This window comes from Leptosomus discolor, chromosome 7 (assembly GCF_034619465.1).
Source record: "Leptosomus discolor isolate bLepDis1 chromosome 7, bLepDis1.hap2, whole genome shotgun sequence".
In the NCBI taxonomy this organism is placed as follows: Eukaryota; Metazoa; Chordata; class Aves; order Leptosomiformes; family Leptosomidae; genus Leptosomus; species Leptosomus discolor.
In genome coordinates, this window is record NC_141397.1 from 65560626 (window position 1) to 65703853 (window position 143228).

Sequence of the window (143228 nt, forward strand, 5' to 3'; positions counted from 1 at the left end):
TTTCCAAAGCAAGGAAAACCAGCCAAGAAACAGGGCAACTAACCACAGCGGCTGGAGCCCAGACCAAGAGACACCCCCAGAGCTGCCCCAGAGCCCGTCCGGCTCCTGCTTCCTCATGGCCAGAGACCCCTCCGGCAGCTCAGCTGCTGCCGGGCCACCAGCACTGCACGTGGTGGCCACCGTGCTCCGTCCCCAGCTCTCCCCATGGGCACCAGCCACACCAGACCCCCCCTCCCAGCTGGACCACACATACAGCACAGAGACACCATCTGTACAGGGGCTTCAGAAATCAGCCCACCAGAAAAACCCCTCTCATACGAGCCTCAGAGCTGGGTGCAGCGTGACCCAACTCGCACGTACCCATACAACAATTTCCCGTTAACTACTGATGGGATTATCTCCTGAGGTAAATGCAGGCTTTTTTTTTTTTCCCAAGCAGATGATGTTACTTTCTGCACAAACATACCTATTTTAAGGTCACATGTAAACTCTTGCAATAAGCGAACGAGTTTCTGGTTGTGGGCAGAACCACGCCAAACGCTGAAGCAGACCTTCCTTTCCAAACACAGCCCGGCTGTTGCCAATCGCAGTTTTGGCCACTTGTTGTCACGCAGTTCGTTAGCAATCACGCACATGTTATAAAGCTGTATTGCTACACGCCTGATTAACTCATCCAAGTCAAAGTCCCTGCATGTTTGATTCATTCTCCGAACAAAGGCTGATTTTCCTATGAAAACAAACCACTACTTGCTTCTCTTCACGCCTTAGGCAAGAGGATTTCTGGAGGTGGTTTTATTTGTGTGTTTTTTTTTTTTTTTTCCTTAAAAATAACATACTTGATTGGAGAAACCATCTTAAGACTCAAATCAAAAGAAAAATCGATTATGAACCCATGTTCTTTACTGGGGCAAAGCAGGAAAAGGTTATATTTAAATGGAAGAGTTCACATTCTGCCTTGGCAATGTGTTGTGGTAGGGCTACAACCCCAGAGGAGCCAACTAGCGCTTAGCAAGGCTGCCTTGTAGCTGCCCCAAGTTTTGCCAAGCAGCAAAGAAACTCAGCAACACGGTCAGCAAGATAACGCCGTTGCAGTTCCTCTGCCAGCTCCCCGGTGTGTCACCGCTCGCTGTAGCGAGGTGCATTAGGTGGCAGACGCTCGTTCTGGATAGCAGGGTGCAGAGAAAACGCTGAGCGTGGCGTACAGGAGGGAACCCGGCAGCCTTCCACGCGTGCATCGCCGCAGTGAGTCACCCACGGCTTCGTGGCCAAACGCCCGCCCGTCCCTCCCCGTGCCCGCCGGCGCGCAGCCGCTCCACGGCTCGGTGCTGGAGCGCCTCGCAAGCGCGGCCGAGCGGCGCTTCCCTTCGCTCCCTCCGTCTGGAGGATGATTAAGCTAAAAAAGCCATTAAACTGGAGCAATTAGGCACTCCTGCTGGTGCACAGATTGCTCACTTCTGGCCCACGGCGCAGCCCAGCCGGCGGGTGAGGCAGGGCAAGCACAGGGCCGGGGGCTGGCGTGGGGCTGGGGTGCCGCAGGAGCGCCCAGCTGGCCCACGCTGCCCGCTGGGGTCGCGGGGAGCCGGCAGCAGCGGGCAGGGACTGTAGGCTCTGCGGCGGGGAAGCACTCGCTGCAGGGAGCGCAGCCCAGGTTGGGGCTTACTCAGCCCTCTATGCTCGCCTTGCGTCTCAAACGGGTGTTTTCTGGCTGAAATAAAACTCAAGGGCCTTTGGCTGCGTGTAATCCTGGAGCAGCGGGAGGGAGAATTGTAAGGGAAGCCCAGAGTGCAGGTGAGGAGCGGGTTGTGGCTTTAGGGTGATGCAGAGCCTGCAGAGGTGACACCGGGTGCGTGGATGACACCAGCATCCCCATGGCCCGGGCACCGCGGGCTCACCAGCTGCCCCGTGGGGTGGCCCTGGTGCAGAACGGCCAGTCCTGGTGGAAGGGAGGTCACTGCCCATGAAGCAGCCGGTCACCAGGAGCGAGTTCATCGAGGGAAAGCAGCCGGGCGCAGGGATGGGCAGGGACTGAGCGCAGCGAGGGGCGCAGGTGGAGGGGGGCAGGTGGGGCTGGCAGGCGGGGGAGTCTTCCTTTTGGGTCCACTGATGGGCAATAAAAAAAAAAAAAAAAGATGAGTTTTGCTGACCTGACCTTTCCCCGCGGGGATCACATCGACGTGGAAGCAGGGCCATGCTCCCCGCTGAGCACCGGGCTGCAGCCCCAGCAGAGCCTCTCCCGGCCATGGCTGGGGCGCTGCCAGCCCCGCACAGGGTGGGAGCCGAGGGGGCTTTGCAGGAGGAGGGCGGTTTTTCATTATTCATGGGTTCTGCCCGCTGCTGGAAGCTGGAAGGATCAAGGATCCATACCTCCTGCAGGCAAGGCTTCTTCCGAAAAATAATCCTTCCACTCCCACGTCATGAATTTTTTAGCATGATTCATTTAAAAGAAGAATTAATTCCAGCGTGGCTGGCCATGCAGGGCTTTTCTAACAGAAAAGTGGAGGCAGGATTGCTAGCGGGAGGGCAGGAGGCTGCCAAAGGGGATCCTGGTGTTTTCCATTAGCTGTGACAGGGAATGGGTCCCTTCACCTGACCCTGCTTCAGCTTCCCAGCAAGTAAACGAGGATAATCAGAATTACCCACCCTGGTAAAGCACTTGGAAATCTAGACATGCAAAGGGCTGCAGAAGAGCTAAATCCGTTACAGAGGAATAATAGAACTTTAACATTCACTAACTGTTGTTTATGACCCCAGAGTTAAGAGCTGCAAACACAGACTGGGATTCATTGGGGGGGGTGTGGGGGGTGTGTGCACCCACTGCCCATGTGGTCCGGGGGGAGGTGGGCTCCTCGGCCACGGGGCACGGGCAGAGGGCAATGCTCACCGCTCCTCCTCAACCGGGAGCCGTAAGGAGAAGTCAAAAATAAGCAGAGAAGGAAAAAACCCCTTAAAAGTCCAGTTTGCAAACAAGGAAACAGCATTATCAGCTTGTTCCAACCATCCCGGGCTGTCCTCAGAGTGCGCGTAGCCAAATTCTTTGGTTTTCCTCTCCCTGGAGACCACGCTGGGCTGTCAGTGCCCTTGCTGCTGGCCCTGGGAGGAGCGAGCGGCAGGACGAGGGCTGCAGCGCACGGCTCTGCAGAGTCATCGTGAGCCCGAGAGGAGCCCCCTCCGCTCCTCCGGCCGCCCCAGCATCCGGAGCCGGCAGCGCTGCCTCCGTCCCACCAGGCAGGAAACAGGTTCGACTCTTATCTGGTGCCTTGTGCTGCTGCTGCCGCCTGACCACGACTGCTTTACGGTTATTTCCTCCTCTCTGGAATGGAAGAGCCCCGGAGGAGAGCAGGCGCGGTCTCCTCCAGGGAGCCCAGCCTCTCCTCGGCATCTCCGTTTGCTGTTCGAGCGGGCACCAAACAAAAACCCCTTGGGGGAAATCTCCCCCCGGAATTAGCGGAGGCCTTCAACGCAGGACCAAAGTCAATCCTCAGCAGCACACCCTCGAGTGTGCCGTCACTGAACCATCCATCTGCCCGCAGGAGGCCCCGATCACTGGTTTGCCTCTCGCCGAGGCGGAGCAGAGCCTGACCCGGGCATGGCGGCGCTGCAGCACGCAGCCCGCTGCAAACGAGATTTCACCGAGTCGTAGCGAGACCCCGACCACCGCCCTCGCTCAAGGCCGTACGCGGGGCCAACGCTTTCAGCCCAGCCTGTGCCCAGAGAGCGGCGGAGCAGCCCAACACCGGCCTCCTCCAGGGCCGGCCGCTGCCTCGGGGTGCGGTGCGTGCCGAGACGGCTGCCCGAGCATCCCGTGCCGGGGGTCTGCTCTCAACCCGGCTGGAATGACAGCATCGCAGGGGTTCCGAAACCTGGTTAATGAGCTGATTAGCAGATACAAATACAGCGTTCCAACAGGGAGCCAAACAGACCCACTCACTGTTCAGGCCACCCCAGGAGCCCTTCTGCATCCCCCCTCACGTCGCTCTCCTCAGCGCCTCCAGCATCCCCACCACTCCTCTGCTAAACACGCCAGTTCTGACACTGTGTAATTAATGCTGGAAACTGCACGGCGTTGTGCATACGAGCTCAATCCGACCTGTTATTACAGCCAGTGGAGAAGCCACCAGTTCTTGCTGCTCCCTCCCAGCAGTCTGGAGTCAGAGGGGCGAGCCAAGCAAGGAGGTAAAGCAAAACCAGAGCCTTTTTCTACTATTTGTTCTCCCTGTTATCCCAGGTGAAGGATTTTAACTGCATCCGTTTAGAGTTGTGGTTTCTTTGGTTTTGTTTGTTTAAGCACATAGTTTTTATTATTTAAACAATTAAAAAAAGGATTGCACTCTTCACAGCACTGGCAACCACCGCTGCAAATGCCCATCCTCACAGTGATGCGAGAAAAGTCACTTGGGTTGTACCGTTCATGGTTCCCATGGTCTGGAGACACGTTTCTAAGCTAATTCCCTTTGTGCCCTTCTGGTTTTCCACTGGAAGCTGCTGTGGTGCAGTGGCCAGGGCCCCGTGCCAGCGGGTGGGCTGACCCCCAGAGCACGGCTGCCGCCCCCTCCGCTCGCCCCAGCAGAGCTGCAGGAGGACATGGGGTGTCGGGCCGGCCGGGAAGGAGCAGGGGCCCAGGGACCCGGGGTGAGGGCTGGGAGCAGAGGCTGTGGGCACTAGAAGGCAGCTCTCCCTTTCCCCCTGCAGCCTGGCTTCTGCAGACGCTGCCCACATCCCCCGCCAGCCTCCCCGTCCTTCCCCAGATAACGCGGAGCCCAGCTGATGCACCGGGAGCGAAGAGCTGCGGCACAGGCTGTCAGGGGTCTGCGGGCCAGCGGGCAGCAACGAGACCCGGAGACACGGCGAGCAGCCGCTGCCCTCCTCGGCCGGGACACCGGGATGCCACACAGCCGGCTGGAGCGAGGGCACGTGGGGTGGCTGCATCCGCGGGATGGGACAGGACAGGAGGGGAGCTGCTGCTGGCCGTGGGGCGGGATGCCAGGGGCTGGGATCATCCCGGGGGCTTCATGGGCAGGTCAAACCATTTTTTCCTATTGGAAACTCCCAACTGGAGTTTTCAAAGGCTGGGAAAAGCGGTCCCGAATGGCTCCTGGTTTATCTGGACTTTTGGCTATTCACACCACAGGCTTTGTTGACATTCTGTAACTTTATAAGTTTTCCTCCCTCCACCATAGGCTGCCCTGCAGAAGAACGCTCTGCACAGACAGCTTTGCAAACAGCGTTGTATCTCTTCAGCTAAGTTATCTCCCTGACCCCAGATACATACCTGCTTAATAATTAATGACTTTTTAAAAAAATAAAATGACTGGAATCCTGCACAGATTCCTCTTGCGCACTGAAGGAGGAAACCAGAGCTGCACTCGGCGTTTTAACAGGAGCTGACAGACAGGGGAGGCAGCCCGAGTGCGGGGGCAGAGCGGGCTCCCTGGGAAGCTCTCGCTGTCGCCTGGGTTAACACTCCCTGGAAGCGACACGTTTGAAGTTTTTAAAGTTTGCCACTTCCCAGTGTCCCGGGGAAGAGTTTTCAGCCATGGAAAAGCAGCGGGCTGTTTAAATAAGGCACCAGTTCCCAGGGACACCAAACGCTGCGATTTTCCAGCAGCAGCTTCGGTGGCGCTGGCCGGTGTGCGGGACCTCTGAAGACCATCACACATCTATTGAAAATGGCAGATACCGAAAGCGAGCCGCACCTGAAGTGCTGTCCCCCACAGAGATGTTAGTGATGTGTGTGTGTCCCCCGGCGTTTCTCCTCTCTCTGTAAAGGGCTTGGACACGAACATGGGACACCAGCACCAGACTCTGCCCTGGAACCCCCCCACAGCCTTTCACCAGTCTCCGACTGTTCTGCTGCAAAGACCCATCACAGTCCAAAAAAATAAAATAAAGTAAAAAACTGTCGATATTTCTGTTCCCTGTGAAATTTTGACACATTTTGAAATGAGCTGCGAATTTTTTAAGGTTCGTATTTGCTATTCAGTATTTGGAGTCAAAATATTAATTTTTTCACATCGAACAGTGTTAAAACAAAAAACGCTAGAGCATGGCAGCGTTTCAAGCTGTTAACATTTTACTCTAAAATGTTCCCATAAATAGGAAAGACTAGATAAATGACACCATACAACTTCATAAAACCAACACAGACTCATGAACAAAACTGACAGGAAACGAAACTTCTCCTCACCAAAGCTTAATTGCCCACCGGAATTCTGGTCTCCAAACCCTTCCTTGTTTAACCCCCTTTTTGAAGTCCTTTGAAAATTTTCATGTTGGTTTTTTAGTTTTTCTTTTACGAAAAAGCCCCGTGCAGTTTTGCAGAGTGAGTCACAAGGATTTTTCCCTGCCGTTGCGTTTACTCCCCCGCTAGTCACAAGGCCCGGCAAGCAGTGGCCAACTCAGGGCTCAGCCTGGGTGGGGAAAAAAGCCAGTCGGTGGCTCAGAGCAGGTCCTGCCCGGGCTGGAGCTGGACCACCGCTGTCCCGGCTGAGGCACCAGCCCCACGTCGAGTTAAAACCCCCACCAAGCAGCGGCGAGAGGACCAGCCTCCCCAGCACCGCGGCCGGGGGGGTCCCTTTTCCTCCTCCGACAAACGCACCGCGTCTCGCTCTGTTACCGCAGCAATTTCGGAGTCACCCCGACGTCGAACGCGCGGCAGGAGCGCGGCCCTGGCGAACGCTGGGCAGCTGCCGCGCGGCGCCACGGATGGGCACCCGTCACCCGGGCAGGGGCAGAGGGACCGTCACCACCCCGGGGGCCCCCTGGTGCCCCCCACCCCTGACTGAGGGGCCAGGCCACCCTTTGGGTCAGTCGTATTTTTTTTTTTTTTTTTTTTTTTAACGTTGGCTCCCCCCTTTGCTGGCAGCCGCAGTAAATCCAGCTGCTGGGCTGCCGTGCTCCTCCCGCCACAAAAATCCAAACTATGGCCAGCGCCAGTCCCCCCCGCACCGGCCAGGGAAGATAATCAGCTAATTAAGAGATAAACTCGGCTCTCACAGCCTCTGTAACCCAGCGTGTGTCTGACAAGGAGACACTTAATTAAAACAAATCCCCATGTGATTTGCAAACAATCTTTTTTTTTTTTTGTAATTACAGTGCATTGCCCACCAGAATAATATTTTTCATGGGTTGTATAATACCATGACTGTCCCCCATCCACCACCAAAACTCAGGAGTTTACCTTCAATTCCTTAGACCTTTTATATTTTTTTACCCCGCACAAGCAAAGACAGGAACCCAGCCGGAGAAACAAGCACCAACAAGCCATGGTGATGCCCGCGGAGGGGCTGGGGCGTCACAAGGCTGGCGGTGCCCGTGGGACCCCGTCCAGCACCACTCGTCCCCGCTGTGGCTGGGGGGACCCAGCACCGTGCACGGGGGGTCTGGGCGCGAGCGCCCCGCCAGCTCCTCCCCGGCTGCATCCCGAGCCCCGCGGCTGCGAGCTGCGTGCGGACGACCAAAGCCGGCAGCTCCCCCGCGGACGCGGGTTCAACATTCTGCATTTCACGCGGGAGCTTTGCCCAGAGCTGGGGGGCTGTCGGCGGCTCCGCGGCACGGCCCGACCGCGCTGGATCGGGTTTGGTAGGAGGGCGCGCTCCCCTTACCCAACCCCCCTTGATCCAACCATTGGAGCGGGTCTGGGAAGGAGAGGGGCATGAAGCCAACGCGCCTCAACCGCGACCAACACGTAGGACAAGATCCGAGCTCCAGCTCGGTTTTAATGCTCATCTCCTCCTTTTTCTAGGGGGAAGGCGTGAACGCAGCCGTATTTGAGCCCTAACTAAGCCAATCCCAACATACGCAGCGACAATGAGTGACCTGTGAGGCAGGGCGACACGCTGCCGGTACACGCTGTTCTCCGGGAACAATGACATTAAGGATGGAGTGGGAAGCCACCACGCTCGCACGGAGGCTGAAGCCGTGCGGCACAGACGCTCCACGCCTGGCGGGGAGACAGCTGGGCCTCCTCCGGACTATTAAAAAACGAGGGGATGACTCAGCCTCCCCCTCGACGCGCGGCAGGAGCAGCGCGGGGAGGCGAACCACGTGGCTCCTGCTGGCCGGCGGCGGGCGGAGACGTCCCCATCCCGCGCCTCTGGCCCACGGCCGCGGGCGAGGACCGCAGGGCTGCGAGCAGCATCCCAGGGGTGCTGGCGCCCGCGGCGCAGAGCCGTGCCCGGCAGGCAGGGCGCCTCGCCGAAAGGCATTGCCGACTTGGCAAGGGACGCTGCTTTCCAGACAAGAAGAGACACGAAGTTGTTGACACATTTCTTCCTGTTCCCATTCAAAACTACATCGCAGGCGGAGCTGCGAGAAAGTCACGTGCCGGATTTAACAGATTTCTTCCCAGAATGAGCCTTCAGCTCAGAAGGGTAGGACGTGAGGGATTAAAAAATCAAAAACGAAATTCTGCTTGCCCGAGAGGACTGTCACAGCATGCTCAAAACAGGGTGCCAAATTCTCCACTGATTTCTGCCCTGTAGTAGCCTGAACTGATGCCACTTGAAAAGCAAAAGACTTCAGCAGCTGTTTGGTTCATAGAATTATTAATACCCACTCTACTGGGAAAGAATTTACAAATAAAAGTGCAGGAAAATGTTGTCCATCTGTCACAGGTGGATACCTTCAAACTGCAGCATTACAAACCATTGCCTGGGATTAGGGGGGGGAAAAAAAAGGAGGAAAAAAAAAAAAAAGAAAAGGGAAAGGATTGGAAGAGTGTCATCCCCCCAGGCGCTGCCCCCCAGGAGCCGAGCTGCGAGGCACCGGGGAAGGGAAGCGCCGCCAGTTCCCGAAACAGGGTGAAGTGTAAAATGCCAGAAAATAAACCGGGAAGCGGCGAGGCCCACATCTTAGCGCTGAATATGAAACGACACGGAAGAGGCATGTGAAAAAACAAGAGTTGGGTTCTGGCAGTTTCTGACAGCGGGTGCTGCCCGTGGGACCCACGTCCCCACAGGAGCGGGGCAGCACTCGGCCCCACAGCAGCCCCCAGCTCATGGGGGACTCGTGCCCCCAGCTGCAGCGTTCACCCCGGGAGCAGCTCGGGGTCGGCAGGATCCCGGCTCAGGCTGCGGGAGGGGACGGCAGGGGAACAGGTCCCAGCCCGGCGAGGTTGGGCGGGCAGGCGGGCAGGCACAGCCCCGTGTTCCTTCTCGTGAAAAACGAGGGCTTTTGGCAGCATCTGTGGAGCGGGGAGAGAGAGATGCATGTGCGAACGAGCAGCTGGATCAGGGTTTGCTGTCCCGAAAGCAAAGCGAAGGCTGAGTTCTTGAGAAAGAAAACAGATTGGGAAACAGAAGATTGCCCAATCTCCCTGCCGGTGAGTCAGAAAGCGGCAAACCTGGCACGTTTGCTCTCCGGCAGCGAGCGCTCTGTTTGACTGGAGCACCCAAAGGGGGCCAGTGGTGGCCTGGGGTAGGACACCAAACCCCCATTCTGCTGGCAGAGCATTTGCACGTCAGGCTCCGTGCTGGGCTGAGCTGTGCCGCTGATGGAGGCACGGATATCCAAGAGGACCAGGCTCGGGTTGGCACCCGGTGCTGCGGCAGTTCTGCGCGAGTCCTGGCTGGGGACCCAGGTCTGGAGAGCCACGGTGCTGCCCCAGACATCAGCGTCATTACCCCATGGTCCCCAAGACACAGCCTGCCCTAGTGACTGTTACAGTCCCCAACGTACACACTTACTCTCCCTGACCTACTCAAGTGATGAGTTACCTCCTAATCCTGGCCCTTCTCCAAGCAGGTTACGCTGGCATGCTCAAGCCAAGCTCCAGCATTTTCTTTAAAAACAGTGACGATCAAAGCGGTTCCCTACAAAACACACCGGGTGCTGCTCGCTGCAGCGCCGGGGGTTTCCCAGGCGGTGGCCGAGCAGGAGGGCTGAAGCGCTCCAGTGCCTCCCAGTACCAACCAGCGCTGCTTATGGAGCAAGAGGACTGGGGAAAGCTGTTCGTTACGGGCAAGACGCAATTAAAAACCAACAAAAAACCCCTCAACCACACAGTGCGTTATTTCCCTCTGCTCCGTACGAAGCAGAAGCAGGGGAAGGGCAGTTCTCAGCCCCGGGGTCACGGCGCTGACTCCTCTCCCCAAACAGCACAGCTCGGGGAAAGCTTCATGGGGCCAGGCTGTGCCAGGGCACCCCCGCGGGGCTCTGCCGGGCTGGCACCCACACGGGCAGTGCCACCGGCCGTGCCGGCACACGGCCTCGGCCAGCTGCCGAGCCAGCGTCTTTGGCTGCCCTCACCTTTGGCTCCGTGTCCTGTCTCAGGGCTGAAGGCGAGCAGACACCGGCCGGTGCAGCCCTACGAAGTGCCGCTGAGCCACGGCTGTGCCGAGAGCACGGGGCTAATTAGAGCGACTAATACCTGGGGCTGGGAGAAATTAATGCAGCAGTAAGGGAAGTTCGGAAGGAACGCCGGTAGGTGCTCAGGTGCCCCCAGCCCAGCTCCAGGGGGCAAGTTAGATTGTTGTTAATGCCCTTGAGCTCTCCTCCGTAAGTTGCTCCTTTTCACTCTGTATCTGTGTGTCTATTTTAGGATGAAGTTTTCAGTTCAGCACAGATGTTCAGAACTGGGTTTCTTGCAGTAACAATCTTCTCACATCATTTCCCTTCCTGCACTAGACACTGCGAACGGAGGAAGGAGCCGGAGCAGCAGCTGTCAGCGGCTGGGTAAAGCAACGCACTGGGCATGTTTTCCCCCTTCACTTGGGGCTGTCAGTGACCGCAGTCACAGACCCCTTCACCATCAGGTGTCGATGTCTCCCATGTCCATACGTACTAATTCCAAAGATGGCATTTTAAATACAGGCGTTATTTCACCCCCAGAGCGGTTTGGGTGCAGGTACGGTCACGACAGCCCCGTGAGAAGTACAACGGGCCCCGCACGCTGCAGCAGAAGCACACGGGGCAGCGGCGCCGCCGCGCAGCACACGGCGAGCACAAGGGGTGGGTGGGTGGTGAGCACCGGGGCGGCTCTGCCGCGGGGCAGCAAAGCCGAGCACGCCAGCAGCGAGGGCAGGCATCGCTGCTCCCGGCTGCTCGGCAAGAGGAGGCTGCGGGAAGAGGAGGGAAGGGACAAGCAAAGCCCCTCCAAAGCCGCCTGGGCCCTGTGCCCTGGCACTGCACGAAGGCACGACCCTGGGCAGGTTCACCCGGGTTTGCCAAGCGCCCACACCAACGCTGGGGTAGGCTCCGTGCTCCAGTGAGCACCGGGAGCAGCTTTTCTTCTGTGAGCTGATGGCAAGACCCGTGCTATCGGCAGGATGCAGAAGAGCCTATTCTTAGCCTGGCCAAGACAAGCAGCCCGGCCGAGGCTCCGGCCGAGACTCGCCCGTTCGGCGGGGGTCAGCCTGTCGCCGCGGGAGTTTCTCCCGTGACGCTGCACCCTACTAATGCTAACAGTAAGATATGCGGTTCGTTCTGTATAAAGTGTGGTTTAGGGCTCTTAAAAACCAGCCATACTTGGGGGGAAGGTGGAAAGCAGCAGCTTCCACTACTGACCTTTTCCTGGACCAGAGGTATCCACCGAGACGTGGGTGGAAAAGGCAATTAGCAACGCTGCCTTACAGGAGGGTTTGTTTTACCCTTTGTTTGTTAAACAGCATTTTGCAATGCCCCTGCAGAGTCCCAGCAGCCACGGCTGCGCCAGCCCAGCTGCAAAGCTGCTCCAGGGCTGCGTGCCTGGCCCCATGCAGCTCGCTGTGCTCCCCAGGGGGGAGCGTAGCCCCAAATACCATGTGCTCCATATACAGCTGGGGCTGGATAACCAGCACATCCAGGCAAGGATGGCTTGGAATTAATAACAGCGCTAGAGGAACAGCAGAGGATAAAGAGTTCCCTTGTAACTGGGTGTTTCTCCAGTGCAGATGCTGCTCTCCAGCACGAGCATCCCACCTCCTTCCCAGCCGTGCCCATTTGGGCATCTCATCAGCACCCCATGGCTCAGGTGCCCGCACTCAGCCCTGCTGTTTCCTTCCCGTCCCCCCAGCCCAGGGGATGGCGTGGGCTCGCTCTCCCGAGCGCTCGGATACATCCCTCATCCTCAGGAAGTGCCACAGGTGCCTCCCGCCGCCGCAGTACCTTGTAGCTGAGGGTACGCGAGAACGGCCAAAGCGGTTTTGCCAAGGGTCCACACCGTGCCCACAACAGCCCCATCCCACCCTTGCAGGGAAGGACCCCGCTCCCGTCACGCCAAGGGGGGCTGAGCGTGCAGCGCTGGGCCACGTGCTGTTTGCCCTCAGAAGAGCACAGCCTGTCTTTTACCGTCCCATCACGGTCCCTCTTGTCTCGCCACTGTTCAACCGAACGTTTCCCTGCTGGTGCTAGGTAGTTGCCAATATATGCCACAACAAGCTCGCTAAATTCCTGTGACAGACAAAAGGCTCCAAACTGGCTGTTCTTAGGAACCAAGAGCATACGTGGTGAATGCTGTTCGGCTGCACCCTCGGTGCGCTTCTGGGGTGCTTAGGAGTAACCGCACTTTTATTTCCAGTGCATTCCTGAAATGTCACTGTGATTCATTTCCTCCTGTGGTTTATTAGCACGGGGATAACGCACCTTCTAACATCCTTGCCAACTCTCATGAAAAACACAGCGCACCAACTTCTAACCTGCTTTCAGTTTGTCCCTTGAGTCTATACAAACTTTTTCACCTCCCCTGCCCCCTCCAGCCCTGGGGGCTGCGGGCGGTGGGCGCCCAGCGCAGGGCACCCTGCTGCAAGTGCTGCAGCGCTTGGGTCTCTTCCAGTGCTCGGCACAGCTCCTTCACCAGACGGAGCTCTTGCAGAAGCACCACAAAGCACCATCCAGTACTGCAGCTCTCACCAGCCATTCCACCCCCATGCCAGGGCTTCCCCGCACCACCAGCCAGCACCACGCAATGAGAAATACCAGCCAAAGCAGCTGCACACGAGCTGCTTTGGGGCCTTCCAGCGGTGCCTTTCCAACACCCAGCAGCTCTGCATAGCAACAAACTGGAGAGCATTTTGAGAGGGGTGCACCCACATCACCGGCAGGTCCCTCACAGAAGGGCCTCACCACTTCAGGCAGGTCAGCTGCAGGAGGTCCACCCCCCCTCTCAACTCCTTAAAAGCAGCATGGAGGACCCATTACCACCCCACATTTCAACCGCTCAATCTCAGAGCCACGACAGAGGCCTGAACCCCAGGGGAATCCCACAGCGCTGCAGCCCCCCCGCTGCTCTGCACCGTTACCCAGGAACCAGGTGAATTAGGCTGGACCCCAGCTGGGCTGACCTGGCAAGGAGACCTTCAGCCAGCGCTGTGCAAGGGCAAGGTCTCCCCCCATGCTGGTGTCCTGAGGCTGTGGACAAGCTGTTTCCTGGCAGACCTCCCCCAGAGACCCCAAGCCATGCCCACCCAGCCACCAGCACCAACCCACTCCTACCTGCACAGACCTCCAGCTCCCTCCTGCAGCCCCGGCTCCCTGCAGCCCTGCCCTGCTGCCTCCAGCCTTTTACCCGCAGCTGAGCCCCATCGTGTCCTCCCCACCCGCCCCCGGGGCTGCTCAGCACCACCGCCGGCACCTGTGCGGTTCTCCAGACCTGCTTCCCCGGGGCTGCGGGGGCCGACGCAGTGCTGCTCCCCCGGCCCCGTGTCTCGCTGCGCGTCCTTGGGCGCTGCTGGGCGGCAGAGCTGTGCCGAACCGAACCGGCGCCTCTCCCCCATGCCAGGGCTGCCGGCGCGAGGCACCGGGGCGTCGCGTGATGCTGCTGCCGGGACCACAGAAAGTGGCGTGATCAGCTCTGTTCGGGCAGGTAACAGGCTTTTTTTATGACAACCGATACATGTATAAAAGAGACCCTCACACTTAGTTTCCTTCCTCCTGACGCCGTTCCCTGCTCTCATCACGAATCGCACAAAGGCCAAACCCCTTTCAAACCCCTTTTCAGGTCTCTGCTCCTCCTTCCCCGAAGGCTGAGAATCCTTCTTTCATTTCTGCATCTCAGCTGCAGGCACACGTGGCTCCCTTGGAAGAAAATCCTTCTATTTGGGTTTTAACAACTGCTACAGCTGCCGTTACCGCTCCCATGGCTGTTACCATCCCAGCCCCGGCCGGTGAGGTGCCACAGCCACGGCGTCCCCAGGCCGCAGGTGCCGATGCCGCTTTGGCAGCAGCTCCTTCTCGCGGCTCTCCTCAGCATCCCAGCGGTTTTATTTCTCCCAGCTCTCCGGTGAGAGCCCAGCTGTGGGCAGCACTGCTGCGGCCCGATCCCCCCCCCCCCTGCCGTGACAGGACAGACCCGACCCGGCTGCGGCCAAGGGTCCTGCACGACACCGACCCCGGCTGAGCAGCCCCTGCCCGGCACCGGGAGCACTAACCGAAGTGCTGACCAGCACTAACCAGCACTGACCCAAGTGCTGACCAGCACTAACCAGCACTAACCAGGCAGCTGGGGAGCTGCCTGGCAAACCGTGGGAACCTCCGCGGCCTTCTTTGGTGGCGAGACAGGACAACAAGGTCGTGCCATTTTCGCTAGCTCAGAACATCGGTGCAGCTCGACGCGTCGGTTTGTCGCTTCGCGGCTAAATGCAACGACGAAGGGAAGCGCCGGTGCCACCGCAAGCACCGACAGCACCGTGGCGCGCAGCAGCCGGGGGTCGAGCCGGCAGGAGCGAGGCGTCCCGGCGCGCTGAGCTGCGAAACGAGTCAATGAACCCTTCGGCCGGCGAGCCCTTCTGCTGGCTTCTCCCAGGCTGCGCTAAGGAGCGCAGGAGACACCCGAAATCCTGGCGGGAAGCGGTGTCCTGGTGGGTTTCCTTCTCCGAGAGAAGCCTGGGAGGTTTCGGTGAGTATCAGAGCGATCTGCAGGAGATGCCAGGAGCAGCCACGCGTGGGCACGGGGCTCCCTCTAACGTCGGCCGCGGCCCCACTGCAGCCCCGGCCCTGCTGCGGGCACCAGACGGGGGGCAGAGGTTGAGGGTCCCCTTCCTCGCCTGCACCTCGGGAGCGCTGCTGCCAAAGGGGAGCAGCAGCCCGGCCGGGATCCCCCGTACCCCGGTGCTTCACAGCCACCCCCTGGGTGTCGCAGTAAGGGCGCGGAGAGTGGGTGTCCCCAACAGCCACCCCGGGTACGGCACGTACTGCGCACGGCTGAAGACAAAACCCCCACACCAGCACACGGGTGTTTTTCCCCCCAGATAAACTGCAGCCCTCCAGGCAAATGCGCAGACAGCACCAGGAACGGGTACAGAAGGAAGCGGGGCGGTTTTTAACCTGATAAGAGAAAACCGTAATTAAGAAAGAGAACTTTTATTAGGGCAATTTCACTTTATTTTTTCCATACAGCAAGGTCAACTATCGCAGTAATAATAAAATAAGCATAAAAACAAATGGCAGCCCAGGACAGAGTACATAATTTGGAGCAACTACAAGCAAAAAGTAAGTCCGTGATTACATAATATAAACCCAAGCCCGCCTGTCCTTTCAGCAGATGAAAGCCGCGGGGTTGCAAGGCAAGTGCAGCGCCACTCGTCATCGTTATCGTTATCGATGCATGTGAGCACGGGGGAGGTCGGACCCAGGGGCGGCCTCACCGCTCGCTCGCTCGCTCCCGCTTTGGCAGACGGAACGGCACGGGTCTGGAACGCTTCCCGCTCAACCGGTAACATTTCCCAGGGTGTTTTTTTTTTCACCTGCTAAAAGAACAGGACCACTACAGCGATAAAAAATAATCACCTAACAACTACAGCTACGGTGCGCTGTTCGGTTTGCCTGTTCATGATTTAACTCTTTTGTGAAAGTCAGTATTTGTTTTGAAGAATCTTTTTTGTGAACAATAAACCACTGAAATTGTCAGAAACTGCTCGGAGTAGCATATATCTTTAATATACTTTCTGATACTTTAAACATGCAGTAGTTTTTGAATAATGTACGGAGTATTTGATCCATGATTTCACCTCGATGGTCTGAAGTACCTGCTTTTTTTTCTTTTTTTTTTTCCTTTTTTTTTTTTTTTATTAATGATTTTCAGGCAGATTTGAACCAGTGGAGCTTTTGTCAGTCATGAGATCTTGGAAGGATGGCATATCTTTCCAGCCGAAAAAATCCTGGCAAACTACAAGCTGTCCACATAAAGCAAAGCAACTTTTTTGAAGGGGTATGGAGTGCTAACTCTGTGCCACTTTTGCAAGCAATTTTGTTCAGCCTGTCATTTTATTAGCCTTAACAAAACTCCTTGTAATTATAGACATTTTTATTCAAAATAAGATCTTACTATTATACAGGTTTCTCTCTTTTTTGACTATATACAGAAGTGCAAAAAGTCAACCTTCTCTCTATACGTTCCCACATGCTAAACTGCAGCATAATCAACCCTCAAGAGTTTGCACACACACGCGATAATTCTTGTTACGTAAACTTTGAGTATTTGGATTATCAACAAAAAGTCCCTTGATCTATTGATTATGCAGCTTATTTATAACAAGGCCTGATATTCAGGGATTTCAAAAAATATTTAAACAATATTTTAACATTTGAAATGGATACAGTAGAAAATAAATTTTATTCTAATATCTAGGAACTAGATTTTCTCATAATAACTAATTACAAACAAAATAAATCATCAAAATATTACTCAATTGTCTGCCAGGATTGTTGCGATAGCAACAACTTAACTTCTTACTTAGCAATGATTATATAATTATAAGATATCCATATAAAAGATCTTTGTTCTTTTAATGAAAACTAGACAAGAACTAACAATGACTGACATTCTTACATTGTAATATTAAATCAGTAAAATATAAATCATTTCATTAACAATAATACGAATACTCATATGACACTACATGTAAATTCAAAACTGAGTATGTTATGAAGAAAACTACTTTTTTTTTTTGTCTTTTGAAAAAGTCATCGGTAAACTCTAATAAAACAAAGCTCTATAAACTGAAACGGTATTCAACTGGTAATAGAAAATGAAAACGATCTAATAAATGTAAGAAATAAAAACTACGCTTTTAACAAGGAAAAAAATAGGTAATATTCTATAATGTTAAGTAACTACAATAACATGTGAAGTCACCTATACTTTCTTAACACGATTGAAATTACATTGGTATGGGTTTTAACCCGTAATGTAATAATCTAAGGCTTTAATAGATGTACAGTACAATCAGTAAAATCAACACATCATTCTTATACTATAAAGCATCTCTCTCAAGCATAAAAACTCGCAGTAAACTCGGAAGTATGGAGAGTTCTACAACCGAACTCGCGCTTCTTCCACTCCACGCTACGCTACCAGTGACCTGGCCCCCACTTCAGCACTTTGCTGAACAGAGCAAAAATATCCTTTACTAGCTGCAACATCCAAACCACAAAAAGGAATTCCTTTGGATGAATCCATTCTTAAAACTTGAATGCACATCTATTTTTTTGTTTTTATTTTGTAAAGGCTTTCTAAGGCTATAAGCAGTTAATCTGAACAAAAAAATCACATATAAAACTCACCCAAGTATTTAACCCACCCAATTTCTACGCTAATTAACATCTCCACTTTTTCGTATTTTGGTTTGTCACGCGTCTGATGTCAGTGCTTCTTTCGTCTTTGTTTAGAGTCACCGCGTAAGGCGGGACTTTGATGAAGTAAAAGCGAAACCCAACGCATTTATAGTCCTTTTGACTTTCGACAGAGGCTATAAATAGAAGCAAAAGAAGTTCCTCAAACATTTGTTACCGTGTCTCAGAAATGGCTTTTCCCTTTCGTGCATCGTGTCACACAGTAAAACACGCCTAAAGATCAGACTGCGATGCCTCAGGAGAGCTCCTGCGGGAGTGCGGCAGGGCTCAGCCGCACGGCCGGCGTCCTCCCCGGCTGCCCGCCGCCGCCGCCAGGAATCATCGCGGGCCATTTCTGAGACAGCTTTGGTTTGAAACAGAACGGTGCCCTTTGACTGATCAGTACTAGTAAAGGAAGTGACAACGTGGTTCTGAAAATAACACTGCAGAAATAATACTCGAATCGGATGTACAGTCTATGGCACTTCATGAGAATCCTTAACAACATGGTACTTAAAGCCATTGATGTGCTTTAAAATATACACAGTTGTGGTTTTGCTTGGCACATTCATCTGTCAGATACCTCTCTTACCACTTCTTACAATCTATTACATTAAAAATATTACTCTTAAACAAAAATTACTGTGCATGCACGCTCTCATCTATAATGGCAATTTTAAATACAAGGTGCACCTTTGTTATTTGTAAACCTTGAAAGAAATAAACTTACTTTAAAAAATTATATCTTGGTCTACAGACGTACCAATACATAATAGATTTCTGGTTACACCATCGTCTGTCTTTTCAAGGTGACACACGTGATTATGTAGGAAAGAGACCACATATGCATATGCAAACCCATATGCGTACTCTGTGCTAGAAAAGACAGACGATGCTGCAGTTTTTAGACAATAAGATCACCTCAGCACAAATATCAATTAAATGTACAAAGTATATAGGCAACAGTGTGCAGTGGATGTCCAGGTTCTCGTTTCGTCTCGTTAACATGCAATGCGTGGATGTCTCACTGCTGAGGGAGTCCCGGGTGTTGCTGACGGTATATACATTATGGCTAATGAGCGTCTCCTCTTCCCATCCCAAACACACTGTCCTCTTCTCCTTAGGTATGATCTAGGAAGGAAAGGAGAGGAAGCCTTTTCAACGCAGCCATAGCTTTTTCTTAGCACCGCATCAGCCCCAACCTTCGCGCTGCAACAGGGAACGCCGCCGCTGAGCACCGGGGCTGCCTGCACCCAAACCCCGGGGCTGCCTGCACCCAAACCCGGGGTCACCTGCACCCAAACCCTGGGGTCACCTGCACCCAAACCCGGGGTCACCTGCACCCAAACCCCGGGGCCGCCTGCACCCAAACCCCGGGGGCTGCCTGCACCCAAACCCCGGGGGCCGCCTGCACCCAAACCCTGGGGGCCGCCTGCACCCAAACCCCGGGGCCTGCCTGCACCCAAACCCCGGGGCTGCCTGCACCCAAATCCTGGGGCTGCCTGCACCCAAACTCCAGGCCCGCCTGCACCCAAACCCCAGGGCTCGCCCTTGGGTGCTGCTCCCGTGGCGGAGGCTCGCTCCGCAGCCCGCCCCCGCAGCGACACAGGAGCACCGCCCGCCGGCCACTCACCGCTCCCGAGCCCCTGGCTGGGGCATCAGGCGCTGGGGGACAGTTCCCCAGACCCCAAAGGCCAGGCCCCGGGAGGCAGCTCCCCGCAGCGCCCTGCCCAGCAGCCCTGTGCCCCTCTCCCTTCCCAGGCCCCTGCGAGGCCAGGGAGCCCAGCTGGTGTCCGTGAGGCACCTAAACACCCTCAGAAATCCAGGCCCTGCGTTCCCGAGGTGATTTTTCTCACTTGGCTGCCCATCTAGCATCGCTGTTTCTCTGGTCCCTGTTGCCTGCTACACGAGAGGGACTCCCAGGGCGACCCCCTGTCCACCTGGGGACAGCCTGGGCCGCGGGGATGCCCCAGCCGACGGCGGAGGGAGGCCTGGCAGCAAGCCTTGGCCGCGGGTACGAGCCGTCCCGCCCGAGCCGCTCAAGCAGTTTAACAACAGTCCCGCCCAGCCGAAAGGAACAGCTATTATCATAAACCCACTGTGGCAAATCAGTTAATCCTCACCCTGAGCCCTAATTCCATTACGGCCGAGCCACGCAGCAAAGCCCAGCAGCAGCGGAGCGCCCGGCAGGGAGAGGCCGCCCGCCCCGCGGGCTGTCCTGGGGGAGGTGCGGTGGTCTCGCTGACCGCCCGCAACCCAGCAGCGACCGGCTGGGGACTCACAGGCAGACAGGGCAAACCCAGCTCCCCGGCTTAGGCAGCGCAGCCGGGCTGACGAGCTGCGCGGGATGGAGGTCGCAGCCCAGGCAGCCGACACGCGCCGCCTGCCATCGCCCCTCGCGCCGACCCTCCGCAGGGACGCGCCGCGCCCGAGCTGCGGGACCTCTCCTTGCCCTCCGACCCGCTGGGCGCGCGCAGCGAGCCGACAGCCTGCGCTCGAGAGGCTTCGGCGAGGCAGGCGACTGCACCTGTGTTCTCAGAGGCGCTGGCCTCCCCACTTCGGAGATTTAAAATCCCCTCTCGCTAAGACAGCCTGACGTAACCACCTCCCGCCAGACCCGGCCCTCGGCTCCCATCCGTGCTGGAGCCATCGCCCTCCCAAACAAAACGCAGAACTCTCCTGCGAGCCCCCCTGGTTTCGCCATGCGGGTGCGGACAAACGGACACCAACACACTAGCTAACGTGGGCGCTGCTAGCTACGGGATCTCCACCCAGATGGCACGCCAGTGGAGTTCAGCGCCTCTTCCCCCACATCTTACTAGTATGCTTAGAAAGGAAAGCAAAGCATTCTGTCCCTGAAAAAGACGGATTAAGCACACATAAAGGTAAGAAAAATGCAAGCAACACCACACTGGGAACTTACTGTTTGATGGCAAAATGTCTACATCTGTGTAACATACTTGTGGCTAGTCAGATGTTCGGCAGATATTATGGGTATCTACAGGTAAAAAATTTAAACAATGAGTAACACGTGCAATGAGCCAACCCAGAGACACAGCATTTTGCTATAGAACATAAGTTTGGAAAAGTGAGGATCAGCTGTGAGTTGGTGGATTTTATATTGTAACTATAAGTTAAAAGTCAACTGAAGTGCTACAATAGCAACTCAAGACCGGAAAACACTGTGTTAAGTACTACTTGACAAATATAAATAAGTATTATTGGGCGTTTAGGAAATAAGAGAAGTTAAAAATCTACAAAAGTCATGCAGTGCAGTAATTGACAATAGCCCTTTTTGTTGGCCTACACAAAATCCTGTGCTTTCAGCGTATCATTTAAAATGACAAATTCTACAGCGGCCTTGTTTCAGCCTGATTTTGTGAAGTGTTCACTGCTTTCACTGTCTCGGTTTCCGAAAGCCAAACCTAAGATGCTCTCAGCTCGGTTTTCACGGCTGGTGAAAAGCCGCTGTCGGGAAGAGCCGCCGGCTCCTCCCACGGCCGCTGCGGGCACCACGGTGGGTCAGCTGCGAAGCTAAGACTCCCCAGAGCAGTGAAACAATTCTCAAAACGTTCGTCTGCGCAAACGGAACTCAGTGCTGGCTCTCCTGAAGCGCCCCGTCGGCTCTGGCTCCTGTTTACAAAAGCAGTACCCAAACCAGAGCGGGTCACCGGCAGCGCACACGACCAGCCCGGCCACATCCCCCCCGTGGGTCCCAGCCGCGCAGCCCCCCGGCTGCGGTGCTCGGGCTGAGGTCCAGGGGAGGGAGCCCCCAGAGACCCCGCGGGTCAGGCCCTCGAGGAGGGCCAGCACTAAGGCGCGGGGGTCGGAGGAGCCGTCAGTAACCCTGCATGGCAGAGAGGACCCGAGGTCCGGCTAGAGGGAGCAGACAGAGGCACCCACCTCCAGGGAACCACGACACGAAGCTGGTTTGTACGACCACAAGTGGCCGTTGCCCTTGAACAGACTCTCCTCCTACGGCTGACCTGCTAATCCGCACAAGAAAGGGAGCGGGGAGGTTTCCAGGTCTTGGTGTCGGTTCTTCCGCCCCTCGTGCCCTCTCCTCCCCTGGCAACGCCACACAACTCTACAACATCGCCAACTTGTACAGAAATGTGCTTCAAGCATAAGGAAGCTTCTCATACCATTTTTTCCTACTGCTGCAGGCCAGGCTGTTGCACCCAACTGCGGAGAAGCATCAGGGGTAGTGCTGTCGGAACATACCAAGGACCTTCAACACCGCTCAATGAAGATGAAGGGCCGGATCTTAAGCCTTTTGGCATGCATGCACATCGCATCGTGTGGCATTAAATAACTTCAGCATTGCTCACATAGTATATACATATATTCGTTATATATGTATATATTGAGGTTTGGCTGCAGTACTGTACTAAGTGTTATGAGGCTCCAGGGAGGATATGCATGAAATGACCAGGTTCTACAACAGAAAGTTTCCCTGTGATCTGTTTGGGAAAGCGCATGGCTGTTTAGACAGAGATGATTGAAAACAAAAATATATTTTTTTTTTACGTTTTTTTTTGTGGCTTGGCTTGTTCTCACAACTCTCTGGGCTACGGAGGATACAGAGGCACACTTGAATTAACTGGATGGTGCAAGAAATTGCAATATTAAGATGCTTTGGGCATACGGGTGGTTGCTTGCTTAGGTGACCCGTACGCAGGGGTAGTCCTACCTATAAACTGACTTTTCCAAACACAAAGTAATTCTTACGCTAGTTTAAGCGGTCACTCAGCAAACGATTCTCAAGAGCAGAAAGCACTACCTGCCAAGCAGACTAACCTCAGTGTTTTTTGGAACAGTAGAACATCCAGGTGCCTTCTGAGGCGTGGGAGGCGCACGCCCAGGCACCACTGCGGCAGTGTCAGCCTTGGAGCGGTGTTTTTGAGGGCCCCGTGAGCAGACAGGCTAACAAAGCCCCGGCAGCTGGGCCTCGCACCAAACAGCAGCGCTCAGCAGGTGGAAAGGCTCGAAGCCAGGGACGCCGGCCTTAGTCCCGCGGGGCCCGGCAGCACTCGGCCCCCGCAGCGGCAGCGCAGCGCAGCGCCCGGGGCTCTGCGGCGAGGCCAGGGGGCTCTGCCGGAGCCGGCCCCATCCACCCCAGGGGCACTGCTGCTCGGCGTCCAGCCGCCACTGCAAACCTCACAGCTTCACGGTGGGACCTGGCAACTGTTTAAGGAGGCAGCTAAGGATGCCAGGTGAGCCCGCCCTAAAAACTGACTTGTATCTCCAGAATTAACTACACCTACAGAACCATACCCCCAAAATGCTGACGAAAACGTTCTCTTTCCTAAAAGGCACGTGGGGGATTCGCACTCAGCTGAGCGTCATGCCTGCCTTAGACCAGAACTGACGCTGTCATGAGACAGGCAATTCTGACTGCCTTGTAAATCAAAAAGTACTTTGTTTTTACAAGAGGGTCTTTAAAAGGTTTTTACTGTTGTGCTTTCAGCCAGATGTACTACGGAAATCTGCATTTTCGACAACCCAGCCAGATGAAACCAACAGGCCACGTTCTGTTCTCAGGCGCAGCTCCAGCTGGTACGAGTGGGGACTGCAGCTCCTCTGGCCCCTGGTACTCATCTTTAGAGCATCGCTTCTGGCTTTTCTGGGAGGACTCTTGATCACCTACTTAGTACAGCATTATTCTGTGACTCCTGAAATACACCCAAATACAGCAACAACCGGGGTAGCTACTTAGAAATAAAGTCAGGCTCTAACGGGTGCTTTCTTAATTGAAGCCTGCCTACTGCAACGAGCCACCGGCCACTTGCAAGCAGAATCACAAGCCGAAACAACGGTTTAAAGGAAGTTTCTCCGTGGCCCGTACTGAAATGTTTTTGTTTTGCTCTTGGAAGAGCAGAGTCAGAACATGTCCAGACTGCTAAACTCAGACTGTGGAAACTGTGATCCTGCAAGCCCTCCGCACAAAGGTTCTGCTGGCTTTCACTGGAGTTCTGCACTAAAGGGAACTGTTGGCTCCACAGAAATACATAATGGGTTCCGTCTGTGATCCCTTTCTCTCTACATCTCTGAGAGCAGAAATATGCAGCATGGCCCATAAACGTTAAGACTGAGTCAGAAACTCTATTATCAATTATTTTTAGCATCAGAAATGGAACTGCAGCACCTTTTGAGCATGGATAAAGGCTTATTAAGCTGTGCTGCAGATCTCAGAGAGAATGTGTAGGCCAACAAGAGGTAAAATCAAAACCCCCATGCTCATTAAAAGCACCGATTTCAAGTTGTCTGTAAGGAACAAAGCTGTAAATTAGCAAACCTGGTTGGCTGTGGCTGTTGCAGCGAAGGGAACACTTGTGGCAGATGTTGTTGCTGCAGACACAGTGGCTGGCGTAGCACCGTGCACCATGGGAACTTTCGGAAGGAAAATCATATAAGCAAACACACAGAAGAGTGTAGCAGTATGGGAACCAGAGCGACACGTGGTAGGATAATTGAGCATGGTATTTATCACAGCAAAAAGCCCGAGACATCATTGCCAGTGCGTGGCATGCAATCACAGTGCAAAGCAGGACGACATTCCAGGGAGAGAGAGGGGAGGGAAATGAAAGAGAAAAAAAGGGGAAAATGCTTGTTACCATCAAATCAAGAAAATCGACACAAACAAGCTTAACCATTTCAATACAAAAATCAACAGAAGAATTTTTAAATGCCCTTATATTTACAAATTTTTGTCTTTTAAAAATTCAACCCAAATATTTACTGCAAACAAAAATTAATCTTGCTGAAGGACAGTATACGTCTATGCGGCTATAGTAAGATGCAGTCTTTATTTAACACAAGATAGTTTCTAAACACTGGAACTCATAGTCCAATCAAAATCCACCAAGGAACAATGTGCAATTCAAAAAACTGCTATACAAAATTAACAACGTCCGTGTGTCCATGTCAATTAAATAAAACAATCGCATTTAATTGACAGGTGTTAGTGCAGGAGGCTAAGGGAGATGGATTGGCACGAGAGCTGTAAGTTAAAATCTAGCAGTGGATTTTGAGGGTCCGTGAGCTGCACCACAGGTTTAAGATAATCAAGAAACAAAGCTGGCACCTACCAACACTTGTAGCGGGTGTCATGCACAATATTGAGCCTGCCCATCATGCATTGCAACAGGAAGGTGGATTTGGAAAGGGAAAAGAATTAAAACAACCCATCACACGTGTAATTAGAAATTTCATTTGAACAAAGAAGAAAAATTGTTATTATGGGAACAGTGGCATGTAACTGTCAGCACAATCAAACCATACAATAGCACAGTGATCCATTAGAACCAGACTCCAGGGAAGGGGAAAGAGCTGATCGAACTGTGTGCTGGTGTACCGTCTTTGCCTCTGCAGCACCACGGAACGTCAGCACGGCCCAAGCGCCTTTATCCTCAAAGGTCTTTCAGTCTCAAGCCTTTCTGCATTTTGACACAAGCCTTGTCATAGCCTTTACCCCGGTTTCCGCAGATGGAAAGAAATACTTTGAACTGGCACCTGAGGTCCACCCCTGCACACAGGGACCAGCCGGAGTGAGGGACTCGACCCTGTAGCCGCCCGGGAAGCGCTGTGTGCGGCTCGTCCTGGCCGGGGAAGAGACGGCGAGAGGAGGCGAGCGAGGCCCTGCCCTCCGGCCAGAGCAGCCGGGGCCCTGCTCCGACAGGCGGGAGCGACGACTCCGCACAGCGCGGCGGCTGACCTACGCTGGCCGCAGCCTGACTGCTCCCGCATTTAGGCAATATACGGGCAAAACCCCGGTGGGTTTGGCGTGTCTGTACGACCCCCGCGGGCTGCCGGCGAAGGGGAAGCGATCCTGGCTGCCCGCTGGTCTGCCTGCAGCTCAGGGGAGCGGCTGAACAGCTGAAGCCCCCTGCGCAGCGCACGGCAGCACCTAAGAATACTCGCTCGGCGTTTTTGGGGACATATTTGAAGCTGCTGGTGCCTGGGCTCACAACCTGCGACTCTCCCTAGGCTACGCAAAAGCAATTAAAGCGCCAGCACCTGCCGAATGCTGCCCTGCAACGAGAGAGCCGACTGCAGTGTGGTGTTCTCAGGAAGACAACACTATTGTTTTTCAAACATCACTAAGCTGGTAATTCTGTTTACACAGCAAAATGCCTTCCACCAGACTGAACTCGGAATCTTCTATTTTTGTTTCCAATATGACACACAACTACCTACTGGTATTTCAGAATATCCATTTTTCATAAATGATTTCCTTTTTTTATTTAACAAATAACATTTCTTAACACTGCTAATGATGCTTGACACAGCAGAAGCGGAAATAAACTCTGAAATCTGGGAACAGAGCTCGCAGTGCAAGTGGAAACATACTGCAGAAGACTGCCAGTGGGAGCCACAGCGATGCGGCTTCCTTGACATTACGTGACCGTCGCGGGGGGACAGGAAATTGTTTTAGGTGGTGCCAAGCATTGTAGTGGCTTGCGGAACCTCACGGGCACTTAACTAAGCAGGGAAAAAGTCACTCGGTGTAATTACTGCTGGGGACAAGGTTATTCTCTGTCATCACTGTCTCTGTAAGGCTACAAAGAGAAGGGCATAATCATGTTTCCTAATTACTCTTCTATTTCTGCGTCAGGGAAGAGCCTGAAAATACTCACAAAGAAAGGTTAAAAGAAGGGTAGCTTTTCTGACTTCCCCATGCACAAATCATGGCTGAAGTCAATGGGATCACTTACAAGATTAAAAAATGGAGCAAAATTCGGCTGCAAGGACAAACAGTAAGTGAAAGTGCTTTCTCGGTCCCTCTTACGACATCCCTCTGGTGTTAATGAGGTTACAGAGAAGAACCTGTGAGTTCTGCCTCTGTGCAGAAGGGCCCTATTTATAAGGTTGCACATACTTCATTAGATCTGGAATATTACGTCATTCCATGCATAATTATGTCTACATGCTAAAGATGAGTTAGATATTCACAACGAGTCTCAAACACCACTGTAAGGCTTTTCAGCTCAAAATTTTAGTCTGAGTTATCATCATTAACATTACAACCAGCGCACACAGTTTTGAAAGGGAATTGAAGCAAATGAACGTAAGGCAGAAATGAAAATACTAGCTAGGGTGCAGTAACTTGCAAATACGCAGACACAATGCTGTATGACCCTCTTACCAGTAATAAAAATCATTTTTGCTATGACCTTAATATTCATCTTGACTTCAGAAGCTTTGACTGACTAATGAGAATGCATGAATAATAAATGTGCAGTTTCCAATGTTCCCTAGCTTTTCAGCACAAGGCAGAATTTTAATTCAAGGATGTACTCAGTTAACTGATCGTAACTTCACTTTCTGCAGTGGAATAAAGCTATTTTAATAAATATTCTAGGTTTACTGGTGGTTTAAGCATTTTTTTCTCTTCTCTCCCTCATATTATTCCCCTCAGTCTATTTATTCCATCCAATCCACTAAATCCTAATTAAAAATACGACCAAAGAGCGTAAGCACTCCTGTGGAGGCAGGCAGTTGTGCCTGATCTTTCCCTCCCGAACGTTTTGGAGGAGAGCAGTGTTTTCACACAGACCCAGAAGCCCCACGGAGCACGGTGCTTACACAGACCCCGCTTTAGGAAAGCATCCGTGCGCTGGCTGAGCCCCAGCGATGAGTGAGCAAGTTCTCTGGTGTGGAAGCTGCGCTATCTAAAGGAACATGCAACGCGTTAATGGCAGCGCTGGCTGGAGCCTTTCCACGGCTGGCTACGTGGTTCAGCTGCCCCTGGCAGGGGCGCCAGGCCGACAGCGCCTGGGAGCGCCCGGTGCTCCTGGCCCCTCTCTTCCGGAGGATCACGCCTCTCCAAGAGCACCCGGTCACCCGGCTGACACGCACAGCTGAGGAGACAGGGAGCTCGGGCACGGGACGGTCACAAGCCCCTGGGCGGGAATTTCACCCAGCTGCACTCAGGAGCTCTGTAACCGCACGTGCAGACTTCGTCCCGGGCAGCTCACGGTTCCTGCACGACAAAGAGCACGTGCAGAGGTCGTGAAGGCCCAGGAACCGGTGCTCTGCACGTTCACAGCCCCACAGCGAAACGTTCGCCTGCAGCTCTGCCACGGCGTCAAGAGGCAGCAGCCAGGACCAAAGTACCGAAACAAGGTGTGAACATCTATTAAGTCGTGCAGAGCCTCCTCGTTCGGCAGGCTAACGCCACTTATTTCAGCTAGCCAAGACCACAGGTGTTCCCAGTTCTTTACTGCAATGCCTTTTAGACTCCCCTCTCAGTCTGGGGACAGCTTCCAGCAGCCAAGGTTTCTGGGAGACCTCAAGAAGGGAGCCACACAAAGAGGGAGCTTTATTTGAGAGCAGTGGGGTGAGTACCTGAGAGCATTTCAAGTGTGCTGGAGTGCCAGTGTCCAGCCCCTGGCACGGACGATCCCTTTATTTGCTTTCACCTGCCCTTGCACACAGGCAGCCAGAATTACGCCTTACGATTTAGAAGAGGTATCTGGGTTTGTCTGGAACACAAGTGGAAAACTCTCAAGGGTGAAACATCAAGCACGAAGTGCCCCGCAGAGAGGAGGGTCCTGCCGAGATCCTCCACAGGGGCAGACACCGACACCCTGTAGGTTCTGCGAGTGTCCTGCCCTCCAGACCCGCCGCAGTCTCATACACTGCAGCAGAAGCAGTAAGAACACGTGCATATAATGACACTTTGGGCTTCTGAACCTGAAAAATGCCACTTTAACTCAGAACCCACTGAATTAACCTGCCTCTGCTCCACGGTAGTGGTGCTGAGGGCACCCACGCTCTGCACTCTCCCGTCGGTTCTTAGGGACTGACAGAGAAAATCTGCTTCCAGGGGACTATGCACAAACAGGACTGATGCTGGTTAATTTTAAGTGGGGAAAACTAAAAAGGGAAAGGTGTCAAATAAAATTTTCAAACTTTTGGAAAAGTACTCAATTACTGGAAAGCTCAAACGGCTACTATTGGAAAAATATTAAAAAGAGAATTTAGAGTCGCTTATGCTAAACCCCCTGTTTAACATATATCAAACTTCAGTGGTCAAGAAGGTCAAATGAAGCATCAAGAACCACTGCGCCAACTCCTGCAGGCTGCTGCAGGAAGGGCCGAGGCAGGCTGGGTGTAAGTGCCGACGTGAAAGACCCCGGTCAACGATGCAGCGCAAAGGACGCCCACAAACGGTAACCCCAGCTGCCGAGCTCCAAGGGCGGGATTCAAAGCAGCTTGAGCACTTCCAGAAGTCACCCGGCCCCTTGCTGATTTAATGGAAGCTGGAATATTGCATGGCTTACTGCCGAAACAAATCTGTGAGATTGCTTAATATCTACAGGAAGGGCTGTGATTGCACACACATTTTGATATGAATTCTAGCATGTGGGCTAGAGATCTGCTCTAAAGCTTGATCAATCAGTCCTTCTACTGACTCCAACAAGCTCTGCAACAAGCTTTACTCATGTATTGCAGTGGTTGCAATGAGGTTTTGGAACCTAAGTCAGTCATTAAAACGTACTCCATCAAGCAACTGATTTTTGTGCCATTTAAATTATACATGTTGGTTGTATGCCAGATCAAGAAAGAATGGTAAAAGGCATTATACGGAACTCCTGGGAACATACTTGCCAAAAACGTTTAGGATAAAATCCCTAATTTTCTTCTGTAAAGACTGTATAGCTGTACTTTCTTTTCTCCCCTCCTCTCAACTAGTCTGCTGTCTACAAAGGGCTGTCCTCACGGACTAATTGTTTGACTACAGATCTATCAGATGTCCTCTGCACACCTCCTAGAACGATCGTGCTGTTTTACTGTGGGTTTTTAATGTAAAAAACAGCTGGGCTAATACAGGCATAAATTCACCCGACGTCCTAGATGTGTAATTTTTCATGAAGGGCCCTTGGCAGAACCAAAACATATATTCCATCTCCACGTCCCACCGCTTGCCCTCTGAAGGGCTTTCTGCTCGTGTAAATAGCACAGGCCTCAATTCTTCAGCAGCCACACTAGGACAAGTGTAGATGTGACCACCCTTGGAAAAGGGCGAGCGCACCTTGGTTCTGCTTACTCCAAAATCAGCCCTGAGGCTTCAGTGGTAAAGGCCTGAACCTTGGTTCCTTGTGTAGGTCCACCAGTAGCCTAGCTGCGGGACTGCCTGCCTGCGCCTCTGTGACCACTGCACCCTCGTTAGAATCACAGCCTTCACGGGTGTGACTCGAACAACTGCTGCTAAGGGGTTGCGTGTAGGCAAAGGGTCTTACAGCAAAGAGGAACAAGTACAACAGCGTAAGAGAGGCGTAACGAAGAGACGTTAATCGAGGGAAAGAGGAACGAGAGAGACGATTTCAAATTCTGATTCGGGATGACAGAGCGTGATGCTGATTTTTGTGTTAGACTGGAAAACACCCGCCCAGCTTCCGAGAGAAGCAGAGAGAAGCCAGCCTTCCTGCAGCCAGCACCTCCTCTGCCCGCGGCTCGCCAGGCACCGCAAGGCGCGGGCTGGAGAGAGGCTGCCCGCACCGGGCACCGGCGGCCGCCACGCAAACACCTTTAGGCACCTGCCGCCAGGAACAAACGTTATTTCCTAGTGTATTTTTCCAGAATTCCCCCTTCTCCCTCCCCAGAGAAAGGCAAACGAGAAGCACTTACCTGGTGGGAGGAAGGCTGTATGCTGCTGTAACTGCATGTTGGCAAGAGCTTGCTGGTACTGGAAAATACCAGTGTTAAAGACTGCGGTGGCACCATTGGTTTTTTCAAGCGCAGGCCTCTTTGGTAATGGGGGGAGTACAGCTTGAGGAATTCCCTGAAGGGTGGATGGGTATAAAAATAAAGTCCAGTAAAAAAAAGAAAACAAAAAAGGGGTGGGGTGGGGTGTGGAGGAGGATGGGAGGGAGGGAGGAAGGGAGGGAGGGAGGGTGAAGAAAAGGAAAGAGAGAAAGGAAAAAAGAAAAATCAGTAGAAGGCAAAAAACACCAGGCAGCACCATGTTTATCCATGAGCAAGCAAGCAGCATAGCAGACTTAACTACCAAATAAAAGGCAAGGTAAAAGCTTTACAAGGGAGCACTACTTTAGCCTGCCATTACAGCGGCACAGGTAACGCCTCGGAGCCGTACGTTATAGGAACCGGCGTAAACATTACGCTACCGTAAAGCGTCAGGGTTTCGATCAGGAGCGAGGCTATCGGGGTAGGGGGAAGCAGCACTGCTAGCTCCATGAGGATCAACACGTAGAAGCGATGTTAATAGTCACCGTCCGGAGCGGATGGCAGGGCCGCTGGCGCCAACCCACTCCCCGGGCCCCAGCGCCTGCCCGGGCATGCAGAGCGCGCGCCGCATGCCGGCACCCCCGGGCCGCCTCCGCGCCACAGCGCCGCGAAGCCATGCCAACGCACCCTGCGCCCGCGGCCGGCCCTGCGCCGCGGCCGCCCGCACGGCACCCTCGGGGAGGGGACGGGGGGGACGGGGGGAAGGGAAGGGGACGGGAGGGGGCCGGCGGGGGCGCGGGGGCGGCGGGGTCCTGCTCTGGAGCCCTGCTCTGGGGCCTGGCCCAGCCCAGCCCGGCCGCTCCCGCGCCCCTCGCCGGGGGTCGGGGAGGGGGGGACCGGGATATTCCATTTCTACACATTAACCCCAAACTCGACTCTACGATACAGCTACATGCCAAGCTAAAAGGTGAAAGGTCATAGTACCAGGTCAAAGGTTGCCTCGAGGGGTCGCTTCAGTGATTTGACAGCCGACTGAGTCTTAATTAGCAGGCAGCGAGCACATGATGGCAATGGCCAGTGGGGTCAAGCGCATTAACATAAACAGCAAGCAGAGGTGCATCATGGGGGCAGCAGTGCATTTGGGTAGGTGAGAAAAAACAAATAAAAACAAATCACCGGATGCCGTGTACAACGGTAACAAGACTAGGCATGCACGGGGGGCCGGCGGGCGGCCCCCGCGCGGGCAGGGCGGGGCGGGGCGGGCGGGGCCGGGCGGGGCCGGCTGGGCGACGCCCGCGGCCGCCTCCCGCCCCGCCCCGCCCCCCAGGGGCAGGCCGGCGGAGGCGTGGGGTGCTCACGGCTACGCGGGAGCCGGAACGGGGCTCCCCGCCACCGCCCGCCGGCTCACGGCCCGCACCGGCCGGCGAGCGCCTCGGGGAGCCCGCGGCTACCGCCTGGCACCGCCGGCGCCGCCACGCCCGCTCCTCCTGGCCGCCGCGCCCCAGCGCGCCCGCTGCGCTCCTCTCCCCACAGCCCCGCGGGGCTCAGCACGGGCAGGACAACGTGCCACCGCAGCCCTCCTCGGGGTGCTGTCCTCTCCGCGCCGGGAAGCCAGTTCCCGAGCAGTTCCAGATCTGGCTGCTACAGCTACGAGGCTTCGCTAGCGCCCTGCGAGAGCTGCCAACAGCCCTCGGGGGGGACGGGGGGGGCGGGCTACGAACAGCACTAACACAGTAAGGTCGACTTCGAACTAAGTCTCTGGAAACACAGACTTACGGTAACTGAAATACGGGTTTATCTATCTGTGCGACTAGATAGATACAGGTCTACCCACACAAACGTACAATAAACTATAAATACGTATAGGCACACACACACACACAGACACGCACACACGTATGCACACGTATATGTACATATAGATACTCCGTACACCAGCAGGCAAAATTAGTGAAACACCTTCACGGTGGAAACTACTTAAGAGCAGATCTGGCACCACATGCTGAGAAAGCTCATTGCACCGAGTAGTGACTGGGACCCCCGAGCACACGCACACGCACCCCCCTCCAGCGAGAACAGCTAACACATCAGTTATTGTCTCTCAACCACATACTTCTGTTCCAGAGGTGTTTCCCAAACTCACCATGGCAGCTGCAGTCGCTGCTGCCTGGGCAGCTGCAGCTTGGTTAACCTGGTACTGGGCAGCCTTGATCTTGGCTTGCAGGTGTGCAGGAGGGTGGAAATATTTGCACTTTTCCCGTGAGCATCTCCCTTTGATGTAATCCATGCAGACGGTGACGGTGTTGTCGTTGGTGTCGATCATCGCGCTGTCGGCGGGGTGCGCGAACCGGCAGTCGTTCTCTCCCCTGTTGCAGTTGCCACGCTGGTACTCTCGACACACCTGCGGCACCGGGACAAGAAAGTCGCTTAGTTTGGGTGACGGGTGTCGGGAGTTGGGATTTCTGGCCGTCTGCGAGGGCGCTGCGAGGATGGGAGCCCGGCCGCAGGTGGAGCACAGGGGTGGTGGGACGGTGGGCTCAGCTCCCTGGCAGCAGGGACCTGGCTTCTCTAAAGCCACTTGTGATGTCAAAGAGCATCGAAACCCGCCGGGATCAAGAGCCAAGCACACAGCGGGTTTTATTTTGGCTCCCGCTTAGCCGCTCACAGCGCTTTTTCTGAGGAAACGAGCTGTGGCTGGCGCTCAGAGATCACCCCCCCACCACAGTGCTCGGACGCGGCCGTGCTCCACTGTGATCTGGACGTGCCCCAGCTCGCAGCCCTCGATGCATTCACGAAGGCGACCAGCCAGACGTGCCGGGGGGATGACTGCGCGGCCGCCCCCAGGCAGCCTCACCGGACAGGCGCTTCTTGCCCCTGCTGCGGAGCGAGCGGCACCCAGCGCCGCACCGGCCCCCACGATCCAGGCGTCTGCCACGAGAGGGCAATCCAAAACCCACGGCAGCGGCAGCGGCTGCCTCGCCCGGGCTGCCTGGCGACCGCCCTGCAGATCAGCAGAAGGTGGCCCGTGTTGGGAAAGAGCCGGGGCTGCAGCCAGAGCGGTCGCCGGGCGAAGCTGACGGGATCGGCAATGGCACAGAGGATGCCGCTGGGCTGAGCACCCCCGCGGCTGGCACGCGGGCTCCAGCCCGGCCCCGAGCCAGCACAGAGCCCTCCCGCGGCGCCGACGCCAGCGCCACAAACATCGGCCCCCTCTTCCCGCACCTTGCAACCCCTCTGTTCAAAACAACGACCTGTGCTCTTTTCACGGCCGGCTCTTCACAAACCGCAACCAAAACCGCGTGTGTCATTTTAGTTTTCCAAAGGCTATAGGAAACAGAAAGGGACGAAAGCAACCAAGTTTGTACAAAAATAAAACCACTTTAGCAGATGGAATTTCCTTTTAAAGGTGGGTGCCCATGAGCTCGGATCATCAGTATTTCCTCAAGGACCTTGGCTCTGATCCCTGCAACAAACCAAATTTGGTGGTTGTTTGGTTTCCATCCATGCTAGCGCTCTAGCTGCTTTTTAACCCCTGTGCTGCTTCCAGTACGGGCTGCCCATCATCTAAGGCTTCGGAAACGACATCCCTGAAGGACAAGAGCAACGTCGTTTGTGAAACTGTTCACGGGAAACATCCATTTGCCCAGGGTCATTCCAGCATGACCCTATTTATAGTCTTCTTCCACGCGGCGACCAAGGCCCTGGATGTACACTTGCAGCAGAGCCAAACGAGCCAGTTCAGGCACCTCCACGGCTCTGGTTCAGCCCCGTGGCCCTTCTGCTCACAGCTCGGAGCTTGCAGAACTGTTTCTGCAGCACTCGTGAAACACGCTGGGCAAATTCCTCAGCTGAAAAACAAACCGCTTGCCTTACAGGTAATTCTGCAGCCAGATCCCTCCCCTGGTCTAGTCCCCCCGCAGCGACACGGACCGCTTTGCCAGCTAGCACGACGCAGGGAGTGGCAGGGGAAGGAGGTGGTGCCTGTTTGAGCCGTCAAAACCCACAAGTCTTCTGGTACCTGCCGCGCGCTCGCACCATCCCTGCTCGTGTGAGACTCCTGGTCTCTCTCCCGCCTCGCTCCGAAGCACACACCAAACCTGTCGCTGCTCCTCCAAGAGCGCTGGGCTGGGCTGGTCAGCCCCACCGCCCGCGTGACGGCCTGCTCTCTTTCATTGCCTAGAAATACTTTCTGGGTCATGAACTGGAGTCTTCTACCCAAACACAGGCCTCCCAAATAAGACAAAAATGGGTAATTTCCTTTGGTCATTTGTTTGCAGTCTAGAAGATAGATAGATAACTAAGTCTTTTCCTCTGGAGATAAAGGAAGGGATACAATGAATGTCACCTGACTGTCATTCATCTGCTTGAGTAAAGAGAGGCACAGATCTTTCAGATCTGGAGAGCTCTTATTTAGTGATTAATAAATAGCCCTGTAATTAGTATCATAATTTTCCACTCCGTACGTTAAGCAACACAAACAAAAGAGGCACCTGTACGTCTCTAGCAAAAACGCTGGGTTAGGGCTGCGCTATTACTGATCCATTGTAAGTCACTTGTCCTAGGTTTGGGCTGAGCTCCTGTTGATCTCCCTGCTGGGATTCACGCTGCCCACCCTGGGGGACAGACAACCGCCGCCTCACCTCAGCCACAGCAGAGGTCCCAGGCTGCTCACCCAAAGGCGGGGCAGAGGTTTGGCTGGAGGGACAAGGAGAGCAGAGCTGAGATCCCTGCCCTTCCACAAGCGAGTCACACCTCCCATCTCCTTCTCTGCACTGAAGAGAATTTCTCAAAAAGGGCATCTTGTTATCCAGGGCGTTCTGAAGGTTTAAACAGCCGCCACCACTAGGTCAGACTTCCTGATTACCCAAGATCTGAAAACCTCCAAGAACTTCTAAGCTGCTTCTTTCTGGCAAAAAAAAAAAAAAAAGGTATATTTGAAATAAGCAGGAAACAGCAGCTCGGTTGTGGTCCTTCTTGACTCTGGAATGCTTCTAATAGAAAATGATGGCATCCAAACGGAAACACATGCCTTTTAAATAAAACGGTTAGGCAATTCCTTTCTCGCTTCCCTGTCCTTCTGGCTTCTCGTCTAGTTCACTGGAAGAAGCACACTTCTGTTCAAGATGTGAGGAAGGCTGTAGGAAAAGCCTGAACCCATGAAAATTTCCACCCTGAGATCCAGATTCCATACGGGAGTGGCTGAAGGCACTGGACACCCAAACATCTGCATGCTATCTGTACAGGCAACACGGTCCGAATGTGTATGAAATCAATCCTACTGCTAGCAACAGTCACCGACCTTCCCGTACAAACGTTCATATTAACTGAGGAGACTAGGCACACTGCCTGACAGATTGGTGGTGTCTGCCTGCTTTCCTTACGATCCCAGGTATGCGTATTGAGAGCTTTCAGCTGTGGAACAGCCTGGTTCAGTATCCCAGAACACGTGCTAACTTAATTAATGTTGGTGTGCACCATTCTTGAAAGTAAGTATTTAAAATTCTAAGCAGAGCACATCATATTCCAAGATTAGATGCTAACATCATAGCGGTTATTTTTCTCAAGGACAGTTCATTCCAAGGGAGAGCAACCTAAGCCTTATAAAGCTCTCTAATCATGTCGTAACAAATGACAATACCGACAGCAATGAGCTCACTTAAAGAGCAGGTAGCCACAGGCGGGCTGCTCTGAGAGGTAACAACCAGGCCATGCACAATCTTTCAAATCAGTTCTGCATTTCTGTAACCTATGAAGTACATTAAAATGTTTTGCTGTTCATAAAAACGATGTGCTGATTTGGTATTTGTATACATCTGGATACTCCAGATTAAATGATCAATACACTGGAAAGCAGCAGCAAATTATCTTCTCACCTACGTATTTCACTATTTAAACCACATTTGCTGAAGGGAAAAAAAGAGGAGGGAAAGACACTCCCTCCCCCCAACAGATACCGGTTTTGTGAGACAGCAGCAGTGGAACTGCAGAGTCGGTGGGTCAACCTGGACGTGCCCTTGATCCCAGACAAAGTAAAAAGCAAAAAACTTAAACAGCTTAAAGGACAGAAGCAGCTGGATTTCTTTAAAGCGCTGGTGCCACAGCTAGAGCAGGGCCAAGGGAAGGGCCCTGTTGGGATGGCAGGGCTGGGGCAGCCCTCGTCCAAGGCAAGGACAGCTCCCCAGAGCGGAGCCCGCTGAGATAAAGGCCACTGCAGCGGAGGAGGCGGCTGGGCGCTGCCGCACTGGGACGTCAGTCCACTGGAGAAACCGGCTGAGCGGCAAGCGCCCTGCTCGACCGCGTTCCGGCTGCGCGCTGTGCCCACGGGAGGGCCGGTGCCACCCGCCGGTGCCGCCGAGGGCTCTCCCCTCGCGGGGCGCTGCCCGCGGGAGCTCAGCCAGCGCGCAGGGACCAGCACACTCCCACGGCAAACAGCGCCTGCTCCCAGAGGGATCCCCCCACGGCGCCGTTTCACCAGCAGAGGTGACAGAAGAGGCACTCCTCTCGGTCTCGGCAAATTATTTCCAGCGGTTTCCAACTTGGCCATTGTCTTCCTTTCCATACAAGTTCAAAGCAAAACCATTTAGCCTTTTTAAAAAATTTTACTGATTTCAGATGTTTTTTTCTGGCTTTTCCTAATTGATAAAAATGGTTTTTACTGCGGACTGTGCCCCTGGGTGCTTTGTGAGAGCAACACTCTCACAACGGCCTCTCGTGCAGAGCAGCGTGGCTCAGCAGCGTTCGCTTCCCTGGAGAGCTCTCTGAAGAGAACGCGAGCATCCAGAGGACCACATCCTGCACGCCGCAGTCCCAGCTTTCATCAGCTCCCCGTGCACTCTGGGCACAGCGCCGGCCAGCGCAAGCTCTGCCCCGGAGGTGCCACATGAAGAAGTGTCCCCACATAGTCCCCTTCAGGCTCCCACTGACGTGGGCAGAGCTGGTGCTCGGGGACTTTGGGTACGTCCTGCTCCTGCCTACGAACAGAAAGCTTTTGAGCCCACACGTCCCCAGTACCACTGACCAGCGCTGTGGCCTCTACACAAGTGGAATCACAACCAAACCAACCTTGGCGCTGCAACCCCAAGGGCTCCCCGCCATCGGCATCCTCCTCTTGGTACTCATCTCCGAACCTGGCATGACTTATTTATGAATTTATCTAATTGCATTTTGGTTTTAATCCACCTCTGGCAGGTATCCATTGTGAAACAGAGTACTCAAACGAAAAACATCCCTTGGCGATTCCAAGCAGCCACCCATGCGCCCGCTCTCAGCTCGGTGCGGCTGCCTCTCCTGTAACCTGACCATGCTTTGGGGAACGCTTTCCTCGGAGAAAACATCTCTAAAAAGGGAAACGATGCGATCCCACAGAAGGGGAACCTGTGGTGACATAAGCTCTGAGAATAGTGACAGCGGCAGCGGGAAACGCTCGCTGCCAGCTGACCCTCCGCACTCCTCCCAGCTTGCAGCCTTCCGAGCTTGTCGCTCAGTGATGAAACTCAGAAAAAGGAATTAATTTTCCTTGTAAGGAGAATTAATCCCTGTTAATGCAGATGCATGGGCAGAAAGAAAAGCATTACAATTACAAGTGGCTGCATTTTAAAACCGAGATCCTTCTCGCTCCTCCCATCGTGCTCCCCGAGTTCAGAGACCAAAAGCAGAACACCACATCCGTCCCCCGCACCCCCGCGCTTTCACACCCTCCCCACGCAGAGGGGGTGCTGCAGCACCGCCACCTCCGAGACCTGCCACCGCTCCAGCGCTACAGGAACGCTGGTGCTGAGCGCTCGCCTCCGGGCAGAGCAGGGCGGCGGCGGCTGCAGGGACGGGTCACGGCACAGCTCGGCTCTCTCCACCACCGACCGAAGCTGCCGCTGGCTGCTGCGCGGTGCCGGAGAGGGCGAGCACCACCGCGCTACAGGGAGAGCCCACCTCTCGCAGGCGGCGCGGGCCCGAGCACGCCGCCGTGTCCGACAGCCAGACGGGGTGACAGCGGATCGCCCGCCTGCTCAGCCTCTCCCATCGCCGCCTTGGAGCCACCGGACGTGGCCGGGGCTGCTGAGCGCCCTGGCGCAGGCCGTGCTCGCCGGCGCGCGGCAGCCCGGCGCTAGCTCACCGCCCACGCCGCCGCAGCGCCGATAAGGTGCCGAAAACACTGTCAGGCCTTCCAGATAAGAAAGATTCAGGGCGAGGCAGAGCACCAGCTAGAGAGCACTAACACTTGTCGGGGTTGTAGCAAGGATGATAAGCCGGGCGCGGGAGGCTGGTGGGGGAGCGCCGGCACCATCTGTCCAGAGCGAAAGTCCGGGAGGCTGAAAGCCACCCTTCACCCAGGCAGCTGAAGCCCTGCCCTTACACGACCCTGCTGCTCGGCACCTGTGCCCACGCACCCCCCACATTATCACCTTCTGGGCGCACACCGACACAGTTTCGAGGCGCTCTTGCTGCTGCCAGAGTCATTCCTAAAAGGGCTCAACGCTTCCATTTCTCTCTGAAGCGGAGGGTCAGAAGCAGAACCACAAGCATTAGCTCACGGTATGATCACCCAGTCACTCCCCGTCACAACGTCACCAGCTGAAGTGAAACCTGCGTTATTTTCTTTCACAAGAAAAATATTTTCTACCTGAGGGACATAATACAACTTGTGAGAGCTGAGTTATGCGTATCGGCTCCTACCTCCAGCCTGTCTGTCCTCATGAGCTTCTGGGCAGCGGCGGCGGCAGCGGCAGGAACCGGGACACCGGGGTTCCCTGTCACCAGCATCGGGGCGGTGGGCAGGATCTCTGCTGGGACCAGGCCTGGGGAGACGGGCCCCAGGTAGGGGTTGAAGGCAGCTGACGCATTGGTGGCTAAGCTCGGTGCAACGGAAAACATCGGCTGCGACCAGAGAAAACAAGAAGAAAGACACTTTAAATACTTATACTTCCCATGCCACCAGCACAGTAACTTTTGGGCTATCGTCTTGAGCACGACAGCAGTGAATTTCTGTTAGTAACGGGAAAGAAGCGTTTGTCGCGTTTGCGGGACATGAAGAACGCCCGTGCAAACGTCGGGTCCATGAGGGCAGGCATCCCCCGCTGGTTCTCCTGCTCAAGCTTCCCCTGTGCGATTACAGCACGCGGCAGCTCCTGGAGCAAACTCTCACTTGATCCCACTTGAGCAACACCATCATAAACGAGCGCTCCTCATGCCTGAGGAGAGAGTCCGAGGCTCTTCGAGGGACAGATCCAAACGTCCGCTCTCAGGGAAAAAGGCATCTGCACGAGAGCCTCGACACACCACCAAACCACACTCAACTTCAGGCACAGACAAACACATTCCTGACCCTGAAGACAGCCAGCACTGTTCAGAAATTACAGAGGTTTAATACAAGAACACGACCAGATGACTATAACCATTTATTTTTCCAAAATTAAACAGGCTGTCCACACAGATAATCAGAAAGAAATACACTGCATCAAGGATATGCTTTATCTAGACTAAAACATTAAGGCAGAGAAAGACAGAGAGCATGCAAATACTGGGGTTTTTTGTTTGTTTGCTTATTTTAAAAAAAGAAGGAGTCAGATGCCCTTGTAGGCTATCACATGTTGTGAAGATAATTGGATGTAGAAGACCAAATAATGCTGTAAGACCAAATGTGGAGCTGTAACACTACTGTAAAGATTAAACAACTCATCTGCTCCACCGAACGCAAAGGCACTGTGCTGCCAGTATCATTGCCAAATAAAACGTAGTCTGGAGTGTTTATCTTTAGTATCTAAATAAAGTAGTTACTCAAGGCATTCAGATTTTTCTTCCAAACTAACTTTTAGAGGGAAAAACAACTACCAAGTTAACACAGCTCTCTTCCTCTGTTGCATATCTGTTTAAGCCAGACAGTACGTAACACCCCATCTTTTTGTATTCCTGAGGAAATGACCGAACCCTTCGGAAGCAAGGAACCAGTCCATTTGAAACACTGGACAAAAACACATGCAGAGGTTACTGAAGAAAAATGACTGAAAGTTGTGTAAATTGGAATAATTTCTTTCACATCTCTGGTTCTTCATCCACGTGAATGAAAACAAACAGGCAAATTTGACAGGAAATAAAATATTGCTCTTCAATACACTATTAATTAACTGCACTTTTCATTACCGTGTTATCAGCTACATAATAACGAACATTAAAAATAAAACTACGAATCAGTTTGTTAGTGTGTAACTTAAGAGATATCAATGTTTGATTTCAGCCCAATACACTCGCTGTACAGTAAATAAAAGACTGCCCCATTAGTATTCTACTGAGATCATTTTATACCAATATAAATATTCTGTGGCCTTTAGATCACTGCAAAATAACAGCATATTTGATCAGAGCCACTTCATGTTAGTGTGAAACTCGCAGGTATTTTGCAATGTGCTGTACCCATGTCACTTAGGAGACAAAACCCTGTCCTACAGCGGTGTCAGCCCAGGCTCGGAGCCCTGCTGCTGACACAAAGAGACCACGAGCATCCCCGCTCGCCGTCTGAAATCCCCTCCCTCGAGTGCCAGCTAAAGGCGGATGAGAGAGTGAACTGAAAAGACGGGAAAAGCCCACAGACATTGCTTCCAACTAAGATAACTAAAACATTTATCAAACAGAAATATGAGCGAAAGGACCCTACTGCTTCACTTACCAAATCAGAGCCTCTCATTAGTTAGTTCACCTGCTTTCATTAAAGCACAGGGCATTGACTTTTGTAAAATAAAACCAACTGACTGAAGCGTCGTTAGATGGGACGACACAAATCACTTGCTAGAACACCCTGAAATAACATCCGTACCAACCGTGTCAAAAAATAAAGCAATTTTAAGGCCAAATTAGCAGGATGACGTCCATTTGGAAGCGCTATTGCTGGGACAGCCAACGGGCCTTGCTGTGAACCCTCGTACTGAACGAGACTAGCTCTGAAAACACAGCCTGTGATGCTGCAACTCCAGCGATGTTCGCAGACGTGACCCAGGCGCGGGCGGAAGGTTTGTGCTGCACTTCAGAACGCACTGACTTAAACTTGGCTCGTTAGGGGCAGCGCGAGTGCCGCATAAAGGAGAATTTAAATTTGATTTACACGTTATCCTCACACTAGCCTCTCTTTATATTAAAAAGGAACATCAATCCAAAGGACTGCCTGAGTATTTTTTCTCATGTTTACTCAAATGTTGCTGCGCACTCACACGCTGCGTTGTGCAAACCCGAGAGAGCCGTATCTGCTCACAGTTCACCAAACAAACAAACAGGCTAACAGAGAAGACCATTCTAAGCAATGGCTCTTACTGTTGGCTGCATTTTGACTTAAGCTTTCTCATAGTCCCAAATACGAATTTGCTGGCACTGATGCTGTACCGCTGTACTCAAATCAGGAAATAAAACCAAAATTGTGGCATGTGCACACGTCTGTTTTGAGCTGCCGAAATTGAAAAATCATTTTGAGGTTGCTCTGGAGTTAAAGCACGTAAAGCAGAGGCTGCTTTTGAGCTGTCTGGCTGTACAGACAGTTTTGTTTCTGCCCTGAAAGCCATCAGCAGCGGGCACCAGCCCCCGGGCAGCCCATTTCTCCTGCCAGAGGGGCGTGAGGAGCAGGCTGGGCGGCGCAGGGTCAGGGCATCCCCTGGAGCACCGGCTGCCACAGCACTCGGTGCCTCTGCGCTGATGCTGCCTCGGCCCATCGCCTTGCCTAGGCGACACAGACAATTTTACTTAAAAGGCCAATCAAAAGAGAGACACCAAAATGTGGCACCTTCTCACGCTGTGCTAACAGGTACTGAAGTCAATTTACTGTGACCATCCTACCACATTTTCTGCTTTTCTCCCCCACGTACACTTCTTCTTGAAAGAGCCGAGGCATAAAGCTCTGTGGGAGAATAACAGCTATGGTCACTGAATCAAACAAGCTACAAAATATTTACTGGTATTCTGCAGACCCACAGAACGTGGGGCCAAATAACCATTTGGCACAAGTAGGAGAGTCCTTTCTGCTGAGATGATTTTTCCGAAGGATTTAGCTATATTTTGAGGAGTATTAATTGTCACTTTGTTTTTTGAAACAAAAGTTGAAAGACTCCTCTAACAGAGCGAATATGGGTTTCCTAATGGAAGATAGGTACCTAGAGGTAAATTAAACTCCCCAAATTCTACCTTTGCCAGCAAGAAAGGAAATAAAAGAACCGTCAGAGTAGTGCTAATGCAGATATATTTATTTCATAGATTTATTTCCATTTATTTTCTCCTTTGCTGCCATTTTACCCATTGAAAGAGAGTGCTTCAGCCAGGGGAGCATTGTTTGCCGTTTTATGTAGAATACACCAGCCGTGCTCATGCATTAATCAGCGCCAGTCTTGCTCATACATTAATCAGTACCCTCTAATGTCTGAGCTAGACATTTATATCAAAAGGGTTCTGGGCCAAATTTATCCATAGGTTAGCTCAAATGACCTCTCTGGATTGCATTAGAGAGGGATCTGGCACAGGGTGTTCAGCTCCCAAATGTGTACGTGCACGGCGGGCTGATGCCAATCATCCCTGCCCCTGCTGAAAGGAGGGATTACTGCAGAGCGAGGAACAGCCACGGCGCCTGGCTGTGTGGAACACTGCACTGCGCTTACCCACCAAGGTGGAGCAGAGACAGACAGGACGCAATATATGATCCCATTTTACTGTGACCAGAGGAGAGATTTCTGGTAGATTCTCCTTCCCCCACCGCTCGGCTTTCTGCAGAAAGTATGATTATCTGTCCTTCTCCTCCCTCCTGCCAAGCCTGAGCTGTGGATCGTGCTGGTCAGACTGATGTGCACCGTACATCACGCAGGGCAAGCTTTCTGCTCTGCCTGACAGCGTGCTGTAAAAACCAGAGTCCAATTCCAGCCAGTAATTCCCTGAGAAGGTTTCCCTGAGCGGAGGGAGAACATCCAGTGGGAATCCTCTAGGGATTTCCTAGAGCACATGAAATGGCAAAGGAAATGCCTATTTATGAAAACCCCACACAGATCACTCACTTCCTTAATTTCAATAAGTCGCAAAAAATTAATTAAATTAACAAAAGGGTAACAAAGTTAATTAAATTAGCAACATTACTTCAGGGAAGGAAGAATGAAGCAGTGCAAAGATCAGCATTTCATTGCATGTGATTTCTCCACCAGCTACCGACGTCCGTGGGACGGTGCAGGCGTGTGAGCACCCCTGCTAACAACCCACTGCAGCTCCCGCTCACGGCACTCATCGACGGAAGCCAAAAAGCGCACGTACCACAGGCTGCAAGGGGGCACCAGGCATCATGGCATTGGCAAGCTGCATCTGCTGGGCCAGCATGGCCATGTTCTTCTGCTGAATCAGGTTATTGCGTCCATTTATCTCCAGCTGCGTTTTTAAGTGTGGTGGTGGGTGAAGATATTTGCAGTTTTCCCTTGAACATCGGCCCTGAAGAAGAGAATTGACACAGCCGGGTTAGAAGCTATAGGCGTACCTTTGTCCTTGTGTTATCGGCTAAAACAAACCCAACACACGCTACGGACCTCGGAGGAAAGCCCCCGGCTGCCTCCCTGGGCTATCACACACCGACCAGAGCGACTTGACAGTTCCGGTAGCAGCTGCTTGCTTTGCTTTCCTGAACTACGGATTTCTGCGGTACGACTCCAAAAAATACGGCTTCTTTAAGAGTTGCTCAAGGTGAGCAAACACCAGCTGTTCTGAAAGCACAGCACGGCCACCCTATGGGCACACGGTTTTGCTCAGTGACAGCCATGCCCATGGGGACTCTGAACGCCCCCCCCCACCCCAGACTTGCCCTCAGAAGCAGGGGGCTGCGGAGCCCAAAACCCACCAAAGAAATGTGGTCCGGCTGCAGCCGTGAGCCTACCAAAGCTGACGGGCAACCCTGAAAATCAAAGCTCGCTCCTCCCTCTGCTCTGGGTGCCCCACCGGCGGGCTCCTGGCTGGGCACGAGGGGCTGGGCACGAGGGGGACTGCTGAAAACCAGCCCCGAGTCCTCCCAGCCGTGGCTCTACAACAAAAGGCACGGCCAGAGCAAAGGGCACTGCCTGCGCGGCCGCTGAGACACGGTGTGCAGCAGGGGGAGGCCGGGGAGAGAAACCCCCGCTCCTGGGGAAGAACCCCCTCTTCTCATGGCACGTGAGCTGCGGTCTCACAGGCCGTGAGACTTCAGAAAATGCAAATTCATTAATACGGAAGCTTTACACGCTCATTGTTCTTTAAAATTGTAACACTGGAGCCCACACTTTCACTAAAGGGACAACAACAATAAAAAAAAAACCCAACCTGAAAAGGAGAATTGAATTATTTTCTGGAAAAAAACCCCAGATTCCTTAAATTACTTTTTTTTCCCACTTTACTCATTCATCTTTGAAATAAATCCAAACAGGAACAATGACAAGGGAAAAGACAGCCTTAATTTAAGTAAGAAACCGTTTTTATCAGGAAACAAATTAATTCAATACAGTTTGACCTTATACTGCAATTTTGCTCAGAAAGTTAAAATGCATTCTTTTTATAAGATCTGCCAGAAATCTAATTTATACGATGATTTTTGTCTCCCCTTAAGGCTGGGATAAACAGATTGCTGCTGCCCCCCTCCCGGTCCAGCTCTCCTGCTGGCAGTCTGAAGTTCCTAAAACTCATTTCTGTAGTTATTCAACTGACATCTGAGCGGTCCTTGCGCAGGAGATACACCTGACACGAAGAAAAATAAGTGAAGTTTTGCGGTTCTCTTTAGGCTACACACCAAGATTACAGAAAGCCCCGCGCCGGTGAAGGCCACTGCGGTAACGAACGGCAAAGAGCGCTCACCTCTCGGCGCACGCCTTCGTAACCCCCCGGCACGCTTCCCTGAAGGAAACGCATTTTCCATCACACGATCCCGTGTAATGACAAGACCCAAGAGCCAAGCGGCTGCTGCCAGCCGCCGCGGGAAGGGGCCGGGCACCAGCAGCCTCAGCGCAGGCTGCCCCGGCGCTCGGCCGGGCCGTGCTCGCTGCCGCCTTGCCGGCCCTGTGCCATCGGTCTTCTTGTTCGTGGCCGGAGTCGGAGGGCTCCCCCGAGCCCTCACACAGCCCCGTGATGGGGCGCCTGCTCGTCGGACCGAGGGGCGCTGCGGGCTGCCCCGGGCAGAGCTGGCGCGCGGAAGGCACTGCTGAGGTCGCCTGCAAGAAAACCTGCCCGAGGACACGGCTCCGAACGTGGGACAGCAATCCAGAGCGGGGCCGGCCAGCGCCCGAAACCTACAAGCACGGCACCCGTACCGCAGGTAAGATGGGGGACAGAAACGTGTGGGGCCTGAGAAAGCATCTGTACAGGGGAACGGAGTTTCCTACCGCAAGTAAGGATTAGGATACTTCAGCGACAAACACTAATGATCAGTAACGAGACAAGACAAACAGCTGATGGCAGGAACCAGCGTTTATGGAGCGTGAAGCTTGGCCGCTGCGCTATCCACTGCCACGATGCTGTTACACACGCGTACACGCACACAGACACGCGTGCAAATCTACCTGCTGGCTGCTGTTCCACCCGGGGAGCTCCCCACGACACCCCCAGCACCGCAGGCGAGAGCGGCTGCGCCTGTCCATGTCCGCGGGGACTGAAGCCCACACCGACAGCCCGGAGCAGGGCCAGACCCCTGCAGGGGCCGGCGCAGCCTGGGGTGGACCGGCCGAAACGTCGTGCGGGACGTCTCCCACCCAGCGGGACATCTCCCACCCAGCGGGACATCTCCGACCCGGCTGGTCCGCGCAGCAGGCCTTCGCTGGGGGAAAGCACGCTTTCAGCCTGGGGGGACGCTTTTGGACAAAACGACCCTCAGTTCTCTCCTTTAACGCCTTCCTGACAACACGGGCCAGCATTTGAGCAGTTTTGCACCAATAAACCAACCTCATTTCCGCACACCCCCCAAAAGCATTTCACAGTTGTATGAAACGGTAGGAAAAGGCAAGCACTTTGCAACAGCTTAATTCATGTCAATTTTCCCCCTGATACTAAAACTCACGTTAATTGTAGCTACCACTAACTAACACGGGGCAAAATGACACATTTACTAGCTGCCTGGAAGATGTATCTTACGTCAGCACAGTGTAAAAATCAGACTTAATCACTGCTAAATGAGTAACATGAAACTACAACATGTGTTGCTGGAATCGGAGAGGACCAATTACCAAACCCGATTCTGAAATGCTGATTAAACTCCATGTCCTTTTTTCAGCTGTGGGATTTAGGCTGCTCCACACCTCTCCAGACAGGATCCAAAATCTGTCAGCATGGGCTGTACATCGTGACTGCTTAATGTACTTTGTGGTCTCAAATGATTTAAGGCCAGAAGAAACCATTCCAGTGACCTAACGCAATGTCCTCGGGCTCCTGGGAAACAAGGAGCCTCCTCTGTTGCTTCCCCATCAAGGCCATCATTTCTATTCGCTTAGCAGCTGGGCTTTAAGGCAGACAATTCACCCCGAGTTAAAGACTACAAGAATACACCACAGCCCAGGATAAACTCTGCTTATGCTTAGTTACCACTAACTACTATCAGAAAGTTTACATCTTTCTTGTTTGCATGTTGTTTAGGAGTCTGGTGCCGTGTTTACCTTTCAATCTTTTTGAATTTTCAGGTCCTAGCAAATTTTCCAAAAGAAATGCAGACTTCTCTGTTTGGGAGCAGGGTTTCTTGTCCTACTTATACTCCACGGACGTTCAGAAATGGACCACAGAGCACCCAGGAGTTGGAAACCACAGGCTGAAAACCACTGTCAAAAACCTCGATCAAGAACACGGACTGCATTCATCTCCTCCACACTGCGAGCAAGTCGCTTCTTAATTCACTTCTCACCAGATTTTGGGAACTTCAGTCAACAGAGTTTAAGGCAGATTTTCATCTCTCTGAACCTTTTATGAACGCTTTACTCTGTTTTTCCGTCGTAAAAAAATGAATACTAGAAGTGAGTAAATTCAGAGAAGCAGACGCCGAGCATATGGCCAGCATCCCAAAATGCCGTACCAGCACATTGGTAGGGTTTTACCAGAATCCTGCTGACTAAAACTTACTAAAAATGCTCCTGAGGCTCCTTCGGCAGAGGCCCCCCGCAGATCTCCGGTCCCTCCAGACAAGCGTGACAGGCTCTCCCCGCGGGACAGACCCGCTGTGAGCAGCCTTTGCGCACACCCTGCTCGCAAACCCGCCCTGCGGAGCGAGGAGGAGGAGGGCGAGCTCGGTCCGTCAGCCCAGCAGGAATGCCGGAGCGGGAGGGCACGCGGGCTGCTCTCACGTGATGTTTTTCTCCAGCTATCATATCAACAACGCTCAGGCAGAGAGCCCAGCCTGAACTGAGCAGCCAGCCTGACTGCCATTAAATGAGGGCAGCACGACGTCTGCAGTGTTTTAAGCCGTCTGGCCTTGCCAAAAGCGGGTGACGGGGACGGGGACGGAGAGGAGAGGGTGGCAGTCGCCCGTCAGGGACACGTGCGGGACCCCGGGAGGTGCCCCCTCCCCGCGGTGGGTCTGCCATCAGCCGCCCTGGCAGGGCTGGGGAGCGAGGGTGCCGTCCCGTCCTGTAACACCGCTGGCCTTGCTCCCCAGCGCCTCCCGGGCCCCTGTCAAACATCCACGGGTCACTGCACACACTGAGCTGGGGGGCAGCCATGGGGGGAGCTGGCCACCTCCTCAGCACTGTTTGGGGAGACAGGAGGGATGGGATGGGGGGCTGCAGGCACAGCATTGCCCCGGGGGGCTCTGTCTGTCTGTCCACTCCCGCTGCCTGCTGGATCAGGCCCACCGCTGACTACCTGCCTAATCTAAACCCTGCCGAGGTGTGCAAGGGCAGTGCCAAGAAAGGACCTTTGCTGGCGAGCTGATCTACCTGCGTGTCACCTTCTGCACCGCTCTGCTCTGGGCAGTGTCTCCGAGAGCACTTCCATGCCCGTGTGTGATGCCGGGCCAGCGCAGCTCCCGTGCCCCGGCCGTGGGGACACGCTGCACCTCCACCCAAAGGCGCCCGGAGGTCCTCGTCCGCCCCTCGCTCCCTGCCGCTCCCAGCCAGGTCCCACGCTCGGCGGGCGCTGGCAGACTGGCCACTGGCTTCACGGCACCGGCAACGCTCCAGGGAAGCTGGGTTTGCATCCCGGCCAAAACCACGGCAGCCAGGTAAGCCAAAAAAGCCAAACCGGCGAAGATGGCGAAGATGGCGACTGCCGAGGAGCAGGAGCTGCTGTCCTGCGCGAGGAGCCAGCACGGGGCTGGGCAACCCGAGTGGCCAGGGACACCGGGGTGCCACACAGAAGCCATCAAATGCAGCTTCTTTACCCTTGCACAGCTCCCCAAGAAACAAAAAATAACCCCCCAAACACAGAGCACTGAATGCCTTAAAAAATTGGTTATTGCTAACCCCTTTTTTCTTTTTTTTTAATGAGCTACACACCACACCCTGAAATCTAGGTATTTTCCTGAATATTACCATGTGTTTGTAAAAACTGCCAGTCAGATCATTGTGCTGAGGAGTTTTTAGTTGGACATGGGAATTAATAAAAATGTGTCTGTAGAAAAATAATTATTTTGTTTCTTCATTTGCTGACAGAAAATGCCTGTTTTCTTTGAGTTTTCCATCTATCTATCTCCCTAGACAGGTGGAAATGAGCAGCGCTGCCTCCCAGCATGCGCCCTGCCTTCTCAGTGCCAGACAACAGCGCTTGCCTCTGTATTTGGGAAACCACTGCGACACGGAACGGACAGAGCGAAGGGGGGAACCTTTCTGTGTTACGTTACTATCCAACCACAGGGAATTGTGGGTTTTTTACTTTGTTTTTCAAATTCTCTTACAGAAAAGTAATTATTTATTGGGATAGACACATTTTAGATGTGCAGATTTCTGTTTAAACTGTAGGGGAGAAGTACAGCCTTTTTAGCAAACAGCAGCTCCTATACAAAGACAAACTTGTAAGTCTTATTTTAAATACAGGAGCAAGTACACATTTGCTTCTGCTCTCGTGACAGAAGTAAATCTTTTAAACTCATGCTGGCTCTCCAGTTTTGTCTTGGTTTTTAATATAGAAATTTACTTCCTGTGCTGTACGTTTCCCGTCCGCTGCTCAGAACCACGGTAAAACAGAACAGCCTGCTCCGGTCACGGGATCAGGACACCCTGGCTGCAGCCTGGACGCGTGTGCGGGTCCCAGCGGTGCCCAGTCTCCTGCAATGCCTCACCGAGGTGCAGCGGGGGTTAATCAAGGTCTGGTGAGCAGGAGTCGGGTCTGGCGTCAGGGGAGCTGGAACACCTACCCGCCAGCAGCACCTTCCAGCTGTGCAATTCGGTTTTATTCCCCACAAAGCGGGAGGCATTTGGTGTGGATATTTGCAGAATTGTGGAAGAGAAAACACACAAAACTCAGACAAAAAAAATCAGACTCAATCCTGTCTTGGAAAAATCACCTCCAAAATTCTGCGTGCTGACAATACAGTCTAAGTATTTCTACAAGACTCGTATCATCCGACAAACGTGTTGGACGTTGATTTTAGCCTAGGTATTTAAGACTTTCACACAGATAAGCAAGAAATAAGTCCATTTCTGTGAGGTCACTGCCATGCTCCTCTCTACAACACCATTTTTCTGTGAAGCGAAGCACGTCCTGTTTTTCAGATCCCGCACCAAACGTGAGAAATACAACGGCAATTCTTGCTCTCTGAAAATAATTTCCTCCCATAAAATACCCTGATTGCATGTTTAATAACAAAGAAGTATTCCTGGGATTTGCTTCTGAGATTGCAAACTCCTTCATCCGCTGCAGTTACAGCTTAGCTAATACAGGTACTCACAGTTTGTACTTTTTCCTTGAGGTAATATTTAATGGAAATATCAGCAGAAATCAATAACTAATTAACAAGCAGATAATTGAGCTTAGCGTGCGGCAGAGCCCTCTGTGCAAGCGGGCCGCGGCCCAGCAGAGAAGCGTGACCCACCGGCAGCCCCCGGCACACGGCACAGGGCTGGGACAGCCCCGGCGCAGCCCACAGCTCCGTCCAGAATCCCCCGTGCCCCGCGAACGCTCTGTCAAAGCCCGGAGGTGAGCCTTCCCCCAGGGCAGCAGCAGAGATCACGGCAGCAACCGCTGCTGACACCAGCGGGGTTTACAGACCAGCAGCACCCAAATTGCCCTTGTCCGACCGCACAACCTGCAGAGAAGATCTCTGGGTGGCATCGGGTCCAGCTCCCGCACCCGTGACCCTGGTGTCACCAGCACGCTGCTGCTGGTTTCCACCTCCCCCCCGTAACGTGGGTGCAATTCCCCGCTCACACACACTCAGCCTGAAGTGCGTGTGCTTTGAGCAAGTATCTGCACCAAGGTCTGAAAAGGGAGTCCCTGTCTTTCAGCAGTTGCTATTAAGCTGGCAAAGCTGTTTTAGGAACGTGCAAACATCCACGGCGTTCAGTACCCGCACAAACTTCAAACCCATTCAAATTCAAAATAATCACTTTCCAATACTGCCTCAGAAACGCCGTCTAATCCGTCACGCAAAGAGCAGCAAACTCATCGGCCTGGGTGGACCTGGCTCTGCCCTAAAACCTTCTTGGAAAGCACAGCCTGGGGATGCAATAACTAAGGTCTATCCAGCAGGACCCCCGGGCAGCCCCTGCACAGGGGCACTGCCAAAGCCGAGACGCCCTGTCCTCAGAAACTCTGCGAGCAGGCAACTGGGGGGGAGTTCCACACCAAATCCCTGTGGGGTGCAGGAAGGCAGGGAGGACCCAGACCACCCCGCTGCGGCCTTGGCACCCACGGTGCCATCGCCCAGTGCGATGCCCCACACAAGCCCTCCTCTGCCAGAAGGAGCCCCGGGGCTCCCACCACATCCACCTCCATGCCCCAAGTCTCAGGCTGAGGGTCCCAAAGCTGGGCTTTCCCTGCCTTTGGGTGTTCCCACGGGGATGCTATTCCCAGTAACGCAGTATTACGTATTCCCTCTAGCACCCAGAGGGGTTCTGGACTGTGACGGGGCACGCACAGCCATGAGGGGACACCGCTCGGCACTGCGTGGTTGCCACCAAACCTGCATGATAGGAAAGCAGCAGAGAGGTGATGCTGTGTTTGCATTTCTATGTGCAACGTTACCAGTGATTAGACAGACTGGTGGTGCTGGGACGCCTGCAGTTTTGGAGAGCGGACATCCTTGGCAGAAGAGTTAGTTTGGGAGGGTCAGCAAACAGCAGATTGGGCACAGCCGAAGTAGAAATACAGAAGAATTCTGAATGGACAGAGACTAAATAAAGAACACGGTCACTGCTGTCACTTGATCAACAATGGTGAGCACGCACCGAGCACGGCAATCCTGCCCTCGCTGTTTAAGGTTACCCTTCTGCAGCAACATAAAACCAGAACAAACAAGCAGGCCCAGCAAGCCGGTGTGTGCCTTGGACTCTGCACGTCCCCGCTACGGCACTGACCCCTTACTTCAGCCGGGGCGAGCTGCCTGACTCCACACGGGGCTTTGCTTTGTGCTGCTGGAGTCAGGGTGCGCTGACCACCCTCTGCGTATCTGAAGCAAATACATCTGTACGGACCAGTTTCATAAACGCAGTTGGTCTGGGAAAGTCTTTACAACGAAGCTGCGCCAGCCTGCTGGGTCTGTTTATTTATGCTATTTTTATACCACTGCGGTAGCACAACCCGAGTTACCGAGCACTTGCTACACCACCGCTCTGCGCGTGTTTATACAAGAACTACCGCTCACAAAAGCGAACGGGAAAGCTCCTTCTGTCTCATCAATCCACCAACACCGCGCCGTTCAAGTATCACCATAGAAGTCCAGGGGCAGAAGAGAACCAAGAGCACCAACGTGCCACTTGCTGCATGCAGAGACGTTACTGGAATAAACCCTGGCTCTTCCCCCAGCACCCCTGGAATAAACCCCTCGCCCTTTTCCCTAAGTCCCAACGCCAGCCCTGTCACTGCAGGCAGAGCCACAACACCCCGCTGGCACGGCACCAGAAGGGTAACGGAGCCCCGTGCGGCACGGAGGGGACGCCAACGGGCACGATGCTGGGGCGGTTTGCTCTCCCCCACCACGGGCTGGCCGGTCGCTTCGGAGCCGAGACACTCACCTCCATCCCCACAGCGCTGCCCCGCTGGGACCGCAGCCGCCTCCCCCTGCCCCCCTTGGCTAACAAAATAAAACCCAAAGGGACTGTCACCGGTAAACACAGTGTAAGCACACGACTGATGCAACTGAAATTTTTAGCATACATTGCCGCTCAGGATGTCCTGGAGCCAAATTAATTCTCCAATTAAAAACTGTTGCTTAGCAACAAGGTTTGAGATGCAGGAGAGGAAAAGCAGGGTGCCGGTGCTGGCTGGCCGCGGGCGGGCAGGATGGGTGCGAGGAGCCGCCTCTGCCCCGGGGTGCACAGCCCGCAGCCGGTGCCGCACCCCCGCCTCGACGGAGGTGTCCGTGGGGCACCTCATGTGCGACAGGTAAAAACAACCTGCTGGTGCCACAGGGAAACACAAACTGCGGCCCAAACACTGCTCTTGCTTATTCCGAAACAAAACTGAAGCAAAGGAAACCCCTTCCCTGCAGAGTTACTCTGGGTTCTGAGCAAACATTTTTTCCCCAGGTGGTTTTGTGAAATGATGGTTAAATACGTGATCCTGCATGCAGCACTGCTGTCACTGTTGCTGCCATTAAATCATCGAGACAACCTCCGCAGCACAGGTTGCAACAAACCTGGCTTTTAAACGTCAAAGCATCGACCAGAAGCAGGCTGTCTTCTCTGCCGACCGCCTTCGGCAGCTACCGTGGCCTTTAACCACCCGCAGCGTTACGACGGACCCACCGAAGCGTTTCTGTGCCATGAGAGTTACCAAGTCCTGCTTTTCAAGATCGGACTTATAACCCTCTAATATTTAACAGGCTACCTCCTAAAAATAAAAGAAAAAGCTTCTGTGCCCAGCAGACACTCCCACTAGTGCTGCACATCCCAACCGCACTGCACGAGCATTTACTGCCCCGTTACTATGCAACAACTACTAATGACCCACCTGCCCAAACCTATCCCTTTCGGGTATTCCGAACGAGCCGTGGTACTGGGCGGCAAAAGCCCCAGCTGGGGGTGCTCCGCTGACGTTTGCTCTCGGCCGGGGGCTCTGCCCGTCGCGGGCACCTCCGCACCGGCACTGCCGGTCCCGCCGTGCCGCAGGTACCCGACCTACTCGCACCCGCACGAGTCGGGGCCAGCAAACCGGCAGCCACGCTGAACGGCACAGCTGTAACAGATTAAGTACTTTTGATCCAAAACAAACACGCAAACACCTCCCTCTTTCAGGGAGTACAAATTCCCTCCGACAGCAGAGAGCTCGGCCCGCTGAAACCCAACCAGGAAGATGCTGTTACGTAAAATCCGAATATTGCCTGTAAATGGTAAAACTATTTATACTGATGCCCATGTGTTTTACAGGAAAACATTTAACTACACGTAAGCTATGGTTCGCTTTTTAAAAATACACTGTTTGCATGAGCTTTCCTGCAGTAGCTGGCCTGCCAAGCGTACGTTCAGATAAACTTTTTGTATATTATATAGAGTTACTGGACCTATGCTACTGACTTGAAGCATGCAGACTGCAGTCCCGATGAGTGAACGGCCCCACTTGCAACTCGGAAGCCAGGCAGCGATCCGGCGGCAGGCCCACGGTCGCCAAGGCTCCGCGCAGCGCTGATGCACAGCCCGTGCCGAGGCCGGCCCAACACACAGCGGCGGAGCGGCCGCTGCACCTCAGCTCCTCCGCCAGCTCCCCGGCCGCCCCGGCGCACGGCCAACCGCCCCCCCTTGCTGTGGGACTGCGGGTGCCTCTCCCCAGAGCCAGTCTGACACCGTCACCGGCTGCTGGTTCACCGCCAAACCCACCGGCCGGGAGCGATGCTCGCTAACAAACCCTCAGGCAGACTGCCCGTCCGTGCCGCGGAGGCAGGCCCTGCGGCACACCCTCACCGCGGCCAGGCCCCGGCTCACAGCCCGTCAGCCTGCCAAGGAGATGGTGCGGGCTTGGATACTCCCAAATAATCTACGTTATTTGCTGCTGGCAAACGCACGGCTTCAGAGGAAGGAGGTGAGGGCACCAGCCCTGTGAAGACTCCTCAGACCTCTCCAGGCGTGGGCTGTGGCACAGGGATGCCAACGGCAGCACATGAGCTGGTGCTCGCACGCTCTGCAGACACAGTTTTTCTGCTTAAGGGGAAAGCTGAAAACGAATTCAGTTTCTTTCTGGAGTGAAACAGCTGTGATTGTTTTCTTTTGTCCAAAACCGCACACTCTGGACATGGGGGGAGCTCGTTTTTTGCTCCCCAAGAGGCACACAGGAGGGTATGGACATCCTTCACCCCGATGCATCCCCAAGGTTCCTCCAGAGGCCGAGCCAGACAAAGCTGCAGCCCACTGAACGGTAACGAGGTGCGCTTCATTACGAGCCGCTCACAAGCCACGTGAGCACCCAACGCGTGACGCAGCCCTTCGCTAGGGACCGGGTTCCCACGGGAGGTGCAGATCACTCCTGTTAGCAGCACTCCACCCCCGTGAGCACACAGGCTTTACACAAGAAGTACGCGCTTACCCATCCTGGGATGGAAACACCTGATTTTATACTTTGTACAAACCATCCTGAGGTTCTACCCTTAAAAACGAATGTGTATCTTTTAAACCAGGCTGTTCCAAAACTCATTAAAATCCAGGCAGTCAGTCCCATCACCAGCACCCCTGATCCCTGTGCAGCCCCTGGCAGGGCTGGCCCTTGGCACACGCCGCTCCTGACTTCAAATCGGTGACTTTCAGACAACAGAGGGTCGGGGGCACTCAGGGCTCCAGCCTCAAGTCCAATTCAGCTTCTCAAAACAGATCTGCCCTCAGCCTTACTGGTCCACGCCTCCCGCACCGCAGTGACTTCACTCTGAGGGGACAAAGAGGGACGTTGCTGCATTTCGCTGGTTCCGGAGCCGTTCGAGCAGGGCGTTCCTTTGCTGGTTCCTCAGCAGCACGGGCACACCGGAGGAAAACCAACCAGCTCCAGCAGAAGGGCAAAGCTGGGACAGGATAATCAATGCTTTGTGCCCAACTAAAAAAGGATAAAAATCGTCTGTGTATTTCTGTTTTTGTAAGCGGATTCCACACACAAAATGAAATACACCGCAGCACGGCAAAGCCCAGCAGGTTCTTGTTTCTACGTATGGGAACCACATTCCTGGCATCATCACGGTTGGGCTAGCCCGCCAGCAAGCTTGCTGGTGCAGCTGCCTATGACAAACATGGGGAGAATCCGGAGAGGCAACCCCCCCCTTGAAACACACATTGCCCCCCTTAGTACAGCGCAAGCCAGCCATGTGCAGAATGCCAGAGGACCGCAGGCGCAGAGGCCGGCAGCGAGGGATGCGGCACGTCAGGCCTCTCCCCTCGTTAGCAGCTCAAGCTCAAGCTGCCCTTCAGACCTCACCCCTTCCCCAGTTATCACCGCCACACTTCGATCCGCCCAAGCACACTTCTCTGGTCTGGAAAACCGTCCCTAAATGTCCTGCTGAGCGACAGCCCGACTCCACCTCCCCACCAGTCCCACCTTATGCTTCCAGTGGCTGTGGAGGTGAGCAGGCTGCCACCAGCCCCAGCTTTATAATACTAGCCTCAAAATAATTAAACCAACTTACAAGTAAGGTAGAACCCAACCTACAAACCAAGTACAGGGCCCTTTCGAGGCATTCCTGGTCACTTCGGCAGTTCTTTGCCAAAATCCGCACCACCAGAATAGGTACAAACCAAGGATTTCCCAACTCAGCCCCACAGACAGAGACAGGACCCAAGAGGAGCTGGCAGCCACCACTGCGGGGGGTGCAGCCGGGTGCCCCAGCAGCAGCCTCGTGTCCCCGCTCGGGCTGCACCGTGCTGCCTCCCCGCCCCACGGCACCCGATCCCTGCACCTTCACAAAAGGAGAAATCCAACTCATCTGAATTTGCTAAGACACTTTGTCTCAACTTTTGGCATGATGCAATCTTCATAATAATTAAATTGATTTGGCTGCAAGTTTTATACTTTTTAATTATCTTTGTGCATCTTCTCATACCCAGCGTAGCCATAAAACACACCGAAGTGACCACTTAATGACGTCTTTGTGTGTGCATCTTGCAGACAAAAGTCTCAACCCCCCTCATTTATCACTCTGGCCCGCACTGCTAATGGCACTTGTATGGGAAGAAATGCAGAGGAGCCGTCGTACGGCCACGAAATTCAACTGGCTTAAAAGAAGACAGAAAACAGAGTAATCAGACTCCCAGCACGAAACCAGGAGTAAAGGGCACAGCGGCGAAACCCGCCCCGCTGTTTCTGAAGCCTGCCGGGGGCTGCCCCGGGCCTCGCTGGGAGGGCTCAGGGCTCCTGCCAGCCCATGCAGGGGACCCAGGCAGGGGACGTGTGCCGGGGCTCCCCGAGCCTCTGCCCCAGCCAGCAGCATGGCAGGGATGTGCCTTCTGCTCCGGCCGAGCCCTCGCCCTGCCATCGCCGGCAATCCAAACCACGCAGCCCCGAGCAGGAGCAGGGGGAGACCCAAGGGGAAGCTCACAATGATCCCCAGCTCCACAACAGCGGGACAGGGATGTTCACGCCTGCGCCACTTTGCCTGGCACCCTCCTCCTCCTGCACAGCACCCGCCACGGCATCACCAAGTGTCCGTGCAGCTCAAGTCAGGCTGTGACCCGGGGGTGAGGTGGCCAAACCACCCTGAATCTTCGCTTCCTAACAGCCATTGGCAAACGCAGCCATAGCTTACAGAAATATAAATACGTCTCTAATACTCTAATACAATTTGGGGTTGACAGTCATGTCATTACAAATGTTCGTATGTCCATTGTGTCTGTATATACACATCATAGGTATCAATTTATCAATATTTATATTTACACCACCGCCACTCCCAAGACACACAAACCCTGTAGGCTGAGATAGAGTAACACTGGATTTCTTCCCAAGCAACCCTCCACCTGACCCCCAACCAGTGCTGTGCAACAGGGAATTGCAATTTTCCAGGCCTATACGGGAAAACCAAAAGCCCCCCCAGGAGCTGGTTATCTCCCAGGGGCTGCAGGTGGGTAACAACTGCATTAGAAACTACAAGACATTTCCAGCAAGGACTTCAGAACCTGCTCTCTCTAAACACCTAAAGCCTTCAAATCCTTTTAGAGCCATCTCTAGAAATCCATATGATCCTTACTCAAGCATGTAATAACTAACGTTTAAGAGTAAAATGAACTACTTCGTGTCAAGACCAAGTAAAACACACACAAGATTTAATCTATTTATCGTTACAGCTTCATGCAGCACCAACCAGCAAGCGGCTGGGAAACAGCAGCGCTGTACAAAGCCTCGCCAGCTGCAGGTACCGAGGATTACTTTTATCAACGTTTCTGTTCACAGTGCATAATCTCCCTGTGAACAACTCGGTCTGAAAAACAGTCCCTTTGCCACCAGCCTCTGCACTTACGATCTCAGTACTTCCAAGTAAATGACTAAAATGAGCAGTAAGCTGAAGATCCATCAGGTTCCACTGCAACTGTTTAATGGATGTACTGCAGCATCATTAATATTTAATAATATTTTCAGGCTTCCAATTTATGACAGAAAACAGGCAAGTTGTCAAACGCTGCATCCAGACTGGGGGAGCAAACAAAAAAGGACACGGCCCCTGTTCAGCGGAGCTGCTGAAACAGGTTAATGTTATTTACAGCAAATTTAAACAGGCTGGCACCACGTATGTTATCACATACTTTTTACACAGTTGATGTACTTTAAAATTGTCCAGAAACTGCCTCAGGTGTCCGCAGGGGTGTTCCTGCCGTCCCAGCCCCAGCTGCATCGCTGTGGCCCAGGGCGTTTGCACCGCGCTGCCTCCAGCCCCTGCCCGCACGCTCCTCACCGTCCCCTGCACTCAAGTGTCGCCCTCTTCTGAGATACCAAACACGACTTTTAACGTAGATATATGCACATGTAAAATACCCCAGATGTAACCATTTTCAGCTGTTTTTGCAGCACACTGTCGGTTTAAGTCTCTTCTACCTGGTGAGAAAGGGGAGGTGGCTGGCATGGTGGCTGAAACAGGATAATTTGTGTCCTCACCCAAGGGTGAAGATGCAGAATTCCCCATTATAGGTGCTGTATTTAAAACTGAATTGCTATAGTTTAAAAATAAAACCTTGCTTTTGTGATTTCAAGAGAGAGAAATTGCCGTCACCTGTTGCTTGCACCTGCAAACAGAGAGCAAGCCGAGGGCAAACACAGCAAGCCTGAGCTCGCAGCAAGCGGGACACGGTGCTGGGACAGCACCGGCCGTGCCTCCGCGGCAGGAGCGATGCCCCTCTGACACTCGATGTGTAAAGCTCTTCCCCAAATGGCAGAGGCACGACGCAGAGCACCGCTGCAGCACCTTCGCAGCACGTTTGACCCGGACCGTTCAGAACAGGCAAAGCAAACGAGCAGCACCAGGCACCATCGCTGCGCCGAGCCTTCTGCGCCGAGCCCGGGGCCGAGCCTGGCAGGGGGCACCGCTGCGGGAGGGACCCCCCGCCCTGGCACCCCTGAAGGCCGCGTTCAGCTCCCACTGACACCCACGCCTGGCACCCCCCGGCCCTTCCGACACACCGCCAGGACCAGCACCCCCCAGCCTGCAGCTGGATGTGGCCAGAGGCTGAAGGGCCCCTTTCGAGACGTGCACAGGGGTCAGATCCAGAGCAGGGACCAGGATGGGAGAGGGGGAAAGTCTCCATTTACTTCAGATGGGAAGTGCACTGGTCCCTCCTTTAAGCTCTGAGGAGGCTTTATGGCAACGATGCGCCGTTGCATGGCAGTTACCGTGCCTGAGACGTGAGCAACATTAACCGGTTACTGCTGCCAACTGCCACGCTGCTTTCTAAATTCACACTAAACCCACCGCCAAACCAAAAATATCCTTTATAAAAGGTAGAAAACATTTCTGGGAAATTTCACTTTCATTATACATGGGATTAATTCCCCTCTTTAAGCTCTGCATCTCATTTCCAGCACGCTGCTCCAACAGCTTTCCACAATGCTGTAGCTGCACTCACAGCCGTGCCTGCCTGCGCTGCCACCGCTCCTGCGAAGCGCCCGGGTTTTTTCAATAACAGTAATTCCACGGCAGTCCTGGACGTCCCGGAGGGAGCAGCAGGAGCCAGCGAGTCCTCAGGAATACAGCAGCACCTCGAGCTGCCTATGTTACACCTCACCACCACCGTTCTTCAAGGCACAAAACCGGCAGACCTGTGGCACTGCTGTAAAACCAAAGACAAAACCAGGAGCCGGTAACAGGCTGCCGCGACACTCAGACAAGACAGGTGCAGAGGCGCGCTGGCAGAAGGAAAGCCTGCACGCAGGCGTTCAGCACACAAGCATGAAGATGCTGCGAAGGCGAACCGGACTGAGACCGTGACAAAAAGGACGGTCCCCAGCCCGTAAACTCGGCAGTTTTGTTCGGGTGTCCAAAACCTTCACTGCTGCCGGCCTCGACTGTCACACCCTACAACCATCAGACTTACTCTGAAGGCTCGTTCTGGATCGACTCCGTTAACAGAAGTGATCCCTATGAACCTTCACGCAGGATTACCCGCCACGGTACACACTGCTTTTGCTGTTGTACCTTTGCAGAGGTGGTGTTTAACCCTCCTGACATCTACTCGCGCCGAGCCCCTCGCAGGTTTTAAGCAAACAGTGAATCGTGTTACGCGGGAAGCGGCACCCGGGAGGTGCCACCTGCTGCCACCCCAGCGAGTCGCTTGGCTGCCGGGGGCTGAAGGGCCAGGTGAAACGAGGACACAGACTGCAACGCTCCGCCGCGCCCGGCGAGACGGCAGCGGCCGCGCAGCCTGCCAACGCCGCGCAGCCTCTCCCCGCGTTTATCGGTAAGGTCATTGCTGAGGAACAAAGAAATGAACGTCACAGCAATAAATTTAGTTCTCTACTTTCCAGCAGCACACCGGCGGCCCTCCTTCAGCAACTGAAGGTCAATTGCTGTCACTATTTTTTGTCTGGGTTTTTATTGGAGAGAGGCTGATTTAAAAGCACGGGTGGAAACTGCAGCCCCACACCACCGACGCCAGAAATCAGCGCTGGAATCCTAACCTGAAAATGCCAACACGTTGACACCTTTGGGGTTTTTTACTGACGCGGTTTACATAACAACTGCACCCTTCTCTATTTTCTTGCCTTGCAAATGGAGTTTTTAGATCTTGCTAGCCCCTTTTGCAGTGTTTTTCCTAGTTCTTAGCAAACGCAGTTATCTCAAAACATTATTTTAAGTACAATTGGAATTAATTTGTCAGGTAAATAATTTATCAATTGAAAAATAATGACTTTGGATTGACTGAAACTATTCCTAAATTTTACTAAAAATAACCTAACAACATCTGTGGTAAAAATAATTGGTAAAATACCATTTTATTCAAGTAAAGTTAAATGACAAATTCTGACTGAATATTATTCATTCCAAAACAGCTTTTGACTTTGCAATTTAAACAAAGCCCTCCCAGTCTGTATTCCGTGCGGCCCCAGCACCCGAACAGAGAACCCCACTACTCGCTCCCTGACGGGGTGAGACCTCCCAGCAGCTTTTCCAGCGCCCGGTGCCGCTGCTCTCCCACCCGCCCACCCCACCGCATGGGCCCCGTACAGTGGCTCCGCCACGGGTCCCGTGCCTGCACCGGGCACCTCGGCACACCGGCAGCTGCCGCCAGCCGCGCTCCGCACACCCTGACTCGTCCGGGGGTCGTGCCCTGCCGCCCTTCCGCGCTTTTGGTTCCTTCCCCCGGCAAAGCCTCCCTCTCAGCCGTATTCTTCCCGCAAGCAAATCCAAGCGTCAGCTGTGCCTGTTCAGGTCCGCTTGTGCAGCAGAACCACCCGACCGAGCTGTGCCTGTTCAGGTCCGCTTGTGCAGCAGAACCACCCGACCGAGCTGTGCCTGTTCAGGTCCGCTTGTGCAGCAGAACCACCCGACCGAGCTGTGCCTGTTCAGGTCCGCTTGTGCAGCAGAACCACCCGACCGAGCTGTGCCTGTTCAGGTCCGCTTGTGCAGCAGAACCACCCGACCGCAGCCCCGGCTGCCTCGCTGCTGCGCACCCTCCGCTTCGGGCTTGCCGAGTCAGAGATGAACGGATCGGCCAAAGGGTTAATCAGAGGCTGGAAGTACCAGAACTGGGATTCCTGCCCCAAACCACAGCCAGCTCACACAGGACCTGCTCTAACACCCCTTGGGTGACAGGAGAGACCCCCTGACTTGGGATTCATGAAAGGAGCACTGGGCAAGGTCAGCTCCCCTCCGGGGACGCTACCAGCCCCAAACGTTAGCCGAGATCCCCGGGAGCTGCAGGCTGTCAGCGCCCTGCAGGAGAGCCTCAGTGCTTGGCAAGACTTACCTGCATCACTCCTGCCGGTCTCCCTCCTGTGGAGGGGACTACACTGGGTACGGGCTAAGTTCAGCTGATTTTGGTAACTCAAAGCTGTGCTGAAAAACTATCTTACGTTGCAGTCAAATACTGAAAATTTGTACTCCAAATGCTAAACATCTAAACGGTCACTTCCAGCGCTAAAAGGCAGATGAGGACTCAGCCGGGAGGACCAGCGGTTCTCCCGGGAGCAGGCAGACTCGCACAGAGAACGAAGGAGGTGCCTGAGCACACACCTCCAGCGAAGAGCTAAATGATGCCTTCTCCCTGCTGAGACGCTCGGTTTAGGGGGAGAGGATGGGGGTTTCTGGGGAAGGGGAAAAGACAGAAGGTGAAATTCGCCAGGATTTCAGGTACTCCTTAGAAATATGAAAATTATTTTCAGATAAATAAAACATTTCCCTGAAACCAAGGTCAGCCACTCAAATGGCAACTGCTCTGTGAATCATTACCAAAGCCCAGGGAAATTATTTCAAATGCACCCACTGAGCTCTGCTCAGAGATGCCACCTTCGTTTGACTGTGAAAGACGACAGTGAATCTTCACCAAGCGAACACCAAGCACGGGCTCTAACAAATCTTTACACAACTAACAAAGAGCCGGTTAGTGGCACTATGGGAAGCAACTGCTACTGTTACCTGGAAAAGTGAACAGCTACTTTCTCAGTGCTAAAAACTTATTTTTCAGAAGTCTGCAAAGGATAACAATTTTGAATTACTGGTGTGAGAAACGATCTTAAATCTCTTTCAGTAACACTACACTGAACTCTCCGCTGAGCAACACGCTCTGCTGCTCTGTGCAGTTCTGTAAGAGCTGGCTGGCATTTTTAGTCAAACCAGAGAAAATAAATCCAGCACATTTTGCTTGCTAGGAAAACCCACTAACTGCAGGGCACAGAGAAGTGACCTGATTTTCAGGAACGCCAACAGCCCTCCGGTCCCTAATGCGCCCCCCTTCCCGACATTTTACAATACAGTAAGCTTTCTTCGATGGAAACATACTGCTTCAGTGACATCCAAATCTTTCTACTTCATTGCCGCACACAGCTGGTACTGCCAAAATAACCGAGAGCAGCAGCCACGGAGGGGAAGGGGAGAGATGTCAGGGGACTGCGACAGAGACTCCCTCGGGCATCAGAGCACGTAACAGCATTTCCACGGCTGCGGGGACGCCTGTGTGGGCAGAGGTGTGCCACAGCTGAGGACAGGCTGCCTTCGGCAGCTGACACCGAATTCTGCCTTTGGCAACCGAAAAGTTGACACTTCTGGCCCTTTTTGTACAGTTTGCTTATACAGTAATCATATCAAGGCCATCCAGTCTAATCAGTAATAGAAAAAAAAGGAGAGTGTGAAACAACACACACAGCCACACGAGAAAGGCCTATGCAGGAGGCACGGTTCACATTTACCCCAATTTGCACTGGATTCCAAAACCAGTCTAGTCTAATGTCACTACACCACAAACCACTAAGCCTTAGCGATCTAATTTCCACAGGGGCTCCAGCTCTGAGGTACGTGAGGATGCCAGGGCTGATGGACCGCTAATGTCCACCACAGCGGGCAAAAACTGGACATTGCGACCCTCAGAATAACGGCGGCGAGGTCCCACGTGCAAACCCGAGCTGACCCGGTGCACCAGCTGGGGGGTGACTGACACGTTTAACAGTGAAGGGTTGCGTCTGGTGGCTGCCACCACCACGGTGCCACTGACGGGAGGTGCACGCATGGGCCTGGCTGCCAAAGGTCCGGCTCAGCCCAGCGCCAGGCACGAGACAGAGTCCAGCAGCACAGGACAATGAAATGGCACAACAGAGACTGACCTTACGGGGTTGTTCAAAAAGAGACATACAAGAGAAAAAAGTTCACAATACGTAGAAAAGGAAGGAAAAACGCTTAGAGCTTCCACTAACAAGAGACAGCATGCCAGAGGACATCCCTCTTCCAGCCAGCATCGCTGCTGTGACCGAAAGGACAAAACCACAAATGTACTTGAGTAAAGCAGAAAATATTCTCCCTGTCCAGCAAGAACTTTAGAAACTAGTTAAAGCTGAAGAATTTCTGTTCTGAAAAAAACAAAAATAATCAGGAAATCTTTAATAATTTTTAAGAAAAAATTTCACCTGTTTTCCACAACAGGGAACTCAGTGAAGCCAATGGCTTCGGCTTTTCACAAGACGGTGATTTCCAACAAAACGCACCTTTAAAAAACCACCACTGACCCCTCTGCAGTCCCCTCGGTCCCCCTAAGGCCGAGGGCAGAAACGAGCGCTGAGAGCAGCAGCTCACAGCCAGGCGAGGCACATGTGCCGGCCGAGCCCTGGCACAGGCACGCGCTCCTGCACCGCGACGGCCCCCACGGCACACGGTCTCCGGTACCAGGACATGCCCCAAGGCACGGCTGCTTGTGCGACCCTGGTTCTGGCAGCTCCGTGTGCCCCACAGCACACGTGCGCGCTCCCCGTGACAAAACAGGCAGTTGATCTAACCGTGCCCCTGGGACGGGCGCAAGGCGAATGCCGAGCAAAGGGTCGGTCTGCGCAGCCGACCAAGCCAAGGAGCGCCAGCACCTCCCTGCTCTTCCCCGCACCGAGGGAGCCGGGGCGGTCGGAGGCCGCTGCAAGCAGCGGGACACTGAACAAAGCAGGAACGAGCGTGCAGCCGTGCCCCGGCACGGGGCGAGGCCGGCTGTCCGAGGGCCAGCGTGAAATGCAGCTCCTCGCCACATCCCGCCAGGCGGCCCCTGCCGCAAGGCAGCGCTTCCCGTAGCCGGACGTTACTGCACTCAACAAGTTACCGATGCAACGCAGTTTCGCAAGACTTAGTTAGTATTTCAACAGGAATTAACGAACCCACCAGCATGCCCCTATGAGCAAGGACAACACACGGACCTCAAGCCTAAAAGCACCCACAGAGCAGCAGCAGCCCCCGCCGCCTGGTGCGCCACCCACCCACGGGGCACTGCCACGTCCCACCCCTTTCCTCCTGATTTCTGTCAGCTGGCAATTAAATACCCCCGTCCCTTTGAAAATTTTCTTTTGAAGCTTAATTCTGTCTTTTTTGAAGTGAAAATCAAAGAGCAATCATTAAAAGATAAAGATTAGGCTGACAGAAAATTAGACTTGCATTTTTCCTTAAACGCGCAAGGCAGAACAACCACTGCTCTTCTCTTTTTCCTCCCTGCTGCATCACAATTACAATGTAAGTAAAACTGTGAGCCTTGGCCCTTTCTTTTGCATGTGCAGATGCATGGAAACAAGTTACCTGAACTTTGTGTTCCACCAAATCATGAAATCTTTCTCCTGGAGTTAGGCTGATTACTAGAAATCATAGATAAGAGTAAGTTTTATGTAAAGGAACAGTAAACGCACTTTCAAAGAGAGCAGGGGAAGGGCTGGCACACAACTCTCGTGGACACTTCGCAGATTGAAAAAAAATAGATGAATTACTCATCCGCCAAGGGTAACACAGGGCATACCATCTGTGGCTTTTCATGACTCCTTCTCGCTCTTCGAGCTGACTGCTGGTGTGGAAGGAAAGGAGGTGTTTCAAGAGCAGAGGATTCGGTGGAAAAGAGACCACACACGAAATCTGTCAGACAGCAGGTACCAAAACGCAAGGGAGATGCAGTAAGTCCAGTTTTTAAGAGACCTGGAGGCCAGCTCTACGAAACGTGGCAGGAATAGCTGGTGACAGAAAGCGATGCCCTCAGGACGGATAAGCAAAGCTCCAGAGAATTGTCAAAATCAGTGCCATTACCAAGAAATGGGTGACAACAGAGAAAATAGAAACAACTAATTCTGTAGGTAAGACAAAAGAGCATGAGGAAAAAGCACTGCAGAGAGCACACCACCACAAGGCAATGAGACAACTAAGCTGAGCGGAAAGGAGAGGAGAGGGGAGGAGGACTGAAGAGGAGAACAAAAGACTTCGCAAGAGCAAGAGGAAGAGGAGGATGGAAAGCCCAGAGGCTCGGCCCACACCACGACAGCAGCACCCGAGGGGGCTGTGGTGGGAAGGTCGCACCTCTGGTCCCGAGGCACTGAGCGTGGACCACAGGCAGAGGGCGGGCAGCAGCCTCGGTAAGAGCTCTCAGCTCCCTGCATACACGGTACCACGGGTGCTGACCGCGGCTACGGCCACAGCCCAGCCAAACGCCCCATGCTGCCCCATCTTCCTTTGAACCTTCCCCAGGCCAGCGCTCATTAAATCCTCTCCACTTGCCACCCCTGTTCCTTACCTTCAACAGACAGCAGCAGGCTTCCTCTCGCTCTGGTAAAGATCCAGAAGACACCCATAACTCACGTCCCGGTGTCTGCAACACGAGGAGCTGCAGAGCACACCGAGCCAGCGCCTGCGGGCAGCCAAGCCAGGGCGGGCGCTTCGGGGGCAGCCCCTGCCAAACGCCAGCCGAAGCACTCGCGCCACCAGGAGCACACGGGCAGCTATTTATACGGCTGCAAATGAACAACGAGGACTCGCACAGATACCTTTTACGGTCAAAAAGAGGTGTTTCCTTCCACGCGCACCCAACGGCCGCCCCGCGGCCCAACGAGCCGGGGCAGCCGCCTGCCCCGGCCCGTGCCCGCGCCGCAGCCAGCGTGGCAAGCGGCACGGCGCCCAGCAGTGCTCTTCCCCGGCCACAGGGAGAGCGTGGCCAGTGCAAATGATGTACCCGGGCAATAAAACAGGGATAACACTACATCTAAAATACGGGCTCCGATACAAGCACCCGCAGCACACGTAGAGCCTTGCCTGCTCTCGGGGGAGAAAACCTCTAGAAGCGGAGAGGGAGAAGGCCTGCAGACATGAGGGGTGCTTTGGTACACGGCCATTGCCCGTCACCACAGGACCCATGGAGCCTGCCGGGGAATGGGTACTGTTCCGTATCATTTAGTAACTGACAGAATTCAGCACATGCAAATTAAAACAATCAAAACCAATAGCTTTAACAGCGGCACAGTGCCATCAAAAAGAAAAAAGCACGAGGGAGATGCTCTCTCCAGTGCAGCCAGGCCTGCTGTAGTCCGTGGGTGACGACTCTACTGTTTTAATTGTACAGAAGAGAAATTATTTTCCATTCTGTGTTATTTTTCAGGCCAAATTTCTGCTGGGCACTATTCATTTTCTACCAGCTCTATCCCTATTAACTTTGAGAAAACGCTTCTCTGAAGGAAAGCAAAATTTAAACTTCTCCAAAGAGAACGCACCGCTGCAGCGTCCTGCAGCACGGCCGGAGGAGCGGGCAGGGCAGGTCGCAGTCAGCTGCACCAACTTTGCCAAACAAATTCTTTCCCATCCATTTAACTGCGCCAGCAGCATTTCAAACATTACCAGTTAAAGAATTTAGGTATAAATTTCAGAATTTTTAATAAACTGGCTGATTTTCAGAAAAGCTGAGTGCTTTGTACCCCCTCGTGGTTTGCTGGAACGTCAGTGTAATTAATGGTGTCCCCGGCACAACCACCACCAGCACTGCCAGCGGCTCTGGCAGGAGAAGCCTGTCTTGCTGCAGGACCTCCAGACCTGGCACTCGGATGCCCGCTCCTCTGAGATGCAGCAGCATCACCTGGCAGCCAGCAGCCCCTCCTCGAGCACCAGCACCCTCCCACACCCCACTGGCACCCATCCTGCCTTCCGAAAAAGAGGGGAATCGCCTCAAATTGTTTCTAAATGCTCAGGATGTCTGAGTAAGCCCCGGGTGGCCGAGCAAGGCGAGGCCCTGAGTCAGTTACGGAGGGCCACCCCTAATAGACAAAAATAACTTGTTTATTCCTCCTGATGTGTTATTTTTACACCAGAAGCTCCGGGTATCGCGGCGGTTTGCTGCTGCTGGTCCCAGCTAAGGCACGCAGCGGGGGCCAGGCGCATGAGCCCTGCAGGGTGCCGAACTGGAGCCGTCCCTGTTCGGCCTGGCCACCCCACCTCTGTGCACAGGGCTGCCCTGCAGGGCTGGGCGAGGTCCTCCTACAGAGGGGGGGGGTCTACAAGAAACACCTTCAGCCACTGCCCATCCTGCCAGCTGGGCTGGGCACCCGGGGAGAGCCATCCTCCATGCCCACCCGGCACCAGCCAGTGCCCCCACGCTGCCCTCAGAGCTCTGGGAGGAAAGCCTTTGCCCGAGCTGCTGCTGCCTGTCGTCTGGAGGAGAGCCCTTCGAAATCCAAAAGCACTCACGGTGTCTAGCGAGGCAGAAACAATTCCTTCATACACAGGGGCAGCATCTATCAGCTCAGGATAGCTGAGGACAACTCAACGATGCCCACCCTAGCTGCACTCACACCTTTGCTTACAGGAAGAACCAAAGCACAACTTTCCCTTCTGCAGACTGAACATTGGTGCACAGCGCATTCCTGGAGTAACTAGTCAAAGCTCTTCTGGGGCTGACTTCTCTTTATAAATACCGGTTTTGGCGGATACAAGTCCGACTGAGCGAATGCGAACATCCACAAGGGCTGCTATAACCGAGCGTGGCTGGCGAAAGGGAGGCAGGGACACGCCGGAGCTGGAGCGGGACAGCAGCAGAGGAAGCTGCTGGCAAGTAAATATTGCTCAACATGACACCAGTATTGGGGAAAAACTGACAGAGTGGAATAACAGGAAGCTTAGTCACTTCTGGACAAAAAAAGCAAAGCCTATGAGAGAGGGGCGGGAGGGAGCCGAGCGGCAGGCGGGAGCGGCTGGCTGGGAGGGCCCGAGAGCGGAGCTCAGCTCGCAGGACCCGCTCTGCCGCGGACGCCGGCCCGGCCCGTGGAGGTGGGCTGTCCTGCCGGGGTGCCCCCATGGGGGGCCGGGCTGGGGCGGCAGGCAGCCCCGCTGCAGCCGACCCTTCGCAAATACAGCCGGATCGGCTGCACGGGCTCCTCTCATCCCCAGGCGACTCCAGCCAATGACTTGTGCTAACGACCAAAGTTAAACCGCGACCTAGTTAAACCACATCCCCAGCTTCTCCTCCGCCTTCCCAAGCGTGGAGAGCACCACACCTGCTCAGCTTGGGGGCAGGTAAGGAAATCCTAGGGCAGGCCAAGGAGGGCTGAAATACAGCAGTTAGAACTTCAGGATGTATCTAATTGTGGACAATCACCACTATCATTCAAACCTACCACAGAAAAGCTTCACGGGGTGAGTCAAGCACGCCCGATGCAGCGCAGGACACCCGCCACCTTTCACAGACAGCGATCGCTCGCTCCCATTAGGAATCGCCACAGAAACGGCGCTGGAGACGACCAGCAGCTGCATGGGAGCATGTGAACCACAGCCAAGGAAAGGACCCAGGCATTCAGACCACAGACCAGGACCACCACACCAAAGGGTTACCCTGGAGAACATTTCATTCATGTACTGAATTAGCACATTTCTGGCAGCTCTCAAGCAACACGGTATTCAGACCATGAGGGTACTTCACAGAAGCCTCAGGAGTGGGGAGAAAAGTTGAAAAGAAGATTAGATTTCCCTGATGGCGATCTTCCACACTGAGAAGTACTCGCTACCCTTAAAGTATGGTCTGTACTGCTCACTGATGAAGGGATAACGGCACTGGATGTCAGTAAAGGGACCATGTTAGAAAAACTCAAATCCAAAATTTCACTACATCATCTGGAGGGGCACGCATAGCCAGAGAGAAAGACAAATCTAAAGTAATTAGAGGCTAGATAAAGAAAGCAACCAAACCATGTCAAAATTAAGACAAGCTTGATTCATAAAGTGTTCTACTGCTTAGGCAAATGAGGGAAGAAAGGATGTAATGAACAAACGGTTCAGCAGCAGCGAAATAAAACAGCTTAGCCATTTTTTTAATTCCTTTTTAAAAAAAAAAAAAAAGTTTGAAGATCTGTCTATAAATAATTCAGATTTCAGTAGCAAAAAAAAAGAAAAAAAAGAGGACCACTTGATACATCTGGTATCAGGAGGAAAAGGGAGAGCTAGAAGCCTTTAACAAAGAACAAGTTTAAGCAAGCAAGGTAGCAAAGGAAAAGTGTCGTGGGCAAATAAAGGCTGATACCTCAGGTTTGTTTTACCTAGCAAGTGTGTGCTGAGGCACAATAAAAGCTTCCTAACCAAATAAACAACCTGCAGTCCCTGCAGGCTAACCGCAGCCGTGGCAAAACCAAGCAACCGGGCGTGCGGCTGGAGGCCTGCGCCAGCAGATCCGAGCAGCGGAGCAGCACGTGAGACCTCACACCAAGCACCGCTGCACGATACGTTTTGGGATGCGCTCGTCATGTTTATTTAAAAAAAAACCCAAACCCAAACACAACGCTGAAGTGGTGTAACAGCTACGTGGAGAAACAAGAAGAACGCGAGGAGGACGGGCGTCTCGGCTGGCGGGAAGGGACGCTTGCGCTGCCTCCTTAGGCGCGGCAGCCACGGCCACACCACGCGGGCGGAGAGGCAGAGCACGCCAGAGCACACGCGCGAAGGGCAGCCCAGCGCCCCGGGCCGGCGCGGGACGAGCCCAGCACCAGGCAGGAGCGCTGTGGTGTGGCCGTGGGGCCGCGCGGCAGCGGGCAAAGCGCTGGCCGGGGGCGCGTGGGTGAGGCTGGCGGAGCAGAGCCGGCGCTGCCTCTGCAAACCGCGCCTGGCAGACCCCGCGCGCAGCCCGTGCTCACGCCCTCCGCACACCAAAGGACCGGGGAGGGCCACCGGTGCCGGCCCCTTCGGGTCTCCGCTGCTGGCGCGGTCCCAGCCGGACAGCCAGGGCTGCCAGCAGCGCAGGAAGGTTCTGGAAGCAGCTCCCCGGCCACGGGCGGTGCAGAACGGCGGCAGAGCCGCTGCCGAGGTGGCGGGGCTCGGCCGGGGATGGAGCGAGATGGCTGAGCCAGGCCGCACTGGGTCCACCGGCCCAGCCCGTTTCTGCCCGGCTCCGGAGGGGTCACGCGATGCCACAAGGACAGTTTCAGTTCATTTCTGTCTGCGGTGGCTCTTCTCCCCGACGCAGCAATGAAACGCCCCCGAGGCACGGGCTCAGCCCAGCGCCCAGCCACCGCGCCCTCAGGCCAGCATCCAGCTCCGCCGCCACCACACCATGACAGGAGCCAATATTCATTAACACCGGCACACGGAAACGCTAATGACAAGCAAAAGCTCCAACCCATCCCGATGACGAATTTCTTGCTGAGAGCCCGGCGCTGCACGGCCTGAAGCGGAGGGGACTGGCCGGGCGCTGCTGACCCGGCAGCAAAGCTGGACGCAAGAGGCCCCGTATCGGTCACAGGGTTTTTTTTTCTTCATACAGCTTGGGAATAATTTCCTGCACTAAGTGCTCTCCAGGCCTCATAATGCTGATACTGTAGATCAATATTTTACAAAGACAAAGCTGCATGACGGATGTGTGCGCTAATTAACCCATATCTAACGAGCAGGGCTGCTGTAATCACACACTCTGTATCCCTTTTAGCTTTTACACCAGAGGTTTTGGCTTGATCACTTTCTACGTAAAACAAAATGACAATAAAACGACAGAACAAAAGATCCACTTTAAGTCACAGTGCGCAAATAAAGATAGTATCTACATTGTCCGTACCAGTGCAGTGCAAATATAATTAAGGCTATGAGAAAAAACCACTTGCTCTCAGGAGCTCTCTGCCTTCTCTCTGTTAAAGCTCTTGCATAGGCTTTGCTTTTAAAAATGCAACTCTTTGTTAGCGCAAACACATACACACACTGCACGGGTCGGCGCTGTCAGAACAGGCCCGAGGAGCTGGGACTCCGTACGGCCCCTGACACCGCGGGTCACGCACCGCAGCACTGCCGCAGAGCAGGCTCGGAGCTCTGGGCGCAGCCAGGGACGGTGCCGTCCATCCCCTCGGCTGCAGGCACATCCCTGCCTCCCCGGCTGCTCCCGAGGGCAGCCCCGCTACGGTTTTGAGATACACGCGTCGTTCCCGTTGGAAAGGACCCGGGTAAAAGCCTGTGTGTGCTCAGAAATGTGGCTGCAGGATGAATATTCCCTATCAAAGCCTTGAAAAGCTGAACTTTGTTGAAGTCACGTATTGGGGGGAAAAAAAAGGCAACGACAGCTCAGAAAAGCTTATGAAATATGTGACAATGACATTAGGGGAGTAGAAAGTGCATATAAACAGCAGAAACTGTTTTTCAGCATCTGTAAGGTCTTACAGGGCATCTGGGCTCTGAAGGAACAAAGAGGTGAAGATTAATCTGCCCTCACTATTTTGCTTGAGTTGTTGAACAGAGGAGGTCAATGGACATGAATTAGTGGGAAGCACAGATGGCAGGATTTATTTTTCTAAAGCTAAATAATCACGAAATATACGAAAATACTGCTTTGTGGTCAGAGCTCCCTGTAACTGTTTATTCTAACATGGGCACCGACAACTGAAATGCCCTGTCACCGAAACAAACCGTGCAGACAGAAGCAGCAGCTCTCCTCTGGACGGAAGGTGGGTTCCCAGGTCGGCTTGGTGCCGGCTGCAGCAGCGGGCTGCCCTGGGGGCTGCGCGGGGGTCCCACCCACTGGGAGGGACATACAAGCACCCAAAGGCAACGGTGAAAAGGTGGGGGGCAAGTATTTGTTTTACAGAAGCAATCTTGCTGTAGGAAGTGGCATTTGTACTACTGGCACTTCAAGTTCCTTATAAGACATTTCAACAGTTCCACTGCCTTTCCCGTATACTACCGAGAAAACGAAAATACAACCTCTGCAGATATTATCTGCAGCACTTACGAGCTCAAAACATGCCCATGGCCTGGAGACTTGAATGCTCTCGCTTGAAGTGTTCAGCCACATAGCTGGTGGGAAATTAAAAAGTTTCCATGTGTGGGAGCCAACTGAACTGATGAAACAAAAAGTAACACTCAGAAGGAAGAGCAGCGTATCATGATCTCATTTCAGAAGCACTTTTTCCCTGAATTCAGCATGTGTGAGGCAGAATCAAAGTCACAGAGATGAGAGCATTGGCCTCGGGGCTGGGCTGGAGAGCTGCGTTACAGGTGTTTGCTCTTCAAGAACCTAAATTCTCCTTTAATTTTCACACAGATCTATGAGGGAGGAAGCAACTCATTTATGAGTATTAAAAGGAAACAAAACCATCATAAATTCCCCTCCTATCCCCCATTTTTTTTTTTAAAAAGTGAGACCAGATTGGCTCCAAAAGCAGTAAAACAAGAAAGAAGTGAAATAGCAAATGAGCACTTTCTACACTCTAACCTCCCTACAATAAAACCAGTTCAAGCTGAAAGCTTTGCCCCCCACTACTGCCAAGCCCTAAAAGCCCCAGCAAGGTACTTCACGGGGTCCAGAGCTGTGCTGCTCCCAGCAGCTGGTGCCGTCCGTGCGCTGTCCCACCACTCACGTCCCGCTCTGCTCCGAGGGCAATGGCAAAGGACAGGACACGGCTTCACCGGCACACACCTCCCTCCTCTTCCTCCACGTGGAGGAGCCATGACTTAATGTGAGGCTTCTCAGCAGCACTGGCAAAATTAGTTTCCCCGCTCCAAGACTGAGGGTTGGAGCCCACCCGCTCCCGTCACAGAAACAGGAGGAGGATGGAGAAGAGGAGGGAGAAGGAGAGATGGGACTAGAAGCCAAGATGAAATGCAAGGAGGAAGATGGCCGGAGGGAGAACTGGCATTGCTGCCCACGGTTGCTCCCACCATTGTTCCAAGCAGTGCCACACCATGCGCCACCCTCCTCCTCCTCTTCCTCGGGCTGCACAGCAATGAGAGCAAGATCAGAGAGCGAGGAGGACCCCAACTGCTGACGCCTTCATGCGCTCCTGGACTCGGCCCTATGGACAATATCTGAACTCGTATCAGGCAGGCCCTTAAAAGAGTTCCCCGTCCTCCACCCAGTGCTCAGCACGGAGTGTTTCTGCCTGGGAATACAGGTCCCAGCTTCCAGCAGGTGAAGTACCGCCCAGCCACCAGAGCACTCGAAGTGACACAGCAGTACCACTGCTGCAGGGAATCCCTGCCTTTCTCAGCTCCCGAGGGCCAAGACATTTTTTAAACAAAGTTAAGGAGCAGAAGCTGAACTGACTTATTTGTCAGGTGATCAAAACGAACATAAGTAGTCAATAATGAGTAACTATTCATCATTTAAATAGAACAGAGAGAAAAGAATGAAGCAACGATGGATGGTGCTGGACAACTGACCGTCTGTTGTACTCCAGACAACAATAAAATCCAGCAATGCTTTCCAAATTTTAAAAATTAAATAAGCGTGTATTTTTAGCCACTGCTATTTTCAACTTGTTTAAGCACAAAGCAGACTTTCTTAATTCACAAAGGGCCTTTCCAGCCACGGAAGGCTCCTTTTTACATACAAAACCAAAGCCAACGCACAAAACACAGCAGCCTGAACAAAACTTGGAGGAGCCACCTGGCATCAGCTGCTGCAATTGCTGGAGTAACCCACAGCCAGGCCGAGGATTCCAGAGACACCCAGGCAAAACTGCTAGTGCCCAAGGACACCGCCCCAGTGATTCACGGCCACTTTATCTCCTCGCTACAGGGCGTATCATGATGACAACAACTCTCTGTGGTCCCAAACCACCGACCTCCCACCCCAAGGGAAATCCCCATTTATGTCCCCAGCGCGAGTGCCGGTGCGTGGCCAACGCCACCCCGAGCGGCGACACGTCACGCAGCACTCTGGAGGCCACGGGCTGTGCGCTCCTCCTAAATCTGAGCAGGAACACCCTGCAGCGTCACCCTGCAGCTCGCACGGCGAGGTGGCTTCTGGGTGTCAGTGTCAGGAAGGTGTCACTGCTGCTCCTTCCGAAAGACTGACAGCGGTTCGCTCCAGTCTCAAGCAATGGATATGGGGAACGAAATTAGGAAAACATTACTTCTTGAAAAGTTTTTAAAAGAAACCACCAGTGTACTGCAAGAATACATGCAGCAGTAATACCCGTCCGTATGCACAAACCAAGGAAGCCCACCACTGCCAACCATAACTTTATCAGAACAGTACAGAGAGGCAGAAGAAGGTCAGACAGGAAAGGGACGTTTCTGCTCCAGAGCTCTTCTGGAATCAGCGGCAGAGAACACGTAAATCCGAGAAAGTCACTGTGACAGTCTAATTCACATTATAAAGTTTAATTTTTAAAGACTGTCATATGAAATAAAATAGATTAATGCCAAGTTCAGCTATTTTTCAAACCAGTGCAGTTAATAAGGGAGAAGAACACACAGAGAAATCAAATTACTTTCAGCGTCTTTTTTTTCCCCCCCTTGAACAACAGCAGGTACATGAGAGAAACTGCGGGCGAGGCCAGCCTTACAGCAGTGGCACCGAAGAGCCGGTGGGAACCCCGGGCAAACGGCTACATCAGTGTTTTCTGCCCACAGCGCAGGGGCCAGTTCAGCAGACCTGCCTGCCGGTCCAGCAGAGCTCCAGCACCCAAGAGACACACGCCGGGCGAGCTGTACTGGGGTGCTGGCCCCAGCACCCACTGTCGCCCCAAGCAGAGCCCAACTCCGAATTACAGCAGGCTGCCCCCGCCGCCGGGGCCCGACTCACCCCCGGAGCACGCCGACACGCCGCGTGGGTGCAGACCACCGCAGCCAGCGGCGCCCGTCCCGCTCACCACGGCGGCGACCGCGTCGGCAGCTCCACGTGCTGCGTCCACCCCAGCCGTGCACGGCCGGAGCGGGCAAAAACTCTTCTCCTCCTCAGCTTTCCACCAGCAAATGCTGCAGACACGGGAATGAGACACCCTCACGACCTGCTCATCCTGCCAAAACTTCTGGCTCCCAAGGCCCACGGCACCGGCAGAGGTGCCGGCAAGCCACACTCCTCAAGCCCGGTCCCAGCCTACTGGGGACGCTGCCTCTTCCCCAGCCTCAACTCGAAGGAAGGAGGGGATGTCTTGCAGTGGGGTGTGAAAGGGAAACACTGACTAAGCCTTAGCTTGTATGAATGTTTCCTTTTCCCTAAAATGTTATTTTGTTTTGTTTCAAATATTTCACTGTAAAAGTCCTGCTCACAGATTTTGCCAGCCTACAGTTTCAGACAGGTGTTTTTACAAACTAAACAGTTCAGCTGTTGCGCTTCCTGTTTGTCACTGAGTCTTTGAGCTTTACCACTGGAAAAAAGAAAACACCAACAGTCACTGGGTGTCTAATCCTCCTCAGGTCACTTGGTGTTTCCCTCGTGTCTTTGGAGGGAACAAAACTCTACCCTTACCCCAAAGCCCTGCTTCTGTTAAACATACGGAGAGCACTTGCCCTGCCTTTCACCTGACAGCAAAAAAGAAAGCAAGTACAAAAGAAATTTAAAAACCTATACAAGATACAGATAAAAAACCAGAGAAAGTACTGCACTATGATTAGTAAGTCATGTAACAGTCGGAACACCTCTGGCTATCTACATTATGCAAATGCACAACACAGGTAGCACAAAGAGCGACTGCACACACACGCACCCGCTCCCCAGGGCTGCAAACCTCCGTGCTCGCAGCTACTCAATGAACGACAACACCTCTCCGTGCCTGGGTGCCAAAATGACTTCATCAGAGTCCTACCAATTTACACCTGCAGTGGACAATTAAAAAAAAAAAAAAAACCAACAACAACAAAAAACCCCACCCAAACCTAACAACTAGCACTTCCAGGAGGTTTTAAAACCAAATGAGAAATAATGCCCAAGTCAGTTTTTTCTGCATTTTTGAAATCAGCATTTGAATTCATTGTCTGCACAATTCAAAACTTTTAAAACGAGCAACACTGCATACAACTTGCACTTTGGAACACTCATCTCTACGCAGAGGCACCAGGCACACAAAACCCCTTAATCATTTACAGCTGCTTTAATGAACGCCTTTCAGTGGCACCGACCACAGCAACAGGCAGCTGTGGCTCTGACAAGCACCCGACGGATCTCTCCCCAGCCAGCGCTGCCGGGAGCATCTCCAACAGGCTGAACTCTCGGCTCCAAGCAGCGGCTGCAGGGTCCTGCTCCACTGAAATGTAACTGAAGAGGGTAACTAAAAGATTGCAAGGTAACAGGAATCACTGAGAGACCTCTGAAAAAGGCTTTTGACTCTGTACAACTTAAGCTTGTTTTGGTCAATTGCCAGGCTTTGGGAAAGTCATGTTCCAGGAAAGCTTTAAACACAGCAACCCATGACCTAGGACACCGAACGCAGCTGCCCAGAGCTGGTAGTTCTGTCTTCTCACAAGGCCATTCTTACCTAAAGAGCTCAATAAGCTTCCTTGCAAATTCATCTCCCCTCAGCACAAGCACTGCTCCGTGTACCCCAGCATGGAAATGGCACCTGTGCGTTCACTGCTCTGTCTGCACATTAATTACATTAACACTGGGAATGTTTTCTGAATGCAAAATACAACTTGCAAATAAGTTGTTACAAGTAAGTTACTGGGGTAAAAAACCTGGTTTAATACTTCCAAACACTTTTTCCAGCAATATTTTAAACTATTGTCCAAACCCATGTTGTTACTACCCTCGCTAGTACCAGTAGGAAAGCGCCGACAGTTTCACTTTCAATGCCATGAAAAGCCAAGCTGACTTCACAGTCTGGAGACTCTTTTAACTCCTGCTCTCGGGAGTTTATAACCATTTCCAAAAAAGCCAGCTCTAACTGCATCTGCATGGTACTACTCTTCTAAAAATCCCTTTTTTCCTCCAGTTCAGCCACAGAAAAAGACTAAAATACTTCGCCCTGCTTGCAGTGTGCTTCCCCTTTTGCTGCAGGTCTATTTCACCAGTTTGCAGCTCCACGCTCGTTCCCTTCTGTGCAACAAGTGCTTGGCCAAGCGAAAAATTCCCCTGACTGTCAACCCCCCCCACAACATCCCGGAATCAACTGGAAATATTTAAATCACAAATTACTTTTTTTTCTGTGAAACGACTCCTCGTGCTCCACTATCAAAATGAACTTTGCATTTTAAGTAAAGGTACTTTACTTTGAAATGAAGCTGTCCCATACACCCACGTGTGCCCATCCATCCATCACCTGCATGCCCTGCGCACCTGCGGTCTCAGTGTTCAATAAACAACGGAAATAAATATCAACGTAATAAACACAAAGAACTGACTCTTCCGTTTCCTCTGAGGAGCACCTAGTTTGAGCGCGAAATCTTTAATCATCTGGCTTGCCCAGTCAGGGTTTTTCCTAACCTGCCCTCTTTTTTATTGGGGCAAATATTTTTTATTTTATATACAATCACTGCAGAAACCAGAGCTGTCTCTTAACTCAGTTCACCGCAGGGCAGATTTCACCAGGACCAACCAAGGATACGTTAACTTCAGCGATCTTTTGGACACGTCCTGCCACCAGAAAGCTGAATTACAGGCGCAATTTACTATCAAAAGCTGGCTCTCACCCCCGATTCCGCTGCAGAAAATGGCAAGTGACAAAAGGGCCCGCAGCCTGCCCAGCCTCAGCTCGCCCTGCCGTGGCTGCACAATGCGCTCGGAGCTGCTGCACGCCGACGGCTGAGTTCTGCTCGAAGAGCATGCCCAGGTGTACCATTTCTTTTTCTCCAAGTATTTGCTTCACCAGTGTCAGTTTATAGGGAGTCCCAAGGTCCCACAGCACAGGTTGTTCTCTCTGTTGTTTTCAAAAGACTTCAGTTAAACGTGTGTACTCCTGTATCAACAAACACAGAAAAAATGGGCGCTGCTCTCGACACTGCTACCCTAGCTACTACACACAGCTGCGAATCTGCCAGGCTCCTGTGAAGTGAAAACCTCTCCCTGGGCCACCCAAGGCTGGAAAGTGTTCTCAAAAAACCCGAGCAACCTCTCCCTCGCCCAGCATAGAAACTAGCACTGAAATCACACAGGATTTTAGACTGAATTCTATCAGGATAAAGAAATTCATTTCTGCAACAGATTATGAGTCTGTGCTCGCAGAGTTACAAATTCATCACGGAACTCTGGTTGCTCACTTGTGCACTTTCACACATTCCTTACATTGCTCTCCGACACGTATAAAGCACAGACTAGTCAAATTTGTTAACAATCCACTCTTGTCTCTTCTTGCAATCTTAACCTAGCAATGTTTCTGATCAGCTTGCATTTATGCTTTCAAGACTGAGGATGTTTTTAAAAGGACGCACACCTAGAGGAAGAAGAGGGAAAGTGAAAACACCAGTGGAAAAGCTGGAAATTGAGGAAGCATTAATATTGCTAGGGGCTAAAATGCCATAGGGCTTCTGATGCTCCCAAAGTTCAGCAGATGGGTACTTCCCTTGGACAGCAACTCAGTCCATGACCATGAGACAGGAAAGACTTAAGAACAGCAGAAAACAATGACCTTTACCTACCTTTAGTAGCAGTGGTTACCTGCTACACCTGCAGCTCCCCGGGGTTTGCATGGCTGCTCCTGGACGGTGGTTTTTTTCAGCATGTCCACAGACGAACGATCCTGCTCCCCAGGTTCACTGCAGACCCCCCTGCACCCGAGCCAACTCCTGCCCGTGACCTGCCCCAGCCACGAACTGCCACGTTCCACCTCGGCTTCAACAGAGCGTTTGCTGCTAGTGGTCCCACAAGCATCTCCCCCAGCAGAGGTGGCCTCAGAGCCACCCACCTCCCGCGTCCACACAGCCCCTCTGTACGCCGGCCGCATCCTGGCCCCTCGGGCACCTAAGGACAAGCGCCTTCCCGCACAGCCGCCATGGCAGGATGGACACGTGAAGGACAATTTCCACACTTTGCCATTCCTCTTTTTCAAATTTAAATCTCAATCTCACAACTACTCATGTTTATATTTAAGCTTGGATACTATCCCATTCAAAGTCAGTGAAATCATGCCGACAAAAAGTAAACGGCTTTGTTTCCTCAAAAAACTGCTCCTTTCTTCAAATAGCACTCTCTTCCTTTTTTGCTAACTCTCTATTATTTCGCCAAGTTAGAAATGGTCCAGAGGAATCTGGAGCTGAAAAAAGTCTTTCCAGGAACTTGATGGGACTTGAAGTGCTCTCGAGATGCAAGCTCGATCCAAACCCGCTACCCCAGCCGGCCCCTTCAAACCCTCCTGCTAAAGCACCACCGCTCGTCAGCAGCCTTTGAGCAAACTTCTGAAGTATCAGCATTTTCCCATCGGAGCAGCACTAGTGTTCCCAGCATCCCGTTTCTGAAAAGCGAGAGAACTTTTCCAGATCTCCAGGGCTGAGAACTGTCAGTCAAAGTGTACTGGGGTGCAACAGGCTGCTGAGTTCAGCACTTTATCAACCAGGATTTGATGCAGTGACTGTGACATTAAAAAAAGCGCAAACTGAGGAAACGGATCCTGTTTATCACAGCAATGTATCTGCTACAACCAGGAATGCCTCTGCTCACTCTGAAGCAGGGACAGCACCTCTCAAGGCAGTGCCCACCAAACGCAGCTCCATTTCTCTGTAACAAGCGGATCTCAGCTCCGGGCTGGGCACACAGACAGCCAGGGGGGCAATGCATCGGTTCTGCCCTAGTGCTGCCCCTCGGGAAACCCTGCTGCCTGCCCGCGACGGGTGACAGCCCTGGGGCGGACAGGAGGCACACGCCGAGCTGCTCTGCCAAGACCCTGCCAGCCCCTCTTCCTGCGGGGATGGTGCGGGGCAGCTCCTGCTGGGGGCACGCCAGAGCTCAAACCAGCACTGCCTGGGTACGCGACCAGTTTCCAGCACGGCTGCTGGTGGGTCACACGAAGCAGCGGTGCTCTGAGGTCTCCTACGCTACCGCTACTAACGCAGCAGGAGCTTGGGAAGCTGCCGCGTCCCACAGCTCACCACCGCTGATGCGAAGCACTCCAGCATCACTACGCTCTGATGATGAAGTAGCTGGATTTATTATTCTTTAAAAATCCGCTTCATCAGACGCTAATATTTTCCTCTATTTGATCAAAACATTGGAGTTGCTTCCAACTACCTCAACGGGTGTTCTGTCTCAGTCAAATAATTAGATGTTCCCTAATGAAGGGGATAAGTCATAAGTATTTCAATAAATTCAAACATGAACCCCAAAAAGGTTTTCTTATTTGCATAATCCTGTGTTTCAGCACCTGCCAATTGAGTGTTTACTTAAATCTTATTTCAATAGCAGTAATCCTTCCAGTGGCACCGTGCAAATGAAGGAAAAAGAACTCTGGCTCAGAATAAAAGCATCTCTTTTGTTATTTTATACAGAGACTAATTTAAGTGCTGCTGTGCAGCCCTGGACAAAGAAACTAAAAGCCTGGATCCCCCAGCCAGCATGTGGGGCTCACACAGGCAGGCGAGCAGGGATCAGCTGCCCCTGTGCTGCCTGCAGGCAGATTCACCTGCACAAATCCAGCCCGGTGCGACCAAGGCTGCCAGCAAGCATGCCAATTAGCACAGCCGGCAAGATAGAGACTCAGCGAGGCGGCTTCATGTCCTTCAAAGACCAGAAGGATCACCCTCTTATTTCCCTCAAGCAGTGTAACACAAGCCTGGTGGGAGGGAACACACAGCGAGGCAATCAGCGGACAAAATCAAGCAATTAGTGTCACTGAAACTGTGCATCGTCTGGGATCCTGGTCCTCGAAACGGGAGAGCTGACCTGCCGCCGCAGGCAGCACCCCCACGAAGGCGCCCCAGCCGGAACCACGCTCCGCCTTCTCCCTTTTGCTCCCTCTGAAAGCAACACAGAGCAGGGGAAAGACATGGGATACACGAGGACACCCTTTAATTGCTCGTCACCAAAGCCTTCTCTACCCCAAGCCGACACTTGAGTGCAGGGCACTGCCGCCCCCGCCGAGGCCAGACCCCCGCCAGCAGTGGGACAGTGCCAGGGCGGTGCTGGGAGCTGGTTCCAGGGTGAGAACCGCCGCTGAAGCACAGGGAGCGCAGGTGCTCAGCCCTCCACAGAGCCCGCCCCATGCACCCATCGCCAATCCGTGGGGAAAAACAACGTGGCACAGAAGGGAGCACAAGAAAACACAGAGGATTAAAAAGGTGCTCATTACTAACCCCCCAAAAATGCTGGTTTTTCCTCTTAACAGGGTTTTCTGAATCTGACCAAACGGGCAGGAGGGCTACAGACTTGTCTTGGCTTTGGCCAGTCTCCTAGAGAAGAGGTCTCATCCCCAGACCTTAGACACGGCTCTGACACAGAAGCTGCTCCTGACGTGAAGCACAGGCTCCTAAGCAGCGCCCAGGGCAGCCTTTCCGAAACGGCATCCCGTTGGGCTAACAAGGCTATGCAGTCCCAGCACAGAAACTTTAATCCTTCTCCAAAGTCGAAAACCAGATGTGATCCCTCAGTCCTGAATGTAATTTGTTGCTTCCAACGAATTTTAGAGTGAACCTTGGCAACAAGGGATCTGTATTCAGAAAAACAGAGCAACAGACTTGGGTCATCCCGAGAAGGAGAGAGGCCTCACAGGCTGCTACTGGCCACTCATTTGAAGACTTGGGACAAAAGACTGAATATTCTTGACATGAGGTTTTCTTATTTTATGCCTCTCTTAAATTTTCCCCACAAATTGGTTCAGAACTTTACTGGTTTTGACTGTACACAGCAGAGTTCCTGACCATACGTAACAGAAACACACGCTGGTTTCTATTATGTGCAGCCTCTAAAAAAATGACGGCGCAAATGCTGCAATGCAATGTTTTATTTTTTTTTAATTTCTTCCTGCAGATGTAGAGCTGAAACTGTAATATGAACTCTGACTGCCATAGCAAGCCGTAACTCTTTTGTCTGAATTATCCGATAAGACTTCAAAATGCCATTTATATTCCCACAGAGGAACACGCATGGTTTCGATTGTTTGGTTTTTTAATGGACTATTTGCCACTTGGCCTAACAATTGCACCATTTTCCCAATGTATTTGCCGCTTTCCCTTCGCCTCCTCTTCTGGAGCTCAGCCTACTGGCAGATGCACAGGCTGAAGAGGAGAAAAATGGCAAATCAGATCTTAGGAATTTGAACACTGTTTATATTTTCATTTTTTTTCCAAGGGTTACTGCTTTACCAGTTTCCTTGGAATAATTTGTGTGTCCGTCTGCCTCCCAGCCCCTGAGCTGAACCTCACCTCTGCGCCCCGAATGCTGCTATTGCCTCGCACTCGAGTGATGCCATATACCAGAGATAAAATCACTAGTCACCTGCTGGAGCGCTCTGTAACTTAGGTGTCTCTGCATTCTTTTCTTCTGCCTAAAAAGAGACAGAGGCAATGATCTGGCATTCTTACATTATTAGTGCTATATGCTTACTGTGATTTTCTTTTCTTCGTATTAAAATACATAAATAAGGTCCTTATTCTATGACCTTAGGTAAGTATAACATGAAGGGGAATGACAAGTCAAAAAATCATTATTTTTTGAAGCAGTGATGAAGTAGAGAGATTTGAACAACTAACAATTATGTCTCTGAGGTGGTAGAAATAAGGTGCTCACCAAGTTCAACTATAATTATAATAATAATAATGCTTTTATATATTTTTAAGGCTTCTTGATAAAAAGTGGCATGTCACTTTACAGAGTTCAGGAATTTCATTTTTAAAAAATAAGTCCTTCTACAACAGAAGATAAAATACTAACACACTATGTGTTGGTGGATCTTATACACAAAGCACCAGAGCTTCAAACTTAGACACCATCAGTGAAAAGACTTGAACTAGTAATAATAATTAAAATAAACTAGTCTCTAGCTTTTTCTTAGAATTTCAAAAAAAGCAGAGAAACGTGAAAGTTCAAGACTTTTCAGCTGTTGAAGAAGAGTAGGAAAAAGCTTTTACACTTCACTGGGACATTCAACTCGAGCATGAGGTAGCTGCCTTAGCAGAAGCATAACTTAAGAGAGCCAGAATTTGCTTGAGGGCTGTGGTGCCCACAGTGAACATTAGCCCCAAGGGGATAAACTGTGATTCGGCCCAAATCCTGCGGCGTTCACCGAGTCCCCTGAAACCACGTGAAGCTCAGATCAGTCAGAACCGGCGTCTTTTGGGTCACAGCAGCTCTCGCCCGGCAGAAAAGCCACTGACTGCGGTGGCGAAGTGCCGACCCACGGCAGGCAGCGCTACCGAAAAGACAGTCCGAGCCTTCATCACCCTGCCCCCGCTTTCTTCCTCGCTGTTTTCACACTTTCAGAAGCAGACGGCCAGGACAGACCGCCTGGCAGCCAAAGGATGTGGCGCGCGCGGCCGGGCTGCGGGCAGGCAGGGGTGTCCTCAGCGCATCTGCAGCCGCCCACCAGATTTGCATTTGACATCCATCTCCCTATTGTTAAGACATCTTTATCTCCATTTTCAGGAAACGTCAGATGACTCATCTATCGGAACATCTGATGAGGCTAACGTAATTTCAAAAATGAATTCTACTTAGGCACATTTTTCCAAGCAACAAAACGAAGAAAAATGTTTTAAAATTACGCTAAAAATCTAATTTCTGTTGCAAACTGGTTTCCTGATTTAGGAACTCAAGAGCTTATTTTTGCTGCAGACAGTTTAACAGGCTTTTTAGGCATCCAAATTTAGGAAACAAAATCCTATGGCATTTAAACAACGCAGAGCCAGAGCTGGAGCTGACTCAGCCACTCAAGCACACAATTTGAATATACTACATAATCATTCTTGTTTTAAAATTATCCTCCTAATATCTAAGGGCTAGATTATCCCACATGCATTTATCTTGATTAAGGCACTACCCTAAGGACAGCCTCGCAGATTTCATTAGGACTAATTATGAAGCAGGGTATTCAACAGCAGGATGATAAGATCTTGCTCTGACTGACATGGCCCCGACCTCTTCCTCGCGCTACCTCGCCGAGGTCACAGCAATGTACGCGCCTTCTTTTTTCTCCCCCATGCTCCTAATTAACACGTAACGACTGCTGCTTGCTACCACGGCAGAATTAAGAAAGAACCCGCAAGGTGGGCACGCGGGACGCGTTCCCCCACAAACGACACGCGCCTGGAGACCCACGCTGCAGCGCCACGGCTCCACCGGCAGCCCCTGCAAACCGGCGACGGTACCTGCGGGCGGCAACGCGACAGGCAGGAGGGATTCTGGGGAGCAGGTGCCCCTCTCTTCGTGCTCTAGACCCACACAGGCAGTTTTCGCTTTCACCTCACAGGCAGGGGGGGGGAGTTAAAAAAAAAGAAAAAGGTATTTTACCCGAGCTGCAAGTTCCACTTCTGACATCTATTTTTACCTCGCAGGAGCAGGCCGGAGGAGCCGCGCTCGCTTGCAGCTGGCTGCGGGCTCCGTGCGCCCCGTCCCTGCACAGCGCTCGTGGAGGACACCTGGGCCAGGGCCAAAGTCTGGCCGGGCAGAGCCGAAGGTACTGCCATCTCACGGGGTCCCCGCAGAAAGAATTTGCTTTGCTTGTTTACGTTCTAAATATAGGCGAGCGCACCGGCCATCTCCTGCTCGGGAGCGAGTATTCCCGGCGGGGCTGCGGCTCGCTGCAGCACTAACGCACACCTGCCTGATCCAGCTCACAGCAGCGTTTTTTTGTAAGACACACTAATTCTTGGGAGCACTATGGGTGAAAGATGCATTCAGAGTCCGTAAAGAAAAATTCAGTGACTGAATATCTGACCTACCTCCAAGAGACAATGCAAGAACAGCTGTTTAGTTAATACTAATATTAACATTTATAAGGAATCCATTATTTTTAATATTAAGGTCAATTTTTGGCTGTACTGCTATTTTAGTACAGAGCAAGAACTCTGAGTCCACACTGAGTTATATATAATATCATATATATTATATTAAATATATATGTAAAAATATATAATATTAAAAATTACTTCTGAATGTCCTCATCCAAAATATTTTTCTCTTTGGTAAACTATTAACTGACCTCACAAGGTCTAGACAAATCTCGTATAACACTTCCCTACATCGTTTTTGCATAACATCTGAAGTTTGTGATATTGCAGAAAACGTAACAAAGCGACTAGCGCTCGTCCGCTTTGCACACACAAAAATTGACAAAGCTCCGAACCAAACCCAGAACGGAGCCACTGCTTTCTGCTGCAGGGGCTGGACAGGGAATTCACGGAAGGGCTGTATTCCATTTTCCATTTACCGAAGGTATTCTCACACGCCACACAAGCCACCTAACACAAACCGAAGTGCGGCGAGCCGGCGGACAGCACCGGCGCCAGGCCCACGCTGCGGCACCGCGCTCCTGCAGCCAGCGGCTCTCCCAGCTCTGGTCCTGTGCCCCAGGCTGCAGCCAGGGGATTCAGGGGATCCCCCGGGAGCCTCTCCAGCACGCAGCACCCCAGCCCCAAGCAGACCTTTCAGCACGAACACCAGGAAACGTGTCTGTGTGGTTTTTAATAGGAGGTTCCCTCCCAGCTTACAGCCCGGCCACCGCGCTGACTTCACACGGGCAGCGGGAGGCTCTTTTCCAGTGCAGTAATGCTGTGATGTTACCTACAGCTGTCATCCCCGGACCCTGCGGCTCCTTACAAAGGTGATAATTATCTCCTTCGTTAAAAAAGGAAACGGAAGTGCCCTGATGATGGCCGCTGAAGAGCCACCCATGCTGCGGGGACGGGCAAGCCTGGCTAGTCCCTGGTTCACCCCTCATCCAGACAAGGGGCCACGCTGGCTCTGGCGCCACTGGCCTCCTCGTCCAGCACCGAGATTTTAAGGCACTTCCAAGGACCATGGACACCAGAAGTCTGAGCGGGGGACGCTGACGTACAGCGAGCTCAGGCGCTGCCTCCCGTAGCGAAAGGAGATTCAGGTCCAACCAACTCCAGTGTCTCCTTCCCACCTTTCCGGCTGGATCCTCGCTCCGAAAAGCGCAAGGCCAGCGGTGTGAGGCCGCAGCGACCGAACAGCAGCTCAGCGGGAAACCCCGCGGGCAGCGTTACCGGTAACACACCCGCACTCTCGCACCCTCGCACGCAGAGGCAGGTCTGGGTCTCCACGGCCAGGACCGTGTTTCCAGCGGGGACGTCACCGTGGGCACAGCGCTGCAGCACGGCCGTCCCCGACGTGGCGGGCCACGCCGCCGCCACCAACACGCCGGTGGGGCAGCACAGTGTCCTCGCAGTGGCGGCTGGCCCACGCCACGAAGAGGAAGCGGCAGGCGGGCTCGCTGCCGCCCAGGGCGGTGGCCACGGTGGCCGCTCTTCCGCCGAGGGTGACGCTTTGGGGCCAGGACTCCCCGTTGGTGCTGGCAGCCCCTGGCACTGCTCCCAACTCCAACACTTTTTTAATGCATAGAAACATCTTATTTCCACGTTTTAAAATTATTTTTTCCCCCCTCCCCCACATTATAATAACAGCAATTTTGACATAAATTTGAACAACGCAGAAACAAAAACGTTCCCATTGCCATAAGTTAAAACACGGCTTGGGGTGGTGGAGCTGGGTGTTTTGGGCCTGAGAGGTTTTTTTTTAAAGGTTCACCCTGTTCCCTGAGCTGAAGACAAGACACATTTTTAAGCTCGGGAACGTTGCAGGATTTATACAAAACCGCTCTAACCCCACTTCCTGCCCAGCTCCCTGCGATGGGGGCCCGGCTGCACCAGCGACCTGCAGTAGCTGGTTACAGCTACGACTCCCTCCCCAGAGCACCTCTCTGCCAGGAGCCAACTCCATGCTCCGCTCCGCTTCCCGGGATCTGCTCTCAAGAAGAGAAAATTATACTGTAGAAAATCTGACAGGCATAGTTCCGTCTCCCAACTTTTGATTTTTTTAGGACTCCACTGAATTAATTCTGTACTGTTTGTGGGATAAGCATTTTAAATGTCAAGATTATTTATTTCACAAAAAACAAAGGGAAGGGGCTGGGATCCACATATCTAACAGCTATTACTGAATCTACAGCTACAGTAAAACAGCAGCCATACATCTCCAGCACCTAACTCGGGTACGCCTCCTAAAACTCACCGTGAGGCTGCACCCTCTCTGCTACAGCCCTGCCTGCGCGTCTAGAGGCACCCTGCCCTCTGCTAAGCGTCGTCCTTCCCTCAAGCCAGTGCATTTGTGAAAAGACAGGATAACCACAGGAGCCCAAATCACAGAAATACAAGCAGGGCACTCACAGACACCCAAATAACCTAGGAAGGAAAACACTCTTCTAAGATTCACCATCAGCTGTCCAGAGACACCAACAAGCCGCTGGTAGTTACGAGATGGAAACAAATCCTCATATTGCTTACGTGGTTTGTGCTATTAAAAACAAAGAATCCTTACAGTGACTTTGCTGTTTCTACGTGAAGTGCCCTTTATTCCAGCCACAGGCAGAGAATAATTTGGAGGCAAAGAACCAGTCACTGTAGCCATACCGGAGGATTGAGCCCTGCCAGGCGTATTTTCCCTTCATTCCCCCATCCTTCCCCTGAGGAAAACAGCAAAACAAATCAACAAGCATCAATAAAATAACAGCAGCAAAACCACCCCACTGCTGGCAGCCATCAATTGCTCCCTTTTGGGCCGCAGCGTTTCTCTGGCTACAACTGCTTCTTTCATTAACTGTATATCCTTGAAAATAATATAATATTTACTCACTTTCAATGAATCAAAGCAGGCGATTACGCGTCCGTTTTCAACTTGGCAGCTTTTCGATGGGTGTGCAAATTTACATTCCGTGTCTGGTCGTGAGCAAGTCCCCCTTTGGAACTCCCTACACACCTCCAGCGTTAGCCATTTTGTGTCCCGAATTGGCGGGACACTAACAGCCATCTTTAGATTTTACAGGTAGGTAAAATTTCCAATAAAACGGACAAATGAGTAGCTGAACTGATAAACTGGAAATGATGAAAGCGCCACCTCCAGAATACTTTTTTTTTTTTCCCCCGCTCCCTATTTTAAAAGTACGTGTAAAACTGGCTGGCCGCAATCTCAAGGAAAAGACGTGCCACCAGGAGTCCACAGCGTGACACTGTTAATCGACACAGTTTGCACTTAGAGAAATGCCAGGATTACCAGCAAGGTGAACGTTAAAAAGTGTGGCCCGGGACTAGCCTCGTGCGCTCAGTAGCCCATCCTGAGTGCCCACCGGAGCCCACAATGCAAGCATGAAAACGTGGCAGACCCTCTGACACGGGATTTCCAAGCTGCTTTCAGTAAAGGTGTCTGAAAGGTAATCTCCACGCAGCCGAATTTGCCACGGGGTGTTGCGGTGCAATCGGTATCGATTAGTTTGGCATAGACAGATGCAGCAGTTTAGAGCAACGATCGAGACTGGATTTTTTTTTTGGGGGGGGGGTGTTGTTTTTTTTTTTTTTCCTCCTCTCCTTGATTTTCGGGCAGAAGATGTCTGACCTTCTCAGCAAACTTTTATTTTTAGAGTAAAGCAGCCTACGGCAAGGCCCGCCAGCGCCTTTCTCTCGGCTTTGGGTGGCAGCGGGGGCGTCTGGCTAGAGGTGGCGGGCGGATGCGCTGTCGTCGCAGTCTAGCTGGCAGCAAGCAAGGCAAAAAGCAGCGGCTGCTCTAGAAGCGGTCCCAAGCAGCAGAGACGTCAGGAAAGGCACTTCTTAGTACCAACCTGTAGAGAGAAGAGACACGTTACAATTCACCGGGCGGCACGCCGGGGCCGTCCCGCCGAGCCGCCGCCGCCGCCCCGCGCAGGGCACACTCACGCCAGCCGCCGCCGGGCTGCGGGGAGAGGGGCCGCGTCCCCGTGCGGAGCCAGGCATGATCGGGAGCGAGCCAATCGCAGGGAGCGTTGCAGCGATATTCCGGGCAGGAAGCCAATGGCGGGGGCCGTCTTATGAAAGGTCGCGCCTGTCAGAGGCTGCCTGCGCTGCCCGGAGCGCCCAGCGCGCCCGCCCGAGGGGGCTCGCCCGGCCGCCGGAGGACGAGCGTGTGGGCCCGGGCGCTACCCGACATGCAGCGAGGGGGACGGACCATCGCGCCGCCGGGGCGCCCACGCGCGGCGCGGGGAATGGTACCGTCCGCTGACCCGCCCGCCCGCCCTCCCGCCTGCGCGACGCCGCCGCCCCGCCCCGCCGAGCGCCCCCCCCCCCCCCCCCCCCCCCCCGCAGGTACGGGCTGCTGCACGGAGGCGGAGAGCCCGGCCCGCCGCCCCCCCCCCCCCCCCTTTCCCCGCCCGGAGGCGGAGAGCCGGGCCCGCCACCCCCCCCCCCCGCTGCTTCCCCCGCCCGGAGGCGGAGAGCCGGGCCCGCCGGGAGCCCGTCGCTGCGGTGCGTTCCGGGGCGGCTGTTGGCGGCCGGGGTCAGGCAGCGGCGCGGCCCCGCGGGCGTCGGGACTTGGGCACGGACAGAGCGGAGACGCCGCTTACTCGCAGGAGCGGCTCGGCGCCGGTGCCTCCTGCCCCCCCGGAGCTGCCTTGCCCCGAGCCCGCGGGGAACGCGGTGCCTGCCCAGGAGCCGCTGCCCCTTCCCGCAGCGAAGGGGTGCTCCGCGCCCGCCCTCCCGTCACACGCTGCAGGTGAACTACGAGCTGCATCGTTCGCTTCAAAAACCAAAACCCACCCAGGCATTGAACATCCAGCACCGAGAGGGTAAACCTCTCCCCTCGGACGCCAAGGCGGCAGGGTTGTTTCTGCGAGACAAGCCTCCGATGCCCGGCTCTGCCACAGAAGTCCGGTGCCACGTGTAAACAGAACAACTCTATCGTAAATACAACTCTTGTCCCAGCCTGGAGATCCCAAAGAGCAGCCAGGAGCACAGAGCAGAGGGGCACCCGCGGCAGTGCCCACCAGAGCCCGCGGGCAACGCCGACAGTGGGACTTCTGCCGGCACCGCAACCCCCAGCACCATCCCACCCGTGTCGGGGGGGAAGGTTGTTCCCATCCCTGGGTTTCTAAAGACGCTGCTCCGTAATCTTTGTTACTTCCCACCACCACCACAGCAGCATCGCTGACCCTGTCGTCAGAAACACCTCTTGGGAAGTGGTGCTGGTCAGCGCGGGTGCAAACCAACAGACGAGGAAAATCTATGAGGAGTCTTTTTACAGGGACCAAGTGATTAGAACCATAAAGGGCAGGAGAAGTCAAGCACACCTAACACAGCCAGTAGGACGATAAGAGGCACTGTGGTTTCCTTCTTCTAATCATGCCCACATTTTTAAACCCTGCTAGCAGGTCCGTAATTACTTGCAAGCACAAGTTATCAGCTAGGTGTCTTTCTGGTAAACAGATACTCATTGCTTCAGCTGCCTAGAACTCCAAAGAAGTCAGTCACCCCACGCCAGCAGTCGCTGCTGGTCAGCACTTGGGGACAGAGCAGAGACTCGGGTCTTGAAAACTCGTTCCCTAACAAGTGCTCAGGCAAACAAGTTTGGCTCTCGCGCCTGTGCCACGCCAGCCAGCCACGATGGGTTAGCACCAAGAGATCTGAAGGTGCAGAACAACACGCTGGGACCTCGCGATGCCGCCTGCCCACGGCCACATGCCAGCAGGCCCGCCTGGGTGCCCCGGTGGCACGGGCTCCCCAGCCGCCTGGTGCGGGACTGCCGTCCACATCAGAGACCTTTTGGAAGCCTAGAATGCATCTCGTCTGCCACTCGTCCTTGTCCTCCCCAGGCCCAGATAACAGATGGACCTGCTTCCTCCCACCATCACTTGCCCAGCACAAAACGACGACTTTTAAACGCTTATGCCCTGTGAGACTCTGAGGAGAGGGCGATGCCAATGCCGGCGGTAAGAGCTCTACAACAAAGCTGTGACACAGCTCTAAGCAGGGATTCTCTCTCGTTCATTGCTCTGGTATACAATCCACACCGAGCATTGATTTTTCCAAACACCGAGGAGAGTTAGAGCAGCACCTGACATATTTTACATGCTAATGCCAAAGCAAGTTAAAGGCCGCATTTTCAAGACAAGGTATTTAATTTCACTCTCATTACAAGAGTAGTCACCCCTAATGAACAAAGACAGCATGGAGGCAACGTACAAAGTGAAAACAGATGAAAACTCTCTTTTGTGCTCACGTGTAGTGAAAGGAGTAATCTTCTGGTAAAACTTGGGGAACTATGCTTTATTCCTAGCTTTGTAGTATGTTTTCTATTTGGAGTCGGACTAGCCGCTTACTCACAGTGAAATCCTGCTCCTGTTGAGGTCAGTGACACGTCTGTAACTGCATTAAACAAGGCCGAATTTCACCCTTCATTCTTCGGGCTGCCAGCTACAGAAAGAAAAGTATTACTCCAAGGAGCTGTGATGCCTCAAAGGTAAATCTCCTGAATGTGACGAAATGCTCAATGTATATTTTGTCTGCACAGTTACTTGAAGAAAAATTGTTTTGTCAGAATTTGTTATCTACCTGAAAACATAGCCAGAAATGTCAGGCTAAAAATAGCCCTCTAGCAAAAATAAAGACTGACTTCAGACCAGAGATATATCTGCAGTATCTCCACTAAAGAAAGATGTTAGCCTAGAATTACAGTTTTTTATCTGCATAAAACTATTTCCCCCTGACTTTGAAATTCTCTTGTGATATTCCAAGTCAATAAGGAGTCCTCAATAAGGCTCAAATACTAGAGGATACCACTGTCTGCAAGAAAACCCCAGCAGATAGATGGGATGTGTCTTTGGGCTGTCTCTGATAAGCTAGGGAAGACAGCAACAAATCCAGGAAGAGGAATAATAGTGAGAGGACAGAAAAGGGATCGAGTTGATTTTTTTATTATTTTTTTTTAATTAAAATTTGAGGGCTGATAGTTTCCAGACTGCACCCAGCAGGCCATTCAGTACTAGACGCTGTTCCTAATCCACAGCCGGTTTTTGAAATCCGCCTTTTCAAACTGGAAGTATTTGCTACTTGTCTTGGGAAGGTTGCAACATTGGCTTGGCCAAAGCATAACCTTGCCTGCACTGATTATCTGGAATACAAGGAAAATGAAGCTAAAAACTTTGAAAACAAATTTAAAAAGTGATTCTTGGGAAAGGCAAGAGAGGGGAGTAACCCTGAGCTGTCACTCCCTAAGAGGGTAAGAGAGATGACTGAGTTGTCTGCTGACCTGGGCCAACGAAAATGATTAACCAACAGCTTCCCAAATCAATGGAAAGGTTATCTGGAACTGCCCGAGAAAGCGAAACCAACACGGAAAGGACCATGGCATTATGGTGTCTCCGTTCTGATGAAGCATGTTCCATTTTTATCACTTCCCGTAACTGCTATAAAGAAGTGTTGCGCAGCCAGGTTAGCGACACCTTTTCCTCCTCTTCTCGCTACAGTCTTTGACACAACCCCGGGCCCTCGGACCAGGAGTGCCGCGCTGCGCTGGGAACGGCTCCCGAGGAGCCATTGTTTGCGCTCTTCCTGTAACGGGCCTTGCGGGACATTCCTGTTTTCTCTATCTCAACTCACACACGCCTCTCGGAAAGAAAGATGTACAAATCTGGACAGGCAAAAAGCACAGCACTAAAGACGACCGTGGCAGGGAAGAACACTATTTTTATGCTCAGGGGAAGCGGAAGCTGAAATCGCCAGTCTCAATGACACGAGAACTGTCAGCAAGAACAGATCATTACACAACGTGAGTCCATCCTCATGACAATGACTCTAATGAGATAGGAAACGGAATAAAATCAATATTCTATTTACATTGACAGTACAGGCTCAAAGCTTGAAATTGCCAAATGGCTGTCTTTTACATGAAGAAATACAAAAATTACTGACTGCCTTACGGTATTTTCAAAACACCTCTGCCAAACTCCAAGTTTACCAATAACATATCTCAACATAAAATTTGGAAAAGATACACCAATTACTTCATGGCACAATCGAGGGATATAATTATAGCGCTGTCACAAAATTAAGCAGAAACAATGAGCTAATTAACATCTTGGCCACATAACAGTGAAGGATTGGTTAAAGAAAAATATTCTTTAGTAAACTGCTGCTAAACACACCAAATCAGTCTTGTACTCTAGCTCTGTAGGAACTGTACCCACTACACCCGTACGACAGCACCTAAAAGCGAAGAGACCCCCCTCTCAATTTGCACTTTGGCATATAACCCAGAAAAAGCAGAGCACAAAGGCAGCGGCCCAGAACAGCCGGCCCTGAAGCGGCAGTGCCCGGACACTGCACCGTTCGAGGCGGGGTTTACAGCCCCCACAGCCCAGCACTCAAGCAGAGCTCGGTAAAACCAGAAGCACGTATTAGCACTGAACTGCTGAGCAAGTCCCACACCGGGTTTGTAAAATACCTGCCAACACTACTTCTACGACCCAGATATTCTGCATAATATACATAGTTTTACTAGTAGTAGTACTAGTAGTAGTGTTTTAAAGGTTATTTCTGTACTGTTTGAGCTCTGACAGAGTTGCTTGGGGAGGCAGTGCAACCTCCCACTGACTTCAGTGGGCTTCTTAGGCAGATCCTCATCAGACGTGTTTTTATCTTGAGTATATTTCACAGTTTCTGAGACCATTTTAGCAGAAACACCTAACTGTGACTTTACATCTGAACTGAATGTATCCAAGCGCACTCAGTTCACGAAAACTGGATAAATAATGAAAAAGAGGCAACACGCCACAAAGCACCCCCAGTAGCGCACACGTTGCTGCCGTGTGCAGCAGTAAGGTGTTGCCCTGAAATCAGCTCTCCAAGACGTGCGTCCGTAATCAAACCGTGAACCGATTCCCAACAACAATGCAATGGCACCGACGCATAAATCCCATAGCCTGATCCTTTCTTACTTCAGATTAACTACAGTAATGCTACTGTCAAGTCAGAAAGTTACACCGCAAATTCCATAAACCCTCTTTCCTTTAAGGAGCAGACAGTTATGAATTAACCACTGTTACTGTAAGTAAAAACCAAAACAAAACCTGTAAAGTCAAGAAATAGGCCTGCTGAAGTTCTGCTTTTTTCATAACCTATGTCATATATCAATCCCCTTTACAAAATCTGGGACTGCAGAGACTTGCAGAACTCGCGTTCCCTGACAGCATTAGACGGATGGGTATTTACAGACTAAACCAGGGAAGGGTCGGTGTCTGTCTCTAGACCAGGCAATGCGTGCACTAGCTGGCACTCTGCTCCTTCGGCTTGTGAGCCAGAGACACAAAATGGCAGGGAGGACTACTCTGCATTTAATCCATTCTGCCGTTGATGTATGTGTTACAAAGCATTCACATATCCATCCACACCACCGAAATTGCAAATATTGTCTGGTAGTAAAAACATATCCATACTATAATTCCTTTACCATAACATTTACATAATATATTTTAGAAACAGGAAGTTCTGTATTATCCTGACATAGGGGAATTCCAACCCTAAAAGAAGCGACATTTCCCAAGCAAGTCTAAAAAGAAGTTGTTTAAATACAGCAGTAATCTAGTGATTTAACTTAGAAGTACAAGTAGTCATTTTTTTTAAAAAGGAAACAAACTTAATTCAAATAACCAAAAGCTCTTCCATTAAAATCACTTACATGCTTGTTCTAAGTAATATTCATTTTAAGCACTGCGTTTCTATACAAAGACATTTGAGAAGCCACAACAAAAAATAACTGCACTCCTCCAAAAAGTACAGACCTCTTTATTAATCAGACTCTTGCCCATTAACGACATTTTGTTTGATTAACTGCCATCGTACGTAAGCCAAGTGATGCAGAGGAGCAGCGAGATGACCTACGTCGACAGCCTCCCACCAGGACCAGCCTCCCAAAATCGCAGCGCCTCCTCAGGGGGCATCGTCCGCCCCGCGCTGTCCCCTGCCACCAGACAGGCACGTCTCACCTGTGAAACGCTTCCTGCTCTCTCCTGCATCACGCACGCGTGTGACCGTACTCTGTGCTACTTTTCCTGCTTGTTTCAGCGGGAGCAGGCTGGAGGCGCCTGTTGGTTACGCAGCCCAACGTTAACGAAGACCGCCCTGCACGCAGCGGGGTGGGGGTGTCTTCCTCAAGAACACAGCCACACGGCAGACCACAGCACGAGTCTCACAGCTGAGACTCAAAACCGGGAGGTACTTCTAACAGTGGCAAAAAGGATAGCCACACATCACTGGAAAGCACTCCCATACTGACAGGTGATTTCTAACCGTACCTGTGTGTATAGATATAAAACGTTACATAAAACACGATTATTAGCATCACTGCATCACCCACGATAACAACTACCACACAAAAAAGCGACGTCCATGACTCAGCAAGGGAAGCAACTGCTTCCCTCTAACATCAAATTCAGCTGATGCCGATGGTTTCAGGGAGGAAAAGTGACCCGGAGGAGCTCTCACTCACGAGATGCAGCAGATGCCCAGCCTGGCTTCTGGCAGGTCAGATGCTTTAACATCTACTATATAGCAAGGGGAAAAACACTGACACCTCATTACTGCTAAGGTTCTACATTTAATCTACGTTACCTCTAGAAAGGTTCCCGCTTTTTACAATCAGCTGTATTGTTTTTCACTTCCCCCCTTAAAGCAGCTGCCACGTGGCCGCGGTTGCAAAGGGTGGCTTCTTCCTCCCCCGAAAATGGATCCCAGCAGTGGGTAAAACGAGTCGTGAGAGACCATGCTGGTGAGCGCCTGAGGGACTACGGCACACACATGGTCGGTACTAACATTTTCATTTATTTGTTACTAATCGCATTGGCTCCAGCCAACAAGTTCCTCCGCTCAGCTGCGCTACCCTGCCCCAGCCCAGGCACCCCCTCCTGTGTTGGGCCCCGTCACCAAACTGGAGATTTCAAAGTTCGTGCCCGTTCGCATGACAATCGCTTTGTTATGTGAATAATTATGAACTAGGAGTCTGGATGCACCCACCACATCCTTGCACACATCAAATTAACTGTCGAGATTAATCTGAGCTCAATTACCAGAAACAGAAGAGGCCATTCACGTCGCCTGCTCCGAACCGTTGCGTCGTCCCACCCCTGGTCACACCCCGCTGTCCCGCTCCCCGAACCGCCACGCGCCCCTGCTCGCTCGCGAGGTGCGGACCGCCGCCGCGGGCCTGCCGGCGAGGACTTCAGCCACGTTCAGCGTGGGGCGCCTCACCCCAACTGCTGCTGCGTCAACGGGCGCGCTCCTCACGAGGCGAGCCAGAAGTTGTCATTACGTGGATTGCTTCATCCTGCATCTGACTTGAGGGCAAACAAAAAGGGACACGAACACAGGCAATGAGGAACACGTTACACGGAGTTCTGCTTTCGACAGCGAGCTAGAACTCGGCTGTCGATGGCCTGGTCACCTGAGCTCAGCAGCGGTGAGCTGGGGCAACGCCGCGACAATCACACGCTTCTCTCCAAGGATGAGAAAATTACGTGGGAATGGGTGAAAATGGGGTCAGCGATGCAGCAGGGACTGAGGAGAGATGCGGGCAGCACCAAGCTGTCGCCCCAGCCTGGCAGAAGTTTTATCTGAGCAGCACCCCAGCACAGCACCTCCGAGAAAGGCCCGGGGGGACCCACGCCTCCAAAGTCACCCCGGACTCCAGCCATCGCAGCAGTGCCCCGCTGGGGACACCCAGAGCAGCGAGGCAGCGCTGGCTTAGTGCGAGACTGCGGCTGCCCGAGTCCCGCTAACGTTAACGTGAATCACAAAGCAATGCGGTGCTGGAAAACTAGGAGGAGATGAAGCCGACTGCATTTCAGTTCAAAGCTTTCTGCTGAGTCTCAAAGAATCTCCAATCAAAAATAGAGTATTTTCTACTATTTAATACATGCTGGCCTTACATTTAAGTCATATTTATCAGTCATACCCTTCCAGCACAGTAAAGACTTGTATAACTTATCGGGAAATACAATGACTCTAAAATAATTTCTTTTCATTATTTATGTAAGAATCTAAATCCTAGAGAATGGGATTTTCTAACTCTATGCTCTGTCACCACTTGGGGTATCAGAGATAACTGCTATGCACTAATATGAGAGCAAAGTGACTCTTCAGCATACAGCAAAACTAATCAAGTTTGGGAGACGCTTTCCTTGACTTAACAGAGATCACTACACACACAGTGCTCAGCAGCACAGAAACACTTACTGATGCGATTAATTTTGCATCGTGAACAATCTCACCCAGCTAAATATACACATGTGTCTTCAGATATCAAGGAAAAGCTCCAAATTAGTCACCATTATTAAAAAGAAATAACAAAAATTGAATGACTATGCTTTATTTTAGGAAAGAAGTGAAAAAAGTCTTTGAGACCATTTTTTAATCAGTCTTTGCTATAATTTATTGTTATGCTTGTTCATGTTGAATCATGGTATTTACATAGCTAACAGTAGTAATGCAAAACCACCCGTTAACAGCCCCTGTTCGGAACAGCTGCTTCGGCACAAAACCTCGGCCAGAAGAAACGCCATGCCAGGACTGACGGCGGCGAATTACAAAGCGACTTCTGAGCAAGGCCGTCCCCAGGGCAGCAGTGCAGGTAGTGGGGACACCCTCGTGGTGCGGGGCATGCGCGCAGTCCGGTCGCCAACACAGTCTCCTTCCTGAGCAAGGAGAAGCGAACCGTGTCCTTTTTGCTCACTCTGAATGCAACCTGCTCTGTGCTCAACCGGTGCCAAATGACAGAACACGTCACCTTCAAATTGCCATTCATTCTGCTGGCAGAAGAAACGGCCTCTATATATTCACGCAACGTAAAAAAGGATCACTTTCCCCAAAATGCCTGCTACAACAGAGTAAAGATACCAGGGTTAACATGTCAAAGGACCACAGGTGCGGACCAAAAACTCCAGACAATTTTTCAAAAGTACCTAAAGCACTCAGCTTATACCCTGAGTCATTAGAGTTGCTTTAAACGTTCTTATTTTTTTTAAACAATCCAAAAATCACAGCTTGAAGAATGACCTATATGAAAACCCAACACAGAAAAGCTCAAGCGCCGAGCGCTCATTCTGCAGCTCCTTGTCCCTTTCCTTCCCAGAGGAGAGCCGCGGCAGAGGGCCCCCGGCCAAGCAGGGGCGAGGGTGGGAGCCCACGTGCTCGGGGAGCTCACGCAGGCACCCCTCAGCCTCCAGGGACGGGAGCCCCCCGTGACCCCTCACTGAGCCCCAGCACTGTTCCAATTAACACCCGTAGCACAGCACGGCACGCGCAGAGGCTGCCATAAGACCCAAAACGTTTATCATCACTGTCTACCTCCACCATTTTTATCGGCCTTCCCATCGAATTTCTCACATGGAAGATTCCTCTCTATCCTCTACTTGAGTTCTCCTCAACGTGCCCCCTTTTTCATTAACGCACCCGTGCCAGCTACCCAAACTGAACAGCACAGCGAAGGAATTTTGGAAAAAGCTCACAGGATTACCATTTCCTTGTAGTCTCACTCTTGCCTCTAAAAGCCATTTAAAATACCAAATATGAAAGTTTAGAATTCTGGCCTTATACAAAAAACATGGAACATTTGGAAAACAGCTTCTGAAAAGATTTAAGAAAAAGCAATTTTTATTGAAATGGTGATTAAAGACTGAATACTTAGAAGTTATAGACAACAAACCAAACAAACCCAAAGCAATAATTTTGTCAGTCATGCGGAAAAATGAGTGAAAGAAGTTCCAATTCTTATATTTTGGTTGCCACCATTAGCTGTATTTAATTAGAAGAATTGAACAGAGCTGCATCTACTTTTCACAAAAAAAATCACATCATTAAAGATTTATTTATGGAATATATTTGCACATAAATACAGGAGCTCAGTAAAATGCCGATAAGCAGCATGCATGGTATTTTCCCAGGGACTTTCTTCTAAGCAGTCTGCAAAGCTAAGTCATAGCAGCAAGTGCCTGCACTCCCAGAAGAACACTTTTAACTGTTACACATCAAAAAGCTGAAAAGCACATAATTACATTATCAGTATCACAGACTCACTACCTTTGATTTTTCACTGCTTGTGAAAGGAGTCTGAAAGCCAGTTTAAGTTTTGCCTGCACCAAGCACGGAAGGATTCCCGTGTAAAATTACATACGGAAAGGAATCCGCTGAAAACCAAAAGTGATCACACAAAGTCAAGAATGCTGCACTAATAAAAGTCTTCCACACACTGGAAGAAACATTTTTTGTTTGGATTTTTTTTTTTTTCCCAAGCTTCAGAGAGTCAAGAAAAAAATACTATAGCTTATTTCTCACAAGTAAATCACGCCGTGTTTACCAGCATGTGCACTTGACGGGACCTTTCTTCCACGGAAACCAGATGGCACAAGCAACACCGAAATAGCCAGTGTCAGCTGGGCTGGCGAGCACCGACCTTGGGGATCGGCGAGGAGGAGGAAGGGCGGGCGGCTCTGCACAGCCAGCCCCGGAGCAGCCGCCATCCTGCCCGCACCTCCGCCAGCACACTCGGCAGATGCTGGAGCACCGGCTCCCGGGCGCCTGCGCACACAGACACACGTATTTTCTGTGGTGGATCCAGGCCTAATTACCGCTGCCTTCAGCTTGGCAACCTGCTCGGAAAACCTGACACAACTGCCTGGTTCAGCGAGCTCCCGGAGCCTGCACGCTCCTCCACCGTGCCCCCGGGGAGCACGGAGTTTAAAGGCTCGAGACGTCGGGTATATCTAGGCCAAATTAATGCAGCAAACTTCATTTTCTCCTACGGCGATTTACTTAAATTTAAAAGAAAAGCTTATCTCCTTGAACGGTGTGTAGGTGTCACTGCAGCGGAGACAACCTCACCGCAATGCCGGAGCCAAAGCGGTCCCAGGAGCGCGCTCCCATCCCATCCCCGTGGTGGGCTTCGGCCACGCACGCTGGGACCACCCCCTCCCTGTGCAGAGGGGGAAGCTGGGGGCTAAAGGATGACGGAGAGAGGAGCGCCGAGGGCCTTGCGGCACCGAGCTGAGGAGCTCTGATTGCTCTCCCTTTTTTAGAAGGAAAAATTCCCAGTAACCTCTCTGGAAGCAGGATTGGGCCCAGAGCCCAAGCATGCTCTGGGTTCCCAAGCCCTTACTCACCGCTCGCCGTCGGGCGGGCAGCGCGGGAGCCAGCGGCGCAGCAGGAGCATGCGGAGCTGCTGCAGGCTGCGGGGCAGCCCGGGCTGCGGGAGCCCAGGCCCCGGCACCGCTCGGCACTCCTCCAGCTGGGACCCGCACCCAGCCGGACCCGCACCCAGCCAGAGGCACCGCTCGCTCCGGGCTCTGTCCCGGCTGCGCTCCCAGCCACGCGTGCGCTTCGCAAAGGCCGCCCGGCTCTCCCTGTGGGTCCGCACGAGGGGGGAACGCAGATGCCATCGGCTGAGCTTCCCGTGCAGGCAAGCTTGAACTTACAGCCACCCAAGTCAGGACACGTTATTTATAACACTTTCGACATTTTACTTTTCTTTCCAAATAATACCTGCTCCAAGTTCAAGCCCAAGGCATATTTTGCCTTGCCAGATGATCTGCGACCGTCTCATGACTTACTACATTGTTATCATCACTAAGCTTAGCAAACAGAGCTGTTAAGTCTATTAATCTTCTGAAACACGAACTCTGAAACCGTAGAAACAAAACATCTCACTACAAGATACATAAAATGTGGCGCAGTGAGATAAGGGGGAAATGCAGTGCGCGCTCCGTTAATTTTTTTCTGTGCCACTGCATGCAAGGCTGACGCGCTCTTGTAAGAACCAACTCCGAATGCAACGTTACCAACAAGTACATAAGCGAAAAAAAATTCCTTTTCCAACAGCAGCCTCCCTCAGGGGCAGACAGTAAGGTATGGTTCCGACAGGGGAACCTGGGCCGTACGCACTTTGAGCTGCCACCTGGGAACTCAGAGCAAGAACTGACAAAATGAGTCCGCCCCAGCTGGGCTAGCAAGGGAGGGCTGTGGGAAAGCTCCCTTTTCACAGCGTCAGATGACTAGAGGTATTTTAACCTGTCTAGTACTCACTTCTTTTTATTGTGCTGAATGAAATTCACGTTAACATGTATATGCACAGCTCGCATATTTATGGCCCAAAACACTTCTCTGTGAAAACAAATATTTGGCCTATTTGCCGAAAGCAAGGTCCTAAGAGCAACCCAGGCAGTTGCACTCTTTCTGACAGCGCTCAAATAAGGGCTGGAAGTTGTTCCTCTCCGTGACTCCTTGCCAGCAGCGACCGGCAGCGCGCGGGTGCAGAGGGACACACCGACCCAGGGGGCTGAGCTGTGTGTCAGCTGCGGGGGGCAGCGCGGCCCGCGCCCCCACGCTGGGCTGACGCAGGCTGCACCCCCGGCTTACGGCAAGGGCAGTCCGGCTGCACGGAACTCACAGCCAGTTGTGGGTTACTCGGTCCTGCTCCCTCGGCTTTCCTGTGCAGCTGGAGATTCAAAGGAAAATGAACTCCGAGCACACTGCATAGCATCCCAGCGACAGAAGCATGCTCTTACCTTACAAACCGCTGCTGCTACTTCTAATTTGGAGCAAACTGCAATGACCCCATTAAAAATCCAGGTGAGAACTTAAGTCAGACTTCAGTGAGGGCTAACAGACCACATCTACGGCAAACTCTGACTTTTTTTGTTATAGTACAGTAGAAGACAGTTCTCCCAGCTACCTCAAATAAAGATATTTTGGATAAAAATATTATAACAATGCAGCGCATATGCACATAATTTGAAACACGGACTGTTTCACAGGGTAGCAGCTGACAGCAAGCAGACATTTAAAAAGAAAAAATAGTTGATCCCGAAGGAAAAGCAATTTTCCCGATGCATAGCTGGATTTCATCCTGAGGTCAGCAGGCATCGAACCCTCACGCAGTCACCAAACAGCCCGATGGGCACGGGAAGCCTCGTGTGAGTCAACCTGCACCAGCTCAGCGCTGCTGCTGTCGCTCTCCTATTGCTTCCACTGAAGCTATGGAAGAAATTCCAGCTCAGCCTAAAAGCAGGAACATTTACTGCTCGTTCTGAATGCACGTAACAGTATAAAACCACATTGTCACTGGCTTTATTCCCCAAGCAAAGCAACAACTAAGACTTTTGCCCTGCACAAACTGCTGGAAGGAGAACGGAAAGGGGCGACATCGACTGCTTCCTTGAACATCCTTACCAGGAACCGCTTCGTTACGAAATGCCATATGCAAAACCTTCACCTCTCAACTCTTTATATTAAACGTGGGTTGTTTTTTTTTTTTATCTTGGGATGTATTCAAATTTCGTCACAACTGTGACACAGTTTTAATGGTCCCTTCTCTTTCCTTGTTAATTGCTGCGAACTCTCACTGACACTAATGGGAATTACAACCGCACATACTCATGGCAGAACAGACTCCAAATGTCACCGAGGATAGCAATAAAAAACCACTCACGTGTTTATCCTTTCGGTAAATAATTATGGGGTAGTAGGAAGGAAATGTTGTTTACTTTGCTGCATTACCTGGGAAACTGACTTTACAATGTATAATTGTTAATAAAATAAAATAAAAAAAAAACCATAGGCCACTGCTCTAATCCCTAAGGAACACAAATAGCAGAGACCACCACACATGCAGGCAAAGGAAAGCCCTGGAGCCTCGGCTTGCCCCGGCTCCTCCTGCCGCCCCTCGGCCCCGCGCAGGGGGGAACAGCAGGACAGACCCGAACGCAGGAGTCCCGAGGGCAGCGACCGAACCCGGCAGGTTCCACACCTCACCGCTGTCAGGGGGATAAAGCACACCACCCACAACCCTGGAGCCACGCAGCCAAGCTGTGCTCGCGCTCCGGCAGATCTCCAAGCCCTCTGGCAGCACCTGCACGTTTCCGTGCAGGATTATTCTGCCACCACTTACAATAATGAACGACCGTACAAACCCGGACTATTTCAGGCAACACCTGATCGCTGACATTAGCGTCCTCCCTTGTTCACACTGGAAAATGATCACAAAATACACACAACACAACCACAGTAAAATTCCTCCTGGACAGGAGCAGTTGCAGGAATTTTTTGATAAACACTCAGTTACAAAAGTCATCCTCAGCGTGGACAAAACCCATAAAAATATGACAACAAAAGGGAACAGAACTTTTTTTTTGCAGTTTTATCTTAACGAGCTGGTCTCTGTTAAAAGCAAAATCACCTCTTCATAGCATTTGCCTTTAAACTGTGCACAAGGCAAAGAAAAACACACATTAAGCCTTTGAAAGTAATGAATAGTTACTGCAAGGCGCCTTTTATAATCCAACACGTGTGACTTCCTCGGTGTTAGCGCTGCTAGAAAAGTGATGGTTGCAGTTTATACACACGGCTCCTGAGTAGCAATCATCCTCTATTCTGGACATCAAGAGGTGCTAAGGCACATCCTCCTAATTACAGGCATTCCTGTGTCATTACCATCTCTGCATTAAATCTGAAGCAGCAGAATGAAACAAGTACTTATAGGAAATAGAAACACGAGGGGAAAGCGTATGTTTTAACCTGAAATGGCCAGGAGATCTTCACCTACACCACACGTTTAACAACCTTTACTGTGGCCACATAACCCATCCTGGACTGCAGGGTAAAAAACATGAAGCTTTAACAGCCCGTGGAGCAACACCCTTTTGACTGTTCAGTGCCTGTTTCAGCTGTTTGGTGTGACGCATCACCATCTCCTGCACTTCAAAATGTATTTTCCAGGTTTCCAACACACACGGGCTCTAAGTCCAGGGAAGCCAGGCTTGCCCGGATGCAGGGGCGCAAAGCGAGGCAGCTGGGGCGCTGCGCAAAGGCCACAGCACACTCACCAGTCCCCTACAAAGCCCTTGGAGGGCGGGCTCCAGGCCATGACAGCACAGATCCTTTTCAGTGCTATCTTCGCTGCTTAGGAAATTTCGGAAAGTAGCGTTTTCAGTGCTCCTGAGACATGCAAACTGGACAAGCACCAGAAACCTCCATGCAAAACAGGTTTTAAAAGAAAGCAGCAGCAGCACCTGCTACTTTCAGTGTGTGGTATTTGTCACGGAGGTGTCTAAAAATGTTAGCTTATTCAATCCTTGGCCTCATTATAGCAAACAGAATACAGATAAACTCAGTAATTATTACCTAGTAATAGCAGAAAATGATGAACATCATCTGAGACTTAGTAAAGCAACAAAGCAGTAGAATTCAAGAGGTGGAGTAATACAAAACAAAATTAACCCTTCTCCAAAACTGACAATGAATGTCTACATTTAAGGCTTGAAGCAGCTTGACTCACACTTACTTATTTCTGATTATATTGTTGAACTTCCCAAAGCAGAATGAACTAAGAGCGTTTCCAGCCTAAAGAAAAAACAGCAAAAAACCCCTGAAATTTTTACATGGCCCCCTCAGCCCTGGCACGCCACCGCCGGCCGCAGCAGAGGCCGGGTGCCCTTGCTGACGCAGCCCAGCGCTGCAGCGATGGCAAGGTACCCCAGGAACCTGCACAGCACCCCTAAACCCCCATTCCAGCACCTCGTTTAGGCAACCCAAGTCTGACCGGGACGAACTGGGCTGCCAGCCCTCGCCACGCTGTATGCCAACCGCAGCGAGTCAGCGAAAGAGCAACTTCTTGGCCCTGACTGCCTCCAGAAAAGCCTTTGAGTAAAGGTTACTCTGAATTATGATTACTTCTGCAATCAGATAATAATATACCAGAGAAATTTTAAATTAAAAATTCTCTGCATCCACTAACAAAACCATTTTGTTGATACTCCTGAAGATGGATACTATCCGTTACCTTGTTAATCTACAGATCCAAAACTCTAACATCTTCTGCCATGAGGGTGAAGAACGTGGGTCACACATCTGCCTCGGAGGGTCTGAGCTGCAGGCAGTTGTCCGATACATCTGAACTGGCGATTTCCTGCATTTGCAGCACAGCTTTCAGCCCAGAAAAACACGAAGCCGGTGCCTAGCCGGCACGTGGCACAGCTGTGCTTCACAACACTTCTGAGACAACGAGCATAAAGGAGGATTTTGTGGGTAAATGAAAAGAAATCGCAAAGCCGGGCTGTTCCCACCGCGGGGAACGCCAGCGCCGTGCAGGGGATGTATGGAAACCATACCCTCCGCGGCAGCTGAGGGGAGTTTCCACGGGACAGCTTTGGCACTGTTTCCTGACTCCGGCGAACTACAAGTTGCTCACATAATGCCCCAGCTCTGCCCATTGAATCAGCTGCCTCATAGCACAACAAAGCATCCCTGGACTCAGACCCTTGCCTGCCATTCAAAATAAATTTAATCCAGCGATGGCTTTAAGGAAATGAGACAATAAGCATGCCCTGCCACTTTCTCTCTCGTATATCAGAGTAAGAAATCTGTTGCCTGCATATGTTTCCTCAGCAGCCAGAGTAAATAACAACTGCACAATCCTGTACTTAGGTGTCATGTAAACAACGTAGGCTCCATAATTACCGTTAAATCATACATACAACGTACAGGGTAATGAGTTTGCAACATTTTCTGAAGTTTGCAGACTAACTGGTTACAAAACTTAAGACTGTCCAGTCACCACCATCACTTTTCTATTTAAACATCTTGTTTCAACTAAGCCTGAAGAAGTTTTGCAGCTCAGAAGCCCAGCCTTTAAACCCAGGGAAGCCCGATTCCATTTTGCCATGTTGCAGTCTCCACCTGACCCAACGCGAGCTGAGGAAAGCAGAGTGACATCGACCGCACCAAATTTAACTTGCAAAAGCAGGCTCTGTGACCGCAGAGCTCAGCTCAGCACGCACCCAGCCGCACCGTCGGGGCGCTCCGCTCCCTAACGAACCCCACGGGCAGCACTCCCTGCTCAGCCCCCGCCGCCCTGCAAGCGGAGGGACGCCCAGCACCGCGGGTTTCTGCACTGGTGCGTCCCAACCTTCCACAGGCAGCAGTTTTGCCCCCCATTTCAGTGAAACTGCAGATGCCAAGCCTTTAATTTCTTTCTTTTTATCTACTTCAGATTGTCGTAGCACTGTTTTATGTCAGCAGGTCTGGCGAGGGTCAGTACCAAACACCAGCAGACAGCCCCGGCAGGAGCCTGCGATCCACCACAGCTTCCAAGTGCCCGACCTCTGGCTCTCACCCTCAAACTTCCCCTGCAGTAATAAGTACCATCAGTTAATTATTCATTATGCAAATTATTTCCTTGTTGTCACTTTGGAACATGTTGTCACTTCATTAGAACCTTTTTTCCGTAGTACCAAAGAAGACACAGTCCCGTTATTTATTCAACGTTATTATTCATTATTCACACACCTCTCCCCTGTCCATGACATCCCTCTGTTAAACACAGTTTCACTCGTCACCTGTGTCCTTCTGCTACTGCCAGGTTTTGCAGTGTGTACTCTCCCCCCCCCAAAAAAAAACGCCAAATGAACTGATTTCTTTCTAAAAGGAATAATCACATCTTTTTCTAAAATAACCGTTTTATACAGACGACAACCCTGCGTTTTTCTCTTCCACTGTACCAACAGCTCAACAAACCAATTTGTTCACAGCAACTGGATGCAAGGCAAAGTTCTGAATTCAAGAACTTTATCTAAAAACAAAAAAAACAACCCTCTATTTCCACCCAGTTAATCCAGAAACTCCCGAAGGGACAGGCGGTACCAAAACGGGATTTTTCCCCACGACACGCACGCACCCCGGCTGCCGACGTCCCTTTGAAGTTACCGTCTTCTTTAACAATCTAACCCAAATAATTCTGCCTTTTTTTGCGGAAGGGGGGGGGGGGGGGGAGTACCGCACCGCTACCCGACCCCGCGGCCTGCCACGGCTCACCCCCCCGGCCCGTTCCTACCCTCCCTCCCCCCCCAGCGCCCCGGGGGGAACACCGCTCTCCCCCGGGAACACCTCGGGCTTCACCAGCGACAAGAAGGGACACAGTGGCCGGGGCGGCGGGGGAGGGGGGGGGGGGGCAGAGGCCGGCCTCCGCCGCGGCGGAGGCCGGCCTCTGCCCCCCCCCCCCCGCCCCGGCCGCTGACAGGGCCGCGCCCGCGGGGCCCACCGCAGAGGGAGGCCGCTGGGCCGGACCGCGGTTTAGCGTCGCCCCGGGCACCTGCAGCCGGCCCCCCGCCGCCGCCGCCGCCACCACTCACCTCTGGCATGCTCGGGCAGCGGCCCTGCCCGGGCACGGCGGTGGCGGAGAACCCGGCCCAGTCAGGGGCGCATGGTGACAGCGCCGCCGGAGCGGCGGGAGGGAGGGAGGGAGGGAGGGAGGGAGGCGGCAGCGGCCCGGGTTCCCCGCGCCGGCCCCGGCTTCCGCCGCCGCCCCCGCCCCGCCCGGAAGCCGCTCCCCGGTCGCGGCCCCACGGGAAGCCCCGGGCCCTGTGGGGAGCCCCGGCCTCGGCCCCACGGGGAGCCGCGGGCCCAGCCCCGGGCCCAGCCCCAGCCGCGCTCACCTAAGGCAGGCGCAGGTTCCGGGCGAGAGGAAAGGGGTGAAAAGCGGAGACGTCTCGGGCTGCCCTTCCCCGGGGACTCGCCTCCTTCATCCTCCCAGCGGCGGAGCGGCCCGGCGCCTCATGAGTCACGGTGCCCGAGCCCCAGCACACGTGCCCGGCCCTGCCGCCGCCGCCTCCGGTTTCGGAGGAAAGAAGAAAAAAAAAAAAAAAAAAAGGCAGAGCCGGGCGGGGGGGGGGTTGAGGGTGAGGGAGGGAAGCGAGTGGAAAATGTCTCCAGCAAACAGCTCTGCCCACACCGACGCCCGGCCTGCGGCGCGAGGTCGCCGGCACAAGCGTCCTCAAACTGCATTATCCGTTATAATACTGGTTTTTCCACACTCCCCCCGCCAAAAAAAAAAAGCTTTTCCTCTAGTGAAGCGATAGTACTGCATTATCTGTTATAATACTGTTTTTTCCACACTTTTACCCCCCCAAAAAAACTGCTTTTCCTCTAGTGAAGCGGTAGTACTGATCTTTGCAGAACGGGCAAAAAGGCCGCGCTTTCATCCCGTTCCCCGCTCTTTTCTTCACCTCAGCAAACCAGTGGGTTTTGCCCACGTGGTCCCAACGAGGCAAGCCTGAAGGCGGGCGGCTGCCGCGGGGGTCCCCGGGGAGCTGCGCTGTCTGGCACGGTGCACCCCAGAGCACCCCACACACGTGACGGCCGGGCGCTGCTCTGAGCCTCCCCGGGCTCCAAAGAGACCCTGTCCCTTCAAGAGCAGCACGCTCGCCACCAAGGCGCCAGCTCGGCTCTGCCAAGCGTCACGAGGGCCAGGGTCGGGCCTGCCGTGCCGGTGACCCCGACGGGAGCAGTGCAGAAGAGGAGCTACAGCAGTATGGGTTAGTCAGGCACAGCATCTGCATCCGTCGCAGGACACTCACATCGAGGGCCATGCACGAAGGAGTCTCGACAAACCAACGCAGCAGTAAAAGGGGCAGAAAAAGAGGAGGACGTACACCTAAATACACAGAGAGGCAGGCAGGCTGCCAGGCGGGGCATGCCAGGGGACGCGCGGGGTCCGGTCCCACGCATGTCGGCCCACCGGGACGTGGGAAGCAGGACAGGAGCTCCAGAGGTGGTGGGGACGAAACGATGGAAAGAGCTGGAAGCAGCCTGCCCATGCCAAGAGTGGAGGAAGCACAGCAATGATCTTCCAAGGTTTAAGGACACTCTAAAGAGCAGGGAACAATCTTGTCTCTGTATTTATGGTGGTGAGGACAAGAAGATGGGCTTAAACTGCAGGGAGAGAGATTCAGGTTGGACTTAGAGGGAAAAAAAGGACTGACAAGGGCATTAAATCAAGGTTAGACACTCATCTGGAGGAGTGATTTAGGTACACTCCATCCTGCCTGGGGCAAGGGAAGGGATTAAATGACCTTTTGTCGTCCCTCTTCTAGCTCTTTCTTCCTCTGACCCTGCCGAGGTTTACTCTTTTTGATCTATACTTCTATTTTACAGTGTGCAGTCTGTTCCACCCCCGGGGCTCACAATATACCTCTTCCTTGTTAGATTTTTTTTTTTTTTTTTTGCCATTTGCCATGAAAGGTTCCTGTGCCTTTGAAAACTTACGGTTTTCAGTTCTCTGTATTTTACCGGTTTAATAAAATCAGTGGCAGGATTCTCTGACTTTGCGTTTTGCTGTCAAGGCAGCAGTCATGTCTTAGCCAAACTCACACCCAAACCCTCAAATATTTGCACTGATTCCAGGAAACATTTTGCTTAGGATTTTTTTTTTACAAAGTATTGTATCATATGAAGCAACTGTTTATTGATAAGACTGAGTACATTTCAATGCCTGTACCCATACGTTTTCAAAAAAACTCAATTATTCTCTTTTCCTTTAAACTTTTCATTTCAATTTCTGTTTTCCTCCATAGGGAACAATTCAGAGAACTGTTACCTTATGGCAAGTGCTCCGACAGTTTCTGTTCCTCCCTGACCGCTGTCGCTAAACGTACTGACAGGCCGATTAGTCAAGACAAGGAGATCCCTTCTTCCCTCTCGGCACATGCAGCTCCCGCGGTGCCGAAGCCCAGGCTGATGCCCGGCCCCCAGCCTGCAGATATCTCGGCGCGGGTTGCTGGATGACCAGCGTGGCCACCCATGGCCGCTGGCTGCCAGCCCTGCACTCTCCGGAGGAGCAACGGTTACCGCAGAGGCTGTGCCCTTCCACAGGGGCTTTAACCGCTGTTGGGATGGGAAAGCATTACCAGATGGACGTGGCAAGTGCTCGCAGCTCCACCTCCACGGGGCTTTCTTCTCACTTTGGTTGTGAAAGTTAAGAGCCGTCAAATAAATGAATGTTCACGGAGAGAAAGAGAATGAACCCTATAAACAAGTTCTGCTGCCAGCACAATCTACACTGCGCCAAAGAGACATCATGATGTCTGTAAGGAGGCAATTTTCTCTGAGGTCTTGTTGCGCATCAGTCCCTCCCTGTCAGGGACTGCAGCATGGGGGCACGCACGGCGAGAGAAGGGGTTCAGGGGTGGCTGCAAGGGGCTGGGTACCACGCACTTCAGAAACGAAGACACAAAAAACTATAGAAGGCTTCTCTGCGGTTGAGTTCTCAGGCCTTCCAGCTCCCTAGCAGCACAGGCACTGCGCCGGAGGGCTGATCTGATGCTCTGGTGCACACGGTGCTTGGGGCGTCCCCTGCCCCGCATCTCTCTTCCTGCTCACCTCCGAACACCTCTGTCCTTTACACCTGACACTCCTGGGTGACTTTGTTCTGAATTCTGGTCCCCTCTATTCCTTACTGCCGCGTGGGCTTCTCTCGCCTGGCAGCACAGGGTGGCCGCAGCAGCACTCGGGGCTGGGTGCTGCGACAAGCGGCGGTTGTGCAGTGGTGCCTGCTGCTGGGAAATAAACCCATGGCCCCCTTGCCCCCCCGCGCAGCCTCCCATCTTCAGACTGGTTTAATTTCAGCCTCTCTCTGTTTCCCCTTCTCTGAATCCCCAGCCAACATGAATAGCAGGCTACAGGGAAGCTACAAGGTGCATCGACATCAGAGAAGCAAGGAAAAAGGCAAGGTTTATCTGCAGAAGCAGGTTACACTCCTGGTAGTGTTAAACATCTCTGACAACACAGACACCTTGTTCCAACTTCTTTTTTTCCTAGCAAACACTCTGGGGGCTGTAGGTCTGTGAGAACTTTGCCTTTCCATCTTCTCCCTCTCACGCTTGTCTTTTTTCCCCAAATCTTGTAATTTGTGTTTATAATTCCGAGCGCCACTTGTTACCTGTACTCAGTTGCTCCAGAATATGTTTATTTTTGCCTTACAAATGAAAAAAAAAAATCAGTACTAAAGTGGCATCTCCACTGCAATTCCATGCTACTTTTATTCATTTATAGATACTGAGCTTCTGATGACTTCTGAAATTTCAGATGATCGCTCAGAATTACATCTACCACGTCCTTCAATCCATAACAGAATAAGCCAAACCACTTTGCTGTTTGCTTTGACATTTATTAGGCTTGGAGACTAGAAGAAATTTGCCTTTAAATTTGCCTTTTTCCCTTATCCGCACTCAGGCCTGAACTAAGCAAAGAGTTATGCTTTGTGAAATGAGGTGATAATGTGCTTTTCAGCTTTAATGAATAATTCCTTGCTTTGCTTTGAGAGACAAATAACATTACCTGCTCAAGAGATCTGAACTCCAGCTGTTTCCTTCTAAAGGCTTTTTGTTCTATTGCACAGCCTGGCGTGAGTATAATTAACTTTTCGTTTGGTGTGCTCTGATCACACCCTGCAACAGACCGTGCAGCACTGCTGAACCCGCAGCGGGACACGGGATGCCTTGAGCGTCCCTCCTCAGGAGCTGCCCAGGCCGAGCAGCCCCGGGGAGCACCCTGGGGTGCCGAGTGCCCGAGGAAGCCAAGGCACGTCACCAACTGGGAGAGCTGTTGGATATTTTCTGTTTGTCCTTTTTGGCTTTTTTTTTTTTTAATAGAAACTGGAGACTGAAAGGACATAAAGAAATATTCATTTTTCTTTCAGGAAAACATGCCATGAATTTACACTTGTGTTTCAAGGAAGTTTAATCCAGATCAGTAAAAAATTGATGGCAATTGGTCTCGCATGGTATTCTTACATTTGCCTGACTTGCATGACTTTGCCCGTCACTATAAAAGCAGATGCTCTGCTCAGATAACTTCAGCGTTGGTTGCAGACGCCGTGACAGAACACTGTAACGGATCATGCGTTGCCCTTCCTGTTTCTGCTCTGTCACAAAGAAGTACGTGAGGCCGTTTCCTCCCTGCACGCTCACTTCAGGACGCTGGGCCTTTGCAGAGCAGTTGTTCCGGTCACAAAGTTTTCCGCACAAACTCCTCGCTGCCCTGGTTTCCCTTAAGCGACTCCAGTGGGCCAGCGCCTGCGCAAGCGAGCTTTTCTGCACGCGGAGCTAGCTTTGGAAGAACAACGGGGGTCTCAGCTGTGCCTCCTTGCCCTGCCGGGGCAGCGGCCGCAGAGCGGGTCCGTGGGCGCCCGGGTGCTCGCAGCGGCACAGCTGGAACGGCGGCTCCTCCGCCCCCGGTTTAGAGGGCCTGGCGCCGCAGCCGGGACGGGGTCGCGCTGCCAGATTAGGTTTATTGCATTTCATTTTCCATTTCCAGCCACCTGCCCGCTGGGTTTGGTACGTGCTGCCTGCGGCGGCCGCAGCCCTGCCAGCCCCCCCCTGCCCAGGAGACACCACCGGGCAGCGCTTCTGGCGCTGGCTCCTGCGGGGAGCCACTCTTTGGCAAGGTGCAGCTCCAGTTTGCCTGTTCCTTGGGTTTGTGCCCTGTTCATCCATGACCTCGTTTCTCACTGAATGCTGTAAAGCGAACGGATTCTATTTCACGTAGGTTTATGTAGGTTACAGGGGATTAAACCCTAGAGCGCAGATGCCAGGCATAAGCTCTGCAGTAACAAGGTGTCCGGGCAGGGCATGGTAAAGAGGAAACCGTGAGGAAATCTCAGATCCAGGGGTCTCCCAGGTTATCATCTGGGATACCAAACAAGACAGTAGCTTCCAGCAGAGAAAGATAAAGTCGTTGCACACTTAGCTTCACACGTCATTCAGACAAAAAGACATCAATTAGGAGACAAGGGAAAAGAGAAACGTGCTGCGTACAGAGAAAGTATTTTGAGAGACATTTTGGTTTAGAGTCACTGTGCGTTGTTACAACTGGAGCAAAAAAGAGGAACTCTCTCGGCTGAGCTAACGCAGCCCCGGCACAAGTGAAGCAAGAGTCTGACCTCTGAAAATTGTGCAACGGTTGCCTGCCCTTCCCTGCGAAACGTGGCGAGGAGGGCTGCGGGGCCAGCGGTGCCCCAGCCCAGGCCGGCAGAAGCCCTGAAGCACAGCAGTGGCACACCAACGTGTCCTGGGTGCCCTACGTGAGGACGGCTGCTGGCATCCCCTTCACAACTACGCTGCAAACAGAATAAAAATAATTCCCTCTTCAGTTCCTACTTCAAAATGATCTGAAGGGAAAAGTTTAAAAGGAAAACTCTGAGCGATAGGTCATGCTCTAACAGGCGAGGCATTAGGGACATAAGGTGAAAACATATTTACATTCTCTCTTTGTCATGACGAATGTGATAAATGCTCTGAAAGATGACTTGAGTCTGCAGAAACTTGTACTGTGGTTGCCTTACAGATCCTTTCTAGCCCTCCCTCGGAGGTGGGTTTCTTAAAGCACTCGGTGCAGGCAGGAGAAGGTAACCCTGATGCACGAACCACGGCTGCTTCAACCACAAACTCAGCGACCGTTTTTCCAATCGTTACCCCATGGCAGCAGCCGCCCTTGCAGCCTGCAGCCGCCCCACGCACCTCGGGGTCCCTGCAGAGGCCCGGCGCTACAGACGGGCAGGCGCCTGTGGCCAGAGGTCTGCAAACCAGCGAGGACCAGTGCCCCCAGCCCGGCTGCACCCCCGCTTCACTTCAAACCCCAACTCCTGCTCGGGTAAGACTGTAAATCAATCAGGAATCTGTGCTAAAGAGGGACAGCAACAGAAAGTCAGTTAAGAACCTGATTCAATTCAGAACTAGCTGAAAAAGCCCCCAATCTCTTCTTTCTTTTTTTTCCTGGCTTGCATTAAAGGCAGATACACAAGTTACTGCAAACACGAAGCTATCGGCTTCCTTGTGCTCTAACTTGTTCAGCAATGATGAAAGTCAAGTTCCCCAAAAAAGTCTGACATGAAGTTTCAGCCTGGCCGATAAAGCAGTCATTGCACCTCTCCCAGCACGGTGCAACTTCTGCGGTAACGAACTTCCCCTTCTGCTTCCCAGCAGCGTGGAGGCCATCGCTTTTCACTGCAGGGCTAAATGATTGTGGGTTTTTTTTTCTCTGCTTTAGTGGTATTACCTGCATGTGCATTTCAGTGGAGACAATGTACAAATTTCAGACTTGACCCTCCCGCTGTATTGTCCTTTTATTTTAAAGCCTCCTGCAACTACTAAGTGATAATCTTTTTGTTAAAAGTAATAAAGTGTTTTACATCTCTGCTAGCCTACAAGCACGTAAACGAGCCAAATCCACACTGCTAACTTCACAGCAAAGTTACAATCTCTGCTATGTCCTTTGCGTTCTCTGTCAGATCATTTCTGTCTCGCTTTTCAGCTCGGGCTGGAGCCCAGCTGGCAGTGCCAGGGTCCACTTTAACCTCTGCGGGGAGCAGCACGGACGCTCAGTCTGGGCAGACCCTGCCTGCGACCCAACATCGTATTTAATCACACAAAGCCGGTGGGACACTCGCCGGCAGCAGCGCATTTCGCTGCAGGAAGCCAAGGGCTCGCTCTCAGGGGATTAATGTCATTTCAATTTCTCCTGGGCTTTACCGACGGCTCCCGGGGAGCCGGCGCGGGGCTGGGGATTGATGCTCTGGGGACGGGCACCCACCCGCCTCGCCCGGGGCTGCAGGGGACGCCGGCGTGGGGGGAACTGCTCTCGGCCCCCATTGAGGCGCACACCCGAATTGCGGCACGGCTATGGCGGCGGTGCCGCGCGGCAGGCACCCAGCCCTGTCTCCACTCCACCGCCAGTAGGGCAGAAAACTGTTGAACCATCTCATGGGGCTCTTGTAAGCGCGCGAAAATCTTCCTCTCACCTTCTCCAAGGCAGCAAGCGCCACAGGGGATGAACTGACAGAACTACAGTAAAACCAGAAGGACAGAGAAAGAAGCACCCACCAGCACTGCGGTGGCCAGCTCCGGCACCGGGTTTGTGCCGGGTGGGCCTGGGCACGGGTGGGTGCTCGCTCAGGCTCCCGGAGGAGCTCCGCACCACGGGGGGCCCACCGTGCCCCCGGCCAGCGCCATGAAGGGTCTGCTTTGAAATGCGGCTGCACTCCTAATGCTCTTCAGAACTGCAGAGTTCTGTTACTTAAACTTGGCATAACCAAATCCTACGTTTAGTGCTAGTTTCTCAAACATTATTTAAATCTTCCCTAACTTTTCTCAAGACAGCAAGACCCATGTGCCAAGGTAGGCGCAATGAAATACAGACATAATAAAACAATTTAGCGTTCTGAACGACTTACCATAACCCACTAAACAACTGCACGCTATCGTGCTGCAAGTTTGCACGGCCAGCACAGGCCCCAAAGTGGGGTAAAAATCGCAATTCTTACCTGGGGGGCCCTCCGGCGCGGGGTGCATGGGAGCGTGCTGCAGCGCGCGGGCAGCGCAGCCACCGCCTCCTCCGGCGGCGCGTGGGGCTAATTACAACACGCTGGTTTTTGCAAGAGGCAGGATGGTGGCCTAGCGAGGGGGGAAACGGTGAAAGGCCAGAAGAATTACGCTTTCCAAACCCTATAGGTCTAAGGATGTGAAATAAGCTGTTTGCAGGAGCATACAGCAGTAACCATGGCGACGGGCTGCGGTTTGCATATGTATTTTCTTAAAGAAGCAAAAATTACTTTGCAGCTAATAAAAAAAGAGACGCAAGGGGAAGTGCTTTTGCGTTGCAACCACATCTCGAGTCGCAGCGCGGCTCGCTGCCGGGGAAGCTCGCATCTCGGGCACGAATGCGCGTTTTGAAATGCAGCGGTTGAAGGCGTCTCTGCTGCGCCTCGGTAATCTGCCCGTTGGCATCTGGCGGGGGGACGGGCTCAGGCCATCGCCCGCAGTCCCAGGAAACGGGGCGATGGTTGGGGCGGTGTCCCTGGGGCTCCCTTCCTGCTGCGAGCTGCAGATAACGGCTGCCCGGCCGGCGCTGCTGCTGCCGCCGCCACCGGCACGCTGCTGGCAGTGCCCACAGCACGGCCGGCCTCGCCGACCAGAGGCATTTAGACCCGTTTTTGTTATTTCTGCTGCAGCCGCTGCTATCTCCAGGCTTCCCACGTGAGCACCAGCTCTTCTGCCCAAAGCCCCGCGGAGCGAGAGCTCGAAACGTCCCTTGCTCAACCCAGGGAGGGAAACGCCATCCCCTCCGGCTTCGGCGGTCACCGCCAGCCTCCGTAACACCGCAGGGTGGCTCCCAGGCCGGGGCAGCACCTCGGCAGAAGCCGGCTGCCCGTGGTGGGTATGGCACAGGGCAGGAGGGCGCGTGGGTGGCAGCGGGGGAGCAGCAGTGCGGGCACCGCCGCAGCGGAAACGCCGCCGGGCTTCCTCTCCGCTTGCCTGAGCCGCTTTCCGCACGCGGTGCGAGGGCTGCGCGCTCGCAGGGCACGGCGCACGGGAGCCAGGCTCGCAAAGCCGCCCGTTTCTCGGGAGCTGCGTCCCTTCACTGCCCCTGCTTCCAGGGTGTGCTAGAGGTGCAACCTGCAGGCGAAAGCAGCCTGGAAACCCCTGCAAAGGGACCCTGCAGTCAACACTAGTGGTAGTTATGGACAGGATTTCTTGTTATTTCTTTCCACTCCCCTACCAGTGTCTCCCTCTACCACCGTCGTGCTGCCAGAAAGCTGGTGCCAAGGCAGGAGCGTTCACCGTCTCATCCTCCAGGATGGTGCATGAGTTAACAGAACAGCTCTAGAAGGGGCACTCGGCCCGTCTCGTGGCAGGGACCAGCTACCCCCGAGCTGGTGTGCTGGCGGAGCCGCGCACAGCCCCAGGCAGCCCCGCAGCGCTGGCAGCAAAGGCGGCTGCGCCAGGGCCGGGGCGGGAGGCGTCTGCATCTGCGCGGCTTCCTCACCGAGGCCGCTGCAAGAGCTGCCCTTCAGTGGAACCGAGTTTCTCCAGGCCTGGTCGTTTATATCGGCGTCACCGAAGCCCGAGGCGGGGTTGGAAGGAGAAATCCAGCAGGGAGAGGCAGGACCGGTGCTGGGCGACGGCCTCTCCCGGGGCGAGCGGCGCAGCCCAGCACGCCGGCGAAAGGAGAGGTCCCACCAGCGCCAGGGCTCCCGTTTGTCACCGCGGTCGGACTGCTGCGCCGGGGGCTGGCTGGAGGGAAGGCTTCTTGCCGAGGAAGGGTTAGGGGGGCCCTGGCCCTCGTGCTGTTCCTCGGCAGCAGGCCCGGAGGTCCCCCTTGGCTGAAGGATCTTAAGCCTTGCTGCTGGCTTGACTCTTTCAGAGAGCAGAGCTTTGCAGACAGCAGCTCTCGAGGATCTCTTGCTGGGAAATAACAGAAGTAGGTAGAGTGCTTAGCACTATATATTTACTGCGCTATGCTTACCTGTGTTTTGCAGGCAGAGGGGACTTAACTTCTAATTCTGACAGGATGAAGTACAAAAAGCTGGTTTCTGTGGAGCAGGATGCTCCAAGTTCGATGGTTTGACACCTCATATAACACCATGTTTTGCCTTTATACCTGAGATAGTTTACAAACCAGGCTTTTTCCATCTTAAAAGCCCAAACAACAACTATTAACGAAGTACACCTTCATGTGGACGACCCTAGCAAATGCTTTTAATGACTCACAGAGAGATGTTTGGCAGGGCAGCTGTGGTTCAATGGTGTGGTCCCACGCCGCACCGAGCTGCTGACAGGCTCTCCTCCTCCCGGCCGGCGTGTGACAGGGACTGTAAAGAGAGGCTCTCGTTCGTTAGGCAGTGAATTACCTAGGTTGGCAAAACCCCTCGTGTGGACACCGTTGAATTGCGCTAGGGTTGTTTAAGCTGAGGGAGACGACTGAATGAGATCAGATGCTGCTGCCCTGACCGCTCACATGCAAGTCCTTAATCCATGGCAGCTGTGGTGGGCAACACATTTAATCTTTAAGTGTTAATTACTCTTTAATATATAGTACATTAAAGTGTCTTAACTACTTAAGGGAATTCATACTACAGGCGTCCACTAAGCAGTGAATTTTTAGACGATTTATTGATACAGTTATGGCTTGTTTGGAGGGGATGAGGTCCAAGCCCACAATCTCCACGTGTGTTCCTAGGTTCTACGCTGAAAAAGATTAAGGAGATTTACACTGCATAGGTTATGTTTTATCTTTGAAAACTACTGGTGTAAAATACAGAAGCTGCTGAGCAAACTGCAGGAGCAGGGCTGCAGGAGGAGGGAGGGAGAGAGAAGGCACCCCAAGGAGGCAGGGGAGAAACGCCGCCTGCCCTGCACACAGCAGCCCCAGGGAGATGCAGGATTTTACGTTCTGACCCACTGCGCTCCTCTAGTCGCACCTCTCGGCCTTCGGAAGAGGCGACTCGCAGCGTGCCGGCCTCTCCTGCCCCTCGGGGGGCTGCCGGCGGCGCGCGCTGCTCTTCGCAGGGCAGCGTTACCTGCTGCGCCTCGTCGGGGGGCGAGGGCTCCTCACCCACCCCCGAAGGGGCGCGCTGGGCCGGGGGGCGGCGGGCGCCGCGCAGAGCCCCGCTCTCCCGCCTGCCGGCGCCGCGTGTGCCACCCCAGCGCGTGTGTTTACCGGCAACGTGCTCCGCACAAGACAAAAGTCTCACAAATACCATTGCTCAGTAACTGGTCTGGAGGCGCAGGTAAGCAGTCAGAGGGGTGAAAAGGGCCTGGTGCGCCTGAAAGGTTTTATGCCATTTTTCGGCGACATAACGCTTTTTAATCAAAGAGCTACCTCATTTAAAATCTTGGATTTGTCCTCTCTTCAGAAGCATCACAGTTACCCCAAATCTACAGGATGCTGTAGCTTAAGAGTGTATTCTGTGGTACTGACTGTCCTGCCAGGCACAGGGTAAACATCGTTTTGGGCAGTTTCAGGAGTAAAACCATTCCCTGCTGGGGTTTGTGTCAGGAGTTTAATCAACTGATGTAATAACGTTGTAAACGGAGCAGGAAAAATGGAGTTACCTTCTCCAGCAAAAAGGACTTCTCTCCTTTGGGTAACCAGAAATCTTTCCCCAGTGGAGAGTTCAAACGCGAAGCCAGATCCAGGATGTTGCCAAGATCCAAATCCGGAGTCCTGATTTCGGTTGCTAATGAAGGACAACACACACATAAAATGCAGAATGTAAATGAGAGGCTGATTTGATTTCACTAAGATTTTGGAGCGCTCTTCTAAGAAATACCTATTCCTCATGTACAATTTGGTGTGTTTTTGCAAGGACGTGGATAGCTCGCAGGAGGGAGCTCCACTTTTCCCATCCAGAAGACCTTTTCCAGGCAGAGCACAGACACTTTCTCTGGGCTTTTCAGAGGTTCAGCAGCCTGGTCAGAGTAAAACCTCAGATGAGGGTGAAAGGCACCCAGAAATTTCAGCCACAGAGGTACAGCAGATAAAATTTCCCATGGGTGGCAGCCACCTGTGCAGGAGTCCAACATGCCCTCGAGGTCTCCGTCAGCGTGGAGGCATCCCCGGAGAGGTGTCCTGTTCTGGTCTGAAACATCACGGCTAGAACGACAACAGAGGTTTTCTCATTTTTTGTACCATTCTTGCGCTGCTGGGCGCAGCGTGCTGGCAAACATCACCCCTCCTTGGCTCTCCAGGCGGCTCACTTCGGTGTGACATCGCTACCGGGCTTACCAAACGTTCCGAGCAGGGCCAGCACGCCTTCCCTGCAGGGTCACGTACGCAGCTGGGGAAGTCTTCGCGCTCTGATGCACAAGTAAAACCATTCATTAATTACTGCTTAAAGACGAACTTGTTGGCACATTTTTGCTCAGACTGTCGTTTGCTTTGCCGTGTTTCTTTTGCATCGAGCTGAAGTGTCGTCAACGCTGGGCTGCTGAGGGAGATTTATGGCGGTAGGTCAGATGACAACACTTTCTGTCGAGTTTTTTTTCCTTTTTCATTGTTATTAAAGAGTTGTCCAAAGCCTGAGGCCTTATTCTGCAGATAGTACAATAATGAGTTCCCTGGGAAGGGCTTTCTTCTCTCTTAAGCCTAAATGACCTCCAGCCAGAGCTCAGCGGAAGGAGGACAGCCGCAGACCAAGCGCGGCGTCGCTGTCTGCCTCTTGCGTCCGCGCTGGAACAGCATCTTTGCTGCTTGACAGCTCATCGGCGCTTTCTGCGTGTTCCCCGGCTGAAGTCATACCCTGCGTGTGCCTTGTTGCTGTGGAGATGCCTGTATCGCAAACACGGGAACACGATGCCAGAGAGCAAAACAGCGCGCAAAAGCAGAAGAGCCGAGCGAAATACTTTCTTTCCCTGCAAATGTCATTAGCGGTTGCTAACGCCGTGGAGGCAGGATCTTCAGAGAGGACCGTGAACGTGTCTGTTCCCGGGGCTGTGCCGGGCCCACGCGTGCCGTCCCAAGGGCCGATGTCCGCACCCAGGGCTCGTGCCGTGCAGCAGCAGTAGGGCCACCGCTGTGTCACGGTGCCTGCCTCCGCCCCTCCAGGGGTTTGCCGTGACTTGGGCTTTTGGTCTGAAAAATGTAAATGTGTCGAGATGTTCGGTTAGTCATTCAGGCGACAAAGCTCCGAGGAGCCCCTGGCACGGCGCGGCACCACCTGGAAAGCCTCAGGAGGAGCGGAGCACGGTGCTGCCGACTGTGCAGGGCCGGGGGAGCGATGGGGGATACGACTCCCTGGGCGAGCTTCGGCTCCTTCGCTCCCACAGCCATCCTGGGGTGGGGAGCGCTTCACCCCGAGGGCCCCGGAGAGCCACAGGCTGGACACGTGTTACGGTTTTTGGGGGGTTCTGGTGTTGTTTGTCGTATAGACAATTACTGTATTTTTAATTCTATCTAGGTGTTGGAAAGGTGAGCAAACACAGCCCAAAGATTTACAGAGAAGCTGGGAGACCAGCAGGTCTTGGGTCAAAGCCTGCAAGAAAAGCCTCGTTGAGGCAGAGGGACTCTGCTGAGGCTGTCGGTGCAGGGGGCTGTCAGCCAGTCCCAATGACAGCACCCACTGCTGCCTGCGGAGGCAAAGGCTCAAACAAGCACCCGGTTCAACAGCTGTAGTGGTAACTGCTGGCAAAACCAGGGTGTACGACTGCTCGTGGTTTGTCAACAGCCCTACATTACTTCATTATCTGAGTCAGTAATAGGACTTCATAATTATGCACATTGTAGTGGCTGCAGAAGAGATGAAAAATTCATACAGCAAACTGTTCCTCTGAACCCAAATATCCTCCATAACGCTGAAAGGCTCAAAGTATGTCATTGGTATTTTTTTCCACAGAGAATTTCTGCTTCTTTTGGTGAAAATAACTCTCATTAATACCTGTTCTCTGTTAAAAACAAACACACTTGAGCAAGAAGCAGAAGCGTAAGAAATACCATCTATGTACTTCATAGCATTCGTGTGTTACGAAGGACGTGACTGGCACGTACGCTTGCATATCACTCGCATATGTGGTATTTCCCAGTTAGGACATTCGCTATTCAACACAACAGGACCTGAAAGAGAACAGCGTAGCCGAGAAGCAACTAGAGCTGGAACTAAATACTTCTCCAGGGAAGCTGTGTGCTAAAGCAGGGATGCAGCCGGTTCCCGAGTCCCAGGTAGCTCTGCACAGGAGTCCCACTGACACAGAAAAAAAGAAAAAAAGAAGAAAAAAAAAAAAGTCTTTGCAACTCCCACCAAAACTCCCTGGAAATGCCGACAGGGCAAAGCCACCTTTGCGCAGCACAGCCGCGCGGGCACGCTGCAGCCTGGTGTTGCCCGACAGCCGCTCTCTTCCTGGGGCCTCCAAGTCACACCGGCCACTGCTGTCACAGCCTCATTTATAAACCTCCCGACTTCAGGGAAAGCTCTGCGAATTTCCTGGCTAAAAGGAGCCGGGAAGGCACACAGACCTTTGTGCTGTCTATAACCCCCTAAAAACACCAGTGCTCTCCAGTGGGGGAATTTATAAAACTGGCCAGCATCTTCCCCAGCTGGACACCCACCGTACTTCTGCTCCAGGGACGGCACACGGGAGGCTGAGCAGAAACAAAATACACAAAGTCCTCTCTCTTTTCGATATTCTGGTGTACGGCCCCGCCAGCCTGCGTCTCGCCCAGTGGCACCTCCACCACCGATCCCACCCATAGTTAACACGTCAGGACTGCACAGTGCCGAAGTGTTCATACGCTGTGTGATCCTGACCCCACAGTACGTGGGGACGTTGTGCTAACGTCCTTTGGAAACAAACCTCATTCCAGTTTCGTACGCTTTGCCGTTCGTTAGCTGCAGCAGGCTAATTTGCATTTTCATTTCTTCCCTTCTCACGTCACCGTGTCAGCAGAGAAGGGCTATGACACGCTAAAACCTTTCGAAAATTAACGTTTCCATTGCCCTGGAGACCCCTCGCATTTTCCAACACTCGTGTCCAACACTCTGGCGAGATGGTAAAGCCTTAATAAACCTTTTGCTGAAGGAAACAGACTTTGGAGAACACCCAGGAGCCACAAAATGCCCAAATTATTCTATTTATAGAAAAAGAAAATGGGATCATGATTAAAATATTTTGTACTGTAAAAATGAGATCTCTAATATGACTTTCATACAGCAATCGCTAAAATTTAAGGAAACAGTTAAATGTTTCATTTCCAAAAGACACGGGGCAGACCTGGACGTTGCTGGAAATTGGAGCGATAACCTGCAACGTCTCCAAGTTTTAGTGACGACAGGAGCTGAGGTTGCTCATCCCCACCTGGGGGGATGCTCCCATGGGGAGCGCCGCAGCAGGTTCAATTTCTGTTCTAGAGTATTTTAAGGAGCCGGGAGCCCTTCACAAAGCCCAGAAAGGCCCTCTGGATCGCCCCGGGGCAGGGGGGCCATCCTGGGGTCCTGCGGGATGAGCTCGGTTCTCCCCAGCTCCCGCTTCCCTACAGCCAAACCCAGCCCTGGCACCTCGGACCCGAAATGTGAGGCAGCACCGCTGGTGGCACGGGGTCATCCAGACCTGGCCACGGGCATCCCCCCTGCCGATGGTGAGAGGCAAGAGGAGAGACTGTCTTAAATACGGGGGGAAATTGCTATCCCCGTTAGGGGTAAAAGAAGCCACCCGTGCTTTATCGGCTCGGGGAAGGAGCAGCCAAAGCCGCCCGGAGGGGACGTGGACCGACGGCACGGAGCGGCTCGGGAGGGAGAGGACCCCTGGCGCTGCGCTCCCAAGCCGTGCAGGTAAAGCTGGTTTTTTCATCTGCGCCATAGGAATGACAGGGAATGGCAACAGGAAAACCAAACCAAAACAAAGCAGCTAATACATTGAGCTGAAGCTGCACGTTCAGAAGACGATCCGGGAAAATATAAAATCAAGAAAAAAAAAAAAAAAATCCATTTGGAACTTCCCGAATTCTACTTTTTTTTTCCCCAGTGAAAAAGGAAAAATCCAGGCCATTTCCATCAGAGCAGAGCCCATCCTATGGTGCTGTTTTCTCTTTCTGTGTTGAAGGGTTTTCTGTCCTGAATATACCAGTAGCTTTAGTACTTTCTTATTAAAGCTGACGTCTGTCTGGCCAGACAGCTGACCCTGTTCTTTTTGTTATTTTCCTGAATTTTGGTCAGGTCTGTGGCGCTATTTTGAAAAATAATGATTTCAAAATTTTTCAGGGGTGGGAGCATTTTGTTTTGTTTGAAAAGAATGAGGACGCTTTGATTGATTTGTAAAGGATTATCTGAATCGGAGGAAATGTGGGAAACATATGGACAATCTCTTCTCTCCCTGGTTAGGAGATAAAGTACCCTCTCTCTCTCCTCCTTTTCGTCCCAGTGTTTGGAGATAACGGCTTTGCCTTCCTGCTGTATATCGTGTCAAACAGATCCAGACTGGAAACAGAGCGCTCTTCCCCAGTGTGGGAACTAGTAGCAGGACCCTAATATTCTCCCACTGAAAGCCAGTGTAATTTGTGACCATGAACTGAGGCGGCAAAAGACCCTCTTGTACCTTCTGGTGTCGTTTAGGCAACTTTCCTGTTTTCCCTGAGAAACTGCACGAGCGAAGCGCAGACCTGTGCCGGCAGTGAGCCGTGCCGCGGGCACGTCGGCTCTGGTGTCGAGGGGCGGCAGTGGGAGCACCCCCATTTCCCTGAGCTCCGTCTGACACAGAACTAGAGAGTCACCGAGGTTGGAAAGGACCTCTAAGACCCTTGAGCCTGAGCGTGAGGAGGAGGAGGTCGGCTCAAGGAAGGAAAACATGCAGTTCCTGCATGCAGGAGGGGACCTGGCGTACTTTGCATTGATACACTGCCCAGGGGGCGGGTACTGATTTGGCATCTGTGTTCGGCAGTTTTTCCGTTCCAAAGTTAAATCCCAAACGAAGCTGACAGCTATTACAGGCCTTTCTGCTGGGTTTTGCTTTGTTTACTGCATGTATCCAGGCATGAAATAACACATAGTTTTAAACAGTGAGCCCGCGAGTGCTTTGGAGAGCAGGCCGACAAGCCCTCCAAACAGCTGATTCTTGCAATCTGTTTATACTCAAGACTGCTTTGCTCCTTGGACACATGCCAGCGTGAGCATGGCGTTTAAAACAGGCCAGACAGCCGTGCTCCCGGGCATTTCATTCTTAATACAGGGGAATATCTTTATTTCACCTTCTAATTAACTTGGTTTGTGAATTTAGAACCAGAAATATTCTCATTTAGTACCAGGAGTAATTATATAGTGCTCCATTAAAGCAAAGTTACTGGACTGGTAAGGTTACCGTTTCACCCCCCACCCCGACCTCCTGTTTATCGAAATACCTTTTATTTTCTTCAGTATCAAATACTGGTATAAGGCCTATGACACAGTCAGTTGTCACCAACAGCTTTGCTGTTCAACATTACTTTCAAAATCCCATTCCATGCCCCAGGAATAATGAATATCATCAGTCTGAGTATGATAGAGCCCTTCAAAACGCTGTTTTCCCCCAAATATCCACAACTAATTTAATTTCTCCTAAACGCCAAGCCCTTTCAGAAGTGGATCACCAGCCTGAAGTGTTTATTATTTCCTGAGGAATGGGGGTTTGTTACTGCAAGGATTCTGCCCACGCTGACCTCTCAAAGGACAGACTTCTTGACAATGCAGTGATTTAAGCCTCGTTCACATGAGACAAACGCAGATGCCAAAGAGAGCAGAGTCATAGATTTTTAACAACGAAAAAAAGTTTATCTTGGTTTGATATAGGAAGCGTGAGCTGTCGCTTCCCGACACGTTTTCTGGAGCTCTGTGCAGCCTTAGGCCAGCAGGTCCCAGCCGATGGCGTCACCCTCCTTTCTCCGGGCCGTCCTGCCGCAGTGCAATACACCACCACGGATCTTTTCTGCAGATTCTCAGCCCTAGTGCTCCGTTGCATTTTCTTTGTCAATTCTACCTGTTATCATCCCACTGCCTGGCAAGCAGCCAGCATAAAATTCCTCTCCTTCCCTGCTTTTCCCAGCCTCCCTGTTCTTTCAGAGCAATATCACATTCCTGCCCGTACTGACTCAGCCAAATTAAATATTAACTCCTGGAAACGTTCCTCACTGCCCTCTCACTTATCTTCTGGACGAGGCTCCACCCAAGCGCTGAAGCCTGCCGGTATCGCGGTGCCCATGATGCCGATGGCATGTCCCGGGCGCCACGCAGCAGCTTTCCCGGGGAAGGCTCTCCCCTCCCGGTGCGTGGGTGGCCAGTGTGTGCCGCCAGAAGCCCCGGCGCTCCCTCAGCTGCCGTGCTGCACCACGCGTTGACACCCACCCCTCCAGCCCTTGCGCCCGCCGCGTTTCTCTCCCCCAGGGCCGGGTTGCGCTCGCAGCTGAGCGCCCCAGGCACCGCCGGGGTTTTTCAGAGCGGACCATCTGCTCGTCACCCCGTCTGTCCCAATCGCTTCCCCCCTGCCTGGCTCATGAGCCTGCCGTGGGGTTGTGGGATATAATATAATATAATAATACGATACCCATGGAATATAATATCATATCATATCATAATGGTACCATGTCATCAAGTGGTCTGTCGGTCTGTAAAGGTAACTTCACCGTAAACCCTCGCTGGTTACAACTTCCAACAAGAGGCTCGTTCTCTCTTGCTTCCCTTAGTTCTTCCCTTACTTCAGCAGGGAGCCTGAACTGGATGTACTACAGAAGGAAATGATTTTTCTCCTCCAAGGTGCTATATACACCCCCCCTGCAGTAAGGCTTCTGGAAACCCCCAGAACCACTGCTGATGTTTTCAAAAGTCCCTAATCCTTAACAAACCGAGATACGTGTTGTCCAGCCAGAAGTTTGACATGCATCCTCCCCTTGTGCTTCTTCAGTATCAAGAGGTTATTTTGGGAGGCGTTATGCGCACGCTGGGCTGGTTTTCCAGTCGAACATCAGAGTAAAGCAGGGGGTCATTAGTGTGCTCTATGTGTAAGAGCTTTTCCCGTCCTCCTCGTCCCGTACAGAGGCATTTAGCCACACCTGGCAGCCCAGCCCCGCACAGGCAGTAACTCACGGTGGTCTCCGCGGCTGCAGCCCGCAGAGAAGCCATCGCGCCAGTCACAGCCTGACCAAGCCGTGGGTGCCCTGCTCCTATTTTACCAGCCTCCTCCTCTGGAGCCATCTGGAGTCTCCAGATTTTATGAAACCACAGCACAGACCATCTAAAGGATTCTAATTACCAAAGCAGCCCATCTAAAGCAGCCACTTAATTAGCAGCGTCTTAAGGGAGGCGAGGTCACCACCCCTCCCGCTGTGAAAACAGGGTGGGAGCTGCCAGCATCCCCCACCTCTGCGGGTGAGGAAGGCACACCAGCAGCTTATCCAGCCCTCCGGTATAACCCCAGCTTCGGGCACTCGTCTCATCCCCCAACCTACGATTTCAGGTTCAGCCGCCCGGCTGTACGGCCCGCGAGAGGCACTGCCCCTGCCCTGCGCTTGCACCCCCACGCCCTGCTGCAGGGTCGCCGTGGCTGCAGCTCCCCCAAACCACAGCTCCCCTCTCAAACACGACCCGAGAGGGCACACGCTGCTTCCTCACGCCTCCAGCCAAAGCCGGGCTGGGGTCGCTCTGAAGCGGGGACGTGGCTGTGAAACAGGGACACCCCGCAGGCGACGGGAGCCCTTCGAAGCGAAGGGTCACGCCAGCATAAGGTGGGGGATTTCCACCAACCACAGCCTTTGGCAAACTTCATGAACAAACATTTTCGTTTACTCACCCTCTCAACACTTGATTTCTATCGATTTTAAAATCTTAATTCTTAACTAAACAGCCTATGACAGTCCCCCAAAAGTAAATTAGATCAACATAAACCCCACCATATTCAAACCAATATCAAATCCGTAACAGTTTTAAATGTTTACTGGAATTAGAAATGCTTGGGATTAGAAGCCAACCAGAAGTAGTGACAACTCTGATATCTTCATCTAGGAAATAAATAGCTTCAAAAAGAAAGAAAACAACTGATTGTTGATTTTTTTTTTTAAAAAAATCTAGATGTCCACTAGTCTAACTCTTTACATTTTATGACCCTGTGTTGCCAGATAAGACACAGCTTCCCAAGCCTTAGTGTAAACAGTGCTTTTGGCAGCCACTGAACAACTCTTGCGGGTCTAATAAAAAAGCCCAGCAGATATCACAAATATCACAGATATCACAAATGTCTCTTTACTTACCCGTGACCAACCATCATTTCTTTGTGCCAAACTCATCCCCCCCGAATTCTAAATTGCCCTTCACAGGCCAAGTCCCAGCACTCTTCCTTTCCTTCGTAAGCTAAACGCGAAGCATTAGACTTGTATGCTGTTCCGCATTGAAGGCCCACAGGATTTGCACAGGTGGCCTTTCACCCAAGGATAAAAACCTGATATTTTCTCATGGAAACACTCCCTTTGACCTTATTTCCCTCCATCCACAGAGCCCAAGTGCCCAGTTCATATACCAGCAGCACAACACAGCATTTATTGTAACAGCAGAAAACATCCTGTAGCCACTTCAGTAAAAAATAAAATAAAGTGAGGTTTGGGAACTAGCACAAGCACAAATCTCTTCCATAAGCAAGCTGTGGAACAGACAAGGGCTGCCTTGCTCCCCCGGAGCGTTCAGCTCTCCCCAGACACTGCAGCACACACCTTCATCACCAGCCTGCTAAATCAGAGCGGGTGATTTGGGGTTACCCTGGTGCTCTGCTGACTGCCCGGTGCTCGGAGAGCTGAGCCTGGGCACAGGCACTTTTCTGCCCCCCCATTGCAGCCCTTCCACCTTTTTTTTTTTTTTTTCCCCCCAGAAAAACACTATTTAACCCAAAACATTATAAAAATGCAGCTGCCTCAACTTCTTATTTGCCTGAAGTATTGCACTTAAATGACTCCAGCTTGTTAGTTTGAACTGAAGGAGAGTGAATCAAGCAGAGACCCTGCAGGAATTCACACCCTGGACACGAACCCTTCTGAAAACCCACGGTGGGCAACGCTGCAGAAATTCAGGAAACTGAAATCACCCCCCCCCCGCACCCCACCGCCCGCGGCCGGCGAGGCGTACCTGGCTGCTGCTCCTCCCGCAGAGCCAGCAGAGCCCCTGGCTGCCCCGCTGCACACCCACGCCGCTGCAAGGGGGAACCACCAGAGCCCCCAGGGAGGGTTCGCTCTGCCCTTCACACCTGCACCAAAGGATGCAGCTGAGCAGAACAGCAATCAGCTGGGGCAAGCAGAGCCCTGCACCTGAGGGGCAGGTCTGCTGACCTTCCTTATTGCCCGGTGAGAGAAGCGGGATGCTGCTGCGTGCTTCAGCAATTCAGTGACATTTTGAACGGTGGTTTGAGTAGAGGCATCAAATAGTTCACCAGCCACATTTAGAAATAGAGAAAATCTTTATGGAACGACACTGTAGCCAACTACTTCTTAGTTACTTGTAGTATTTAACTAGAAGTACATATGCTGCGGTGCTAACAGAGGCAGCAGCCTCTGATCTGTGTGAAAGCTCTGGCATTTTGGCATTTTATCAAAGTTTTTCCTTTGCTTCAGGAGAGGGTTTTATATCTGTGTGATCCAAAACAATTGCATTTTCAAAGTATTTTGTTGCAAAACTGCCAGGTTGCACAAGTGGGAGCATATCGCAACTCCTCCTTTACACAGAATGCAGCAATTCGAGGAATGGAAATGTTTTTAAAGGCTCACAACCTAAAGGACAACTATCATTTTTTTCCCTGACATTTGTTGCAGCAACATCAGCTGATTAACATTAGCTCGCCAGCATGGTATTGGCTGGGTTTACCACTGAAATGCTGAGACCTATTAATATTGCTGGCTCACTTTGGCACTGCGAGTAGCAGAATGGCTCCAAAATTACAGCCAGCCTTTCACGGATAGTAAAATAACCCACAGCCTTTCACATACAGTCACACCAACAGTGCTCACACGGCCCTGTGAGACGGGGAGCCTGCGATGGGGAGCACGGTTTCCCTCCTGCCAACGAGGGAGATGAAAATTACGTTTCAAAGTCAGATTCCATTTCGATGTGAACGTGGAGAGCTATTGCAGGTTAGCCTACACGTACACCGAAATAATTACATCACAACGGGCGTAGCAGGCATGACTTTGTGTGCTTGGCATATTTTTAGCCAAATAAAGAGAATGCTGGGTTGTTTTTTTTCTCATTTTTTAGGGAGTTCAAAGCTCCGGCGACAGCGGTGCCCCAGCTCCAGCGAGATGCCTTGTTTTGGCGACTTGCACACTTTGGCACACCGGTGCTTAATTTCACACCCCTTCTGCCAGTGCCGGCAAAGCCCAAGGCCGTTTCGCCCCCCGTCCTGAAGGCCAGCCCCGCGTGCTGTTCCCCTTCCTCTCCACAGCTCTTTCCAGAGCCGCGGCCGGGGAGCGGCACGACGGGAGCGAAGCGCCGGCAGCGGCTCTGGAAAGCGCTGCGGAGTCTCCCTGGCCGCTGCTGCCGGAGGCGTCGCTTCACCAACCGTTCTGCAAACGGCCGAGTTCGGGCCGGCCAACGCCTGGCCCGCGTCCCGTCTGCTGCTCCGCGGTGCTGCTGGGAGAGGGAGCCGAGCCAGGACGGCCGGGCTTGGCGACCCCCGGGGTGTCCCACGGCTGGTCACAGCGCCCACTGGGGCCCAGCCCTGCCCGCCCGCTCGCGCTGCTTCGCCCAACGAAACGCAACCCCTGCGGGGCCAAAACGCGCGGGTTTGGGCACTCGCGCATCAAGGCACCGCCGTGAACCCTCAAACGGAGAAAACACCCGCGGGTGGGTGTTTGGGGGTGGCTGTTGCCAGGGGTCAGGCCGGGGAGGAGGGTGGTGGGATCTGCCCCTGCTGCCACCACGAGAGGCCTTTGGTGTTGGCTCTGCGTCGGACCGGACGACACCGGGGGAGGAAGAGCGTGGCGAGGAGGTCGCTTCCACGTTTCCTCCGGCTCCAGGGGAGGAATTGTGCGTGAGGAAAGAGGGCTGCAAGCAGCATCCCGGGAGAGGACCGACCGCAGCCGCCCCCTCCGGAGCGGGGACCGGGGGCTGCCAGGGGAAAGGCCGCGCTCAGGCAGAGTGAAACCACCGAGACGGGGCGTTCAGCCCCCTGCCTGGGAGAGAGCATCACCCAGGGCTGCCACGAGCAGGCGCGCACAGCGCTTTGTGCTTTACTGCTCAGGGCGGAAAATGGGATCCTGGGGCTTAAACCCAGTATTTAGACGTTACTTCAGCGCGCGGGTGGAGGTTTGCAGGGCAGCCCTGCAGCGCCACGGTGGGAGTTGCACCCCTTGTCCCAGAGGTGCTGGGGCTCAGCTGCGGCTCTGACTACCGGTGCAAAAGTTACGTCAAAATCTGGTGTCTGCAGGAAATTTCTCAGTCGCTGCTGATTGCGAAGGCAAGTTCCAAGGTGTTTCTAGTTCACGGATCACTCCTGCCTCGCCCTCCGGTGACTCCCTCTCTCTTCAGGAAACCGTAGTCCTTGATTTCTTTAGAAGATGCTGCTAATTCTCACGGGTCTCGTTGAGACCTACTTTCAAACACGTCATCTGCCATGAAACACACTTCAAACAAGCATTTTTATAGCACATATTTTCCCAGTCTGAGGAATTAACCACCACAGACAAAGTATTTCGGGGTTGGCGTTGGGTTCACAACATCTCAAGAGGCCACATTGCTTCGCTATGACAACTTCCCCGGCCAGCAGCCCTCGTCCTTTCGCACCCAGACCCATCCTTTCATGCCCAAATTAAATACTAGCAGATCAAAAAAAATGGGAAAACAACAGAAGTATTACTTCTATCTTCCTCTCACCTAGGATCTGAGTCTGGCCATGTCAAAAAAAAACAATTTTAGGGATTTTCTTCTGTAATCACAAATTGCTCGGGACCTACAGACAGGCTGATGTACCTACCACTTAAACAGAACGTGCTAGCAAACACAAACCCCAGCAGACAGACAGCAAAGAGACAGAAAACACACCATTCACTTTGGTGAATTCGCTTTGACACAACCCCAAAATTTCCACGATCTGGTTTTCTGTGACGCAGCTGTTCGTAGGAACGGCCACCCCGTCGGTGAAGCGCAGGGGCTCATGACCCTTCTTTGGAAGCCCTTGCTGCAGAGCCCGGCCTTGCCACAGCCTGCCAGCCCTGGAAAGGAAACAGAGCAGTGCTCCCTCGCTAGCGTTCAGCTGATGCAATCCTTACGAGCTCCGGCCGTAACAGGGCATAGGGCAATATCTCTAGCTCCTCGGGTTAATGATTAGCTTATTCCGTAAACATCAGCTGGATTTTCTAACTCAATGTTTAAAGTTGTGCCTTAATAGGAAAAAAAAGCTTCTGATGAGCCCACTACTAGCCTGTCAGCGTGCTAATCCTACTGCGAGGTCTCCCTAGGACGGCCTTGGCACGTAGGGCAGACCTGCACCCCTGCACCGGCCCGGGGATGTTCCGCTGCCAACGCCTCGGCTGGCTGCAGCGGGTCGGGGGCGCAGGGCTGGCGGGGCAGGGCTGCAGGGACGGGCTGGCGCCGTCTGTGAAGCGAGGGACAGCAGCACCAATGAAACAGTCACCTAGAAGGGTTCACCCAGGGTAGGCGCAGCATAGAATGAAAGAAGATAAGTGCTGACCTTGCGTCACTCGGCGCTGGCAGAAAGAGCGTGTGACGCACAGTTCAGGCACGAGCTGGTTGATGGGGACTGTTATGCTCCTCTTTCTCTGTGCTGGTCTGGGAACCCCCCACCACCTGCGCTAAAGCAGCAGAGGACACAACTGGGGAGACCAGACTGGAACAACGACCTGTCTCCCAGGGCTGCTGTGGGACAAGGCAGAAAAAAAATTCCAAACCATGAACCAAAACTTGGAGCTTTAGTAATAACATAAAATTCATTCTTTCGAAGGTGAATAGATCACTTTTGCGCTAAAGAACTGCATGGGTAAGTGCTTAAGAAGTACCTTTCACTGGCGCTGCCTGGGCAGAAGGAGGCGACTCCGCAGCTGGCTGCAGGAGCGGAGCGGGGGCAGATGGACGCGGTGCCGCAGGGGCCTGGCTACGGCCGGGGCACGTAAGGGGCAGTGATGGAAGAGCGTTTTGAAAAGTGACATCCAGCCTCTGAGCTGCAGGTGCACCAGTGGCGTGAAACGGTGCCTGCTGCGGTGCTTGAAACCCGGTCGTGGGAGAGCATCATCCCCGGTCCCCCACGGCAGCCCTGGTGCTGGAGTGGCAGGGGGACCGGTGCTGGCACCTGGCTGCTCCAGTGCTCACGCACCACGGACAATCAGCTGAGCAGGAAGGATTCCCAGTTTGGAATGGTCGCTAATTAGAAGAAAAGAAAAGGTATAATTAGGAAGTGTGCCTTAGGGAAGTCAAAGCACATGAGGTGAGGCTGCGTGTCAACAGTGGGGGCATGGAACTGGTCAGTCCTCATCAGAGATTTATTGTTAATGACCACAATAGCTCAGAACTACCTGAAAGACGAAATTTTTGACTAAATCAGTATGACCAGTAAATACTGAACCGCACCCAAAGAGTCCTGTCGCTGTGCTGCAGAACACTGACGGGCAGCGTGTGAAAGAGCAAAGGTACACGCTGAGATTTGTGTTTCCACGTTTTCGCTCTCCCGCTCTGACAAGTATATTAAAACCCCCACAGGCTTCGGATGCTAACATCGTGCTCATATGTAAGTAGTTTTAAATATTATTTATGTTGGGATTTTATCCAGTTCTGCAGGAAACAACAAAATTCATGGCAGGGATACAGAAAAGCCAACCTTCATTCCTAAGCATAAGAAAAAGCTCAACTTCACGTTTTGGTTAAATCTGCAGTTACGATGTTCATGGAAATTCACCTTAAACTGTTTAAAATGGAATTAATTACTTTTCTATTATACCCCAATACATTTATCCTTTATTTTGTTCTCTGACGTGCGACTCAAGCGTTTCACGTTTGGTGTTACTGAGATGTCGCGGTTTGACCATACAAGTGACAACAAACTGAGGACTCCCAGCCCACAGCCTCGAGTTTACCTCTCGCTGCCAGTGTAAGCGTTAAACCTCTCCCGCAGCGAAGAACTTTGCTCTTTGCAAATGGACCCATCGCCGACCCCGGCACCATCGCTCGCCCATCTCGATGGTAAGCGAAGGGTCTAGCGGGCGAACGCCTCCCGAGGCGCCGGGTTGGTTATGGTGCTGCCACAGCTGCGATGATATTCAGTACCTTTCATAAACCAGCGGATTTCCCTGATAAAATTCAAAATGGGAATGAAGTAGCTAAGAGAAAGCGTTTAAGTCTGTTAATTTTGATCTTTGTCTCGTGTAAAGCAATACTGAGTGTTATACAGAGTCTGAGAACCATTTTAAGAAGTATACAAGCTTATTCTTCCTTGCACAGGCGGTAGGTCTTGAAAAGCTACTTTCATAAATGTAGCAAAAGTCACACAAAACTCCTTGGAACCTCATGTATTTTACAATAAGCAGAGGAACTGTTAATGAGAACAGGATAATTATAACTAAACATTAATCCCTCTTTATTTATTTTGGTACCAAGGTCAATTCTGATGTTATTTCTTCCCTTGCCAAGTCGTACCAGATACTATGCCCAAAGGGGTTGCAGTCAGGAGAAAACAAAGGCTCTGTTAACCGCTGATGGTGACTGGAAAATTCAATTCTGGCTTCTTTGAGGATACTGCTGAAATCACTCTAGGAAATAACAAAAATCAACACAAAGGAGAGAGCATCTACCCACTGAACTCCGGCTCCATGCACATGGTGAAGAGGGAGACTAAAGCTGCGCAGCTGGTCCTGGGCGAAGGCAAGGACGAGGACTGGGACAGGCATTCGGGGTCACAACGCCCATCCTAAATACCAGACAAAACCCAAATGCAAAGTGATTTTACAGAAATCAAGCCACCTAAAATGTCTCACAGCACTTCTCTAAGCAGCTAGAAGCACCACGCTGACAGTCCGACGCCCGGCACAGGATCTCCCGTCGGACACCCCCGTGAGTCCCTCCCAGCCTCGCCCTTGCCGTGCCAACGCCGCCGACCCGCGCGGTGCCGGCCGGGGCTGCAGGTCCCACACCTCCTGCGGGGACGGAGCCGGCCCTGCCCTGGCTCGGGGCTCCCGTGGCAGCACAGAGGACTCTGCCCGGCCCCGTGCTCAGCTTCTCCAGCATGATTTAGGACAGGACAAGCCACCTGTCGTCTTCACAACCCAAACATCACGTTAAGGTTTGGGATGAGATCTGCAGGCGTGGAGCAGGTAAAGTCTAATAAAATACCGTGGCAGACAGCGCTGGCTCGCTGAATGAACTGCATATCTCCATTATTTAAGTTACACCCACTGAAGTCCTGCCTTGAGTACGCCAAATTTCAATTAGCAAACCCAGAGCAGCGCCTGCCGCCCCCCAGCCCCGCTGACCGGGCCCTCTGCGGCGTGCCCCGGCTGGACCCGCGGCTCCCGCGCTCCGCAGGATTTGTTTCCCACAGAGCGGGACACTCACCCAGGCGGCCGCCAAGAACAGACATCGACTGCAGCGCCAGGCTCCGGCACATCGATTTCCCAAATGGCCTGAAGATTGTGTTTCACGGGGTGTTGTCATACTGAAACAGAAAACCGCATCACATGCAGGAAAGCAAAATTAGGAAAAAATATCCTGACCACCACGCTCCTGGCAGGGCTGGGCCAGGGATGAAATTCCTCTGTAGGTCCCTTGGATGGCACCGAGCGACCGGCTGCTGGAGGACCTGCCCCAGGAAGAAAGCTCTCCCTGCTCTCTCTTAGCTGCCTGGACAATCATTCAAATGAGGCCTTAGAAGTACAAGGCACCCTCAAAAACATGGGTGTTAATATGCAGAGTGATGCTGAGCTGATGTTACAGCCACTATAAGATCAGGAGTTGGTGTTTTCATGCCATTCAGCTCCATTTTCACACGGAATTATTCACCCCTCCCTTTATACTCATGTCTGAAAGCCACGTGGAACTGGACACACCTTTACTGCAACTTGCTTGAAGAAAGCTTAAAGTCACCAAAAATACCTTTGGGCAGGAGGTGCAAACCGTACTCGGCAGCGAGCGTGGCTGCCGCCCCAACCACACCGTAGCTCTCTGTTGCGACCTCGCAGCAAACCTCCTCACGTATTTCGGCACCCACCGGCCTCACGGACAAGGTGACCCGCGTTTCCTCCGCGTGCCTTCGCGTTGCTGCAGCCCAAAGCTGCGCTTCCCCCGCCGCAGCGCTTCCCCCCTCGTGCCGCCCGGCTCCACGTGCGGGGCACAAGCCAAGGTGCAGCTCCCCAGGGACCTGCCCTCCGGGACCAGGGTGCCCCACCACGGCACGGGTGCTGCTCCACCGAGGGCAGGGCAGCTCCTGGGTCGTGGTTTCCATAGCTGCCGGGAAAGGCTCTTCCGCAGCGCATGCGGTCAAACCGGGGCGATGCCGGCCTGCCAGGGCTGGGCTTCAGGGGAGGGTTTTCAGCCCAGGCCTGGCCCCAGGGAGAAGAGCACAGCGAAATATGCAAACTAGGTTCTCAAAGCTGCGCTGAGGCTTGCCACAGGGCAACTGAAGGTGTTACCAATAATTTCATAATGACCTCCCCAAAATGCATAAACATTAATTTAAAAGACATAAGAAAAAACAACCTGAAAACCAAACAGGCAATGAAAGTAAATCGCTGTCTCGTGTCAGGAGAAGGTTACTACCCTGTGACAGAACCGTACGCACAAACCTTGGACAAAGCAACCTTGCCTAGTGTAGCCAATACCTGAATTATTCCCTGCAAATACAACGGTTTTGAAATGCACAACAGAAACCAGAATTTCTCCATGAACGGTGACGAGAAAAAAAGAGGATGATAAAGTACTTCCTCTCCACTGAAACGTATATTATTAGATATAAAATTATGGTAATTTAACCTCATACATAAGCTTTTTAATTCAGGCCTTTGTAGCAATGTACTATAACAGGATAATGTTTGTTTTTACTGGCTGCTACTCACCCTGGAGAAATCACCAGCCATTGTGCTCCTTCCGAAGGAGGATTTCCTCTAGTAAACCTGCCAGTAAAAAACAATCAGGCATCCTGATAGCTTTATTTGGCTAGAAGAATGGTAAACACGTAAAGCAGCGCCAGTAGCTGTTCAGTAGAAAAAGATACGGCGTGAGCAGCCCGAGGTTCATCATTTAAAGTCATGTCAGTTTGAGACTTGCCACTAACTGATCAAAGGAAATAGGAGGCAGGGTTGGTTTGTTTGAGTTTAAAGGAAAAAGAGAGAAAGTCCAAATTTTTTTAAAGCTAGCTCGTGGCTACCATTACAAGGATGGAAAAGCCGACTGGAATGACTCACACTTGGAGTCCCTTCCCTGCTCAGCAGCAGCCAGAGGTGCAGCATGCACAGGCGTCCCCTCAGCCCACCGCAGGCCGGCTCCTGGCTGTCACTGGGGTCCCTTCCATTTACACGGGATATTTCTGAGTATTTTTACTTGTAAACCAGCTCTATGGAACCGCAGTTTTGCACGTTACCTCCCGTTTTCTGCATCTGCAGAAATGGGTATTGCAAGGAAAGGGAGACCTTACAGAAGCTTATTGAGTAGAATAAACATCCGAAGAGTACACCGAGGACCCGCTGCTGGAGAAGCAGAAGGAAGGAATATGCCATATCAAAGTAGTCTTAGTTCTAATTTCATACTAAATTTAATACCAATATGCTTATTAAAGCAGTATTTTCCACTGCAGGAGACACAGTGCATAATTTTGTACCAGGAAATTCTAAACTTCTCTAAAAAGTTCTGCACTGGTGAGGCTGCACCTCGAGTGCTGGGTGCAGTTTTGGGCCCCTCACTGCAAGAAGGACACTGAGGTGCTGGAGCGTGTCCAGAGAAGGGCAGAGAAGCTGGGGAAGGGTCTGGAGGACAGGTCTGTGAGGAGCGGGTGAGGGAGCTGGGGGTGTTCAGCCTGGAGAAGAGGAGGCTGAGGGGAGACCTCATCGCTCTCTGCAGCTGCCTGAGAGGAGGCTGTAGTGAGGTGGGGTCGGTCTCCTCTCCCAAGGAATAAGCAATAGGACAAGAGGGAATGGCCTCAAGTGGCTCCAGGGGAGGTTTAGATTGGACATTAGGAAGAATTTCTTTACCAACAGAGTGGCCAAGCACTGGAACAGGCTGCCCAGGGAGGTGGTGGAGACACTGTCCCCAGAGGTGTTCAAAAAAACCTGTTGACGTGGCACTTCAGGTCATGGTTTAGTGGGTACAGTGGTGTCGGGTTGGCAGTTGGACCTGATGATCTCAGACGTCTCTTCCAACTTAATGATTCTACGATTCCGTAACAGCTTCCCAACGCCTAGCGTGCAGCCACATGTTTTGCAATGTAGAACCCTATGAAATCCTCTGAAAAGCTCTCAGCAAATGACTATTAATCATACATGAGATGACTAAGTAGCAATCTGATAAGCTGGGTACAGTGCCATTACATGTTAATTAATATTCATTGTTACAAAAAAATCCACCCAAGAAGAAACCAGGGGAGATGTGTCATAAGCCAGCGATGCAGCTTGGCAGCACAGCAACCCCGTAAGGTGAGCTTGAAGCAGCAGCCCCACGGGACCACTGCTGGTCACACACGACCGAGTCGGTCAGTGCAAATTCGGCCTGCGCTGGTGCTGGTCTCATCACAAACTGCCCCTGCTGTAGCGCTGCCAGAAATGGGGCGCTGTCTGGGTCACAGCCCTTCACCAGCCGTAGCTCCTGCCGTCCCCTCCCACCAACACGGTGTTTCACCCACTCCTGCACGCAGCTCCGCGCCGGAGCGTTTCCCAGTTGCCTGCAGCCTGATCACAGCGCTTCCGCATCCCCACTCAGGGACTCTGAAACAGCTTGCTTTTTTCCTTTAACCTTATACTCTATGTTGTGACTTCAAAGGTACCAAGACCTACTGTATTAGGTCAAGGGATATTTTGGCACTCTGTAAAATGTGGGTTACAGGCCAGACAGAGTTCAACAAATTATGCCACAAGTATGAATGCTGGCTGCGTGCACCACATTTGTCTTAAAAACTCACATGTCATTTTCAAAACAATTCCCCACACCTGAATTAGACAATGATTTAAAATAAATAATTGTAATTACTGCTGTTAAAGCACATGCAAAACTTAACTGCCTACAGAAATAAAAGGAAAACTAAATGTGACTGACAAGCTGGAGCCTGGGGCAATATTTTTTTTTTTTCCCAGCTAATTTCAAAACCTATAAAGGTAAAGATTCTTATTATGGCAATAGGCGCTGCTTTCACCACTAGCTTTGCTGCTGTTGGTCCTTGCTCTTCATGAAGCTTCTTTCTAGGCTTCACACTGCGCAGCCCCATGGGCTGAGCAGTGACAACGCCTCGAGCTTTAGGTACCGCGTTTTAACTCCTCTGTCTTACAGGCAAAAGGAAGAGGCTCCTCAGGGTGGAACTCCTGGTCCCATCGGCTGCACCTCGGTACCCGCAGAGGGGAGCCCTGCCGGCACCGCCGGGTGCAAGGGGGTGCTGAGCCAAGGCTCCGGGAACCTCCACTGCCCACCGGTCCGTGGTGCCCGGAGCAGGGAAGGGTCCTGCAGAGGCATCTGGTTCTTGAGAGGTTCTCAAGAGCTGCTGGGCAGGCACGGGCGGAGGAGAGCAGCTAGGGCCTGGGAGGGAGCACAGAGGGACGGGAGAGGAAGAAAAGAGGAGGACTACGAGAGGAACAATACAAGTGATCGTGAAGGGAAGGCAACTGCAAAGGCAAGGACACAATTTAAATAGAAAAATAATATGTATTACTTTATAATAGATTGTACATATTTGTTATATAATATTGTTATATTTATACTCTTAATGTATCAAATACATCTGTGTTTATAAAAAGAGGTGGTAGAAAATAGCAGCGTGTTGGTACGCGAGTGGTCTCAACGCAGGGATCAGCCTTTGCAGCCAGCACCGCCGCAGATGTGCCCTTCCAGCTGCTGTGCCCCAGCCTGGGCATCCCCCCAGGTCCCCCCTCGAACAGCACTGGCTGATGTCCCTGCTCCCAAACCCAGGGCTGCCAGTGTGACCCGTCCTGGACAAGGACCTGCCGTTATCCCAGGGTTTCCCTGACCCTGTTGTCAAAAGCCTAAATGGAAAGGAAAATAAAAAGCATCAAATCATTGCCTGGAGTTTAAACCCGCAGAGCAGGAGGAGTAAGAGCAGTGAGGAGCTGTGAAATGACCGGTCAACACACGCCTGCTGGGTCGCTCCATTTGTCTGTCTCCTGAGCATCTCTCCTGTAACGCTGCCGGCCAGGACAGGTGGTATCCAAGGTCGCGTCGGCAACTAAAGGTTTTTAAGTCAGGTTTTATTGCAGTCCCCCAGTGTCAATACAGCACTGTGGCCTGCCCTCCTCTGGGCCGTGCTGGCATACCGGTTTTCACTTCATTTACACTGCACTGAATATCCACACTCTGCTTCCCATGCAGGAAAAAAAAAAAAACAAAACACTTCACAGGGCTGATTTAAAAGTACAGTAGTATGTTCCCAAATATCAGGTGTGAATATTAGCAAATTCCGTCAATAATATCGAAATAAAAAATGCTTCACCCTTATGCAAGTCAGTACTCACCTAATCCAAACAAGTCTGATCATGTTTGACCCCAATTGTTTCCAAAGGATTTCAAATTCAAGAGAAACTTAATTATATCTACAAACACTAGATAAACCGCACACTTAAAACAACCCTCCTATGTCTTGGTAAATTCAGCCTAAGCTGTAGCGCCATGGGGAGGGATAAGGGTGAGGCGTGCCAGCGGCTGAAGTGAGCACAGACGCCCTGGAAACACTGGTCTGTGCCAACATTACCTGGCAGCTCCTGGGGTGCGGAGTGATGCTCTGAATGTCCTGTAACGCCCTGAAACAGGGGCCTGAACCCTCACCTGCATTTCCAGGACATGACACATATACTTTCCTTATCCCATTCATTGCCAGCCGCTCAGGGATCTCCTCTGCTTCGTCACTGTCACATGTTCAGAGTCACAAGGCAGTCGTGGCGAAACGTGAAGAGAACGTACACCGACCGTCAGAGCCCACCGGCAGGAAAACACGGAATGGTTTGGGTCAGAAGGGACCTTGAGGATCATTTGCTCAATCTCAGCTGTTCACACAAACAGGAATATCACTCATGTTCATAGGCTCACAAGTGTATTTACAGCCAGGGGTTTCCAGCCTGGTATTATCACTCAGTTTTTCTCTAGAGTTTCATCATCTGCACAGTTTACTGAAGATGATGACGACAGACTTTCCCACTTCCCGGCTGGGTGTCAGACAAGCCCCAGCCCAATTTGCATGCCACAAAGGCTTCTCCCATTTGAAATAAGCTCCGAAGATAATTGTGTGGGTCGGTGTACACAGCAAGCAAATCTGGTGGGTACTAACCCCCCACTTCCCTGCTAGCTCACGCCTGACCTGCCGCAAGTACCGCCACCGGCACCCACTCGAGGCCACGTTTGGGAGCGGTGCTCAGCCTGGGGCTCTCCTCATCCCAGTGCTGCCAGCGACACCTCCTCATCCCGGGAGCAGCTCCTGGGGTCAAGCTCAGGGGCAAAGGGCTGTTGAAAGGGAGAGAAAAGGCAAGCGTTAGGCTTAAGAGCACACTGAACATCCTCCAGCTGCTGCTCAAGGGAATCGTTCTAAATATTCAAATGTTTCCCAGAATAGATTTTTTTTTTTTAACTAAAGCGATTCCTCAAAGTCAAGGTAAGCCCAGGGGAACAGATACTCCTGTCTACTCTCCTTCCCTGTACCCATGACAGTGTCTTCCCAAGAAGCTGTCATCTGACAGCCGCTCAGTTTAGGTGACAGAGTCTTATTACAGACATCATTTTCCAGCAGCTTTTGTGACAGCCTCTGTACCCGCTCCCCAGCTCAGGAGACCCTTGGGCTCTGCAGAGGGGCTGGCCGGGGCTGCCCCGGAGGACGCCGAGCGAGTGGCCCACCGCATGGCACAGGCATCACCTGCTCCGCCACGGCTGCGAGCGCGGAGGCGGGGGAGCAGCCGGGAAGCGAGGCGCAGGGCAGCAGCACCGCAAGCAAGGTCAGGAGCGGCGCGGCTGCCGCAGCGGTCAGCGTTCGCCTCAAAGCTGAGCACTTACACAGCAGCTGTGCCACAAAGTGGATCTTCCCTCGTCACCTCCTCGGATGCTCACCAAGACGTGCCGCAATAGGGGGAAGCCAATGTTTTTAAAATAAGCCGATGACACATCACTAAAAAGAAAAGAAAGGTCAGTAGCCAAGGATGTTCTTAATCAGCATCAGAAGACAAATTGTGAAAGAGCCAGTGCATTAATAGATCAACACTTAATTTACTGATTTTGTCATTTATGTCCCACTTTAAGCATTTGCAACTTGTGCTGCTTTACACCTGAGACTTGCACCCTGTGCACAAACCCCTTTTCTTCTGCCAGCACCTCCTGGGCACTGTTTTGCCAAATACTCTTCTAACAGAGGCAAAGGCAGGCATGACAGTGGAATACCCTGAAAATATATCTATATATACAAATTTCATGTTGTCAAATTCACACTGCCATCAAAACTAATAGCGTTGGGGTTTCCCCCATGTTCGCCTTAAGGTGAGGATGCCCTTGAAGGAGCAGCCTGAGCTACCGTGCAAGACTGACGCAGGAAAGTCTTGACTCAGCCAGCAAAACGCTCGTGCAGAAGGCCGTGGGTCCTGCATGCCCACCCCGCTTTCGCCTCCGTGTGCCGCATTTCACAGCCCTCCTGCACGTGCCACCGAGTCTTAGCACAGCCCAGCTCCCCTTGGCACCGCTGCGCAAACTCCAGATACGTGTTTCTGCCACTAGACAAACCAAACCAGGTCACGTTGTTTCTCTACAGTAACTCAGGTTTCCGTCTGATGGCTCACGCCACAGCCCAGCAACACACAGAACGCTCACATGAGCTTTGTCCCTCCAGCAGACCGTCTAACAGGGCTTTCCCAGGAAGCACCACGTTCAGCAGCAATATTTCTGCTGCGGTTTATTATTTAATTAGAAGACGACATTTGAGAAACGCAATCCCACGCTCACCTTTTCAGCCGGCTCTTTCTTCTCACGCCCTTGGCAGCGCACTCTGGGCGCTCCCCGCGCAGCTCGCAGGCAGCGCAGAGCTGGGGGCTCCTGCTGCAAGCAGGCAGCCAGCACCACGGGCCCCATTTAAGCCCCGCCGAGCTGCCAGGCCCTGCCTGATGGGGGGCAGGTGGGACCCCTCCCCTCGTCAGGCTCCTCAGCGCCGCCGGCCGCCCCAGCCCAGCAGCCAGGCAGGGGGACGCCCCCCAGCCCCCGGCCCTTCGTCACCCGGCCGGCCAGGCTGCAGAGCAGCACCCGCAGCGCGTGGCCGCCGGCTCGCTGGCAGGCTGCGCTACGCGAGGCACGGCCCGCAGCTTTCCCGTCGGAGAGAAGGAGTCAAGCCGGCTGGAGGGACGCGGTGTCCGCTTCTCAACAGCGCCCACCAAAAGAAAGCTGGTCTCTAGGGGGGGAAAAGAATTCCCAACACTGAGCCTCACGGCAGCGGAGAGCGCAGGGTTTATTTCAGAAGTCAGCTGAGTCGCTGTTGTTTATCAACGGACTTAATTACTTCAACTGGAAGGTTATTGATGAGGCTCTCAATGCTGCGATTCTTACGTGGCTACGTCAGGAAGAGAAGTAGGGGTGCAGGAAGGGACCACGTGAGTCAAAAGCAGCAGTTAAATGTTTGGCCTCACTTAGGTGGATCAGAAATGAGATAAGACATGGAAAAGCAAAAAGAATGAAGACGAGCCTAATGGC

At 52.5% G+C, this 143228-nt stretch overlaps 1 protein-coding gene across 11 annotated transcripts; it reads right to left on the bottom strand.

Annotated features, from left to right (window-relative positions):
• Nucleotides 1-15257: 15257 nt before the first annotated feature.
• Nucleotides 15258-115453, bottom strand: MBNL1 (muscleblind like splicing regulator 1). Of its 11 annotated transcripts, none has more exons than XM_086468676.1 (11): nucleotides 107752-107886; nucleotides 88113-89091; nucleotides 43480-43650; nucleotides 38887-39087; nucleotides 32360-32617; nucleotides 31201-31254; nucleotides 30160-30313; nucleotides 24615-24650; nucleotides 23822-23916; nucleotides 20447-20521; nucleotides 15258-18654 (listed from the first exon to the last, which is right to left on the bottom strand). In XM_086468676.1, the coding sequence occupies exons 2-10, from the start codon at nucleotides 88284-88286 to the stop codon at nucleotides 20465-20467; spliced, it is 1200 nt and encodes a 399-aa protein (XP_086324802.1). In that variant the 5' UTR covers nucleotides 88287-89091; nucleotides 107752-107886; the 3' UTR covers nucleotides 15258-18654; nucleotides 20447-20464. The 11 variants fall into 11 exon arrangements, with proteins under 11 accessions (XP_086324802.1, XP_086324801.1, XP_086324810.1 ...); XM_086468675.1 differs by lacking the exon at nucleotides 107752-107886 and adding an exon at nucleotides 89186-89204; XM_086468684.1 differs by lacking the exons at nucleotides 88113-89091; nucleotides 107752-107886 and adding an exon at nucleotides 115413-115453.
• Nucleotides 115454-143228: the final 27775 nt, after the last annotated feature.

Bases quoted from the DNA above. Each gene is read 5' to 3' on its own strand.
- MBNL1 (XM_086468676.1), bottom strand. From the start codon at position 88,286: ATGGCTGTTAGTGTCCCGCCAATTCGGGACACAAAATGGCTAACGCTG. The intron at 32,618-38,886 runs GTAGGAGCCGAT...CCGGTGCCGCAG, and splicing joins TGAGGACAGACAGGCTGGAG to GTGTGTCGAGAGTACCAGCG. The intron at 30,314-31,200 runs GTACTATGACCT...TCCACCCTTCAG, and splicing joins TCGAGGCAACCTTTGACCTG to GGAATTCCTCAAGCTGTACT.